At 58.7% G+C, this 109,787-nt stretch overlaps 9 protein-coding genes across 12 annotated transcripts; 6 read left to right on the top strand and 3 right to left on the bottom strand.

The window, feature by feature from the left end:
- Positions 1-6,953: 6,953 nt before the first annotated feature.
- Positions 6,954-15,157, top strand: MATK (megakaryocyte-associated tyrosine kinase). Of its 2 annotated transcripts, XM_035568155.2 has the most exons (13): positions 6,954-7,601; positions 10,289-10,345; positions 10,700-10,813; positions 10,962-11,077; positions 11,355-11,574; positions 12,680-12,773; positions 12,873-12,938; positions 13,098-13,197; positions 13,307-13,391; positions 13,492-13,565; positions 13,653-13,848; positions 14,286-14,372; positions 14,480-15,157. In XM_035568155.2, the coding sequence occupies exons 2-13, from the start codon at positions 10,337-10,339 to the stop codon at positions 14,660-14,662; spliced, it is 1,344 nt and encodes a 447-aa protein (XP_035424048.1). In that variant the 5' UTR covers positions 6,954-7,601; positions 10,289-10,336; the 3' UTR covers positions 14,663-15,157. The 2 variants fall into 2 exon arrangements, with proteins under 2 accessions (XP_035424048.1, XP_035424047.1); XM_035568154.2 differs by having other exon boundaries at positions 7,361-7,601; positions 10,289-10,813.
- A 709-nt stretch (positions 15,158-15,866) lies between these two features.
- LOC118258997 (complexin-3-like) lies at positions 15,867-17,197 on the top strand. The gene is made up of 3 exons (XM_035568152.1): positions 15,867-16,018; positions 16,555-16,642; positions 16,979-17,197. The coding sequence occupies exons 1-3, from the start codon at positions 15,867-15,869 to the stop codon at positions 17,195-17,197; spliced, it is 459 nt and encodes a 152-aa protein (XP_035424045.1).
- A 2,919-nt stretch (positions 17,198-20,116) lies between these two features.
- Positions 20,117-28,710, top strand: RAX2 (retina and anterior neural fold homeobox 2). Its single transcript, XM_035568160.1, has 5 exons — positions 20,117-20,209; positions 21,332-21,586; positions 22,911-22,937; positions 24,834-25,084; positions 26,765-28,710. Exons 4-5 carry the CDS (start codon positions 24,842-24,844, stop codon positions 27,185-27,187), a joined length of 666 nt encoding a protein of 221 aa, XP_035424053.1. The 5' UTR covers positions 20,117-20,209; positions 21,332-21,586; positions 22,911-22,937; positions 24,834-24,841; the 3' UTR covers positions 27,188-28,710.
- A 1,526-nt stretch (positions 28,711-30,236) lies between these two features.
- Positions 30,237-35,623, bottom strand: LOC118258958 (mucosa-associated lymphoid tissue lymphoma translocation protein 1-like). The gene is given in 17 exon segments (XM_035568090.1): positions 30,237-30,509; positions 30,593-30,727; positions 30,820-30,977; positions 31,197-31,343; positions 31,421-31,548; positions 31,973-32,047; positions 32,300-32,477; positions 32,637-32,840; positions 33,057-33,092; positions 33,180-33,227; positions 33,460-33,556; positions 33,886-33,978; positions 33,980-34,068; positions 34,199-34,349; positions 34,450-34,580; positions 35,111-35,277; positions 35,487-35,623. Coding segments are annotated over 17 exon segments (2,247 nt in total).
- A 1,947-nt stretch (positions 35,624-37,570) lies between these two features.
- On the bottom strand, positions 37,571-38,921 carry MRPL54 (mitochondrial ribosomal protein L54). Its single transcript, XM_035568176.2, has 3 exons — positions 38,772-38,921; positions 38,066-38,222; positions 37,571-37,839 (listed from the first exon to the last, which is right to left on the bottom strand). The coding sequence occupies exons 1-3, from the start codon at positions 38,845-38,847 to the stop codon at positions 37,707-37,709; spliced, it is 366 nt and encodes a 121-aa protein (XP_035424069.1). The 5' UTR covers positions 38,848-38,921; the 3' UTR covers positions 37,571-37,706.
- Positions 38,922-39,042: 121 nt separating this feature from the next.
- Positions 39,043-45,695, top strand: APBA3 (amyloid beta precursor protein binding family A member 3). Its single transcript, XM_035568142.1, has 10 exons — positions 39,043-40,041; positions 40,396-40,435; positions 40,872-41,017; positions 41,141-41,227; positions 41,788-41,946; positions 42,282-42,461; positions 42,697-42,909; positions 43,440-43,559; positions 44,381-44,521; positions 44,687-45,695. The coding sequence occupies exons 1-10, from the start codon at positions 39,043-39,045 to the stop codon at positions 44,756-44,758; spliced, it is 2,157 nt and encodes a 718-aa protein (XP_035424035.1). The 3' UTR covers positions 44,759-45,695.
- A 507-nt stretch (positions 45,696-46,202) lies between these two features.
- TJP3 (tight junction protein 3) lies at positions 46,203-53,251 on the bottom strand. The gene is made up of 19 exons (XM_035568141.2): positions 53,189-53,251; positions 52,988-53,112; positions 52,660-52,762; positions 51,957-52,425; positions 51,551-51,654; positions 50,741-50,903; positions 50,561-50,651; positions 50,228-50,292; positions 49,977-50,055; positions 49,690-49,846; positions 49,217-49,325; positions 48,543-48,762; positions 48,073-48,269; positions 47,876-47,971; positions 47,521-47,591; positions 47,079-47,390; positions 46,713-46,937; positions 46,431-46,480; positions 46,203-46,313 (listed from the first exon to the last, which is right to left on the bottom strand). The coding sequence occupies exons 1-19, from the start codon at positions 53,234-53,236 to the stop codon at positions 46,214-46,216; spliced, it is 2,784 nt and encodes a 927-aa protein (XP_035424034.2). The 5' UTR covers positions 53,237-53,251; the 3' UTR covers positions 46,203-46,213.
- Positions 53,252-58,342: 5,091 nt separating this feature from the next.
- PIP5K1C (phosphatidylinositol-4-phosphate 5-kinase type 1 gamma) lies at positions 58,343-101,656 on the top strand. Of its 3 annotated transcripts, none has more exons than XM_035568115.2 (17): positions 58,343-58,483; positions 79,033-79,064; positions 81,371-81,457; positions 81,796-81,926; positions 82,550-82,667; positions 84,576-84,728; positions 86,714-87,013; positions 87,521-87,726; positions 88,612-88,695; positions 89,234-89,282; positions 90,295-90,379; positions 90,685-90,846; positions 91,781-91,916; positions 92,215-92,247; positions 94,527-94,631; positions 94,926-95,058; positions 99,651-101,656. In XM_035568115.2, the coding sequence occupies exons 1-17, from the start codon at positions 58,378-58,380 to the stop codon at positions 99,651-99,653; spliced, it is 1,923 nt and encodes a 640-aa protein (XP_035424008.1). In that variant the 5' UTR covers positions 58,343-58,377; the 3' UTR covers positions 99,654-101,656. The 3 variants fall into 3 exon arrangements, with proteins under 3 accessions (XP_035424008.1, XP_035424006.1, XP_035424007.1); XM_035568113.2 differs by having other exon boundaries at positions 58,345-58,483; positions 91,781-91,922; XM_035568114.2 differs by having other exon boundaries at positions 58,347-58,483; positions 91,784-91,922.
- Positions 101,657-103,842: 2,186 nt separating this feature from the next.
- Positions 103,843-109,382, top strand: CACTIN (cactin, spliceosome C complex subunit). The gene is given in 11 exon segments (XM_035568111.2): positions 103,843-104,032; positions 104,759-105,245; positions 105,791-105,886; positions 106,333-106,478; positions 106,562-106,724; positions 106,870-106,987; positions 107,238-107,430; positions 107,763-107,885; positions 108,035-108,303; positions 108,705-108,835; positions 108,837-109,382. Coding segments are annotated over 11 exon segments (2,238 nt in total). The 5' UTR covers positions 103,843-103,880; the 3' UTR covers positions 109,197-109,382.
- Positions 109,383-109,787: the final 405 nt, after the last annotated feature.

Raw genomic sequence — 109,787 nt, forward strand, 5'->3', positions numbered from 1 at the left:
AAGCATTTACTTTCTTGACCAACCCAGAATAAGCAAACATTAAGATCCTACAGTTATTCATGTTAAATGTAGTGGAAGAGATTTGAGTACTAGACTAATTTAGTTTCTGTAGCGAGCCTTGCCTGAAACTTCTGTGGCTTGTTACAGAAGTTTGAATAAGAAATTTACATTGCTGGTTAGCATGTAGAACTATTTTACCAGTACAGTCACTCTGAACTTGCATCTCTCTGTCCTACCTATTCCTTAGCTCTGTTACTTGTTTGCTGTGGTCTGTTACAGCATTTCCTACTTCATTCCTAACTACTTCTACAAAATGAAGAAACTCAGGAGGATGGAGGCAATTGAACTTACTTTTCTCCTCATGGCATAAAGGAAATTGTTTCTGTAGAAAACTACAGCTTACAATTAAACTCATTGTTTTAACCTACCCCCACCCCCTAAAGCAAACAAACAAAAGGAAATCTCAAGCCCCACGTCAATGTCTGGCTATAACATTTCTGTCAAAAGCTCATTATATTCTCAATAGAAAGACCTCAGCGACTTCAGCTCAGACACCAAATTTTTAACTTCTTGTTTTCAAAGTAGCTGGCTTCTCAAACTTTTCAGGTGAGTGTTCAGGTGAGTGTTGAGTAGCTTTTTACGATATAAGCCTAACTGCCATGGATGATGATGATTATGATCCTTTAAATAACTTAAAGTACTAGCTTCCTCTGTGTGTGTGTGTGTGTGTGTGTGTGTGTAGACCTGCATATTTCCGTGTATTTCCTTCATACAACTGTCTTTATTCCATTTAGGTTGTTACCGTTTTATCTGTTTGTTCTCCTAACATGTCTTAAAAATGCTACCTTGCAGGAAAAAAAGAGGGGGAGGGGTAGGGCAGTGAAAAACACTTGGAATGAGCTTCTTGCTATCTCCCAAAAATACGTTTAATGCATGCAATAAAAGAACAGACGTCAAAAGCAACAGAGGGTGATGGAAGTGCAAAGAAGGACAAAAAAGAGGAAGAAGCTGCCTATTAATGCTACTGCACCTATAAAAGTGTTCATATGGTTCAAATTTTTCTATATAAAGAGGCCCAGTTTTAGTGTCATATTGGACAATTTTGATAACTTTTTGTTGAAATCATGTACTATAGGTAATTTTAAATTGTACTATAGTCACTACAGAAGTTGCACTATGCTATAATAGTGAAGTTGCCTATAGCAACGGTTCCTTGCCTTCTGTTATGTCTCCTCCTCCTCCCACTCCCTCACAGCAGAAACTTCCCATAGCAAAATAGGTGAACAGGCAGATGCTTTTAAAAAAAAAAATAATAAATAAGGGGGAGGGGATATTCATCTCCATCAGTGTGTGGTAGTTTTACCTTGCTAGGCAGCTGAACTCCACCATAACCGCACTCTCACGCCCCGCCCCTCCCCCCCCCCCCCCCCCCCCCCCCAGAAGAGGAGGGGAAGAAGTAAAGGAAAGAACAACTCATGGGTTAAGATAAGGATAATATAATTAAAGGGAAAAATTATTATTAATTAAACAATTTAACTAAAGGGAACAGGGAAAAGGGAAGGGAAAAAAACAACAACAAAAAAGTGAAGGCTCTGTGGAAGTGCAGAGGAAAGAAATTACTCTCTGCTTCCCACAAATGAGTGGTGCTTGACCATGTCCTTGAAACAAGGCCTCAATGCACGTAGCCGTTGTTTGGGAGGACAGATGTTTTCACAACGAGAGCCCACCCCTCCCCTCTTCTTCCTTTTTCCACCTTTTATTGCTGAGTGTGATATCATATGGTGTGGAATATCCCTTTGGTTGGTTTAGGTCAGCTGCCCTGGTGATGTTCCTTTCTCACTTTTTGCCCATCCCTAGCTTGGTGACTCTGGGAGGGTTAGAGAGAGTCCTGATGTTGTGCCAGCACTGCTCAGCAGCAGACACAACACTGGTGTGAGACTAGTGCTGTTCTAGCTACAAGTGCAGAGCACAGCACTGTATGGGCTGCTGCAGGGAACGTTAACATCCCAACCAGACCCAGTATACAGTGTGGCATACAAAAGGAAGTACAAGATTATTGTGGGTTCTTCATACATTTACTTTATTACTGTAGATTTCAAGCCTCAGACTGGAGGCAGTTTCTAGCCTGGTCTGAAGTGTCTGAAACTGTCCCAATTTGCTATGCATGTCCCCCCACCCCTTTTGAAGAGGGGATCTTACACCTTGGGGGCTACTGTCTGGGAGCAGTGGGGTGGGTGTGGGATCGCACAGTGATACGTAACTGCTTGCTTAGGGCCTTTTTGGTGGTTTTGGCAAAGCTAGCCAAGCAAATGTGCAGGTCACAGCCTGTAACATGGCTTTAGTGTTGTCATAACATTAACTGGAAACAGGTTACAATGGTGAAAAACAGAGCTACACACTTTTGTTGTTTGATGTGATGTTGCCAGTTAGCCACTGGATTGTCACAGATTTCAGCTTCACACACATTCATCGCTTAAACTTTGCTTTCAAATTGATTTTCACATTCTTTCAGGTTTTTTAGAGTATTTTGGACCTCTGCTTTTTAGGACTTCTTGGAAAAAAAATCTGGATTGTTTATTGTAAAATAAATCTGTTTCTTAGGTACCTTTGTTATGGGTGTAAAGCAGGCACCATTTAAATATCCTGGGGTAACAGTTATAAGCAATTTAAAAATATATGTTTGAAGAGGGATGCATTTTCAGTACTTCCATAGATGTTTAAACTAGAGGCATTGTTGTATTCCACTAGTACAGTGCAGTGTTCTGAACTGAAAACTGCTCGCAGCTACCTGGCTGTGCTGCAGCTGTTGTCATCCTGCCGTGCGGTTAGTGTTGCTGTGACCTCACACTGAAGCCTTGCTCTTATCTTCCTTTTGCTGTACGGTTACCTTGTCTACTTCTGGTAACCGGAAGGATTTTCAAGTGTTGAAATGTGAGTGATTTCTAGCCTTTTCATCCAGAGCAATCTGACCTTAGTCAGATATGAGTCTGATCAAAAGAGGATGAAACGGTTCATAGAATCATAGAATATCCCAAATTGGAAGGGACCCATAAGGATCATCGAGTCTAACTCCTGGCACCACACAGGTCTACCCCAAAATTCAGACCATGTGACTAAATGCACAGTCGAAACGCTTCTTAAACTCTGGCAGACTTGGTGCAGTGACTCCTTCCCTGGGGAGCCTGTTCCAGTGGGTGACCACCCTCTCAGTGAAGAACCTCTTCCTGATGTGTGGCCTAAACCTCCCCTGCCTCAGCTTGACACCATTCCCGCAGGTCCTATCACTGGTGACTAAAGAGAATAGATCGGCGCCTGCCCCTCCACTCCCCCTCGTGAGGAAGCTGTAGGCCGCGATGAGGTCTCCCCTCAGCCTCCTCTTTTCCAGGCAGTCCAGCCCATCCAAAAAGCTTCCACTCCTAAAACCTTCACTCATTAGAAATTAGAAAGTAAAACCATCAGACACTGCCACAAGTGCTGCCAGAGTTGAAAGCCACACTATGATACCAAATTGCCAAGGTTTAGTCGATGTGACAGTCCTGATCCAGCATGACATGGACTCCTGCAAAGACCAAGAACTCAGCTGTGGAAGATCCCTGTAAGTGTTGTGTGTTGTGTCCCAAAAAAGTCATGATAAGCGTGGACTGAAGCCTGCTGTGTGAAACAGCTGCCACCACAGCGTGGTTTGGGTTAACGAACGGAGGTGGCAGCTGTAGCAACGTAACTTGCACTTGTCCCTTGAGCATGTTGAATCCGCTTTCTCACTGGGACACAGATTTGTGCAAAAGACTTTGCCCTGTAATGGTTTAGTGGCCACATCTCTGCTGTCTGTGCTGTTCCTTAGGGCTGCTGGGCAAGAAGGGGCATCCCTCTTGGAAGCGTCATTCTGGCTCCTGGTGATGCAGTGAGGGGTGTTCAGGTGCATTGCAGCACCTGGATCCCATGTTCTCTGCAGCTGCTTGGAGCAGGGTAAGGAATCATTCAAAGCTCCCGCTGACAGCCAGGGTGAAATAGCCTTCCAAACGATTCTCTGTGCAAGTGACCCAACAGCACCACTGTGCTGAATAGAAATCTTAGCTATGAAAAGAGGCATTCGATCTCAGTGGTGTTGTCTCTAAATACTGGAGGTTGGATCTCAAAGACCCCGATAGCATTCTATGCTGCCCTTATGAGCAAGCAGCTTTCCTCAATGGCTTGGGGTGGTGGTTTAACACCGAGGGGCAGCTCAGCACCATCATGCTGCACTCTCACTCCTTCTCGTCAAAAAGATGGGGAGAAAATGTGATGGAAAAAAATCCCATGGTTTGAGGTAAAGGCTCAACTATTGCTGTCATGGGCAAAACAGACTCAGCATCAGGGAGATCATCTTAACTTACTGCCTGTTGCTAAATGACTAGAGCAGTAAGAATTAAAAGCAAACTAAAGACAACTTCCCCCATTCACACGCTTCTACATCTTCCCCCCAAGTGGCACAGGGGAACGGGGGCTGCAGTCCGTCCGTAACGTTTCGTCTCCGCTGCTCCTTCACAGTCACCCTGCCCCTGCTCCACGTGGGGTCCCTCCCATGGGATGCCATCCTTCCCGAACAGATCCTGTGTGGGCTTCCCACAGGCAGCAGCTCTTCAATAACTGCTCCCACACGGCTCCATACCACGGGGTCCATCCCCCAGGCGCAAACTGCTCCAGCACAGGTTCCCCACGGGCAGCAGCTCGCCCCAAACCCCCTGCTCCTGCGTGGGCTCCTCCCCACGGGCTGCAGCTCTGGCCCGGGGCCTGCTCCTGCGGGGGCTCTCCATGGGCCACAGCCTCCTCCAGGCCACATCCACCTGCTCCAGCGGGGGCTCCTCCACGGGGGGGCTGCAGCGTGGAGATCTGCTCCATGTGGGACCCACGGGCTGCAGGGGGACAGCCTGCTCCGCCAGGGGCCTCTCTGCAGGCCGCAGGGAAACTGCTGCTGCGTGCCTGGAGCACCTCCTGCCTGCCTCCACTGACCTTGGTGGCTGCAGATTCCTCTCTCATTTCTCATACCTCTCTCCCAGCTGCTGTTAAGCAGTTTTTTTTCCCCTTTCGGCAATGTGCTCTCCCAGAGGCACAACCAGCATTGCTCATGGCTTGACTCTGTCCAGCAGCAGGTCCCTTTTGGAGCTGGCAGGAGCTGGCTCTGATCTGACCTGGGGCAGGTGCTGGGCTCTGCTCACAGAGGCTACCCTGCAGCCCCCCTCACCAAGCCCCTGCCATGTAAGCCCGACACACTTGGCTTACTCAAGGTCAGCACGGGAAACCAGGTCAGCCGAGTTGCACTCTGGAGGTGCCCATTTTTCCTTTGGCTATGCAGGGAGCCAAAGGGTACTGGGATGTTTGGCTTTAGACACTGTGAGGAGAGGTAAAATGAATCCCCCTGAATTGTCACAGAGGCCAGGTAGGGAAGAGTCATCTGTTTTTGTCGCGTGTGCTGCCATTTTCCAACTTCATTCTTAAAGGCTTCAAATGCAGGGCAGATTTCTCAGGCTGCGTCACATTTCTGGTGAATGCAACTGTATTTTCAGCGTGGACTGAGGACAGAAGAACAGGCAAAGAAGAGCCCACAGGCTGCGGTCTGCTAATGTCCAAATCTGTGCTGGGAAAGCAGTTGCTTTTTCTGTATAAAATGTGTTGCAGTTCCTAACAAATCTTGCTGCATGTCCTTCCTCTGCTTCCTCGGATAACTTTTGCCCTTTATATTGCTGCTCCTTTAGTCCTGCCAGGAATGACACCGCTCAGCAGCTTGTTGTACAGGACATCGCGTGTGGGGCTCACCCACAGAAAGGATGCCAGGAGGAAGACTGAGAAGTGGTTAAAGCCTCAGCCCAGCATGTGAGAAGAACTTTTCCCGTACTGTTGCAAGGTAACTCAGCAGCTCTGGAAGTTCTAACACAATCTTTCTGCTTTGGCTTGCTGTTGGCTGTGTTAGAGGTACCTGGGAACACCAGTGATTCAGCTGTATGGGACTAAACAGGGCTGTGCAGCACAGATAACTGAACTGCTGCATCAGAGAAGGGAGAAAGGTGGTTTTGAGGATTAGTATTAAAGACTGAGGCACTTGATGGCTGGTAGATACCCGAGAAAGAAAATGGGAGATGAGTCCAACTCCAGCAGAAGCAGTGGGAGTCTTTTTGTGGCCCACACAGCAGGACAGGGAGGGCCCATTTATTACGTCTGAGCACGTTGTTCCCTCTGTGTGATGCTAAGTTCTTGGTCTGTGGTCACATCTGTAACAATGACTGGATGTGAAAAAAAAACAGAAGTACAAAACATCTCTGTTTGTTGCCAAGAGTAGTGCTTAGACCCCAGGAGATCTGATGCTGAGACCCAGGAGTGTGGCACAGGGACGGTGAGGATGCACACATGTTTACTCTCTAGCTTGAACAGACCTGGCATCTAAGGATCCATCCATACAACTCCAGAGAATAATGCAAGGAGTGTTTCTTGGGAAACATACCCTAAGAATCCTATGAACACATCGGTCCCAGTGGTTTGAGGAAGCAGTTTGTTGGTGGAAAAATATAACCAGGAGCTGAAACCGTTGGCCCGTTTGGAAGGACTTCTCAGCTGTACTGGGAGTTGTACCCAAAGAAATGAAATTCCTTGGGGTCATTCTTTAAACAAATAGTTTTCTTACTTCTACACTTCCTTTTTCCTTGAACTGACAGTATTTTTAAAGGCTTAAGCATATTTTTTATTAAAAAAATAAAATAAAAACTTGAATGGAATGTGTTTGCCTGAAACTGCATTTTCTTCTTTCTCACCATTTTGCCCTGAAAATTAGAAATATTGAATGTAAGTATGAAACTGGTCTCTCTGATGAGCTACAGAGGCAATTGCTTCCTCTCCCCTAGTTGTGGATGCTGGAGGATATAGATAAGCCACTGCCCTTTGACAGTGGTGTTCATTTAAAGCTCCTTCTGGGTTGTACAACTGCCCCTCCCAGACTTCCATGTGTCTGTGTGCGTTTTTATCCCCAGTAGAGCAACAAGGCACAGTCATTCTCCTGGATCAGCCTCCCCTAAATCTGTCGGAAATTGGTACTGAGACAGGATTAGGCTCCAGGCTCCCTGGTCCCACCACGTCCACTCCTGAGTCTCCCCAGCGAGCTGCTGGCACCATGAGCACCTGCAGCTTGGGTTGATGCACTGGTGGCGGCTTCCAGCGGTAGCAGCAGGTCTCTCATTTGCATAGTGGAACATTAATTTTATGTGAGAGCTACACAATGCTGCAGGGTATAAGTTCTGATGATCATTTCTAGCAAGGGTGTGGATTTGTGCCGTCAAAGGGTAAAAGTTGTTTCAAGCATTGTCAAATAATGAGTCAGCTCTGATTAATGTTTGACTGTGGAGGCGGCAGGCACTAGGACCTCCAGGACGTTACATCTGCAGCCCTAACCAGAAGAGAAATCAGGAAATAACGCAGTGTCTGTTTCTGGGACTATGCCCTTGAAAATAAAGCTTTGCTGCTCCATGTGAAAGGGAGTTCATTCTTCAGGAATTTGGGAATTTGAGTCCAGACTTAGCTGCGAGCAGCTCCAAGGCATCGCTGCCACCAAGGCCCTGCATGGACGTGGCTGGGAGGTAAGTGCAAGGGTCTGCTGGAGTTGCTGAGAGCAGGTGACGCGTTGTCGTGTCTGCTGTGCCGGCGGGGAGGGATGGATGTCACGTTATGAGGACTGCAGTTGGTGCGGAAAATGGCCAGGTGTTGCCCGTTTTTCAACAAGTGATCTACATCTACCATTTGTCTTGGGGACCCTTAGTGCAGCCGGGTGTTGATAAAATGGAACCTCTCCAGCCCGTGTTTCAGAGCTGTGTTTGCAATATGTCCGGCTCACATTGCAGTACAGAGGTGCAATCTGCCAGTGTGTATGTCACCCATTCCGCCTCTGTGCTGTTGCATTGTGGCAGCTCTTCCTCCAGCTAGAGTAACTCTGAGCACTGGAAACAAGCCTGAAATCTGTTTTGGGGTCAGGATGGCTCCACCGAACCCCACCGGGCTTTTGTGTTTCTCATCATTGCAAATGCTTAGGTTAACTGGTTAAAAAAGTGTAGAACAACAACAAGAAAAAAAAAAAGAGGGGGGCAAATGTATTCTCCTAGGCTTTCTGCCCATGCACCCTGCTTGTGGGAATGCTCATTCCGGTGGTGGGAACTTGACGGGCTGGACATCTCCACGAACAAACAGTTGCTCCAGTTTGAGGCATGTGAGCGGCACCAGAGGACCGTGACTCACCAGCGTGCCCCAGGTGGCTGGGTGGAGGTGCTGGCCAGGATGGGTCGGGCACCCCGAGCCTCCCAGGCTGCCCAGTGCCAGTGAGGGAGAGGAGAAGTGGAGCCCTTGGGCAGCCTGAGCAGAGCACCCCACCCTTCAAGCACCGTCTGCACACGTGGGCAGGGCTGCACCCAATGTGGCTGTCCTGGAGCAGCAGAAAATGAGGGACAACTGTCGGAGCCGCTGTCATCCCTGCTGGCGCGTCCCTGTGCCAGTTGCATTGTGGAGAGGGGTATGGAGCAGAGCCCATCCTTCGGCTCTGTGCCCAGGAGGTCCTCACCCACCCTGGACGCGTTACACTTGAGCTCAGCTGCATCACAGCACCTCGGGCTTTGGCGGAGCCTGCCAGGGAGCAGCCACCTTTGCACCTCTGCCCAAAGGCTTTAGTCCAGCAGGATAATACATGTGGCATGGATGGGCAGGACAAGGGGAGGTCTGTGCTAGCTAAAGATGGCTTCTGGAGCAGATACAACTGCCGCCTGCTAATATTAGGCTTGCCACAACTGCAGCTGTCCCTTTCTTTTGTTGTTCGGGATGGGGACAGGCACAGCAAGTCCTCAGATCCTTGTTGTCACAGCATCAGGCTGGGGATTACCACTGGTGATGCAGAGGAGTGACCATGACTCACCCTCCAAAAGAGGAATAGAGCGGAGGGTGACATCGCTGCTGCAAGGCGCTGAGCGAGCCTCATGCCTCCCCCAGCCCGGCAGAGCCAGGGAGGCATCGTCCTGCCCTGGCTGGAGGTTCCCACGAGGCCACCTCTGGGTTTGCTCAAGAGGTGCAGGTGCTGCTGGTCCCAGACCCACCTTGCCCATGCTCTCATGTCAACTGAGCACCACAAAAATCTCTTCCCCCTCCTCAGACATTTCTCTTCTCTGGAAGCCAACGCTTCTCTGGCTCCTTTGAGGTCTTGGAAGCAGAGAAGCGCTGAGCTGCTGGGACAGCTTCGTGCTTTCTGGTTCTTGGGTAGGAAGGAGCAAGGTGGGCACAAAGCAGCTTTGCCTACGTGGGATGTGGTCTTATCAGATGGCGTCCTTGGTAGAGCCTGAAGCATGTGAGTCATTTGTGTGCTGAGGAATCCCACCTTCTCTTAGAAAAGGAGTGAAATCTTCTGCCTTACAGCGATGGAGAGAAATTTCTAACAGCACGATGGATCTGGAGGAAGGGCACTTTATTATGCTTTATTGTGAAGATCCTGGTGGATTGAGGGATGGTGCTATGATCTGGGGACGTCATGCCACCCAGGATGCAGGCTCGGTGTCACAAACCAGTGTCATGGGCTGTCCTCTGGCACTGTTTTGTCCCCTTCAGCCATCTGTGCTGCCTCTGGGCTCTGCTTTCAGTGCTTGGGGCTTTCCCTGGGGACTGGACATGACCGAGGGTCTCTGCCCAATGTGCCCACAGGCACTAGGGGCTCCCAGGGGGACAACTTGGTGGCAGGGGACCACGGGGACCTTGTGTGATCATCCTGGGGCCAGCAGATGTGACAGTCCCGCCTCATCCCAGCCTTGCCCGTCGGTGTCACCCCTTGGGCAGGCAGTCCCCACGTCAGTGTTGCCACATCCCATGTCTGTGGGGACCCTGCGCCTCTCCCAGCCCCGGATCTCGTGGCCCCGATGACTGAGAGCTGCAGAAACAGGAGGTGAAAATGCCAGTTTCTGGTAAAACCACATCTTCCTGCTGTCACTGTGATGGCCTCGCAGCGCCGGTGGGTGGTGAAGCACCTCTCTGATTCGCGAGGCAGGGAGAAGGGGCAGGGAGCAGGACACCTGCATCCTGTTCCCACCTGGGTTTGGGGCAGGAGAGTCCCCAGAACACACGCTGTGGTTTTGCAGCCCACTCCCGTGGTCCAGGGCTGCCCTGGGCCATAGAGGCCTTCGTGGAGGTGGGGACCTTGGTGGAGATGGGGACAGTGGTGGTGGCCTGGGATGGTGCAGGCCATGGGCTCTGGCTCGGCCCCATCCCTCCACAGCCCTGCTTGGTTTCCTCTCCACAGGTGACATCGGGAGAGGACGGGGAGTCCCTGATGCACTGACGGCCGAGCATGTCCGGGGTGAGCGGGGCTGCCAGCTGCAGGGGCTGGCTCCTGCCCGCGGGGGCCTTTGGGCATGGCCCGATGCCTCCGCTTCTCCCAGGGACATCAGCAGCACCATCCCCTCCTGCACTGGCATAGGGGTGCCAACATCAGGGTGTCCCATCCCACCAGTACCACAGCGGGGTGCAGGGGGGGTCCGTGCGCCGTGTCCCTTGTCCCTGGTACCATGTCCTATTTCAACGGTGCAGTCGTTCTGGCCAGGGACCGGGGGATCCACAGGGCTGGCCCTGATGTCCGTGGGAGGTGGAGGGGGACGGGCCTAGCCTAGCCCTGCCCTCGCTGCCCTCGCTGATGCTGCTTCCTCCCCTGCAGAAACACTGGCCCCCAGGGACGCAGTGCGTCACCAAGCATGACCATAACAAGCCCAAGGCCGGTGAGCTGGCCTTCCACAAGGGAGATGTGGTCACCATCATCGAGGCCATGGAGGTGAACCTGAGGGGCACGTGGGGGCCAGCCGTGGCCATGCAACGGAGGGGAAGGGACCCCAGGGCCATCGGCTGAGCTGCCGGAGCTGGGACTACCTTCCCCGGGGTACCCCTTGCCTCCCCCTACCCTGAGACCCTCTCATCCCCAGGGCAAGGGCTGGTACCGCGCCAGGCACAACGAGAGCGGGCAGGAGGGGCTGCTGGCGGGCAGCGTGCTGCGGGAGCGCGGCGCCATCCGTGCTGACCCCAAGCTCAGCCTCATGCCGTGAGTACAGCGGGGGTCCCGGTGGCGGCAGAGAGGGGTCTGGTGTGCGTGGGGGCAGAGCAGCCCTTAGCCCTGGCCGTGGGGGGATTTGCTGGGGCAACACCTAGCTTCACGGAGTTGTGCCCACCCAGCGCGGATGGGCCTGATGGGGAGGGGGGTTGTGCAGTGGGCTTGGCACAGCCTTGGTGGGGTCTCTGCTCTTCCTGTCTTACTGCTGGTGCCCTGTCCCCACGTCCCCTGTTCCCATGGTCTCTGTCCCCACGTACCCTGTCCCCAGCTGGTTCCACGGGAAGATCTCAGGGGTGGAGGCAGTGCAGGAGCTGCAGCCCGCCGAGGACGGGCTCTTCCTGGTGCGCGAGTCCGTCCGGCACCCCGGCGACTATGTGCTGTGCGTGAGCTTTGGCAAGGAGGTGATCCACTACCGCGTGGTGCACGAGGAGAACATGCTGAGTATCGACAGCCAGCACCGCTTCTACAATCTCATCGACATGATCGAGGTGAGAGCCCCCCCAGTCAGTGAGCTGCACTGGGGGACGCCAGGGCCGGTCCAGCCCAGCATGTGGTGATGGAGAACCTGTGGGGTGACCCCTGACCCACCTCGTGCCAGCACTGCCATCCATGTGACAACATGGTCACCTCGTCCCATGGTACTTGGGAGCTCGCTGCTGCTGCCTGTGTTCTTTGCTGGGTTTTGTTCAGTGCAGTTCTCCACCCCGGGAAGTTCTCCCAGTTCCCCACTCGGTTTGGGGTGCAATGGACGGATCCGGGATGCCCTGGTGTCCACAAACCAGCTGTGCCCACAGCATGCCCTGCCCAGGGTTGTGTGTCCCCTGTCCCTGCTCCTCTGGTGCTTCATACAGCATCGGAGCTTGGGGCATTTTGGAAAACAAAGCTCCTGACAACCTCTGCCCCAGTGCCCTGGATGAGGCCTGAGCCGCGCTGAGGCTCAGAGGCGTTTTGCTGCAGTTTTCTCCCCCCGAGCTCTCCCTTCACCCGCTCACCCTGTGGGACTCCCAGGCTTCCTGCTGTCGCTGAATTTATCACCAGCTCTCATGCTTTCAGCAGGCTCTTCCTCAAGATCTGTCTCTGCCCTATCTCGTAACTCTTCCATGTCTCGCTTCTGGGGTTTTGTACTGCCATATATTTTCCTCATTTAGACACAACTTCTGCTTTCAGACCAGCCCTTTCCCCACTCAGCTGCCCCAGCCCTGCTCTGTAACCACTACGGCTGTGCCGCTGTTTCCGCTTCACCTCTGTAAACCCAACTCAGATGTGTTGCTCCCTCCAGGGCCGGGCTGTAGCACCCACAGGGTTCAGCCCATCATCTGCTGCCCGGCTCGCCGGTAGCGTCCCGAATCCTCGCCCGGTCATAGTGTCTCCCTGGCCATGCCCCATGGAGACCAGGGCTGAGATGCAGGCTGGGAACTGCAGTGCTGGGGGAAAAGCAGGATTTCACGCAGCCAGAGCAGGAGGGGCTCTGGGCACCTCAGGGCCAGATGGAGGTGGTAGCTTTGGTGGTAGGGGCCCATGGAGCATCCCAAAGCCATTTCCTGGCTCTGCACCCACCACCTGCCCCAGCCTCATCTGTCCCTTCCTCTGCAGCACTACACGAAGGAGCAGGGAGCCATCTGCACCAAGCTGGTGAAGCCCAAACCAAAGACTGGGATGAAGTCAGCCGAGGAGGAGTTGGCCAAAGGTAGGGGATGGTGGGAGAGGATCAGGTCTGGTTTTTGGGGAAGGAGGTGGCACGGCCCCACTGGTGGCCTTGTTGACCTGTCCTTGCACCTGTTCTCAGCCGGCTGGTTGCTGAAACTGCAGCACCTCACGCTGGGAGACCGCATCGGGCAAGGCGAGTTCGGAGGTAGGTGAGAAGATGGAGACAGAGATCCCTGAAGGACATTCCCCGATGTCCCTCCTGGGCACTGTCCTGGGGCTTTTGGGGTCTCAGCCTGGGATGTGGGGAGTGGGACATGTGGCCAAGGGCTCAGCCCCATGACACATGCCCCGTGTCCCCTCCCAGATGTCCTGCAGGGTGAGTACATGGGGCAGAAGGTGGCTGTGAAGAACATCAAGTGTGATGTGACCGCCCAGGCCTTCCTCGCTGAAACTGCTGCCATGACGTGAGTGCCTGGGGGGGCACTGGGGGGACACTGAGGGGGTATGGCTAGACCCTGCCCCACGACCCAGGCACAAACAAGCACCCCCTTGACCACGGTTGCCTCCTTTCAGGAAGGTCCGGCACAAAAACCTGGTGCGTTTGCTCGGCGTCATCCTGCACAACGGCCTCTACATCGTCATGGAGTTCATGAGCAAGGTGAGAGCGTGTCCTTGGCCAGCGGGACCCATCGCTGCTCAGTTTTTTGGACAAAATCCTTGGTCTGGGGCTGAACTAGGTGTTTCTCCTCCTCCATCAGGGCAACCTGGTGAACTTCTTGCGCACGCGGGGCCGCGCGCAAGTCCCTACCCAGCAGCTCCTCCAGTTCGTTCTGTAAGTGCCCCCTCCCCTCCACACCGCTGGGACCAGCACTCTGCATCCCCCTGGGAGGCACGCAGTGACGCTGCCTCGCCACCACAGGGATGTGGCCCAAGGCATGGACTATCTGGAGTCCAAGAAGCTGGTGCACAGGGACCTGGCTGCCCGCAACATCCTCATCTCCGAGGAGCACGTGGCCAAAGTGAGTGATTTCGGCTTAGCCCGGGTCAATCCCAAGGGCGCGGACACCACGGTGCTGCCCGTGAAGTGGACGGCTCCCGAGGCCCTGAAGCACAATGTGAGTGATGGAGGGAAGGGAAGGGAAGGGAAGGGAAGGGAAGGGAAGGGAAGGGAAGGGGTCCGGGGGTGGGGTGGGGTGTCCTAAAGCAGCTCATCCCATTGGGTCCCCCTTCCCATACCCACCCACCACCTCCCACCAACTCATCCCTGCCCCACGGCAGCTTCTGGTGCCACCAGCCCATTGTCTCCCAAAATCTGGCCTTTGTCCTGATCTTGGGGTGTGGGGGGGATTTAGGGCATCTCCTATGGGATGCGGCAGGCGGGGACAGCCAGGTTGGAGCTGGAGTCCTGGTGGTGAAGGAGGGCCAGGCCGGGAGGTCGCAGCCCGATGAGGGGGAGGACAGCCCCGGGAGCAGCAGGAGGTGAGGGCACAGCCCTGGGGAACTCAGCACAGCCCGTACCCAGCTGCAGCCTCCCTGCCTTGTGCCGTGGCAGAAATTCTCTTCCAAGTCGGACGTGTGGAGCTACGGGATCCTCCTGTGGGAAGTGTTCTCCTTTGGCCGAGCACCCTACCCCAAGCTGGTGAGTGCCAGGGGACTCTCTGGGTCATGTCCCTAGGGGATGGATGGGAGGGGGACATCCCAGCTCCCCCTGGCCAGTGGGGTCCCAGCTCCCTCCTTCATTCCTAGAGCCTGAAGGAGGTGACAGAGCTGCTGGAGGAGGGGTACCGCATGGACCCCCCTGAGGGCTGCCCACCTGCCATCTACGCGCTGATGAAGAGCTGCTGGGAGATGGAGCCGGGCAAGCGGCCATCCTTCAAGAAACTCACAGAGAAGCTACAGAAGGAGCTGAAGCACCTAAGGGACGTTTAACCTGCGTCCTGATCCCAGAACCCATGGCTGGAAGCCCCCCAGACCCACCAGGATAGGGAGCAACATGGAAATGAGTGGCCAGGCAACCTGTGTGCTGCTTTCTCCCAGAGAAGATGGGGCAATGGTTTGGCAGTGTGCCCTCCTCCTCTGGGGTGGCCGAAGAGGATGCAACAACCTCCCATCATCCCTGTACGGGTCTTTCACCCAGCCACACTTGGGGCCACCTGGAGCGGCGGCAGGGACCCCGACCCACCAGGCTGCAGAGAGCGGCCCCGCAGGGGTGCTGTGCCCATGGCCCCCTGTGGGGTCCCTTTGACCCCCCCCCCCCCCCCAGGTGACAGGGGACAGGACAGGACATCCCAGCCTGCTGGAAAATGAAACCCCAACCCTGGCAGAGCCCTGCGCTGGCACAAAATGGAGGCCCAAACACAGCCAGCTCAACTGCCTTAATTATTATTATTTTTTGATTAAACCAAAGAAATTAGTTCAACAGCATCTTTAAGTCTCCAGTCTCAAATTAGTGCTCTCTCTTACATCAGGCTGAGTGCACCAAAGCATGGGGAGGGGCGGGCAGGAGCTTCAGCCCTCGGAGACCCCCATGCGCAGCCCGGCCCTGCTCCGCTCAAGGCTCTGCATGCAGCCGGGGATTATTCTTTTAATCAGAGTCTGTATGGGAATTGCTGCATATAGATTACGGGAGCTGGACTCGTCCTCCAGTGGTGGGAAGCTCCCAGCCGCGCCGGCTCGCAGGCAATCTCGATGTCTTGGTGGAGCAGGGATTAACGGGGCCACAGGGCTGCGCGTATGTGCGTGCCCGCCTGCTTCCTCCTTTCCCTTCCAGTCCTTCCACCCTTGATTGAGTTTTTCGGCTAATCCTCTTCTGTGTCCTCTGCGCCGACTTCTTGCAGCTCTCACCCTGCTGAGCTGGGTGGCTCTGGGTGCCCACGGTGCCAGGCAGGGTCTGAGCCCTCCATCAGGGCCCGTGCAATGGGGTATCTCAGCGAGGTATGGATCCCCAGCACCCTTGGGTGCAGCGAGAGGCACAAGAAGGTCTTCCCACCCCGGTGGCTGTGCCTTCCCCTCCTAATGCCTTAATCCAGCCCTGATCCGCGGCGCCCCTGGGTCCTGCTGACCTTGCAGACACCGGCCCCGGGCAGGACCCGGCTGGGCACCACGGGGCACAGGGCACTGCAGCCACCCACCCATGGCCGCGTTCTTCACGGCAGCCCTGAAGAACCTGCGGGGGGGTGAGGAGGAGCCCAAGGCACCCCCCAAGGACACCAAGGCGGCCACTCTGCCCAATGGCATGTCCCGCGAAGAGTTTGAGGAGTACCAGCGGCAGCTGCTGGAGGAGAAGTAAGGCTTTGCCGGGGCTGTGGGGTCCCCCACACACTGGGACCAGGGTGTCATCCACCACGGGTTGTCCCCTGCCTGGATGGGATGGGGACAGGGAGGCAGGGGATGGGAGCGGAGGGGGTGCTCAGTGATCCCTGCAGTACGAGAGGTCCCAATGGTGCAGGAAGTCCCCATGGGTGCTGGCACACGGGCTCAGCACACTGCAGGTGGCCAGGGGCAGGTGCCTGGTGCCACCCTCACTCCAGCACCCGTGGAGCCACAGGACAATGGGCACAGTATGGATCCCCTCCCCTGATCTGGGTGATTTGGGGGCCTCAATTGGGACAGCATCAGGGAAGCGAGAGGCCATAGGAGCAGCAAGTCCCTGCCACAAATGTAACTACTGGGCTGGAGGGGCAGGATGAGGCCCCTGATGACTGCCTCGCGTGGACCTTTGCACCTTTGGACGGGTGTAGGCACGCTGCAGGGCTGGGGTGCAGGGTGATAAGTGGGGGTTTGGCTGGGGCAGGGGTGACAGCGTGGCGCCTGCTGTGCAGGATCGAGCGGGACAAGTCCTTCGTGCACAAGAAGGCAGAACGGGCGGCCGTGCGCATGCACCTGCGGGACAAGTACCACCTGGCCCAGGTAGGGACACACGCAGGGTGCCCTGAGCCCCCCCACCCTCCCCGATAGCCCTGGGCTGGGTGGCTGCTGTCCTCCCCCACCACCCTGGTCCCCTGGGATGGGAGATGATTCCTGAAGAGGGCAGCAAACAGCTGCTGTCTCCGTCCATCCGCCTGTCCGCCCGCACACGTGTGAGCCCAGCTTTCCCAGTGTGGGACTGGGCAGCCCCAGCACCCCCGGTGTCCCACAGCATTCCCGCTCCTGGGTATCCCAAAGGGACCCTGCTCCTCCTTGTCCCCCCCAAGGTTGGTGGCACCCGGTCCATCCGCGGCCCCAACCTCTCCCACCCGTGTGCAGGACGAGCGGGACGATGCCCAGCTGCACGTGGCAGGCGGCACGGTGGAGCTGCCGCAGGAGCTGGCCGCCATGGTGCGTGGCGAGGAGGAGGAGGAGGAGGAGGAAGAGGAGGGGGCCTTCACCTTCCTGACCAAGCTGCGGGAGATTGATCTGCCGGCACTGCGGGGCCGGGCGCTGGGCACCGTGGATGAGGTGAAGGAGAAGTGCTCCCTGATGTAGCGCCGGCACTGGCAGAATCGGGCTAAGCCCCAGGGAGCGGGCGGGATGTGGGCATTGCGGGTGCCCGGTGCTGTGTGCCATGTGCCCCAATGTGCTGCCTGTGTTTGGGGTTTTCCTCCCCCAAATTATTCCCTAGGGCTTTCTGGGGCACTGGGCAGGGACACCTAGGTCCCCTCCCGCCACACTGGCCAAGCCCCAGCGTCCCAGGTGCCACCCCCCAGCCAGGGCAGGCAGTGGTCCCCAATGCTCCTGCCACATCTTTCACCAGCCCTGGGGTTGCCCACACTGTTTGGATCAATAAAAGTGGTATTTTGCAGGACTGGTGCTTGTGCCATACAATGCTGTCTGCGTGACCCCCACCTGCACAGTGCCACCGCCCCCAGGGCTGCCCCATGGGTGGGCAGGGCGGGGACAGGGACACCCCTGCAGCCCACCGTGTCCCCATGCTGGACACAGCCCCATGCCCAGAACGTTATTACCCTTGGTCTCCACAACCCCAACCTGCAGGATCCGTCCCCAACTCCTGCAGGAGCCCCCAGGCACAGCTGTCCCCAGCCGCATGCAGGAACCAGCAGGACCCGGTGTCCCCACCCAGGGCATCCCTGCGGACAGGGTCCCTGCTGCCTCCTGCCCACCCCAGGGGCTCCCCACTGCCGGGCTCAGCAGCAGCGCGGGCTTAAACGCCGCCACGCGGGCACCCGCGCCGGAAGGCTGCAGGCTGCTGAGATCACTAATACCTGCCTATTTTAGTGAGGTCTAATCTGCCTGAATCGCCTGTCCCCGAGGGCTAAGCTAGCTGAACCCTTGTAAAATGTACCACCAGCACTGGCCCCGAACGCCACCGCCCCGCTGGAGCCGGCCCGGGAGTCACGCTGTGTGTGCATGAAAGAAAGGACGCGCTGAGCCGCCTCCATCCTCCCCACGCCGGGGCCATCTGCTCCGGAAAGGCCCGCGGGGACGGCGCTGCCGCGGGCTGCCCACAGTGGCGGGGGCGAATCCGGTGCCGGTGGGGTGGGCGCCGCGGCGCGGAGCCCATTGGCTGCAAGTGCCACAGGTCTCGGCCGCCCCAGTGGCATGGGGGGTCCCTGGGTGCGTGGTGCTCGGCCCCTCGGGTCCTGGTGCAAGGGGCTGGTGTCTGCTGGAGCATCCAGGCATGGCCGGTGGCACTGCCGTCCCTGCTGTCCCCACCATCCTGTTGTCACCACTGTCACCGCCACCCCTCCTGTCCCTGTTGTCCCCACCATCCAGCCATTCTGCAGGACTCGCAGCATCTCCCATTCGGGCACAAAAATCAACCTGTGTTGATCAGGATGGGGCCACGTCTCCCCAGCGGCCCCCGGCCAGCTCCTGTTCCTACCCCATGTCCCTGCTCTCTCCGGGTGCCAGCCTGTGGGCATGGCGGCACCAAGGTCCCCAGGTAGCCCGGCCCTGTCCCCAGCCCAGCTCCCAGTGCTCCCAGCGGGGCTGCGCAGGGCTCCCAATGCCGGCTGGGATCCAGGTCAGGACCCTCTGCCAGGTCTCCCTGGCTAATCTTCCTGCCCCACCCCCCACCCCCCCCCCCCCCCCCCGCTGTCCCCACACCGCCACCTGTGCCTCGGCACCCTTTTGGGTCACCCCTGCCACCCACCCACCCACCCCAGGCCTCTTAATGAACTAAAAAAGTGACAAATCCCCGGCAGAGCTGGTCACGTGCGGCCAGCGGCCCCCGGCCCCGACCCCCGCCCCGGCCCCACCACCCCGGTAAGCTGACGCAGCGTCTCTAAGCGTTAGCAGCTTTGCCCGCTAATAGGATTAGGGAGGTTTAAAACTGTCATTTGAGTGAACTAAACCCCCTGATACTCTGCATTGCACCTTCTTAACCAATTTGCCTTCAATTAGGGTAATTGGGAAACTAGCAAAGAAGTATAGCATTAATATTTTAAAGTGATGAAGCGATTACAGGCCTTGGACGAGGAAGCAAATCAATTTGCTATCTGCTCCTAAAAGGCAATTATAATCATTTGTCAAATCAGCCTGCTGGCCTCCCCCGCCCGTGTGAGCCAACACCTTAAGGCGGTTTAGCGGGGCCGGCTCCGCGCACACGGCCCTGGTGGGTAAATCCAAATCCGGGCAGCTGGGGCGGCTGCGCCCGCGCCTCGAACCAGCCCACGGGTGGTCCTGGTGGGGTGTCTTCAGGCACAGGGGGCTTGGGGGGCTTGGTGCACTTTGGGTCACTTTGGGGCTTTCGGAGTGTTGGGTATCTCTGAGAAGCTCCATGAGGGTCCGCATGTGCAGGTCACCCTGGTGGGGTCCTCCTGGGACAGCTCTGCATGTCGTGTCCCCATGCCTGTGCCAGGAAGCCACCATGGGCCACCAAAGCAGGGGACTGGGGTCCTTTCGCTGCCACTATGGTGGCCCACGCAAGGGCACATTGGCACAAGGGCCAGCTAAAGGGGCCCCTTTGCACCCATGTCCCCATGGCCTGGGGACGTCCCCACCACCCTCCAGCAGCACTCAGGGGTGCTCCTGGAGCTGGAACCCCCCATGCAGGAGCAGGCAGCAGAGGGGTCCCTGCGGCACTGCCCGGTGCGGCAGTGTGACCCCATCCCCAAGGGGCCCCATGTCCCCGGAGTGCAGTGCCACGCTGTCCCCATGATGCTGTCAGCCGGTTCCTGTGGTGGTGCCACACTGTCCCTGTGGTGGTGGCACGCTGTCCCAACAAGTGTCACGCTGTTCCCAGACGCTGTCAGACAGGGCAGGAGGGTGAAGGGAAGTGACACAGAGATGGCTTTAGGGTCCAAGCCCAGACACAATGGCAGTGGCAGTGTCCCACCGGCGGCAGCTCCATGGGCTGGCACAGGGGGGGGGCACGCGGGACCAACACCAGGGCTGACTGAAAACCTTGTGGTTACATTTGGCATCCGAAAGGGGAACTGTGCCGAGGAGAGGAAGAGAGTGGGAGGAAGCCGAGACGGCGGCCGAGAGCTGCAGTGCTCGCAGATGGAAGGAAGAGGCTGTTGGGAGAAAGTAAAAGTGAGCAGAGAAGGAGAAGGGCAAAACCCTGCAGAGGCCGGGTGGGCAGCACGGGGAAGGGGCTGAGCTCAGGCAGCACTGAGCCCCAGGCACCCAGAGGACCTGGGTGGCAGGGAGGGGACCCTGTCACAGTGCTCACAGCCCCCACCCGGCTGGGGTCCCCAAGGGACGCAGGAGGAGGGGGACACTGAGGGATGGTGTTTCTGCCCCCCCCCCCTCCCCCCCCACCCAGCCCATGGCCAAACCCCATGGATAGCCCCAGAGTGGGTCCCCCATGCTCTGTCCCCGTGCCTGGTCCCCAGAGCCAGTCCCTGTGCACTGCCCCAAGTCCATGGCTTGTCCCTGTGCTTGGTCCCAATGGCTGATGTGACATCCGTGGATGGTCCCATAGCTGGTGTGACATTCATGGACAGTCCCACTGCCGGTGCCCATAGCTGGCCCCATGGCTGGTCCCCATGGCTGTTGTGACATTCATGGTGGTCCCCATAGCTGGTCCCCACGCCTGCCATCCATGGCCGGTCCCCACACCTGGCCTCCCCCTGGCCCCCATACCCACTCCCCGTGGCTGCCCATGGTGCTCGCCCCCTGGGGCTGGTCCCCACGCACCTCTCCCCGCTCCCGGTGCCACTGCTGGATGTCACACCTGTCCCCATGCCCGGTCCCCATCGCCCGTCCCCACCCAGGACCCAAGCATGCAGCATCCCAGGGAACCCATGGGGGCCACACACACTGCCACCAGGGCCACCCCTGTGTCTCTGTCCCCTCTGGGGGGGGACACGGCCACTGGAGCGTCCCCACCACAGCAGGGCCGGGCACGGGCTGTGGCCCCCAGGCCCATCCCTGGGCCGTGGCGCTGGCAGAGCCAAAGGAAATTGTTTCTCTCCCTCCTCCCCCCCCATCCTCTGCCTTTCTTCTCCTCGCCCCGTGTTTCTAATTCTTTTTCCTCTCCCATAATGAGGGGATTACAAGGAAAACTCCAGCAGGACGCCTTTGTGGGGAGACAATCCGAGTGGGGAAGGCAGCGCGGGGCTTTGTGCGCCCGCGGCCCCCCCGGCCCGCCGGGCGCTGGGGGGACATTTAGAGCAATTACTTGTCCAGAAAGTAACTGTCAATCATTCTTAGAGGGGAAGGCCTCCAATTAATAACCTCGTCTTAATCCTTTGGACTCATTTCCAATCTGCGGGGCCTTGGTGACATCTGCAACACTAAATAAAGATTCTCCCGAGCCTTAGCACGGCGGTTCTGTGACAAATAAGAAGACTAGAGGCAACTTTGGCTGCCAAGCTGCAAGATTGGTGAGGTTGAGCCGCTTGTTTGGTTCCCAGGAGGGGCCGACAAAGTTAAATACTCCTGGAAAAGCCAAGTTGGGCCCAGCAGGTAACACCGTTTTATTCGAATTCGGGAGAAAGCGCCGGGGGAAGATGCTCCAAAGAGAAACGGGCCGGCCCTGGGGTGCGCCCGTGGCCAGGGCTGGATCCTGGGCCCTGCCCCGGGGGTGTGGGAGTGGGTGTTGGGTGCCCCAAAGCTGCCTGCTTTGCACCCCTGGTTGCCCTTCGGTGTCATGGCACCGAGTGCCACTGCTCCTGGTGGGCTCTGCGCTGCCGGCTCGCGCTGTGCCGGCTGCCGTCAGGGTCTGGCCCCGGCCCCAGTGCCCACCGGCACCCAAAGGGGCACGGAAGGGGAACGGGTGCTGGAGCAAAGCGGGGCAGCCTCAGGCAGGCTGCAGCACCCACAGGCCACGGCACCGCCTGAACGGAGGGTTTTGGTGCTTTATTCATCTCGCCGAGTCTTTCTGGCACTGGGAGAGCTGGGGTTTGCCCAGTTTGGGCTCATTACTGCCTAGTTCGGGGCTTGTCGCTGTTGCTGTTTGCTTTTCTGGTGTCTGTGATGAGGAGCAGACAGCTCCACTCCAGCTTGAGGCTGTGGCGGGTGCGGGCATAAAGCAGAGAAATGCTGCCTTGGCACTGCCCAGTGCACTTTTACAGCCGAAACCCCCAAATTGCTGCTGGGACCACCACGTCCGCGGGAAGCCCTCTGGTCCCCGACGAGCCCAGGCAAGCCGCCCTGCCGCCCAGCTGGGTGTGCATCTGGGGGACGGGGGGCTGCGGGGTCCCCTTGAGCTGCCAGGTTTTGGGGCCAGCAGCGACACCCGGGACTTCTGGCTTGGCCATGGGGGTGCATGGAAGGGGCCGGGGGGGGGGGGGGGGCCGCCCGCTCTTTCGGCAGGGACTTCGGGCACCCATCAGAGTGACACAGCCAGGGAGCGGTGCTGGGGAGCCGGGGGGACTTGCTGTGATGCCGCCAAGGATGAGGTGGGGCGGGGGCAGCCACAGGGCACCCACAGGCTGCAGCGCTGCCACCCCGCTTGGCGGGTTGTGATTTTCTGTAATTCCCATGTTTGTTACTCCTGCTTTTGTTTGGCTCTGTTATTTTTTCTGTTCTTCTTTTATCGCCCTTGATTCCCGCTCCCACTCCGAGGATTTGTTTTCCTCTTCTTCCTTTTTTTTGTTTGCTTGTTTGTTTGTTTGTTTTCTTGGCCTCCCTTGCTTTTGGGTGGGGTTGAGGGGTGCTTGGGGCTGCCCCCAGCCTTGGCCCTTTGCTGTCCCCAGCCCCCATTGCCCTACTCACCCCAATCCCTGCACTTCTCCGTGGGGTCCTGGGGGGAGCTGCAGGTGCTCACCCCTCTCCCCTCTCCTTGCAGGTGTGGAGCTGCGCAAATGAGAAGCGGGTGAGCACGAGCGGGATGGCGGCAGGGGTCCTTTCCCCTTCCTGTGTCCCCAGTCCCAGGACACTCCATGACCCTCGCACGGTGACATTGGGGCCCTGCTTTTCCCAGCGCCCAGCAGGGCACCCCAGCGCTGCAGCACTCAGCAGCCTGGGTCCCATGAAGGGACTGCTGCCTGGGGCAGCATGGCCGGACCCAGGCCCAGCCAGAGACCTCGGGGTGATGGGGCACCCTGCATGGGGCCGTGGGGTGTCACCCAGAGCTATGCACGTGTGGCATGTGCTGCATGCGGACCCTGTGCATTTACTGCATGCACTGCACATGCAACACACTGGCAACGCTGTGCACTGCACATACCGCACACACAGCCCCTGTGCGTGCACTGCATGCATTATATGTGCTGTGGACACAGGCACTGCACACACTGCACAGTGCGCACATTGCACACACACGCTGCATGCTCTGAGCATGCTGCAAATGCCTTGGGCAGTGCACACAGCCCCTGCGAGCGCGCTGCATGTGTTACACACACTGCACACAGGGGCACTGCCTAAATTGTGCAGTGCACACACACTGCACATGCACAGTGTGTGCTCTGAGCATGGTGTGCATTGGGCAGCGCACACAGACCCTGGGCGTGCGTGGCACACGTTGGGTATGCTACACATGCTGTACACACGGACACTGCACTTGCTGCACACCGGTGTGCGCAGTGTGCACTGCACGGCACATGCTGCATGCTCTGCGTGTGCGCTTGTTGCATGCACTGTGTGCACTGAGCACAAAGGCACTGCAAGCACTGTGCACAGACACTGCATGCACACACTGTGCACTGACTCATGCTGTGCCCACATGTGCATGCACTGCGCTCCTCACACACCCTGTGAGCTGTGCACTGCACATGCAGACTTTGCATGCGGCACCCGTGGCACATGGACACTGCACACTGGGCACACGCTGTGCACTCTGCATGCAGTGCGTGTGCAGCAAAATCCCCCCCCACCCCCGCACATGCACACACACCCTGCTCGCACACAGGCACCCATTCAGCATCCCCACACTGCACAAGTCGCACCCTGCGCTCCGCGCACTGCACATTCACAGCTTGCTGTGCACACCCCCAGCATCTACACCTGCCTGCAGTGTGCGTGCATGCTGCCGATTCACTGCACGCTGCACCCTGCACACACACACACAAACAATGCACAGCACATGCAGACCCCCCCCCTGCGTGTGCATAGTGCCAGCAGCCCCCAGCTCCCTCCACCAGCTGCCCACCCAGGATCCCCAGTTATTCCCTTAGAGAATTAATTGATTTTCCCTCTCCCTCCCTGTGCCCGCTTGGGTGTTTGCTGAATTTTTGGGGCGATGCAGGGCCGAACACCTTACCCTCGCAGAAACACCTCGTGATTATGGCTTTTTGCCCTATTCCTCTGTCTGACCACATCCCCGCGGTGGAAAGGGGCCCTTAATCCCTGGCGAATACCACAGGAAGATTTCAGAAGCTGGATAAAAAGCTTAAAGATGCAACATTGTAAGGGTTGAAAACAATGATAAACATGCAGAAAAAAGGATATTAGCTGGGGGACGGTGCTGGGCCGCTTTTGCCCTGCCTGGGGACTAGAATGGGTTCCTGCAATGATGTGGGGCTGGTCTCGAGGGACAGAGCAGAGGAGCGGGGCTGGCAGGGGGACCTGGCCAGCTCTGGTCACCTCCAGGCCAGGCAGGGAGGGGTTTGCATTGGTTTTCAGGGCCGGTGGCTCCATAAAATTCCCACACAGGTATCACGGGGCTGGCCCATCCTCCTGTCCATCTGCTTGTCCCTCTGTCCCAGCCGGGGTGCATGGAAGGGGGGGTTCCGATGTCCCCACCCTCCCCAACACCTCCGTCCCCTCGCAGGCGCCGAGATGTTCCTGAATAAGTGCGAAGGGGACCTGGGCGAGCTGCGGAAGCCAGGGGACAGCGAGGGGACCCCTCCGGCTGCCGCCGAGGAGGAGCAGCCCAAGAAGAAGCACCGGCGGAACCGCACCACCTTCACCACCTACCAGCTGCACGAGCTGGAGCGCGCCTTCGAGAAGTCCCACTACCCCGACGTCTACAGCCGCGAGGAGCTGGCCATGAAGGTCAACCTGCCAGAGGTCCGCGTGCAGGTAGGGGAAGCACCTGCTGGCCCTGATGTGTCCCCTGGGTGCTGGAGGGCTTTGCTCGGTGCCCAGCTCTGTGCCTCAGTTTCCCCCTTGCTCAAGGCAGGGGCAGTGGCACAGCCATGGAGTGGGTGCACAGGGCCGTGCCACCTGTCCTGCGTTGCTCCAAGTGTCAGGTCTCTGGGCTGGGGTTTGGCTGCGTCCTGCTCCCCAGGGGCTCCCCAGTTCAACCAGAGTGTCCCAAGGCTCAGTTTGGGGCAGGGAGATGGGCTTTGGCGCTTTTCCCCCCACTGTACAGAGAGGTCAGGGATGCTCATGTGGGTCCAGCTGGTCCCATGGGAAAGGAGAAAACCTTCAGCAGCTTGTGACCACTTGCAGCTCCTCAGAGCCAGGAAAGCTCGAAATTCTCATCGATTTGGGGGTTTTAGGCTTTTCAGAGCATGGGGCACGGGAAGTTTTGGCTTCCCAGGCTGCAGCAGAAAACCCTGCCCTGGGTGGGGGGGTGCTCAGCCTGGAGCAGCCCCTGCTGCGAGCGCGGGCAGTGAGGGTGCACTCCCTCCTGCCTCTGGGTCTGAAAGCCCAAGAAAGGGCAGAGGAAACCAAAACGATCAGAAGTGACAGAAAAACTGTGAGATGGCCAGAAAAGCAACCCACTGACACGTGAACTGAGTTTTCCAGGCGTCAACTCCATTCCTTTTTGCACATCAAGCAAGTCTAAGACAATGTGGCCTTTTCCTTGGAGCTCCACACCATCGGGACGCCTCTGCTGAGCTGCCTGAGCAGCGACCAGTTTGCACCAGTATAGCCCAGTAGGAGCCATCCCCTTCTCAGCCCAGGGGCTGACACCTGCTGCCTCTTTGCACTACAAGGCAGGCTGGGCTGTGCCCCATGCTGCTGGGGAGTCTGGGGACGTGGGGACCAGTGCTTTAAGCAGCAGCTCTTCCCAGGTCCGGATGGGTTTTAGTGCAATTCAGCTTCTAAAAGCTTTTACCAAGTGGCTTTTGAACACCACGCAGCGTTGTACCAACAGTGTGCGGTGTCGCAGGGCCAATGGCAGCGTCCCCGTGGCGCAGCAAGAGCAGGGGCTGCACGGTGCCACCGCTCCCGTCCCACGCCAGAGATGGGTTCGGTTCCTGGGGTTTGCAGGAGAGGTTTAGCAGAGGTGCGTGGTGTGACAGGGACTGCTGGAGCCACAAGGGACACAGCACGTGGGCACCCTGCTGGGGACACCCCACATGGGACACAGCACGTGGTGGCATCCCACCTGGAGCACCCTGTGTGGGGCACCCTGCATGGGGCACCCCGCACGGGGCACAGCACGGGGGGGCACCTCGCACGGGACGGAGCACATGGGGCACCCTACACGGGACATAGCACGTGGGGAACCTTGCATGGGGTGTGCCGCATGAGGCACCTGACATGGGACATGGGACACAGGGCACCTTAAATGAGGCATGCCACATGGGTACCCTATATGAGACATGCTACATGGGCACCTTGCATGGGACATGCCACATGGGGCACCCTACACGGTCCACAACATGTTGGGCACCCTGTAAGGGACATAGCACTTGGGGCACCCTATAAGGGACACAGCACGTGGGGCACTCCCCATGGGGCACGCTGCGAGGGACAGGCCGGGCATGGGGCGTGCACTCCGGGGTCACTCTCACTGTCCCCTGGCAGGTCTGGTTCCAGAACCGGCGAGCCAAGTGGAGGCGTCAGGAGAAGATGGAGGCCAGCTCCATGAAGCTCCACGACAGCCCCATGCTCTCCTTCAACCGGCCGCCCATGACAGCCAACGTGGGGCCCATGAGCAACTCTCTCCCGCTCGACCCGTGGCTGACGTCGCCCATCTCCAGCGCCACCCCGGTGCACAGCATCCCCGGCTTCATGGGGGCCCCCCAGGCCCTGCAGCCCCCCTACGGTGGGCACTCCTTCCTCAACACCCCCCCAGGGATGGCGCAAGGCATGCAGCCCATGGCCCCCGCGCCCTACCAGTGCGGCCCCCCCTTTGTGGACAAGTACCCACTGGAGGACGTCGACCAGAGGAGCTCCAGCATCGCCTCGCTCCGCATGAAAAGCCAAGGAGCACATTCAGACCATTGACAAAACCTGGCAGCCCATTTGATGAAAGCTTCCCCGCCTCCCTGCCCCCCCCACTGCCCCCCCCCGCCCCCGCAGGCTCCCGTCCCCAGGCTGTGTGACACCAGGGGTGACAGTGGGATGCTCAGCAGGACCAAAGCCAGCGCGGGGCAGGGACGGGGCAGAGATGCTGGGCTGTGACTGCGCTGCCCCCGGACCAGCACCGTGGGCACAGGGCAGCGAGGCGGGGTGCTGGCGGGACCCCACCCCGGGGAGCACCCCAGCAGCCACCCATGTCCCGCGCAGCCTCCCTCGTGCAGCCGCGCACAGAAGACCCCAGCCCGGGGCTCCGCAGCCCTGACCTTTATCGTTAATGTTGGGTTTGTTTGTTTGTTGTTTTTCTTTTTTTATGCTGCAGATTTGAACACAAATGAACAGAAACGCTCTAGTTTCGTAGGGAATATCGGGGGGGGTGGGGGGGGTTAGCTGCATCGGGGCACGACGCTGGTTGTGCGCAGAGAGACGGGTGTATTGCGAGTAAAGAGATGAGCTGAACGGGTGCGTCGCACTCGAGTCAGGCACTGCCGCTAGCCAGGATGCGGGAAGGAGCTTTCCAGGGAAATCGGCTTTTCCCTCGCCCACACTTGGCATCTGCAGGGAAAATCCGCCGTCCCGGTGCACCCAGCCATCGCACGCAGGGCTCGGTCCCCACCGGGTGACCGGATCCGGCCCCGCCGCCTGGCTCCGCGTCCCGGCTGCTTGTCAGGGGGAATCTGCTCCGCCGTCACTCCATGCTGTGCTGCCCTAATTGCTCTCCAGCAGTGCCGGCGTTGGAGGCACAAAGCTGCCGTAATTGCTGGGCAGGGGGTGGCCACACGGCCCCCAGTGGGGCCCGCCGGGAGTGGGGCAGTGGGGCAGCAGCGTCCCCGTGGGGTACCTGGGGGGGCCGTGGTGCCAGGTGGGAGCAGGGAGAGGAGGGTGGCGATGTGCTGTGTCCCCAGCCTGGCCCCGCAGTGGCACTGGGGAGGGCGCATAGCCGGTGTCACCGTCACCGGGCAGCGAGGGCCAGCACGGCCCCAGTGGGGATAAGCGAGCTCAGGATGGCTTTAGGAGGCTCGTGGTCGGGACAGGCAGGGGCTGGTCCGGGCAAACGGGTGTGCTGTCACCCATGGAGGCAGAGAGGATGCTCCTGGGAAAGCAAGACCAAGAGGAGACATTTCCCCAGAAATATTTCCTGCTACAGAACCAACAACTACCACGACACCGTGTCCCCACCTTGCCTCCAAGGCCCAGAAGGGAGCAGACCCTGCTCAGCACCAGCACCCCCAGCCCCCAGCCCAGCCCCAGCGGGTCCCAGCCCCTCGGGAGCCCCAGGGACAGCGCTGATGTCCCCACAGTCCTGGTGGCACTGGGGTCAGGTGGGAGCAGCAGCAGTGACACTGGGCCAGCCAAGGCGCTGACCCCGAGGGGACCCGGCTCCTTGTCCCCGTCCCCCGGCTGCTGCTGCTCGTCTGCTTCGTTAGTGATAATTAAACCTTTAACAACCCATTAAACGCATAATCAATGCTCCCCCGGCTCCCCAGCCCAGCTAATGGGACCAGGCTTAGATTAACCGGCCGCAGGCAGAGACATACTCGGGCCGGGAGATAATGAAGCAACGGCCGCGGAAGTAATGGGGTTTGATCTGGGGGATGGGTCGCGCTGAATGGGGGCTGTGGTTTTCGCATGACATAATTGCAGAGGCTGGCGCCGGCCCTGCCGGGGCGGCCGGGCTCCCCTCGGCCCTACGAGCACCAACAAAAGCTGGCTGGCACGGGGAGGGGGCTTGGGAGGGGGCTCCCCCCCCCCCCCGAATCCGAGCCTAATTGGGTCAGGGGGGCCCCTGCCGCCACTCAAAAGTGCGGGTGCATCGGGGCGAGGCCGGCCTTGGTGTGCCTGGGTGAGGATGCGTCTCCTCCGTGCTGTCGAGGTGCTGGGCGTTATACAAATTATGTAAATGAGCTAATTTGCACATGGCCGGTGGTGATGCTGTGCGGGGCCAGGCATGGTGCCCGGCAGTGCTGGGTGTCACTGCGACAGGGCTCAGGCACCCCTTACCCCGGTGCGAGTCTCATCGCTCTCATTAGTGTAGAAACAGGCAATGTTTCTGGCCAAAAAAGCCTCCTGAACACGAAGAACCATGAGAAGTGCTGAGCCATCTTGCTTTCACTCTTTTATTGGTGTTTTCTCCCATTTTAGACCCAATGGAGACATTTGCAGATGCTGGCACATAGGGCCGAGCAAAGCACGCGTACACCCTGTGCCCCCATCTTGTGCATTACGAAAAAAAAAAAAAAAAAAAAGCAAATGGCAATTTTTCCCCCAGATTTCATCCATACCCTGAAATCTTTCATGGCCTGGCCAGCGCTGGCACTCAGTGTCCCACTGGGAGCACTGGGGGGCCAGGTGGGTCTCCCATGGCCCCAGGGCTGCCTCCCAGCCAAGCAGGAGCCCTTTGCTCCCTCCTAATCCTCCCCTCAGGATTTGCCCCCTGATCTCCTTATTTCTCTCTATTTCTCCTAGGCCTGAATGAGCCCAACCCTGCCACGACGCCTCGCTGAGCCCCCTGCCTCTGTCCCCTCCTCGCCCAATGGGCAATGCCACTGCCACGCAAAGTGGGCACGGCCTGGCCACGGGGAGCCCCGGGGCTGGTGCTGCCCTGGGGTGGGGGGTGGCACTGCCATGCCAGGGACAGCGTCCTGTCTCTGGTGGTGGCAGTGCCATGGCAGGGGACATGGGGCTGTGTCCTCGATGTGGGGCTGGCAGTGCCATGTGGCTGGGGCTGGCATTCCCTGTACATCTGTGGGGTGGCAATGTGCCATCCGTGGGGCTGTCCCTGTCCAGGGCAGGGGGCAGTGCCCTGTACATGAGGCAGCACCGTGCTGCCCCCCCCAGGTGCCAAGCAGCGAGCCCCACATCCCTGGTGCAGAGCAGGACAGGGCTCAGCCCCTCAGCACCCAGCTCCGTCCTCATCCCCTCTGTCCCCTCCAGGCCAGACGGGGCACGAGGTGTAGAGCGGGGGCCGCGTGTCCATCTACAGGCTGTGTGAGCCTGGCCCCTTGGGGCTCAGGTTCTCCTCGGGGGTGTTTCCCCAGAAGTCCCCCGCCGTCCCCCAGCTCCCCGGGGGTGAGCTGGAGAGGGGGCTGACGGAGGTCTCCAAGGGGGGCTGCGAGGCGGCGGCGGGGCCGAGGTGCAGGTTGAGCTTGGCGATGAGCGGCTTGCCCACGCTCACTGCCCGCCTCTCCTCCACGAAGTCATCCATGCCGCGGTAGCGGTACTGCAGGCACACGGTGAAGGCCAGCTCCTGCTGCGGGGCATGGCAGGGTGGGCACCCGCCCGCGGCATGGGAACGGTGGCTTCATTCCCCCCCCCACGCAGCGTGACCCTTACCCGCAGTTTCTGCAGGCCGCAGAGGCGGCTGTAGAGGCAGCAGGAGGGGCAGCCGGGGCTCCAGGAGAGTGACAAGGGGCTGCCCACCTCCTCGGGGCTCTCCTTGTTGGTGCACTTGAGGTCCACGTCCAGCTCCTGCCATGGGCGATGTGCGACTGTGGAAAACCCACAGCCCACTGGGACCCCCCCATCACCACCCTGCCGAGGGTGTCAGCACCCTGCCCCACCTCGGGGATGTCAGTGAGCTTGGCCACGCACTCAGTGACGTCCCTGGGGGCGGCCAGGATGCGGGTGTAGATGATCATGATGTTCGAGAACTCGGCAGCGAAGCCCAGCTGGACGGTGATGCCGCAGCTGAAGTGCAGGTGGCGGCTCTCCGGGAGCACTGCCGGGACAGCGAGCACGGGGCTGGCACCTCCTCGGTCACCACCACAGCGGTGACCCTCAGGGCAGCCCCGGTGCCAAGCCCAGGGCTGGTGGTGCTGTGCCAGAGAAAGCCGGTGGGCACTGGAGATGCTGCCTGCCACCTCGCCCCACATCTCGGGGCTGTCCCCTCCACGTCCCCACAGGTGCCAGCGCTGGGTGCGGTGGCCATGGTGCTCACCGTGGGCCTTGGCCCACTGCAGGTTCCTGGCAGAGGTCTCGTCCCGGCCCGGGGCACGGATGGGGTCCGTCAGCGCTCGCCTCTCCGAGAGGTTGCTGCGCAGCTCCAGCGCCTGGCGGCCCCGCGTGATCTCCAGGGTGCCCATGTCTGCGGGGGGACGAGAGGGACAGGGGGGTTGGTGGGGGACACTCCCATCCCCAGGGTCCCCGCTGCTCGCCACTCACCCTCGGCCACCTTGTCCAGCAGCACTGTGATCTTCTCGTCATCCAGCAGCCAGCGCTTGAGGAAGCTGACGAAGACGCCGTTGGAGAACTCGCCCTGGCTCAGCTCGTAGGCTTCGGCGTCTGCGCACCTGCGGGGATGGGGCAGGGGTGGGCTCCATCCGTGGGACCCCTCCATCCATGGGGGGCTGCTCTGAGAACCAGCCCCCACTGAGCCCTGGGGAAGCTCAGCCACAGTGCTGTGGCCAGATCCTGGATGCTTAAAGCATCGTCAGCCCAAATCCCTGTGCTGCAGAGGAGCCTCGGTGCTTTAACCCCCTCAGGCACTGCCCAGAGCTGAGCAGGGCTGCGAGCATCCCCCATCCCTGTAAGGGACTGGGGGCTGCGACTCCCAGCACCTCCAGCATCGACCAGGGGGAGCCGGTGGCCTGGAGCAAGATGTGGTACAAACGGGGCTGAGCCCCATCCCTGCTCCAGGCCAAGGCAGGATGTGTCCCACTGGCCCTGGAGTGAGGAAGACAGGGGCACCACCAGGGCGGTGGAAAGGGGACCCACGTGGCGTAGCCGAAGACGATGTTGGCCGTCACCTGCAGCGCCCCGACCTGCGGGATGATGTCGTCGTTGAGGTTCCTGTAAGAGAGCAGTTGGGCAGAGCTGGGCGCTGTGAGAACCCTTGGGGGGGTGCAGCCCCCCAAATCCACCTGAGGCACCCCAGACCCTGACCACAATGGGGTTAAACTGGAGCAGTGACACTCAGGGCATCCACACAATGCCACAGCTGGGACACGGGGGACACCTCGCTCTGCTACCCCAGGAATCAGCACCCATGGGTGGCAGGCACCCCGTGCCAGGACCCCGCTCTGTGCCAGGGGGCTCGGTCACCTCTTGCGGCACATGTCGAGCAGGAAGATGTTGAGGCCGGTGTGCCGCTGCTGCATGCTCTGTAGCACCCGCTGCACGCACAGGCAGTGGGCGGAGGTGTAGGAACTGGGGGCGTCGATGGGCACCATGAAGCTGTTGCCAAAATTTTCGTAGCCATGCCCGGCGTAGTAAAGCAAACCTGGCGGGAGGGAACAGCAGCGGGTCACGTCCCTCCTTGCACGTCCCCAAGCCTCAGGGCCCCCCCCAGTCCTCACCCCAGTCTGTCCCCGCTTCTCACCCCGCCACCCCCAAACCCCACCAGTGCAAGCCCCCCCAGCTCCCCCTGAAGCTGCCCCACCATAGACGCCCTTGTCGAGGAGCAGGAGGAACTCATTGACAGCCATCTGCATCTCATCCTTGCCCAGGTCCAGCAGCGAGACCACCTTGAAGTCAAGCTGGCACAGGAGGGAGCTCAGCGCGTGCACGTCCACCATGGGCGCCTTCAGGTGCTTGTGGTGCAGGTAGCGCATGTTGCCGATCAGCAGGGCCACTTTGTCGGTGGCTGCCAGGACAGGAGAGGGGCACGCTTGGGACGCTCCTGCTGTCCCTGCCACCCCTCCTGACATTCCTGGTGTCACCATGCACACCAGTCCCTGCCTCTCTCCCCAGGGTGTTGTACCCATGCTCGAGCTTGGCCAAGCAAAGCAGACCTTGGGGGTGACAATGGGGACAGTCACAGCCCCACAGGGTCCCCAACCCCTCGTGGATGGGCTCTTACCGTACAGCTGGTCAGGACTGCCAGGCTCTGGGGGGCCTGGAAAGAGAGAGGCGTGGTGGCATGGCCCTGAGTGTGGTGCCCTGAGCAGAGCAGCGGGGACAGAGCCGCGCCACCTGCACCTACCTCCGTCCCCATCCTGCCAGGAGCCTCCAGAGGCGAAGAGCCGTGGGCCTGGGGCAGCACAAAGGGCAGGGGGGGTTCAGAAGAGAGGGAGCAGGGGCACACGGGGGCTATGGGGCTGGAGGGAACCCCATTTTGTAGCGCCCAGACAGCGCGGTGCTGAAGCCCCCCAAAATGTGAGGAAGCAGAGAGGCCATGGGAGGGCATTGTGGGGGTGAGAAGAGCCAGGAGAAAGACATGGGGTGGGGGACAGGGGACATGGAGGTTGCCCCCCTCCCCTCACCGATCTCCACGTCCACCTCCTGGCTCCACACCTCGTGGAAGAGGTTGAACACACGGCAGGAGTAGCTGCCCCGCTCGGCCGTCGTCACCAGCTGCACCTGCCGGCAGGATGGAGAGAGGAGCTAGGGCCACCCCGCCACGCTGTGCCATGCTGCACCACACCATGCTGTGCTGCACCACGCTGTGCCGTGCCATTCTGCACCGCACCACATTGTGCCATGCTGTGCCGGGCTGCAGTGCACCATGCCGTGCCGCACCACACCATGCTGTGCTGCGCCATGCTGCACTGCACCGTGCCACGCAGTGCTGCACTGTGCCGTGCTGCGCCATTCTGCACTGCACCACACCACCATGCCGTGCCATGCCGTGCCGCACTGCTCCATGCCATGCCGTGCCGTGCTGCACCAGACAAGGGGCCCCACAGTACCTGGAGCTGGGGCGCCCGCGCACCCTCCACGGGACGCCGGTTCCTGAACCACTGGTACTGCGGCGGCGGGTTGCCGATGGCTCTGCACTCCAGCACCAGCGTGTCCCCCTCAGCCAGGCAGCACGGCTGTGGCTGCTGCAGGATCTGCAGCCCCGCCATGGTGGAGCAGTAACCGCTGGCTGGGGAGGGGACAGGCAGCAGGTCTGCCAGGGGCCGCGGCTCCAAGTGACGCCTTGTAGGAGCCCCCTGGTCCTGCAGGTGAGCGATGCCTTGTGGGTGCCAGCCCAGGGACGCAGACCTTGGGGCCCACCTGAGCTGGGGCTGCTGCTCCTCTCCACCTGGACGTGGGCCCACCTGGAGAAGGCGAAGGCAGCCCCGCAGTTCACGCGGCAGATGAACCACCGGGGTGGGCCTGGTGGGGCGGCCGTGTCGATCACCAGCTCCGGGGCCGTGGCTCCGAGCACCTATGGGATGAGGTAGGGGGCTTGGACAGGGGCTCAGGGTGGGGGTTCGGCCAGGGAGGGGACCTGGGGCACTGGCTTGACGTGGCTGCGTTGGACTCACCTCCTGCTTCCCGCAGAACCACTGGTAGGTGAGCCCCGGCGGGCCGGTGGCCCAGCAGGTGAGGGACACCCGCGCGCCCTCCGCCACCACCTGCGACTCCGGCTGCACTGTGATGCGGATCATGTCATGGACTGCGGGAGAGGGAGAAGAACCCGGGCTGGCCGAGAGCCCCATCCTGCACCGCGCTGTCACACCCGGCCCTGTCCTGTCCTGTCCTGTTGTGCCCCGTCAGCCTGCCCTGTCCCACCCCGGCCATCTCATCCTACCTCATCCCATTCAACGCCACCCTGACCCACGCCACCCCAGCCTGTCCTGTCACTTGGCGTTCTGCACCATTCCTGTCCCATCATACCCTGTGGCACCTTATGCCATCCCCTCTGCTCCACCCCAGCCCACCCCGTGCTATCCCAACCCATCACACCTCATCCCATCACGGCCTGTCCTCTCCCAGCCCCTCCTGCCCCACCTCATCACACATGGTCCCATCCATCCTTCCCTACCCCATCCCATCCCATGCCACCACATCCCACCCTGCTGCATCCATCCCATCCCATCCCATCCGCAGGAAGAGCTGCCCCTCGTCTCCCTACGTTCCTCCTGCTGAGCCCCCTTCCCCTGGTGACCCTCTCCAGGCCCCCCAGGCCCTGCCGGCCATCCCTACCGGCGCTGCTGAGGACCTGGCAGGCCTGCGTGTGCCCCATCCTGTCCAGGCAGCCCAGCAGGTACTTGAGGGTGCAGTCGCGCTCGGCCAGGAGCTGCAGGAGGCACTGCGTGGGGCTGCCGCGGGGCTCCAGCACCTTCAGCGAGCACACCTCCAGCTCCTCCTCGCTGCAGAGCGCCCGCAGGGCTCAGCACCGCAGCCTCCCCCGGGACGGCTGGGGCTCAACACGGGAAAACGGGGACACAGCGGGGTGGCCGGGGGCTGCGGGCGCCCCTCGCTCGGCCGTGCCCCATCTCCTGCCCCGTCTCTGGGTTTTGTCACCCAGCAGGGGACGGAGGCCCAGCTGTGCCTGACGCAGGGTCCATCCTGCTCCTACCTGCACTTGAAGCGTTTCTCTGCCCCAGCCACCTCGGCCAGCTTGCGCCAGCCCCGGCTGGCGTTGTCCAGGAGCTCGCAGAGCCGGGCCACCACCTCCTCGCCCAGCGAGCTGATGGGCAGGCTCCAGTCCCCCATCCTGTCCCCGCCACCACCTGCCTGGGGGTGTGGAGGGGATGGGACATCAATGGGTGACGAAGTGACAGTGCCTGTGCCCCACCAGGCACCCTCAGGAGCTGCTGGCAGGTGGGCCAGTGCAGCAACACTGGCACGGGGACGGAGAGCACCGGCGCCAGCCCATTGGTGTTGTGTCACCTCCCTGCCCCATCCCGGACTCTGCAGGATCCGGCCACCAGCCACAAATGCTACAAGATCCCCCTCTGTGCCCAGGGGACAAGAGCTGTGACAGTGACATGGGGACCCTGCTCAGCCCCTGGTGTTGGGCAGGGGGCCAGGGCCACAGTAGAGCAGCCCCCAGAACTTTGGCAGGATGAGGTCCAAGGAACTGGAAAAAGGGGATGTCCCCTGCCACCTTCCCGTCCCTTTAGGGGACACGGAGGATGGGCTCATCGTGGAAGGCTGAGCACGGGTGGGACAAGGCACGGCACAGCCTGGGCACCCTGCTCCTTCCAGCACAGACAGCGGGTGGCGTCTGCACCTCAGGGGTCGGGAGCAGCCCCCTCGCTGTCACCAGGCCCCGTGGTGGTGGCTCTGGAGGTGGCCTGAACCCTGCTGGGCCACCAAGAGGAGCCCTGGGGGATGACAAAGGGAGCGGAGCACAGAATCCGAGCCCTGGGGGCAGGAATTGGGCACCACGCACGGGGACAAAGGGCTTTGGCAGCGAAGGGAGCGCAGCATCAACCGCCCTGCCCCTTGTGCCTGAGCTGCCCGGCTCTGCACGGGGCCGCTGCCCGGGAACAGGCTCCCTCCCCACCGAACCACCCCACAGGACCAACACATCCATGACCGGGTGACGCTCAACCAAACAGCGGGGCTCTGACACGGAGGGCAGGGACTTGCTCATCCGCTCTGCTCACCCTCTGCTGGGTTTGGGGGGCTGGATGCACTCAGGGTGGTGACGGGGGGACAGGGGGACAAGCGCTGGGGTGGGCACGGAGAGGACAGAGCCTGGAAGGCGCAGGGCACTCACCTCTGGCACGGCCTGGCCCCAGCCTCAGGGCAGCTCCTGCCGGAGGAGCCTGCCTGGAGCCCTCAGCTCTGAGCTCGGCGCGCACCGAGCCCCACGCAGAGGAAATGAAGGTTAAAAACAAAAGCTCCCCCCCCGCACCACGGCATGGCACTTCTGCTTTCCTCCACCGCTTCCTGTGCTGCAGAGCGTGGGCGTCACAGCTGCCGGGGAGCTGGGCATGGCCGCATACCAGGGTGGCAGCGGCCCCACTGCCCGTCCTGCCCCTGCGGCACTGCACAGGCAGGACTGGGGCCAGGGGGAGATACTGGACTCTGCCAGGCTGAGGACGCATGGGGAGGGGGCAGCAAAGCCCCCGGTGCTTGGGGAAGATGTGGCTGCAGACCCTGCTGGAAGGCCAGACTGGAAGCCACGACTTCCCCAAGGGGAAGGGGCTTGGCTGAGCAGGACGGACGTGCCCCCCTCCGCTGCGCCCCCCAGCCCATCCCACTCCCTTGGGATGCTGAGCCAGAGGAGGATGCGAGAACATGGGGTGGGGATGGCGCTGCGAGCCCTCCCACTGCAGAAGGGGCTGAGGTGTCCCCTCAAACTTGCTCGCTGCACCCACCAGCACCCCCAGACCGACTTCCCTCCTCTGGTCCCCCGGGGTGCTGGCTGCCACCCCGACACCTCCCTCCTGGGGGACACGGTGACACCAGTGGAGTCGCTCCCACCCCAAGCCACTGCCCTCCCAGCATGGCCTCTAAGCCCCCATCATTGCAGCGCAGACTGACAGAGGGAGCGGGAACGACTTGGCAGCTTAGGCTCCCTCTGCGAACAATAAATGCAGCTTCTGCTTTAGCAAAGACACCAAGAATTTGGGGCCTCAATCCTCCGCCAACCCTGGACAGGAGGGGAGGCCCACACTGAGCTTGCGGAGGACGTGGGTTTGCCACAGCTTCAGTAAGAGGCATCAGCCTCGCCAGAGATTTATTACCAGTTCACAGCAAGAATAAGAGACCAACAATGGGAGCTGGTCCCAGTGCCATCCATGTGGCACTCAGGGCAGCTGCGGTGCCACGAGGTCCACAGCACCTACAGCTTCTTGCCCTTCTTCAGCCGGTTGCGCTGCCACGTGTTGTACTTCCGCAGGCGCCTCCAGTACTCAATGGAGTCGGGGTCCATCTCCTCCAGCTTCTTGGGGGGCCCCACGTGGATCTGGAAAAGCCTGGGGGCGAACGCAGAGGAGTTTGCAACCAGGAGGACAAAGGAGGATGGAGGGGCAGTAGTGTGCGATCAAGGCACGAATCCCTCACCCACCGCATCCAGCGCTACCAGGGCAGGTCCCCGAGCCCCCAGCCCCAAGGAAGAGAGAAGTTCCCATCCCTCCAACGCTCGTTGGTGCCCTCGGGATGGGCCTTCGGGGCCAGGCACCTCAGGGGGCCCACACCTACCAGTCGGGGTACTCGGAGTCGGGCTTCAGGGCCACATCAGGGCTGTCCTTGTGGTAGTTGACGCCCACAGCATAGGTGGCCAGCTTGACGGGGTCCGTGCACACCTCCGGCCCCTTCAGCTCCTCCTTTAGCACGCTCTTACCCTTGGCCTTCCCGCCTGCGGGGACGGGGGCACAGTCAGGCAGGGGGACGTGGGGATGGGGCTGAGGAGCGGGGCTGGGGCAGGAGCAAGAGGAGACGGCCATGGGGTGAGGGGATGAAGGACTGGGGGCCGGGACCAAGATGAGGCCGGGACATAGGGCCAGGACATCGGGATGGGGCTCAGACATGGGGCCGGGACACAGGGCTAGGACGGGACAAGGATGGGACAAGGGGCCAGGACACCAGAACAGGATGGGACATGTACGGGACACTGGGACGGGACAGGACTGGGACACAGGGCCAGGACACCAGGACAGGGCTGGGACGCCGGGATGGGGCAGAGCTGGGACACGGGGCTGGGTCACTGGGACAGGGCACGGACACCGGGACCAGGCTGGGACGTGGGGCCAGGACACCGGGACGGGACGGGATGGGAGGAGGATGGGGCATGGGGCAGGACACCGGGACAGGGCACGGAAACCGGGACCGGGCCGGGACACGGGTCCGGGACACCTCGGCCCGGCCCGGCCCACCCCACCCCACCCCACCCCATCCCGGCCCTCACCCGGCTTCTTGGCGTACCCGCGGGCCGGGCCGGGCCGCACGGCGCTGGCCGCCCTCAGCAGCAACCGCGCGGCCATGGCGGGGCGGGGCGGGCCCGGAAATGGCGGCGGCACCGGCCCGGTCCGTCCCCGGCCCCGTCCCGCTCCGCCCCGTCCCGTCCCGCTCCGTTCCGCTCCGGGACCGGGGCAGCGCCACCCCAGGGCCCCTCCGGCCCCTCTGTGCCCCCCTCCCCCGGCCCCCGCCAGGCCGAGCCCCCCCCCCCCCGCGCCGCCATGGAGAGCAGCATGGATTTCCAGGCTGCGCCCTCGGCCCCCGATCCCGGCCCCGCCGAGGCCCCCGAGCCGCCGGCCATGGACACGGAGGAAGGGCCCGCGGGGCAGCCCGGAGCCCCGGGGCCCGGCGTGGCCGAGGGGCGGCCCCGGGGGTCCCCCTGCAGCGGCACCGCCGGGGGTCGGCGGAGGGGTGCGGCAGCCCCGGGCCCCGGGCGAGGCGGGGACGGGCGGAGCGGGCGCTGCCGGGCCTCGGGACGAGCCGTGGAAGAGGAGGCGGAGGACGACCCGCGGGGCCCCTCGGGCTGGGAGGCGAGCGTGGGGAGCGCCCCCCGGGGAGCGGGGCCGCCCCGCGCCCCCAGCAGTGGTGACATGGAGTTGGACGAAGCGCCCGAGGACGCGGAGGACGAGCCTGCGGAGATCCGGGGCCTGCTGGCGCAGCTCGAGACCCTCAGCCCCAGCCTCTGCGACCCCCCGGACCCGCCGTTGGCCTCGAGCGCTGGCATGGCCCCACCAGCGGGCGAGTGGGCCCCGCAGGGCTCCGGTGGGTGCCGGGGCAGGTGCCGGCCCTGCCCGCTGCACGTGGCCACGGGCAGGGGCCTGGCGACGCGGCCCTGCTGCTCCCAGCACTCGGCCTGCTCCCGGCCCTGCCACGGCCTGCTTTTTGCCGAGGCTGACCGGGAGGACTTGCTGAGCCTCCTGTGCTACGAGGGGGGCTTGCCCGAGGCCGGCGCCGAGACGCCCCTGGCCCGCTCTGACGTCCTGGCCGGGACCAACCTGGAGATGCTGCAGGCTCCAGAGGAACCGGCGGCTGTGGCTGAGCCTGGAGGGCCGGGCGCCTCGGAGGAAGGGCCTTCTGGCGGCTGGTTTTACGGAGAGGGGATCAGCGAGGTTGACCCCACCTGCGAGGGCAACCGGGACAGTTCGCCAGAGCCAGTCTGGGTGGCCCTGTCTTCTGCTGCGGCCCCGGAGAAAGAGCAGCTGCCCCAAGGCAATGTGACTGTGAGTGCATGGCCCACAGGCCTCGGTGGCGTGGCAGCAAGCCAGGATGTTCCCCTAGGCTCTGCCTCCTCGTGGGGTTTTGGGAGGGGGCAGAGGGGAGCAAGGGAGGGCTTTTCCCTGGGGCTTACAGGACCTTGTGTTGCTGGGGTGCCCAGACAAGACCCTCAGTATCGGCTCTGGCTCCTGCTGTCCTGAATGTGCAGGACGTTCACACCTGCCTGAGGCATGCATGCCCTGGGGAGGAAGCCAGTGGGTCTGAACAGGCCCCTCAGCCCCAGCACCTTGTGCCCATGCTCTCCTGGTGCTCCCCAGGCTCCCAGTCAGGGTCTCACCCACCCTCTTGTTGCTTTGCAGAACAAGGAATCCCCTTCCTCCTGTCCAGCCTTCAAAGAGGGTGAGTAGCAGCTCTGCTTGAACCAGGAGTCCTGAGCCATCGCCTTCTGCACTGACATGAACACGGGGGTGGCCGGGGGTCCCAGCTGGGGAAGGAGTGCTCGGCTCTGTGCCCAGGAGAAGGGGCCCCTTGGGCAGAGGCGTTGTTGCCACGTTTTGGAGAATATGGCTGCAGACTTCGGGTGGCTGGTTTGCTCACAGCTCACCTTTTGCTGTGTGAATGGGGTGCTTCAGGGATCCGGGGTGGTGCCCAGTGAAGGAGGAGGCAGCCCCGGGGTCAGCATTGGTCCCCGTGTGATGCCAGGAGCCCATCCCCCAGGCGCTGAGCCGCTTCACCACATGTAGGAGCACAGCAAACATACAGTGGCAGCTGGCAGCCCCCAGCCTTCAGAGTCAGGAGGGAACCAGCCCCTGCTTTATCCCTCCCAATATCTCAGTTCCAGGCCCCTGCGACCCAGAGGATCTGCTGGATGGTGTGATTTTTGGGGCAAAGTACCTGGGCTCCACGCAGCTGGTCTCCGAGAGGAACCCCCCCACCAGCGTCCGCATGGCGCAGGCGCAGGAGGCTGTGGACAGGATCAAGGTGTGTGGGGGCACAGCCTGGCCTCTCGTGGGTGCAGGGCAATGCTCAGGCCAGGGCTGTGCGCAGGGGGACCCCAGCTGTAGGGCAGGGACCCGGAAGGGACCTCACTGGGGCACTTTGCAGGCACCAGAGGGGGAGTCCCAACCCATGACGGAGGTGGATCTGTTTGTCTCCACGCAGAGGATCAAGGTGCTCACGGCTGACACACAGGTGAGAAGAAACGGGAATGCCCTTGTGGCCCTGGGGCTGCTGAGACCTTCCCGTCCGCCTTGGGATCTCTTCTGCCTGCCCACGCTGGTGGGGTCATGCGCAGGGATGGCCCACGGGCAAGGCTGTGCAGCTGGGAGGAGACGTGTCACTCCACAGCCAACCCACACACGCGTGCTGTGCGTCCCTCGGCTGGCTGCCTGGCTGCACGAGGCCTCTCATGCAAACTAAGCCTCGGGGGAGCAAACTGAGCTCCAGGGGAGCTGGTCTTAAAGTTTTTGCAGCTCTTTGCTGTAGGATTATTTTCTGCTTTATAGTAAGAGGCCACAGAGCTGTGTTGTCCCCTGACTACACCTGGAGACACAAACGAGTCCTCGATTGAAGGAACTGTTTGTAGCTTTTAGCAAATACATGATTTCTCCCAGGCGCTTGAGCCACGTTTCAGCAGTGTGGGGTTTGAACCAGACCTCACCCAAATCCTTCTGACATGGAGCGGTGCCTGGCTGGCCCGTGGGCTGCCCGGAGGGGAGGGCTGAAGGTCTCTGCTGTGTCGCCCTTGCCAGGAGGCCATGATGGATCACTCCCTGCAGACCATCTCCTACATTGCTGACATCGGCTCCCTTGTGGTGCTCATGGCACGCCGCAAGCTGCCTCGGCGAGCGGAGGCGGCGGAGGAGAAGCGGCTCTACAAGATGATCTGCCATGTCTTCCACTCGGCTGATGTGAGTGGAAGCCAGACCCTCGGGAGGGCAGGGTGGTGTTGGGGTCCTGGTCCCCATCCTGCTGTAGTGACCGGGTGCTTGGTGTCTCTGCACTGGGGGCTTCTGATGCAGTCAGGGAGAGGAGGAGGGAGCTTGGGCACCCCTCCCATGTAGAGGGTCCCAGTGAGAAAAGAATGGGATTGGCACCACGAAGGTGCAGGGCAGGAGCCAGGATGTTCTGCAGCTCCCAAGCCTCGGCTGCGCTGGGCAGAACGGTGCTGGCAGCTGCTGGGTCCAGTTTGGCACGAGGCCGTGGCCCTGAGCTGTGGCCACGAATGATCCCTCTCTATCCCCAGGCCCAGATCATCGCTCAGGCCATCGGGCAGGCATTTGGTGTGGCTTACCAGCGCTTCCTGGAGGCCAACAGCATCGACCCGAGTGAGCTGAGCCCTCGCCAGTACAGCCGTGCCCTTGAGGACCAGGAGCAGTACAATGCAGAGCTGACCCATTTCTCCCGGCAGGAGAACTGCAAGGACGTAAGAGCTGCTTTGGAGGGGTGAAGACAGCGTGGGGTATCAGCACGGTGCCTGCTGGCACCTCTCTGTGGCACCTCACCGTGGCTCCCTGAGCAGCCGAGGTGCTCCCTACAGAACTGGGCCCCCTCGCAGCTCGCTTTGAGCCCAGGACCCCCGTGCTGGGGCCGTGACACATGCCCCATGACCCAGCATCCCTCTTCTCGTGACCACGACCTCCCCGTGTCCACCCCCACAGGTCTGCATCCGGAAGCAGAAGGGGGAGATCCTGGGCATCGCCATCGTGGAGTCGGGCTGGGGTTCCATCCTGCCCACGGTGGTTGTCGCCAACCTCATGCACGGGGGCCCTGCGGAGCGTTCGGGCGAGCTGAGCATCGGGGACCGCCTCATGTCCGTCAACGGGACGAGCCTGGTGGGGCTGCCCCTCACCACCTGCCAGAGCATCATCCGGGTGAGCCGGGGCTGGGGCCAGGGGTGCTCCCGCTGCCAGGGCAGAGCCGGGGACCGGCCTGAATGCGTCCGCGGTGTCTGATACTAGGGTCCCCCCAAATGCTCCCAGGAAGGGGATGGATGGGTGGTAGGAGCATGCTCGGCGGGCAGAGGTGTGACAAGGCGGTGACAAAGCTGGGGGCTGAACCCGCAGCAGGGCGTGGGCAGGGCTGTGCCCCGGGGAGGTGGGTGGGTGAGGAAGGTGGGCTTTGTGGGGATGTGGCCAAATATCCTGGGGGGATCCTGTTGCACCTTCAGCCTCCTGAGCTGAAAGCAGCGTGGTCTCAGGGACAGAGTGGGGTGTCTTGGTCTGGATTTGTAAGTTCCTCTCCCTGAATTTGAGCATGGCAGTATTCTTGTGAGTGCCTCAGTTTCCCCGTTGAAAACAGGGTGCTAATCCTCAGCACCCCATGAGCAACGTGGCTGTGTCACCCCTCTCAGCCCCTCCAAGTGGCTTTCTGAAGTCTGACACGTCCCCATTCCATCTTCCAGGAGCTAAAGCACCAGACGGAGGTGACACTGAACATAGTTCACTGTCCCCCCGTCACCACGGCTGTCATCCGGCGCCCCGACTCCAAGTACCAGCTGGGCTTCTGTGTTGAGAATGGTGTGGTGAGTGCTGGCAGGGACAGCAGCCGAGCCGGGCCAGGGTCAGCCGAGGGCTTCTGCTGCCCATCTGGCAGAGGGACGCGTGGCTCTGGCTGTGTCTGCATGGACGAGCACGCAGCACCAATGCTCCTTGCCTCTGCTGGGGCTGAGGTTTCAAGGGTCTCTGCAGTGCCGTGGTGAAAGGCTCCTCGTAGCTCTCCTGCAGCGCTGCTGTTTGGGTTTGTCTCCTTGGCGCTCCTTAGCTGTTTGCTTTGGGGGTGGTGGTTTCTTCCTGACTACCTTGACGTGTCCTTTGTGACATTTGTCACCATCCCCAGTGCCCTGGCCACTCCCTGCTCTGAGCTCCACAGTGGCTGGGTTTGAAACGCCCCGGAAAGGCAGAGAGGAGCGTTTCCAGGATCAGCAGGAGAGGATGGGGTGGGTGGGCAGCAGAGGTGTGGTTGCATTTCCCACCAGCTCATGCTCCTGCTCATATTGAGACATGGTCACCCCGCCAGCACACAGGAGCTGCTGCCTGAGGGAGAAGCTCTGGCTCTGCAGCCAGGGACAGGAGCATGAGGGTTCAAGGCGTGGATGTGGGGAGGGGAGCTCTGTGCAGGCCAGGGGGCCAAAAGCCTGTGGAGTGTTCTTGCCATGCAGCTCAGCCCGAATCCCACCACAGCAGTGCCAGGGGCCATCCCTGTGCTCGTTTGCAGGCCCTTGGGCTGGAGGAGACAGTGCCAAGCGCAGAGCTGTTGCTGGAGGAGGGGATTTGGGGCGGTCATGGTGCACGGCCCCGGGGTACAAGCACAGCTCTGATCTCACCAGCACTCCCTGCTCCCCAGATCTGCAGCCTGATGCGCGGGGGCATCGCAGAGAAAGGCGGCATCCGTGTGGGGCACCGCATCATCGAGATCAACGGGCAGAGCGTGGTGGCCACGCCGCACGAGAAGATCATCCAGATCCTCACGCAGGCCGTCAGCGAGGTAAGGCAGACCCCGGCTGGGTGACCACCGAGGTCCTTGTGCTGGGGGGGGCTGTGACTGCCCCTCTGCTCCCTGCAGACGCTGTGGGCTGGGCTCAGGGCTTTGCCCCAGCAGCCTCCCGCCTGGGGCTGGCATCTCCCAGCTGATCTGCGTGTCTCTGCCTAGGTCCACATCAAGACCATGCCGGCCTCCACGTACCGCTTACTGACGGGGCAGGAGCAGCCCGTGTTCCTCTGAGCGCTGGCTGTGCCCGGCTGTCGCTGCACATGCCTGGGGCCAGGCAGGAGTGAGTCCGGGGCCTCCAGGGTGGGACAGGCTCTGCCTCCTGCCCCAGGACCCTCATCGGAACCCTCTGGCCCCCAGCAGGGCCTAATCCTGCACCTCTTTGGTTTTACTCAGGACACAGTGGGAGACGGGGGGCCGATGCCCAGCTTGAGCAGTGTTAGGGCCTGTGGTGCACAGTTCAGGCCCGTGACTCCCTCTCTGCCTCTGTTCACCCCTCCCTGCCTCACAGTGCCTGCACGGCGCCATCCCCCTGCTCCTCGGGGTCCCTCGCCTTGGCTTGGTGCTGGCAGGGGAGAAGGGACCCGCTGTGAAAGGCCGCCCCCTCCAGTCACCGCAGATCGTGCTCTTACACTTGCCACTGGTGCCTTTCGCTAGCTGGGGATGGAACTTGAGCACAGCTCGGGGGCCTGTCATAGCACAGCCCCGAGCGGCGCTGCCCCTGCACACCCGGATGTGGGCGCACGCCAGCACCCAAGGGAGAGCCGGCAGCTCCCAGGCTCAGCCTTAAGGGCAGCAGCACCCTCAGCACCCACTGCCCCTCCCGGGCTTTGCCAGGGGCCTGGTGGGGCGCAAACAACCTCCCTGTTAGACCCGTTGCACCAAGCTGGGAAACTACCTCTGCCTCCCCAGTGCTGCCTTTAACTGCTCTGCATGCACAGCTGGGTGCCAGCCCTCGGGGCTGCTCCCCAGTGCAGCAAAAGGGAACATGGCACGGCTACATCCCAGGGAGCGTGGGGACATGAGCCCCAAGGACCAGCCTGCAGCTGAGTGCTCCGTGGGGAACGTGTCATTCACAAAGGGGTATCTGGGATCCTTCGGCTGAGGCAGCCTGAGGTGACTTTGCCTGTGTGCTTGGTTGGTGTAAAAATAAAAGTTTGGGGGAATGTTGGAGGCTGTGTTTCAGGAGCCGTGGCTGGGCTGCAGTGGAGGAAGCTCAGGCTGGGGGATGCAGCCTCGAGCCCGCTGCGGTGCCAGACGTCGGTCCAAGCCCACCGCCCCCAGGCTGGTCCTGCACCAGTGCCCACTGGGGACAGGGATCAGGGCAGGCAGGGGGCCCTGCCCACAGAGGTGTGCGGATCCCAGCAAGGCTGCCCTGCTGTACACCTCCCCTGCCTGCTGCCACGCAGTACACACGGAAACAGCCCGTCCTAAATAAACGTCCCCTTTATTTCAGCTGCAGAGGCTGCGGATGAAAGGGGGAAGGAGGCACTTGGTGGTGGTGGCTGGCGACGGGCGCAGGCACACCTGGCCCAGCTGTGGGATGCTGCGTGGCACTGCTGGGGCTGTCACCCGGCCCCGGTGGCATGGGGCTGTGGCAGGGCTGGCCCAAGGGGCCCGGCTGCCCAGCAGGGCGGAGGCTGGCCTGGAAGCGTGGAGGGGTCCCGGGCAGGCGCTGAGCCTGCCCCACTACACGTCCGTAGCGGGGCCCCACTCGTAGCCTTCGTCCTGGTCAGAGTCATCTCTGGCTCGTGTGAATCTCTTCCTCACAGCGTCATGCTCATATTCCCTGGGGGACAAGGGGCTGCGGTGATGCCTCTGCGACGTGGTCAGCAGAGACAGTCACCGCCGTGCAGGACCAGGCTGCGCAGAGCTGGCACCAATCCCCCCCCGGGGCGTGGGGTACCTGATGCTGCTGTGCTGCGTCCACTGTCCCTGCGGGTGCTGCTCTGTCACCTGTGTAAAAAGAGTCGGGCATCAGAGGTGGCCAGGCATGATTTGTGCCCAGCCTGGGGGCTGGGCTGCGTTTCCCCATAGGAAAACGTTCCAAGGCACCAAGGACCCTGCAGAGCTGGAGGTGATAGCCCTTCTCCCACCAGTACCACAGGAAGATAGGAATTCACCCCCACAGGTGGGTTCTGGGCCCCCCCTGCCCCACCAGCCCCTGCTACAGGTGTGGGGCGCCCACCTGCTCGCTCAGGCCATGGCTCGGGTACGTCTGTGCCGGCTCAGAGGAGCGGGCCAGCGCGGGCTGATCGTAGGCGTCCTCTGCCTCGCCGTCGGTGTAGGCACCCGCCTCGCCATCCGTGTCATCGTAGTCGCTGTTGGCGTGACTGTCACAGGTCAGGTAGCCCGAGGCCGCCCTGCTTGATGGGTTCAGCAGGTCCAGGCTGTCCTCCAGAGCCACGTCCACCTGTGGGGAGGGGATGAAGGAGACCTGGGACCCTGGGCATGGAGAGGACGGACACAGCCCCACACGGTCCTGGCACCATTACCCATCTGCCTGCCCCCCTGCAAGGCTGAGTCTTGCCCCAAGGGACCCCCTGCCCCATACCTGCTCTGCTGCCGTCCAAACAGGCTGGCTCTGCTGCGTCCTGATGATGTCCTTGATCTGCTCGTACCAGGCATTGCCGCTGCCGCTGAGGCTGATGGTGGCAGTGAAGAGGTGGCTGCAGTACTTCTTCATCTTGGTGGCCTGGGCATAGAGGCGTCGGGAGCTCTTCCTGGATTCGGGCGCCAGCCACTGGCGCATGGCCTTGATGCCCTGCCGACTCTCAGGCTCACAAAACACCACCACGGGGTAGTACTGCACGTAGTTGAGGCGCTCCACAGCCAAGGGTGTGATGTCCAGCAGAGCATGCTTGTCCTGGGGCAGGGCACCAGCACTCAGCCCACTGGGGACGGTGCTGGAGGCAGGGGGCTCCCTGAGGGCTCCCCCTGCCAGGCCCTGGCCCACCCAGCCCCCAGGGCATGGGGAAGATCCCCCAGGCTCTCACCTTTTCTGCGATTTGCCGCACCGAGTCCAACTTGATGACCTTGGATGATGTCCCGTCTCGGGGCACGCTTGCTGCAGGACAAGGAGAAGGGCGTGAGAGCAGCTGGGGCAGATGTGACGTCCCCTGTAGTCCCAGACAGGGTCTGGCCGTGGGGCTCTGACCCTCCAAGGGGGATGTCTGGAGCTAGCTTGCCCCACGATGCGTGGGGAGAGGGTGCTTGAGTCCAGGAGGGAGTTGGGGTGTCACAAAGGGGCAGTGAGGCAGGATCTGAACCGTCAGTAAAGAGCTCCCACAGCCGCCAGCACCGAGGGTCCAGCTGCTGAGCACAGTTCACCCCGGTGTGGAGGGCACTCACGGGCAATCTCAAACAGCGCAGGCAGCTCCGTGCTCAGCTTCTGCATGGCAATGTCCGCGATGGGGCCCAGGATCACCACCGGCCGCTTGAAGCTGGCTGTGGGAAGAACACAGACCAGCTCAGGGAGGCTGGGAGCAAGGGCAGCCCCAGGTCTGATGACCCCTGGCGGGGTCTGGCTGACGCAGTGCTGTGCCCACCTTCCTTCAGAACCACCTTCTCGTACGGGGGGTAGTGGCCCTGCTTCGTGAGGGCAGACAGATCCTCCCGGCTCTTCCGCAGCATTTTCTTGGCTCCCCGCAGGCCTCGTAGCTTCCAGAACTCGGCCCGTGCCCCCGAGGGGTTGGTGCCAGACGAGGCTTTCAGCACTGACTCCAGGCTGGCGATCTGCTCGGCCCTGGGAGGGGAAAGGGCTCAGAATTTTGAGACTGGATTTACTCGGTAGCCTGGCTGGATGGGGCTGTGGAGGCCCCTTCCCTCCAGGACCTCAGACAAGCAGAGCATCAACCACCCCAACCTGCCCTGGGCGCCAAGAAGGTTTTTCACCAGCTAGTGCTTCCCACCACCACTCCATCTGCCCTTGCCCTGCCTCTTACTGGGGCCACCATCCACATCCCCCTCGTCCCCTGCCCCCTGCTCACCCTAGGCCCATTTCTGGCTCTGTCCCTACCTGCTCTGGTTGGGGATGATGCCCTTGTCCTGCTCCTGCAGGTCCCTGCCCATGCGCACGGCCAGCCAGCTCCCCAGCTTGCCCCGGTACATGGTGTCCAGCACGTGGAAGATGTCCCCACGGGCAAAGCTGAGCCCTGACGGCGTGTCCTTCTCATAGTCAAAATGCGTCCGGATGTAGAACGAGTCACCCACGTTGGACGAAATCATCTTTCTGTAAACTGGAGCCCGGGTGAAAGGGACCATCAGGGAAGAGGTGGTTGAGGAGGAATTAGAGGTACAGGAAGGTGCTGGAGGGATTTAGGTACAAGGTGGGCTGGCCGGGATCCTCCACAGCAGCCCTTGATGCCAAAGAGGGCAGTGAGGACGCCCTATCTACATGTGTTGCTCTTGGGCATGCTGGGGACAGCAGGACCCGACCCCCCAGCACACACTGGCCTCTGTGGGCTGAGCCACAGTGCCAGAAAGCCCCGTGCTCCTGGATGCCAAGGCACAAACTGCACACCAGAATGGCCCAGTCCCCTCCCATCACCTCTTGGAGGAGAAGGGTGTGGGGAAAAAGGACCATCCTGTGGGGCAGAAAGAGCTGCGGGGCGTCGAGCAGCTCTGATGCTTGCTCAGAGAAGACAGAGGATGGAGAGAGACAAGCCCGGGATGACACCAGCTGTCACTCACTGTCCTGCTTGCTCTGGATCCGCAGCGTGATTTCCTCACCCGGCGGCAGGTTCAAGAGATACTGCACGGCCTCCTCGCGGGTCAGGTTCTGGAAACTGGTGTCGTTCACCTGCCGTGGAAAAACGCTCAGACGCGACCCACCGGTAGGACAGAGGGATCGGGTTCCAGCAGGGTCTTGGGGACACCAGTGCCCAGGGCAGGGTGGGAGAGGGAACTGGTCCCTGCCACAACCCCTGGGTGACCCTGGGGACAGCCCCTCTGGGTGGCACCTGCACCCTGATGGGTGCTAGCACAGTGCTGGGGACAGGACTGTCCCCTCAGGCAGTGCCTGTAGACCCGGCCTCACGGCTGTGGGCACCAGTGCTGCCCCAAAACAAAGCCCAGCAGGAGAAATCCAAACCACATGGGGGGTACTGGACCCGAGAGGGACACGGCCAGTCCCAGCATTCAGTGGTGCTCCTGGTCCCGGGTACCTGCAGGATCTGGTCCCCTTCCTGGATGCCCTGGCTGTCGGCCGGGCTCCCCTCCTGCACGCCCGACACGAAGATGCCCACGTCGTTGCCGCCAGCCAGCCGCAGCCCCACGCTCTTGGCCTTCACAAACTGCACGACCCTGGAGTCGGGGCTATACCTGCCACGGGGGAGGCTGCAGTGAGCCCGGCAGTGACACGCCGGTGGTCACTGATTCCGAGACCCCAACCCTGCCCCGGCACAGCTCCCACCTGCCCAGCCCTTCCCCACCAGCCCTTGCAGAGACGCACCCGTCCTTGCAGGCGGCTTGGGCAGCAGGGCTGGTGCGGGGGCTGTGGCGGCCGTCCCCCTCCACAGTTTCCAGCACATCTGCAGGGAAGGAGGACACGTCCAGGGGGTGGCGGTGGCTGTGCCGCTGCCACCGAGGCACGGGGAGATCTGGCACGGCTCTGCCAGGTGGGCTTGGAGAGTGGGGAGATGCGGGAGCCCAGAGCCCGCTCAGTGCCCTCGGCTCCCCCCAGCCTGACCCAAGCTCACCCACCATGGCCCAGAGCATCGTGTGTGTTCGTGTCAGTTGCGGCGTTCTTGCTCGCTCGTCTCCTCTCTCTGGAACAGAGTCAGGGCAGCATTTAGGGTGGCCATGGAGGTGGGGGCTGGATCAGCACAGGCAGGCAGAGCCTGCAGTGCCAAGCAGGCAGCAGGGACAGTGGGGCAAGCTGGGGACCAAAATGCAGCGCCACCTTCATGGTGAGCTGGCCCCAGGACAGAGGAGAAAAAGCCACTCCAGATGGGCAGAGAGCATGGGGGGTCTGGTGGTCAGTGGGGGAAAGAGGGGCTCATGGGGACGCAGGGACAGAGACATGGCAGGGCTTACGGTGGTGAATTCATCCTGGCAGCAGCTGGAAGTCGTGGGGAGGTCTGGGGGGATGGTGGATGGGACAGGTCAGACTCAATGTCAGAGATATCTGCAGCAACCGAAGGGGAGACACATTGGTGACCATCCAGTCCTCACACTGAGCATTGGGACCCTGGTGCTGTCGCTCTGTCCCCTTACCGTCCATCCGGGAGCTGTCACTCTGGATGTCTTCCATGTCAGGGATGTTGACCAGGAACTGCCGGTGGTCCCGGAGGATGAGCAGGGTCAGGGTCCCCTCCGTCCGCTCAATGAGCTGCTGCGTGTCGGCCAGGGACATATCCTCACTAGCCACCCCATTGATCTGGAGGGGTAGAGCAAGAAGGCCTCGGTGCACTCGCTCCTGGGAAAGCTGTTCCCAGGAAAACCCCACTTGTTATGGGGACACTCCCACCACCGCATTCCCAGGTCCCTTCCCATCCCTGCTGGCCCCAGCCCCAGCTTTTGTTTGCTCCAGAGTCACTTTGGCTCTGGTTCCCAGTGGCCACTGGTTTGCCTGGCCTGTGTGTGCAAACAAAGCACCTCCATCCCTCTGTTCTATCCTTCCCAAATTCCTTAAGCACCATTTCACCTGGCACGCCCTGAACACCTGAGCTGCTTGCTGGCTGCTCTCCCAGCAGGGACACCCACATGCAGCACGGGACCAGTGCCACGGGGACAGGAGGAGGCTAGCGATCCCACTGTGGCAGCAGGATGAGCCGCCTTCCCCAGCTGAACCCCACGGCTTTAACCAAAAAACGTCAGCATCCTGGGGGCCTGGTCGTAGAGAACAACTGGGGCAGGATGCGGGCACCAGGTGGAGCTGCTTCCAGCCCAGGAGCTGTCCGCAGCTGGCCAAGAGAAGCATGCCCTCACCTTGTCCCCTGCGGAGACACTACTCAGAGCCAGGACACCCAAACCAGGGGAAACAAATCCCTCAGCAAGTGCTGTGCTCCCCTTGGGACCCCGTACCTTCAGGATCAGGTCTCCCTCCTGCAAGGAGCTGCCCTTCGCCGCCAGCCCGCTCTCCACGATGTGCTTGATGAAGAGCTGACTTCCCAGCTTCAGGCCGTACTCTGCACCACAGAGAGCCCATGACAGCACTGGAGCCGGGCAGAAGCAGGACCCGCCGGGGTCTTCTCTTGCCACCGTCCCCACAAGCCCACCCCAGCTCCCACTGGGCATCTGCAAGCCCCAGAGCTGAGCTCTGCCACCCCTTGGGCGGAGGCCAGGCGGGCTCGGTGCCCCCAGCACGACGCACATCGCCCCTCGCTGTGTGCCAGACCATGGCACCAGCCCTGCAGCCATCTCCTCCCCAGGGGCACGTGGCCACTGCTCAGGTGATGACCCAGGGACGGAGGAGTCAGGAAGGCCCTACCTTCATTCTCCTTCTTCTTCACCAGGACCGATGTGATGGGCTTCATCAGCACATCCTGGTGCGGCAGCCGCTTGAACCCCGACACCAGGGCCAGCCCGTTGGTGTCCCCTTCGTGGCCGAAGCCATTGGCGGAGCGGCGCCGGCTGTAGCCCCTACGATCCGAGCCGCTGTCGGGGCTCTGCCTCCAGTGGCTGCTGTCCTGGCTTCGTCGCCGGCTGCGGGACACCGACTTGTGCTGGCGGCGGTCGTCCCGGTGGTGACCGGAGCTCCTCTCACTGGACGAGTCCCCGTCATAGCCCTGGCTGTGGTCCAGGTCATCGCGGGAGCGGTGCCGGCGGGTGCTGCGCAGGGCCAGATCCGCACCACGCGACCCGTAGTCCTCATCCGAGTCGTAGCGCCGGTGCACAGCAGGGGACCCAGGGCCACTCTTGCTCACGGGAAGGTGAATTTTCTTCTGTCTTTTCAGCGTCTGCAGGCAGAAACAGAGAAGGAAGGGATGGCGAATGAGGCTCTCTCTGCCCCATGTTCCTACAGCAATGTCCCAGCCCAGAAGAGGAACCCTGGGCACCCTGGGGGAGCAGAGCACAGTGCTGCAGCCGCTGCAAGAGGAGCAGGGCTTTGCCCAGCACCACCACCCACCCCACACACAGCTACAACAAGGTGGGGACAGGCATGGAGCGGTCCCACTGCAGAGCACACTCACAATGTTGGCGATCTTGCCGCAGGTTTTAAGCGTCTGGATGGCGAAGGAGGACGAGGCGTTTTCCATGGAAAGGCCGTTGACCATCACAATCTGATCCTTCCTCCTGCAAAGGGAACGCAGCCATGGCTCTGCCCCAGGTGCAGCCCCCAGCCCGGGGGGGTTTGGCGGGACAGCAAGGGCAGCTTTGCCCCAGGGGGACCCCAACTGCGCAGCACACCAGGGCAAGGTGGCAATGCGCTGGCCCTGTCTGAGCAGGAGCAATTCACTGCCCTCCCCGTCCCCGCTGGCAGCAAGGACGCCCTGTGTCCCCACGTCCCTGCAAACTCACTGGAGCTGGCCGAACGCTGGTCCCCCAGCAACCACATCTGAAACAACCACCGCGGTGTCCCCGGTCACCTTGTTGGGACGGTCCCGGCCTCCCGAAACGGCAAAACCGAAGCCCCGTTGAGGGTCCTAGCGGGGATGAGCAGAGAGGGGATCAGACCCTGACCCCGTGCCACCGTCCCGCGGCCACCCTGGCCACGCTCACCTTGCTCAGCGTCACGGTGTGCTGCTCCCAGATCACCATCTCCTCCATGGCGGCCACCTGCCAACACAAGCGAGGGAGGGTGAGCGCTGAGGCTGACCGGTGCCTCGGCTCCAGCCCGGGGGCCGGGGGCGCGGATCGGCTCCGGTTCCTCTTCGCAGCCGCCGGCCCCTTCCCGAGTCCCGCTTTGGGCTGCAAACAGAGGTGAGGCGAGCGCTTTCAGCATCAGCTGAGCCGCAGGCAATGGGGACCACGAGGGCGCAGGGGCACAGAGCCCCCCGCGGTGCCCAGGCACCCACCCAGGGCACTGGGACTGGTGGCTGTGACACTCCCTGTGCAGGAGCGTGCCCAAAACCCAGAGCTGGCTCTGTGCGGAGTGAACCCCCCCCCAGTGAGTGCTGGGGACATCCGTCTCTGTCCCCTCGGACATGTGGCCACGCAAGGAGAGGTTTTAGGCAGAGCAAACGGGCTGAGGACCCTTCCCCATAGCTGGAGCCACCACTCCTGGTGGTCCTGCTCCCCTCCCTGCCCTGGGAGCTGGCAGACCCTGGTTGCTGCTTCGGACGGTGCTCCTGTGCCCTCCCACCTGCCCCTCAGCATGACCACAGGGCTGAAGGCTCTGCTGACCACTTCAGGAGCACCAGTGTCCTGCCTTCACCCTTTGTTTTTTTCCAGGTTTTCCCCAAATCCAAGAGTTTCTGACAGACAAGCCTCATTGGGACGTCCATCCCAGCTGAAACGCTGCCCTGCACAGGGCATGGGATCAGGATCCCCTCCAGCAGCTCCCAGTGCCCCAAAGAGACGCAGGATCCGCGCACCATGCAGGGAAAATCCCCAGAAACAAAGCCGCTGAACCGGGCACGGGGCGGTGGCTCCCACAGCTGCGTTTTACAGCCTCTATCTCAAGGTTCATCTGGATATGGAAAAACAAACCGAGAGCGCCAGGCAATGCCGTGATGGATCAGCTGCAGCCGCCCCGCAGCCGGCCCGAGCCTCCTGCTCGGGGTACAGGACGCGGCACCAGGCTCCCGCTGCCTCCACCGTGCCCAGGGCACCCCGCAGCCCCCCGGTGCCAGGCAGGGCAGGAGGCACGGCGCCCGGCAATAGGAGCGCGTGGTTTTATCCGTGACGAGGAAGTCATGGAGAGGCCCCACCGCCGTCCTGCGGCGCGACGAGGCCGGGCCAGCAAGCAGCCCGGCGCGGTGCCACGGCCGCCCCACAGCTCCCCACGGCCAGCAGCCGGGTGGGACGGGGCCGACCCGGGTGGGATGGAGCCGACCCCGCCGCCCAGCCCCCAGCCCGCCGCGGTGACCTCCCCGGGGCTCTCCCGGTCCCGCCCGGGCGGGCAGCGCACCTGGAACCGCACGGCCATGCTGAACCTCCCGGGAGGCGCCAAGGGGCCCTCGGGGGCCGCCGCTGCACCTGCGGCACGGCCCGGCCCGGCCCGGCCCGGCCCGGTACGGTACGGCCCGGCACGGTACGGCCCGGCCCGCCTCCCGCCGCACCCCACCCGGCCCCGGGGCGTGCCCAGGTAGGGCCGGGCGGGCGGGCACGGAGCGCGCTCGGGAACCAGTGCCTCGGTTCCCTGCCGGCACGGCACGGCACGGTATGGCATGGCATGGCACAGCACGGCACGGCACAACATGGCATGGCACAGCATGGCACGGTACAGTATGGCAGGGCACAGCACGGCATGGCACAGCACGGCACGGCACAGCACGGCATGGCACAGCACGGCATGGCACAACATGGCATGGCACAACATGGCATGGCACAGCACGGCACAGCACAGCATGGCATGGCACAGCACGGCACGGCACAGCCCCAACATGGCACGGACAGGACACAGCTCGGCACAGCCCGTGGTGGCAGCTCGGCGAGGGGAGATCTCCCCGAGTGCTGCCCGGCTGGCAGCTCCGGGGTGGGCGATATCCATCCCCGGGCTGGCAGCTCGGCTCCGTCACGGTGGGAGTGCAGGATCCGGGTGGCCAACGGCTCTGCCCTAGCAGATCTCCTGGGCTCCAATAGGCCAAGGGCTCCGCCACGGCAGCAGCCCCCATTTCTGGCCCCGCTGCCCGTGTGCCCCGTCCTGTGCCACCCGCACACCCCCGTGGTGCTGCCGGGGGCCGCGGGGTTGTCCCGGCCCCCATCACAGCTCGGCTGCCCTGAGCCCCACCGCGGACCCCCTGCATTGACACCCCAGGGCTGGAACCCCATGGCCCCGCTGGGAATCACCACAGGGCAGTTCTGGCAGGACGGGGGCACCTGAGGCGAGCGCTGACACCCGTGGGCAGCGCCTGTCCCCAGAGCCACAGTGACGGGGCTGGCAGTGGGCTCGGGGGCAAGCACACGGCCCCAGCTGCACCAAAGGAGCCCCAAAACGTGGCGGGGCGGCCGGCAGCGCGGCAGGCAGGGGTAATCATTCACCCGGGCCCGGGAACAACCTGGCCGGCCAGGCTGAGAGCGCAGGGCAGAGTCCGGGAGGGTGTCCTGCGCCGCGCGGCCTCACCAGCCACCGACACCGGCCCCGGTGCCCAGCCGCTGGTGCTTGACACCCAGGGACGTGTGTGCCTGCGGGGCCGGCTGGGACCAGGCAGGATCCCGGCTCGGTGGTGTCGCGGTCCCGTCCCCCCCTGCACTGTCCCCATGCTCATAGGACCATGCCCTGGCGGTGGGGAGGTTTCCTGCTGGATCAGAGGCAGGTCCTCTCCCAGCTGTGTCACCAGCATCAGCTGGTTGGTGCTTACGGGGTCCCCCGACACCCACAGGTGACAAGGCAGGGCCCACAGGTCCCAACAGACCCCAGCCATGGGACAGCCAGTGTCCCCCCCTCCAGGTGACGGCTTCATGCTCTGTGCTGTCCCCTCGCCAGCCCCACGCAGCTGTCCCACCACCGGGACTCAGTGAATCAGTCACACGCCTGCGTCCTGCAGCTCTCCGTGGCCTTCATGGGGCCAGGGTGGGGGCCGGGGGGACAGCACGGGGACAGCAGCTCCCTCTCACCAGGCAGTGCCTGCGGGGACGGCCAGCCCCGGTCCTGCCCTCGGCCTCCCCGAGGGCCCTGCCCCGAGCCAAAGGCTGAGGCTGGCAGCCGGAGGAGCCGGCTCTGCCGGTTTCCAACAGAAACCAGCCCGCACCCGAAATGGCCCTGCCGGGAGAGGCAGTTTCTGGGCCGAGCTGACCGTGGACCAGCCCGATGCACCGGGAGCCCCGTGGGAGCCCCGCACACCCCCCTCGCACCGGGCCGGCCTCCCCTGGGGCTGGCTCCCCATGTCCCAGCCAGTCCTGCCAAACTGCTCGTCCCTCGTCCGGCCTCGGCTGTGCAGGAAGGGTCCACGCCCTGCCGGCAGCCCCCCAGAGCCTCCCCGAACCCAGCCCCACCTGCGTCCCGGTGGGCTGATCCTGCCGCCCCCCCCCGGACAGGTGCTGGGGAGCACTGCCCCGGCTGGGTGCAAATGGGTGGGATGGAGGCACGTGAAAGGGAGGCATGTCCTCCAGCCCCAGGGCGCAGAGCCTGATGGCAGGGTCCCAGCTCCGTGTCCCCAAGCCCACGGCGTGACAGCCGCAGCACCCCAACAAGGGCTCTGCACCACGCCCTGCTCAGGTCCCCCCGCCAGCACCTAGGGACCCCCGGGGCCTCTCCTCCTGCTCCGTCCGTGTGGTCAGGGCAGGACCCCAGGAGGGTCCCCAGCCCCTGTCCCTTCCGGGGCTGACGGGCAGGGGTGACCCTCGGTTCCGTCCCTGTCCCCCAGCACTCACCGAGCGGTGGCTCAGCCCCAGCGGAGGCTGGATCCGACCAGGAAGGAGCTGAGCTCTGGGGCTGGTGGCAGCGGTGTCACTCCCGGGTGCCTTGCGTAACCCTTTGTGGGCCAGACGCTGCCTGCAGGAGGGAGAGGGCAGGGGGAAGGGGTCCCTGGGCAGCTCCACCGGGCACAGCAGGAGCTGTAGGGGGGCTGTCCCTGCTGTCCCCCCCCCCGGGCTGATGGCTCAGCCACGTCCACTCGTGCCCCACCCGGCCCCAGGCAAGGACAGGACGCACAGGACGCGTGGGGTCACTGGGGGTGGCAGTGCCCGAGCACGGGGCCCTTCCTCCCGGCCTGGCCCCCCTCCAAGGGGGTGGGGGGGGGGCTCCACGCCACCCACACTGCCCTGAGCCCCCAGCCCCTCCCCGGGCTGTCCCTGGGGGACCGAACAGCTTCACCCAGCGCCATGAGAGGGGCCAGGGACGGCACCTCCGCGGGGACACCCAGCCCTGGGGGGGCCGTGGGTGAGAACGCGGCCCCTCGCTGCCCACCTGAGCCGCCGCCCCCCTTCCCTCCCCGGCCCCTTCCCTCCGCCCCCACCTCGCTGCCGGCCGGGGCTCCCGGCTCCTGCCTCCCGGGGGGCTCCCAGCCACAGAGACCAGCTCCACGCCGCGGCTGCCGGTCCAGGCGTCGGCCCGGGCTCTGTACTGGGGGTGCTGGGGCAGCTCCGAGCCCCGCTCCCGGGCGTCCCGGGGGGACCAGTTCCTGCGGAACCCCCCCGCCGCCAGCCGCCACCCCGGGGCCATGGTGCGGGGCGCGGGGCTTCAGCGGCGGGCTCGCAGCTCCCCGGGGGAGGACGGGGCAGCTCCCGGTGCTGCTCCCGGTGCTGCTCCCCGGAGCGGCTCGGAGCCTCCCCGCGCCGCCGCTCCCCTCCCTCGCAGCGCAGCAGCCCCGGGGCACGGCGAGGCCGCCCATGGTGAGGGCAGCGCGCCCCGAGAGCCGGGCGGGCTCCCCCGGGGACACCCGAGGCCGGTGCCAGGCTCACGCCGCTCCCCGGCCTCCCCTGGTGCCCGGTGCCCGGTGCTCGGTGCTCCCCCCCCCCCCCCCCCCATCCCCACGGAGCCGCCCGGGCCCGATCCTGCCCCCGCCGCCGCCGTTGCCATGGCGACGGCCGGGCCCGGCCGCGCGGTGCCTCCCGGCCCCCAGGGGGCAGCACGGCGCCGGCCGCTCCGTCCCCGCCGCTCTGTGGTGCGCCGGGCCCTGGCCCCCTCCCCGCCCCCTCCGCCCTCCCGTCCATGGTCCCCGCCGCTCCCAGGCTGCTCAGCGGCGGCGGCGGCCGGAGCCGGGAGCAGAGCGGCGGCGGCGGCGGCGGGGGGCGCGGGCCCGGCCTGCCCCTGCCCTGCCCCGGGCCTGCCCTGCCCTGCCCTGCCCGCGCCCTCGGCGGCCGCCATGGAGCTGGAGGTGCCCGAGGAGGCGGAGGGCTCGGCCGCGGCGGGGGCCGGCGCCGGCGCCATCACCCCGGAGGGCAGCGCGGGGGGCCCGGACGCGGCAGGAGGTAACGGGCGCTGCCCCGCCGGGGGTCGCCGGCCCCGCGCGGAGCCCTCAGGGCCCCCCCGTCCCGTGTCCGCCCCCTCCCCCCCCCAGCCCGCAGTGGTTCAGCCCAGCCCCCCCCCCCCCACCTCCCCGGGTGCGGGTGGTGCCTCCCTGCCCAGTCTCCCCGGGGGGGGTTCCGCTGCCCCCCCCCCCCCCTCCTCCCCATCCCCCCCCGCCGGGCCGCGTGGTGCGCTCCGGCCGCCGCTCCCCGCAGCGGGGGGCCCGGAATGGTTCCGTCCGCGGTGGGGGGGGGGAGCTCTCGGTGGTCGGGGCTGGCGGAGCGCCCCCAGCACCGGCGAACCGCGGCAGGAGCCGGGGCTGCCCCGGGGGGCGCCGCCTGGCTCCGGGCGGTCTCGCCTCCGATGGCCCCGTTTGGGAGGGAGCCAAACCGGGCCCCTCGGCCCCGGCCCCGCCGCTGACGGCGGCTCCGGGGCGGGGGGGAAGGGGGGGGCTGGGGGCGGCCCCCGAGCGGTTTTTGGAAGGGGGCGACCCCGCGGGGTCGGGGCTGGGGGCTGGGGCTGCGGTGCCGTGCCCCCCGTGAGGTGTTCTGCTCGGCCTCGGCGGCCGTCGGCGGGAAGCCGACGCTCCCGTGTGGCAGCCGTCGTGTGGCAGCCAGCCCTCGTGTCGCACGCACGAGGCGGGTCGGAGCGGCGGCGAAGCGCTCGTGGCCCAGCCAGTGCCGCTCGCCTCGACGCCCGTGCTGCTGCCGGTGGCGTGGCCGAAAGCCCGCTCCCCGGAGCCGTCTGCGCGCCCTGCGCTCACCGACTGAACGCCGCGGCTCGTCCCGACCCCCGGCTGGGTCAGCAGGGACCTTCCCCAGCACACAGGAAGAGGTGCAGTAAGGAGCTGGAGGTCGGCGAGGCTCCGCAGCTGCTTGACTCGAGGCCTGGGGAGGCTTCGGCAGGGGGCTCGTGGAAGCCTCGGGATGTGTCCTGAGGAAGAAAACCTTTAGTGCCGGCAGCCGGGCTCGTTCATGGACACGCAGGGCTAATCGGTCCCTTTCCGAGAACCTAGCCTTGGGGTTTTAAAAAGTGTTGTAACTGTTGTGGTTGAAAAAAAGTTTCAAAACCTGCCGCCTGTAAATGGCCGCCGCGGCTCCTTCCTGAATCCGCTCCCTCTCGCTCTGAGAAGGAGCCGCAGGGAGTCTGAAGGAAGGTGTCGGAGCTGGGGTGGTCGGGGGCGCTGTGAAACCCGTGGGGCTGGGATATCCCAGGCGTGGCTGGGTGAGGAGAGATCGCTGTCCTGCTCCCTGGGAGAGGCTACCTGTGCCGGCGGGGCCGGAGACTGGGGGTTCGCCTTGCTGGAGAGCTGTCAGCAAAAACTGACAGCAGAGCTGCCCTCCGCCCTCTCCTTGCAGAGGTGGGGTCTGGAAACTCTCGTCCCAGGAGGGAAAAAGAGTTGACTTACGATTTCTTTCCATTCCTCCTGTCTCTTGTTGCGTGGGTTGCGGCCTGCCCTTCGCTTACGGCTTAGAGTCTGGGCAGAAGCCTACAGCGTGTTCCTCGGGGCCGAGTTCCCCTGCTTTAGGGACTGAAGCGATGTAACGGCGGTGTCTGTGCCCTGGCTGCCTCCCCGTGCCCGCAGCAGAGGCCCTGGCCAGGTACATTGGGCGCGGACGGAGCCTCTGAGGCCAGCTGGGAGAGCGCAGGCTGCGACACGAGGAGCAGCGCTGCGGCTCTTCCCTCTTTGCCACGATAACCGCGAAGTGACTTCTGAAGGGCTGCTGAAAGCGATTTTTTTTTTCCAGTGAGCAGATTAGAGATAAAAGAAGAATTCCACCCCGTGGGGCACGAGCAGCTCAATCCATACCAACGTGATGGAGAGGGAAATTGGAGAGAGCTTATCAGCTTGAGGAAAAATCAAATGTAAACATCATCCCCAGCATGATTATGGTTCACAGCTTAGTTGGATGTCACGTGCCTCTTTCCTGTGAAATGGTGCTAGCGAAGATGATGACGGGGGAGTCAGCTAGGCAAAAACACGCAGAAAAACACCCTGTGCCTTGAACTTCTGGAGACCCTGCAGTTACTTCACAGTCAATAAGTCACAGCTCAGCTGCAGGCAAGGAGAGGAAGGCAGCAAAAATTGAATTCGGGCAGCTCCAGCAAATTAATTGTCCTTTAAGATGTGACCGGGCTGGGAACGTTCAGGGAAGCTGGGACCGTGGGGGCTGGGAGCCGGGGAGGGGTGCGAGGGGCAGTCTTGGCCGGGTGTGCGGCCGGGCAGGAGAACCAGTGCCTGGGAGGGGAGCGATCAATCTAAGATTGATCTAATTGCAATTAGCAGGCGCTTGGCCCTGACCGGCGGTGGCAGACTGGGTCTGCCCACGTGCCCCGGTTGGCTCGCTGAGCATCTCCAGAAGGGCTCCCCCGGGAGCATCCAGGGTGGATTTAGCGCGAGCAGGGCGTAATTTGGGACCGATTATCGAAGCGAATCGCTGACACGACCAGTATGGGCTCTCGCCAGATGCACAACCTTAAATATGGTTTTCCCATATAAGGTGGCTGCAGCCTGGAAAGCAGAAGCAGGAATTCCAGCGCTCTCTTTTTTCACCAACACGTCTTTCAGACGCAGCCGGTTGAGTCCCGAAATAGGTCTGCCGAGGCTGGGCGCTACCCCGACGAAGGCGCGGGGAGCTGCTCTCGTCACATGCTGCTTCCAGCTTTGTCGCATTCGATTATTCCCTCTTTGGGCTGCCGAGCATGTTCCTGCAGCCCCGTATTAATCTGTGGAGGCCCGGTGGGTGCCTCGTGCCCAACCTCACCGCTGTACCTGCGTGCCCTCCGGGAGCACGGGACCGGTGCCATCTGCACGTAGAGGAGCTTCGAGAGTTACGTGGGGTCAGTTAACCCACACGTTGCAGCGTCGGGAAGCGCTGCACCTTTTGCACCGTGCGGGGGAACGTCAGCAGTGGAGCTGGAGGGGAAATGCGTGCCAGCTGCTAGCACGGCGAGGGCTGGGAGTGTTTGGGTGGCGGTGACCTTCAGCAGCCTGGTTCGCACGCTCCGCTGTCGGGGAGGGCAGAGGGAGCTCACAAATAGCAGCAGAACAGGAGAAAAAGTCCTGAGTGGGTTTTTGTTTCCCAATCCCAGGTCTCTTGTTTATTTATTTTTAAATCCCGGTAGTCCCCTTTAAATTCAGTTTTCGTTTGATAATCCGGCTGACAGTGCCGCTTCCCTTCTGACGCCTCCCAAGCTGTTGTCTCCTAGGCCTGCGAGCTGGGTCGCTTCGTGGACATGCCGAAGAACAGGATCGATCTCGGTCGCGTCGGGCTGGACGTGGGTGACCACGGACGTGGGGCCAGGCAGAAGCTGATTTTTGCAGCCCTGTGCAGGCGCACAGCCCTGGCTGTTCGGCACGGGCTGCCAGTGCGGAGCTGCTGCCAGGGTGGTAGCCCAGCACGGTGCTTGCTGCGTCCTCACCCGTCCGTGGCTGGTGCAGACACTGAGAGGAGCAAAATATTGTCGTTTCCTGTAAGCCGTTGGCAAAGCAGTGTTGCTGGCACAAACACCTTCTCCCTGTTTGCTGCCTGCTGATGGTGCACCGCGCTCCCTTCAACAAACAGGCGCAGCCACTTGCCTTTTCCCCCGAGGGAAGGATGCTGTAAGGAAAGCGCGTGCCGTGCCCAGTGCCTGCCTGCGTGCGGCCGCTTCCACGCGCTCGCGGCGATCAGACAACGGGAGCCCGGCGGAAAGGTAAATCAAAGCACTGCGAGGGATGCCGACCAAAAGGCCGTTTGATGCTGAAATTGAAGCGCAAAAGCGCAGGGAAGAAGAGGGTCGAGTTTAAAAAAAAAAAAAAAAAGCGATGGTCTGCGTGAAGTGCATTTTGTCCTAATCTGTATCAGCGCTGAGTTTCTCAGCAGAGCGCCCAGCATTGTTCGCCTGCCCGCCTGGGTCGCTGCGTGCTGAAAGGAAAAGCGTTTCCTGGCTTTTCAGGCTTCCCACCTCCTCTCTGAGTGCCTTGGAGGCTGTGGAAGGGGCGGCTGGCCTCTCCGAGCAGCCCTGAAAGAGCCACTGACGATAAGGTGATGTTGTGGTTTTTCCTCCTTTAGGTAGGTCTCCGAAATACTTTGTTCCTAGGCAGCCTGGCACTCGTTGTGTCTTTCAGTGTTTGCCAGTAGCCGAGTTAACCTCAGAACTTTTCTGGGAAACGTTTTCTGTAATTAAAAAGCTAAAAGCAATCAGAGCAGCATTTCTGTCACTTTGTCTCTTCTCACCCACGTGTTTGAGCAGAAAACGCTGTCAACCCCTAATTAAGTGTCGTTGCCTTCCATCGTGTGTTTTTTGCGGCTTCCCCGGCGTACGTGTGGGTTTTTGCACTGGCTTGTGGTGAATAACCCAGGCTGAGTCAGAGCACGTGCTGCAGCGGCGAGGAAATCAGGAGGCCCCAGTGCCCTCGGTTGCCCTGGGGTTCACGGCTCATCCGACGGTGCCGGTCACCGCTGATCGCAACTCGCTCACCTCGCACCTCTGGGGAGCGGCTGCGGCAGCTCGCCGGCAGAGCATGTGCCTTGGCTTCTCTTCCCCCTTTCCTTGAACAAAGCAAAGCCACCGCTCTTCCCTGATGCTGTTTAAAGGATGCAAATGCCTCAAACTAGAGTCAGCGTGGAGTGTGAGTGGGTCTCTTGAACGTTTCCTGTTGCGCAGGAAGAGGCTGTGATTCTGAAGACGAGCAGTGTTATTTTACAGCGTGGAGATTGCCGGAGATGCAACTTTACAGGCTGTGCAAATGACTGGAACTAGAACTGTCCCCCTGGATAATTGCACGGCTCCGCAGCAGTTGGATCCGGAGCCGCAGAAAGCGAACCTCACAATGCCCAATCACCGCCTGTATGGCTTGGCTCCGGAGCGAGGAGTGAGGAACGGGGGGGGCGCACAGCCCTCCTCTCATCTGTAATTAGCAGAATCTGCATGTTCTCTCTGCGGAAATTGCTACTTGCTATGAAACTTGGAGAGGGTGGGAAAGGCTCCCAGGGAGAGAACAGAAGCGGGAAGCCAGCTGCCTGCCTGCCCGGGGTCTGCGCCGCTGCTGACCTGCCTGCGGGAAGGAAGGGGACGTGCACTGCCCACCTGTAGCTGCTCCTGCTGCACAGGGCGCTCACTGATCCGGGACAGGGAGCGGTGTCGCAGCCTGGGGACCGTCACAATTCCGGCCTGGGCAGATTCGCTGCTGCTGCTGGAGGAGCCTGGGGATTTGCCGGGCATGGGAACGCTGCAAGCGTGGGGAACTTGCTGGTCAAACTCCCCAGTGCTCGAAAGCAGCTTCTCACTTTACTGCACGACATCAAATCTCTCCCCGCCGTTCAGGGGCTCGATGTTTAATTCGGCTTCTGCCTGTGCTCTGGCTGCTCAGGGTTTGTGGCTGGCAGCGGCTGCTGCTGAGCGATGCTCGCGCGTGCGGCTCGCTGGCTCCTGCAGACCTGGCTCTGAGGGTCCCCGTACCAAAGCAGTGATTTTCCTGCCATTTAAATTTGCAGTGCTTTCTCTGACGGAGCTCTGTCAAACTTCTAGCTATTTAACCCGTTCTCTGTGTCCCTGTACTATGGTAGACACCTACAAATTTCTTCTTTGAGTCTTCTGTTCTGAGAGTGCTTTGAGTTAGGTGGGTCCCTGCTCCTTTACAGAACTTAGTAGTTAAGAGTAATTCCCCAGCTGTTTTGTTGTTTTGTTTTTTTTTTTGTTTTTTTCCCTAGGAGGCAAAGAGATCTGCTCTTGAGACCAGGTGGCTGAGTTCACACAGCCATTTGGCAGGGCTGGTGTTGGAAGCCTCTCCCGTGCACCCCAAACTCAGCACACATCGGATGGGTGCTGCCCTTCAGAACGGGCGTTTGGAACGCGCTGGACCCTGCTGGTGACCGTGTTCGGATCCTGCAAGAGTAGAATTAACCGGGGTTGTGTCCTCCCTTTCATTTGCTGCCCGGCAAGCTGTTATTTACGTTGCCAATTACACCTTTCTCTTCTTCCCATTGGCATTGGCTATGCTCAGCTGCTGCTTTGTTTTGCTGCCCCGAGTCAGTTAAGGTCTGGATCTCCAGTGGCTGGGATGGCCGCGGAGACTGGTGACGCGCAGCCGGGTGGAATTGAGGGCTGCCATGAAAAACGCGTGTAATCTCCATTAAAATAGCGTCGTCTGCGAAGTCACTCCCTTGTGAGTTCAAACCCGCTGTGCAGGCTTGCTTCCAGCCTCCTTGCCCAGGGCTGGGTGCCCACCACGTGTGCGTGCCATTGAGCACGGGGTCTCGCTCAGCCCCTCGTGGGGCAGGAAGGATGGGGAGGGGTGAGATGGGCAGCACCGCTCTTCTACCGCATGTTTAAAGCGGAGGTAACGTGGGTTGTCTTAGTCTGCTCTCCCTTTCCTGCAGAGTCCCAGCCACGTGTGCTTGGCACTGCGGGACAGCCCCTGGCGCAGCCCCGCTTTGCTGTTTTTACCTTCCGAGCATTTTGTGACCTTTGCAGGCTTTTCTGCCAGTTTCTTGCCTACCAAAAAAAACAACCTCTCCACCACTAGAGCAAAACAGCATCGTTTGTGTTTAAACTAAATGGCTTCAAGGTGTTCCCAATTATGGTTTTTAGGGTGGAATTTCTGACTTGTGGGTGGAACAGATTTGGTTTAAAGGGCGAGTTAATAGCATCCTCCTGAGCTCCTGCAGCCTTACTTGTGTTTTTCTCCAGTTGGAATTGGGCAGCGGTGCAGTTACGGTAATGCCTCAGTCACTATGCAAGTAGCTGCGTAAACATCTTCCCAAAACTGCTCCTTTCAGCCTGCTGGTGGTGAAAGCTTGGTTTGGAAGGGCTGCACGGATTTTCATTCCTCATTCAGGGCCATGTGAGCTCAGGTAATTAAGGTCACTTTACATCAATTTGAGAAACTTGAGCGTTGGGTTGGCGCGTCGGTGCAGCTCACAAAGCATTTGGAACATTTGAGAAATGTTTTTATGTAACTGGCAGGTTGGGAGAGATTTTGGGAAATCTTTCCAAAGCCGAGGACGCGGCTCTGAAGGCTGCGAGGCTCGAGGCGGGCTGGGGGCTTGCAGCGGCCGATCTCACCGACACACACACCGGCGGTGAACTGCCGACGCAGCACGTGCTGCTGCTCTCTTGCTGGGTCAGCACAAACGGTGGGATCCCGGCGGGTCTGGGATCAGGCACTGCTGCTCCTCTGCTCTTGGATCCCCCTTGGTTTCGTTGCGTTTCTGTACGGCTTCGTCAGAGGCCGGGCAGCTTCTGGCCACGCAGAAGCCGAACTTTCCCTAGGTTTCGCCTCCGATGTCCACTGGATCAGGATTTTACTCGAGGTCCTGAAGATCTGAGGGATTTAAGAAAAGCCTTCAGGCTTGGCGTAAGGCCCAGAAACCCAAGTTCCTAGTTTGCAAAGTAAAGTGAAGGTGATTAGCTGGAGTCTCTCGTTGCCACCATCTGGGTGGCCTGGTTTCTTTTTGCAAAATGCCTCCTTGGGGTGAGGGGGAAGGCGAAGCTCCTGCTGCTCTCGTGACGCTGCCGATGCTCCTGCGCTGCTGAACTGAGGGCAGAGGGGAGGCTCCGGCACGAGGCACAAGTGGTTTTGTTTTGCTGACCCCTCTGAAAGGAGAGGGAAAACTTGTCTGTGCCTTAACCCTCGCTTGATCCCTGCTGGTGTGTTCGGCAGCACAAGCAAAACGTCCCCAAAGCCTCTAGCGCAGGCAGGGTACAGCTGCTGCAGCACTTCTCTCTCTGTAGTCTCTCTGCACGTCTGACGGACCAAATTCTGTGGACTTTTCAAGGCAGAATCGCCCATTGCAGCGTTTTCCAAAGGGAGGCAGCTGGCTGAAATCATCATCTTCCCCAGCGCGTCCGGGAGGGCTTCGTGCCGGCAGCTGCTCAGGTTAGGGGCTGACGTGAAACTCGGGTCTGTCCAGTTTCCCGGGTTTTGCCCCATTTTTTGTCTGCATCCTGTGCATCCCCACGCCAAGAGGAAGAGGGATGCGATCAGGAATCTGTGAGAGGGCAGCTGCAATACCTGAAAGCGCCCAAAATGTCACTGGTAAATCGGCATCTCTAAAATGACAGCTTTCCCTCCCGTGCAGCCTCGGTGCTGCTCTCGCCATCTGTCTGGGCGCGCGTTGATGGGGGCAGTGTACAAAACGCACGGTTTGCTGGCAGAGAAGCAAGCTATAGAGATGTAAAACAGGCCCTAACTTCAAAGCTGGAACGAAGACAGCAGAACGTGAGAGCGTCTCGAAGCTGTGCCTGTCAGCGCCGAATGACGTGCGCTGCGTGACAGCGCGAGCGCTGCCCAGGTGGGACCCAGGCATAAGGCAAAGGGGGTCCCGTGGGGCCCGACGGGTGCTGGTTGTCTGTGGGCTCAGAGAGCACCTGGCAGGGGATAATTCTCGTGTTTGTAAGGACTGTTTGTTCGGTGATCGGGGCTGAAATCTGGCAGAGCAGCCATTTATTCATTTATTCTTCGTTTATTACTTTTTTTTTCCCCTGTAATGCTAACTTGTGTTACAAGATAATTTTTTCTAGGGGATGCAGATTGTGCTGCGTTTGATTTTTCTAGTAACAGTTTATAAAACCTCTGCTTGGGAGAAGCTGAAATGTTAATTCTTTAAAGGTGCTTTTCTGATACGTGTGCTATTTTTAATCTCAGAATACTTCCTCTCAGACCGGCATCTCTTGAGGTTTAAATTCATTTGGATGGAAGAAAAATGATGACATGGTCTTTCTCCACCTCGGTCTCCGAGGGCTGGATGTTTGTTTTCATTTCGGTGCTAAGCAGGAGTCACCGGTGGATTAACTATCTGGGACGCTTCGCCGAGAGCGAGGCTTCCAGACTGGTAATGCCAGGAAATGCTTATTAAAGCAAATGAGAAGCTGAAGGAGCGAACACCCTGAAATTGCTACGTGATTTTTGTGGCTCCTTCGCTGACCAGCCCCGGCATTTCTCGTGTCTAACTGCGGTCTTTGCTGCAGGGAGTCTCGGAGCCCTGATGGACGTGGGGCTGTGTCTGTACAGTGAAACCAAGACCGCGCACGGGCAGGCAGTCGTGTGTGTTAGACAGCAATGCCCGGATCCGTTTCACTCGAATGCAATGAACTCGGTTGCCCGTTGTGTGCCAGCTCCAGAGGTGGGCAATACAGGCTGGTATTAAATCGAGGAGCCTCCCGAGATGAACCGCTGATGGAGTGCGCTGCTTGGCAGGACTCTGTCCGCTGCTGAGAGCCTGGTTTGGGAGGAACTTCTGACGCCTGCAAACTGCTCTTGTGTTGGTGGGAAGGCGCTGCAGGAGTGCGAGCTGTAGAGATTGAGGGCTCCTAACCGTTCTCAGGGAGGACAAACGGCTTCTCCAACTCCCAGGACTGAAAACCCAAAGGACAATTTTATTCTGAGTGTTTCTTCTTTTTTTCTAAACTGGAAGCTGGGAGTAGGAGAAGGCTGGGAATGACCAGCATGCAGAGCAAAACGTCACCTGGAGAGATGAGGTGGGTTTTTTGCAGCGTCTGATAAAAACAGAACTTAAATGCAAATTTTCTCTGGTGGGGTGAAAAACTACTGAATTTGTAAGAACGCGGGGCTCTCCAAGGGCTGTGGGAGGAAAGGATGAGATGTGCCTGAATGGCAGCTGCTCGTCTAAAGGAAAAACGAAGAGATTACAGGGAGAAGTGGCAAGTGCTGCCTCTTAACTTCATGTTTTCTATTAGAGCTTCTGCTTTGGGTTGCTCTGACTTGCCAAGACGACGGTCTCCGTATGGCCTTTGCCTTATGGTTGGCCTTTAAGTTCTGGCAAAACTGATGCACCCGTTCCAGCAAAGAGCAACTGGAGAAGCGTTGTCCCTGCCCGGAGCGTCAGAGCCCTTCAGCTCGGTCATGGCCATCGTCGAACGGCCTCGCGATGCCCGCAGGCTGGCTCTGCTTTGTCAGAGCTGCCTTTGGCTCTTCCCACGGACATCCGGCAGCTCCGAGCCTTTCAACTGCCATTTTGCTGTGCTTTGTGCAAATAACTCATGGAAGTCTCACCGACGACACTGAAGGAGCCCTGCTGCTTGGTGGTCCTGAGCCTTCTGGCCTGCGAGAAGATTGCTGGATTGGGAGGTGGGGAAGGAAAAGATTGACTGGTGGGACTTCTTGTCTAGTGTTTTACCTTCCCCATTGAGAGCCGTTCGGGAGCTGTCGGCCAGCATCACTGCCCATTTCTTTTTCTTCCTCCCACCCCACAACACACACCACTGCCATAAAACTCGGCTCCTGCAGAAGGTCTCTGCCAGCTGAGCTGGGAGCGGGAACCCAAACCTCCCCAATGTGTTGTGGGGTCAATGTGTGATGTTTGCTCGGCCGACTTCTCGGTTTCTCCCCAAACCCGGGAGCAGACCGTGCTGTCCCAGCTTCCTTCAAGTCGGTGGCAGCGTGTGTGTGGCTGATGCTGTCTCGTGGTGGTAAGGTTCAGGTGCACGGCTTCGTTTCAGGCTTTACTGAAGTCTTGGCAAGCAGTTTTAAAGCTCCGGAAAAGACTTTTCTTATAAAACGAAGCACCGTGTAGTTCAGAAGTGGTGGACTTTGGTTCACTCAATGCTGCTGTCTTCAATTACTGTTTTCCATACTTATTCCCCATAGAGGAGCCCCAGTTCTCCCCTGTACCAGGCAGAAGCTGAGTGAAGCCCCGAGATGGTCTCAGCATCAACTTTTTCATGGTTCAGGACCGTTTTAGGACCTGCGAGACACGAAGTTGGTCCCAGTTGCACCTCAGATTTGTGCTTGCTGAACGTGGTCATCTCAGCGCGTGTGCACGAGCCACACAGCCGGCCCGGGCTCTCCCGAGATGCGCTCGTCTCCGCAGCCTGATGCTCTCCGCTTCTACCTTTCTGTGTTCAGTGAGCTCCCACTGCAGTGGGGCTGCTCCAAAACCCCCGTTTTGAGAGCTGGGGGGCTCTGGAAAGCCAGCAAAAGGGCCAAGCCCACCTTCACCCTGTAACGCTCTGCTATCGCACCCATCTTAGAAGCCATGCGGTCGCTTCAGAAGGACCTTGCCCACTCCTGTGTCCTGTGGAAGCGCAGGACACGCACGGGAAGTGTGACACCCGCCCGTGACACGGCTCTCAGCAGTGGCCATGCCCACCGTGCCGGTGCCAAACGGTGCCGCTGCGTGCCGAGGGGCTCGTGGCAGAGCCGGGCAGAGCGTGCGGCAGCCTCTGGGAAAACCGTGCTGGAAACGTGAGGTGCCCTCAGCCCTTCGGGAGTCTGGGGTAGCCACGGCCTCAGCTCGGCCCGTGGTGCTCTTTCGGGTTTTGCTCTTTTGCACCTTCAGTTCGGACACGTGCCTGTGCTTAGGGTGGAAGAGATCTTGTCCTCAAATGAGGAAATAAGTGGCTGGAGCTGCTCATCATTATACAGCAGCAGCAAGTGCCTGGCTTGGCCTCCAAGTGCAGATGCTCCTGGCTGGGCTGGAGAAGCTGCTTCCCTGCCCTAGGTTGTGAGCCAGCTGCAGACCCGTGCCAGGAGGAGCCTCTTGTCCACGTTGTGCTTCCCGGTGTCAGAGGAGGCTGTCCCCGATCTGCAGCATAACGCGACGGCCACGTCCCTGTAGCCCAGCGCAGGCAGCAGGTTTTCTTGCCTTCTAGGCCCGTCTCACCTATTTGTATTTATGCCAAGCTCTGGAAGTTTTTTCAAAAGCTTTGTTGATTTTTATTTTTTTTTCAGGTTACTTATTTTCAGCTAATAGCTGAGTCACTAGCTGCCACGCTATGGCCAGGCTCCCAGGGAGAGGAGAGGCTGGTTGCTGAAACTTTTGAGTTACGGATTTTGGCAGCACACTTAATCTTTTGAGCTTGTTCCGCCGTGGCTTGTTTTGTTCCATCTGTTCAGGTGCCTTTGTTAGAGCAGAGCGGGAGCATCAGACTAAAACGCTCCGGTCACAAAGAGCGCAAGTGGCCTTAACAAGGTGGGAAGAGAACGTGGTGGTGGTGAGCGGCGGTTAAATTCATTTTTAACCTGCGGTCCCCCACACCTTGCGGCAGCAGTTTTCTCCCTGGAGGTCTTTCCTTGGCATCACGGCGTGGGGACGTGGTCTGACGGAGCTGCTGCTGTCAGCGAGGTTTGCTCGCAGCCGCCGGAGGTGAGGACCAGAGAGTTGGTGCCTCCTCGGTCTGGGGCTGTTGGCGGTCCGGGATCCACCTGGAGGAAAGGATTTGCGGTGTCTGGGATGGGTTAAGCAGAGCTTGTCCTACAGGGCAGGCAAGCCTCGGGGCTGCTGGTGGGCTTGGGTGGGTTGTGTGAAGCCACGTAGAGAGGGTGGGGAGCAGCGGAACGCCAGCCAGACCTGGCCTTCAGCCACACGCGAGTCGGCGTCGTTAGTGTTGTGCGAGGCCAAGAAATCCGATCGCTCGGTGCCTGACGGGCTCAGATGAGACTTGCACGCAGCCCGAGGCCTTGGAATTTCTCCTTGTTACAGCAGTAAAAGCTTAGGTTTGTACAGACGCAGAGACCCGGAGTGAAGACGTGCCACCAGTCCCCTGTTCCTATCGCGTCTGTTTAACTGCGGGTTTTTCACAGAATCATCTAGGTTGGAAGAGACCTCCAAGATCCTTGTCAACTCGAAAGTTGTATCTGTTATCCCTGCCGGTGGGGCATGCTGTCGTGGGGCTGCATCCCCCACCGAGCTCGAAAAGCAGTCAGGTCCGCAGCTGCGACCTGACACTTCTGCCTTTGAAACCTGGGTCTGAAACAGGCAGAAATTGCAGGTGTCTCCCATTTCCTCTCCCACCCAGACCTTGTCCTCGGCACTGCGACACCGAATCCCTCGGGCTGCGTGTCCCTCGCAGCGCCCGTGGCCGCCGGCAGCGCGCGGGGAAGGAGGGCTCGCTCCACCTGGTGCCAGCAGCCTTGCAGAAGGACTTTATTCCAGTGACGCACGCCGTGTGCGACCCCGTTCTGAAATCCCCTTTTAGTCTTCGGAGTTTGAGCACCTCAGGAAAATCTCTGTCAAGTGACATTAGCAGGAGTGGAATTAAACCTTAGAGGATTTAGCCGAGCAGCTTTGGCTACAGAGTAAATCAGGAAATAGATTTTTTTTTCGCTCCTTAAAACTCCAGGTGCGTCTTCAGGACGGCTGGTGAAGGGTGGCCCTCGGGCAGCTGTGTTCCCTTTGGCCAGGGGTGCCTGTGCTTTTGGGGTTTGCTCCTGGTTGAGGTGCTGAGCTCCCACAGCCTTAGAGCTGTGCTTTCCGTGTAACTTCTGCGTGGCCTGGTTTTGGGGTGGGTGGTTATTGGGAACCTTCAGGCAGGTTTCTTTACTCGCTGTGGCTGTATTAATGGACTTCAGCACCTCTTCCAAAAGGTCTGAAAATGGGACATGTCGGGAGGGAGATACCTTTCTTAATTTAGCCTGGAAATAATTCTCGGTAGTAAATGAGCAACGGGACGAAGCTCTGTCAAGTAACGCGGACAGGGAGATGCTGTTAAGTGGTGCAAGCAATGAACAACCTGGGAGGGATTCCCAGCTCGGAGCACTGACACTTCCCTGCAGAACCTTTGTGAGAAAGGGCTGAGGGCCAAGATGGGGGACAGACTACTGTTGTCTCCTGTAACTCAAATTCCTGAGCTCTCCGTGTCTGCTGGGCTGCTTCTACCAGCAGCTCGAGCGGCTCCTTTGGCGTGCCAGTGCCTCCGAGACCCCTGGAGCTCCGTCAGAGGGACACTCGGAGAAGCAGCAGCGTAAAGGTGAGGGGGCCTTGCCCTCTCGGGGGCAACGTCCTGTACTGATCGCCGGCTGAAGGAGTTCGGGATGGGCTCCGGTGAGGTTCGCCTCCTCGGGCACCAGCCCTGCGGGTGCCTGGTGGAAACGGCGAGGGGCAGGAGGAGCTCGCGAGGTCGGGCGGCGGAGAGGAGCCCCAGCAGCGCTGGTCCTGGCCTCGGGGGGTGCCGAGATCCAGTGTCAAGCCTCGTGCAGCAGAAACAACACAACATGCCACGCCGCGAGCCCTCTGTGTTGGGTGCAATAACTGCTCTTGGGATCAGCATGTAGCCTCGGGTGAGTCGGCTCGTGCTTCTTCCCCTTGCTAGCTGCATCTGGAGGGCAGCGCAACGGGGGCTGCGGCTCGGTGTCCTGTCTCGGCACAGCTGGGGCACTGCCTGCGTCTGAGCTGTTCAACCCCACGTCTGGGCGGGAGCCTGCAGGCAGGGTGATGGTGCTCAGGGGACAGGAGTGAGCGCTGGACTGAGCCCTTGCAGTGTGCTGCCTTGTGCTCCTGTGGCCTGGGTGGGGAAATGGCTCTCCTGGGCCTTGTGGCTGTAGAAAACCCCGTCTAAAGCAGCAAAGGGTGGTTGGTGATGGCCGCGCGGGGACAAGCACTACATTCAGGTCCCTGTTTTTGTGCTGCAGCACAGCTTGGGAGGACATCAGGAGAGAGATTGTGCCTCCTCTTGCCTTTTCACTCCGAGTTACGGCTCCGCTGCCAGCTGGGACCTGCAGGGCTCGTCCTGCCCCAAGCCGAGGCCGGGGCCCCTGGATGCCATAGCTCTCCTGAGCGACCCTAAGGAACGTGGCCTTTAATGGCCTCGCTCTAAATTGGCGTCGTGGTTTCGAGGCGGTGCTGCTGGGTGTCGGGGGTGTAGAGAGCTGGCTCCGTCCTGGGTGCGCTTCCCGGCGCGCTGCTTGCTGTCTGTAATTAATCCTAATCAAGCTTTGCTCCGGATTCAGGCAGGCAGACTCGGACTTGAAGGCCGCAATAAGGAGCGGAGCCAGGGGCTAGGAAGAGGCTGGCGTCCCCGCCGCAGCTGCCGGGTGCCGACCTTGGGCACGTCTCGCCTGCTGCCCCGCGGGGAGGGCGCCCGGACGTGCCGGGCAGCGTGTTTTGCTCGCTCCTCCTGCGACCGGCGGCGTGGAAGGCGGCAGGAACGCCGCGTTCAGATAAGGCTGCACCTTTCCCACCCAGCAGATGCGAGCCCGAGCGTCCCACTGGATTGCATAATTACAGCATGGAGCCGAACGGCTGCAGCCTTTCCCGCTACTGGGTGTCAGCTGTTGTGTGCGCGCTCCTCTTGATTAGGTTTTTGTTTTGCTTTGTTGTCAGATGTGTCACACGGTTCGGGGTAGGCGCTCGGAAATGGTACTCTTTTCTGCGTGCAGCTGATCTGAGACAAGGAAACAAATCAGTTCCTTTTAAATTTCATTTCCCCTGTCTTGTCCTGCTCGTTCCCCGCTGTAATTGGGCTTCCCTGCTGCAAGTGCTTTTTGGTTAGTTGTCAAGGGAACGTTTTAGCCGGGCATGTCCTGGCTCAGCACTCCGCATCCCGAGGAGCCGATCCCATCCGGCACCCGGGCGGGAGCGCAGTACCTCCCGCTTGCGCCCTGCCTCCTGCTCTGGGGTAAATGGGTTATTTCCGAGGCAGGAGGAGTTTCTGCATAAAAACTTTTATAAAAGAGAAAAGCAGGGGCTGGATGTCTCTGCTGACGCTCTGCAGGCTGGGGGCTTCTTGCAGCCCCCCTGGCTCGGGCGCTCAAGGAGCTCGGCAATGGAAATGCCCGGGGAGGGAGGCAGGGAGTGCGCTGCGTGTGCCACCTCAGTGCCCCGAGGCCCCGTCCTGCCTCCCCGGTACATTAAGCTCTCTCCCTTAATTTGTACAGGCCATGCTGTTCCTTTCCCTGACGAGTTTGTGCTCAAGTAAACGAGACAAAGGGCATGGGAAAAGCGTGGGGCACAGCGTTGGTGTGGCAGAGCACGGTGTGTGACCACCGGCATCCTTCCCCCCGAGCGGGGCTGGTTCCAGGGGGCTCCAAACGGGAAAGGGAGGTGTGGGGCTGGCGTGGGAGGTGTGGGGAGGAGAGCAGGACCCCGGCCCTGGGTGTTGAGGAGGGATTAGATGGGATTGCTGATCTCCGGCTTTCGATGCTGGCACAGTGTGGATGCTGCTGAATGCCAGCGTTTCAGCTCCCTGCGAAGAACTGTTGGGCTTTGGATGGGGTCTAAACCATCCCGAGGGATGTGGATGTGTCGGGGCAGGGTCTTCCCTTCTCGGAGGGACGGAGAGCCTCACCCGAGCACCGGGCTGGGGTCTCCCCAGGGTGTCGGGATGGCGTGTCCGGCTGGTGCGAGACCAGTGCTAGTTCTTGTAGGTCCTCCCAAAAATCCTTCATGCAGTCTGCAAGTGCACCAGGGAAAAAGGGATTCATTTTTGGTGTCAAAGCTTGTGTTGCTTTTCTAAAGCTCCTATAGACTCCATATAACAAGCGGAATTTATCTCAGCTTGCTTCATTTTCCTTTTTGTTACTCCAAGCTCTCCAGCAGCACCCTGGGCACTGCTGGCTCTGAAGAGCAGCCGGCTACAGCTCCTTCTGAGAAGAGACGCTGCCTCGGAGGGGAAGAAGCCCCCACAACTCCTCTTAGCATCGTGGCTCGCTCGATGCTTCTCACCCTAATCGACCGGTGCTGTCACGTGGGGAGGCAATGTGTTCGAGGACCAAAAGCAGGTCATCCCGGGTGCCTGGGGAGGGCAGGCTGTAAGCAGCTACCTTCTCGGGGTGGCTGCGGAGCCCTGCTGCTGCTCCTGGCGTTTCTCCTCCACCCTGCTCATTGCCCTGGTCCTGAGCGCTGCTTGCCAGGACCCAGAGCCGCGCAGTTTGGGTGCGAGAAGTTGAGGGGCTGCTCCCCGCTGGCTGGGTTGCCCTTCCACGCAGCCCTGGCTGGCTGCGTGCCGGTTCAGGCGCCGCTCTCAGCTGCGTCGAGTTTTCTGGCATCTTCTCCGCGTCGCTTTTTTGTTTCCTGAACTTCGTTTTCTCAGCGGTCCCTTATGGAGAGTAACAGCTGTCTCTCTTGATGGATGTGTTTTGCTTCCAGCCTCTCTCTCCATATTTCTCCCGCAACACATCTGCTCCATGTGCACAGCCTTCGCCTTGCACAGCTCATGCCCTAGCCTGCTCCCTGCAGGACGCGTGGGCCAGCCCGATCCAACGATAAATCCTCGCACCCTGCCGGCAGCCTTCCCCTCCTCTTGTCCAAGCGGGTTGCTCAGGTGGGTCGTGCCCTCTTGCTCTTCGTCAGATGAGTGTGAAATCAGACCCAGACCTCCGTCAACGTTTGGGGGGCTCTCCAGAATCTCCCGGCTTCCAGCTGAAGAGCTGACGTGGTGTTTATATTCCTAATGTGGTTTTAGTTGTAGTCGCTGTGTGTATCTCCCAGTAAACAATTGAAGCTTTTATTAAAGATGCAGCAGCATCTCCGCCTGGGCAGAGGAGTCCAGATAATGCCACCAGCTATTCGAATCTGCTTCCACTGCTTTTCCAGTGCATCCTAAAGCATTAAATATTTAAAGTTATAAATGATTGTGTGATTATGCGTGTGTCTTACAAAGAATTCTTCTCTGTCAGGTCTTACATAAGAGCTTTGCTTGGATGTTTGTAAACTTTCTTAAGAAATTCTTTATCAGTGGATGGAATCATCAGCTTTAGCTGGTTTTGAGAGATCCTAGTGACTGTTTACTTGGCTTTATTTTTTAATTTATTCTCTGCACGTGAGTCAAACTTGAAACCCACGTTTTTACCTTAAACTCAGTATAGGTCATGGGCAGCAAGGACGAGATTTTCTGGTTTTTGGGAAGCTTTGCTTTTAAGCCTGAAGGATCGGTGATTTTTCAACTTTTTGACTTAGGGCATCACTTGTGTGTCCCAGCTGGCAGCATCTAGAGAGGCTGGGGGAGCTGCAGGAGCCGCTGTGCTCCCGGCCCCTCGCTGCTGAGGGCGACGAAGCTGGTGGAGATACACGAGGCCCCTGCCCGCCCGTCGTGCGCCGCTTACTGGGAGCGAGTGGTCAAGCGGACGTAAACGGTGGCGAGGGGCCTAAAAATGCCTGAACGACAATTTTGTTGACACAACACGTTGCATAAGAGGAGGAACGGGTTGTCTAATCATGTGGAGGCTCAGGCTCCTCTGGAGGGGTCGAGCTAAATCCAGAGAAATCAGAGCATGGGGGCACGGAGGGGTGTGGGGAGTCCCCTCCCTGCCTGCGCTGTGTGAGCGCCCTGCTGGGATGGACGAGCCAGCTGCGGCCGTGGACAGAGGCGTAAGGAAAAAAAACAGACGTTAAATCAGATGGGATCGGCCGAGTGTTACAGCTGAAGCTCTGAGGCTCCGGAGCAGCATGTGGATCTGCATCGGGTCGAACAGAAGCGGTGTGTGGATGAGAAGAGGAGCTGAAGGCAGCAGGGCAGTTTGTGAAGCACCACACAGCCCAGCGCCCAGAGCTGCGGTTCCATCCCAGGCTTCTCCTTCCGGAGCCGCTCCTCACACTCCTGAATGCCCCCTTGTTAAGCTGCACCAAATCGGATAAGAGTCATTTCAATTAGCTTGCTAAGTATTGAAACTTCCCCCAGCAGAGCTCCGATGCCCCTCAGACCCGAGCGCCAGCTCTCGTGGCTGTGTTTAACCCCGAAGCTGGAGCTAAATCAGTTTTTGCAAGGCCATCTGTCAGCTTGTTTGAGATGAGCACAGCCGAGCACCGTGTGCTGAGTACCCAGTGGAAGATTTTTTCATTTTCTGCCTAGACGGGTTGATTTCATAAAGCCGATTTTTTCTCTTTGGAGAGGTTTTGCTGGTGATGCCCTTGGCCACCTGAAGCATCGTTTCTCCTGACAATCCCCGGCTCTCGCCCCAGCACCCTCCCTGTGAGCATGCCGCCGGTGTTGATTCCACACTTGGTACGTGTACAGCAGCAGACACTTAAAAGCTGAGAATGAAAGCAGCTTGTGGTAATTATCACAAAATTAAAGATAATCTCCTGCTCTGGAATTGTGACAAAGTGCAGAAAAGAGATTACTGCGGCTCGTCAGCAGCGCGGGGCGGTCGGAGAGCGGCTGCAGCCGGGTGAGCGGAGCAGCCTGTGCCGTTCCCGGCCGTCGCAGTGCTCAGCGGGGAGCTCTCAGTGCCCTAGCTCCCTTGCCCTTTGTTGGACTTCGTGTTGAATGACCTTAAAATCGTTTGTCCTAGGCCAAAGAACTAACTTCCAGGACCCAAGCGTGTGTTGATCGGGTGCAGTGTCTGAGCTGGCGATGCCCGGCAGCAGCGATTCTCTGAGCTGAGCCGCGGTGTGGTCCCAGGGGTGATGGGAGGTTTCATCACCGGAGAGACAAAGGCAGGCAAAGCCTGGGGTCAGGGGGCTCGCATTGCTGACTGCTCAAAACACCCTGTAGACGTGCCCTGTTTGCATCAGGGCATCCCCAGTTTGCCCAGGCCCATGAGATAACCTCAGCGCTTCTGCCTGAGAGCGATTCCATCTCCCTTGTGACTGCCAAGGGTTTTCGTTGGTTTTATTCTGCTTCCCACTCAAAACGTTTCCTGGAATATAACCGAATCGCTGTTCTCATCTGCAGAGCAGCGTGCTCTGCTACGCCTGACTTCTTGCTCAGGTATCTTTGGAAGCAAGCCCTGAAGCATCTCCGCTTGTGTTTTAGGAGGGTGAGCGGTTGCCCCGATTAAACCATCCTAAATCCTCTTTGGCCAGCTGGGGAGATGCTGAAGCAACAGAACCTTGGGCTGGTTCCTCCGGGGCTTTCCCTGCGCTCCAGCTTGAAGGACCAGACACCTCCCACTGCCCCCAGCTCATGCAGATATTCCTCTCGAGCTGGAGGGCTCGCGTGCCGACAGGCGCTTGTGTAATCCACCCCTCGCCCTCGAGTGGGGAACAGCCGAGGGCTCAGGAAGAGCCCCGCTTCTTCACGGCCACAGCTCTCGAGTTTTGCTCCCTGGCCTCTTGCGAAACGAAGCCCTTGCTGAAGGACTGCAGGTTGCACAACCCTCCTGGGCGGGCAGCTCCTCGCCTTCCTCGGCAGCTCCAGGCCCTCGCTCCTGTTCCTGAGGGGCCTGGGCTGGAGTTGCGGGACCCGTGCGTGGCTTCACCGCTTCCTCCCCGGTCACCAAACGCCTCACAGCGCTCGCACACCGCGGCTGGTGCAGGGGAGCAGAAGCTGGCCTCGTGTCGGAGGAGGGCTGTGGCTTGGTGCTTCCAGCTCTGGTCGCGTATCTGAAAGCTTCAGGCAAAACGCTGATTGTTTGCCGTTTGCTGTAATGGAGAAATGGTGGCTTCTCCCAAAGGCAGGGGTAGAAATAAATGATGGACTTGATTTTGTGATATATTTGGGCCTCACGTTCTATAAATAGGTTCAATTATCGATATGCTTTGTCAAGTGCCTTCTGAGTGGCTGGAAAGCAGCTCCATAAGCGTCTGGGCCGCTGTGCGTAACCGCCTGCGGTCCTGCGGTGTGGCGTGGGCCTGTTGCTTGCAGTGCAGCAGGGATTAGGAAGAACTCTGTGCTGAAACCTCGAGGAAAAAATATTGCTAGGAAAAATGGTGCGCCTTTGTGCTTCTATAAATTGGGTGAACCCAATAACTTCAGGCTCCTGCGCTACTGAAATTGAAAACTGAGCAAAAGCAGCTGCTTTAAAGGCTTTCCAGCTTACTTGAAGGAACAAAGCATTAGGTTATTGTCTGAGTAGTTTTAATCTCATGTGACTACTTTTACTAATGCTCTCCCTTGTTCTCCTCAGGTCTGGCACCAAAGAAAGCAGCCATCACTGAGGTGAGATGCTCTTGAAAATCTTGTGCTGAGAAATGAGAACACAGAGCTCTTGAGAATGCCTCCGCGTGACTTTTTTGAACAAGGCCAGGTTTTAAAATACATTTAAATTTACTGAAAATTTGATATTGATAAGGTTATTTGGGAGACAGAAAATTAATGGCAGCTCTCTGGTGTCTGTGTGTTGGTGTGACCACAGCCACAGAGAAATGGGAAGGGATTTTGCCCTCCCTGTAGCCGGTTTGGGCTGTGGCTCCATGATGTCTGCATGTGAGTGGCTGGATCTGGCTGGGGACACTTCTTCTGTACCAGCACCTGGAGCTCCTCCTGTCTCCAGGTGGAGACTCCGCGTCTTGGGCACCTCCAGGGCTCTGTGTTGGGTCTCATCCCCTTCTGGGAGGGGGCAAGGTGGCTGTAAAATAGGGAGCTCCAAGACAGGAGTATCTTGAGGGACTGATCTGCACGTAATCCAGGTCTCAGGTTGCTGAATCACCGGTACCTTCTGGAGCAAAACTCTTCACAGTTGGCAGCAGGGAATCTGGTGGGAGGATCTGTGCCTGAAAGCTGTTCCCTGAAGCCCACACTTGTGGTTTAGGGCACCGTGTTCAAATGGTTTTTGTTTTATCTGATTTTCTGACATACCCCTTCATATTTCTCACCTGAGATGCTGAACGCTAGTAGATGTGAATAGAAAACTCTTCCCATAAGCTGCCAGAAATGTGGCACTTAATTCTTTTTGACTCCCCAGAAATATGCGTAGTAGAAAACTCAAACCCTGTAAAAGTTAATTGCTTTTTTCAACACGCAAATAGCCCCCTTTTCTCTTGCCCTGGAAACGCAGGACAAGTAGAGCGAGGGACTGTGGAAGAGACTTTAGTTGCTGATTTTCATACAGAGGTGGTCTTCTAACCAATGCCCGCCTCTGTTAATTCTTTGAGGATGGTGATGAGCCACGAGGAGAGGTAGGACAGTGCAGCTTGGGCTTGCGTGTAATAGGATGCAGCTCCTTGGTTCGAAGCTGCAAGGAAATCTTTGCTGCTGATCACACCTCTTTGGAGGAGTGTTTGGATGTGAGCTTGGCTGTGCTAAATGTTTAAAACAGAGTAGGAAGTGAGGTTCTGAAGGAGAAATCAGACTGCCCCTTAGTTCCAGAAGTACAGGCAGCCTGACCAGAAATAGCTGCAAGCTCCTGATTAGAAGATAAAACACAAAGAGCTTCTGTAGTCTGAACAAAATTATACGCTGTCTGCCATAGACATCAGTTCTGAGAGATGACTGTGTGCGGCGCTTAGAGAGAGAGTGATATAATGTTGTCACTTGGGAAATGACCTTGGGTCTCGCTGCACACTGCTTAAAGTGCATCCAAGGCCTGGCTGTTCTGTAATGTAACAAAACCCCAAAAGTCTCTGGTGCTCGCCGACCATCGCAGCTATCTGATGGGCTCTGCAGTGCTGGGGCAGCGGGCAGCAGGCGGGACACTGCCCCGTGGCACAGCATACAAGTCCCAGCCCTGGGGCTGCATGAGGAGCTGTGTCCAGCTTCACCAAACGTGGTCACATCTGGTGGTTAAAAGGGTACAGCTGTCATCTGCTCCCTTCTGGATCAGCAAAAAAGGCCTGGATGGACTCAGAAGTAGAGAAGGAGATGGGGTAGGAGTAGATTTGTTCTCCCTCTGAAGTGCTGGCACCCCTACAGTGTTTCTAGAGACTCTGCAAAACTTCAGGAAGAGCTGTTTTTGCAGTTCACCCTGTGTGGGCTTGTCCTTTGAACTGTTAACAAATGAGATCTTGCTTAAATGGATTATCTCCGTGTGAACACAGGAGTGGGGTTGCGTTATCCATGTTATCCTTCTTTTATTTCTCAAGTCAAGTGTGAGGCGTTGGTACGAAACCTGAGGGCATGGGATTTTTAAAAATAAGCTTCTCGCAGTTTGATTTAATACATCCCTATTTTTAATCGATGAGAAACCAAAGTCAAGCAACTGGGGAATCCTGGCAGCTGGGAGGCAACGCTGACCTTTCCTGGCTCAGGATCTTTGCCGAGGCTCTGCCCCATTAGTACTGAGGGTGTCGGATGGAGTGGCTGGGTACTCTCACCCCTCCTGTCTTGAAGGATGAATAAATAATTCAGACAGCCTTGTTAAAAGCTTGCCAGTGCCAATTACACCTGTTTGCAGGCTTTTCCACAGTGGTAGCGATCACTCCATCCTTTATGATGGTGGTGATGTGGTCCAGCCTGTGCTGTTCTGCCTGTTCGTGTCAGCCAGGTCAGCTGCTCTGCTGGGAAGTCACTGTGCCCTTTCGTTGCAGGGACCATCGCTTCCAGGACAGCCTGGCCAAGGAAAGAAGATAGGTCATCGAGGCGTTGATGCGTCTGGTGAAACCACTTACAAAAAGGTTTGGTTTTGGGGTGTGGGAGGGCGGTAGCTATGTCAGTGGTAGGCTGAGAAGTTGGGGCCAGGAGTAGAAATGGCACAGCTGAGCTTTCCTGGTTTAGTTTGTTAATAGCTACCAATCTGATTTCGGTTTTATGCAGCACCCTTGTACCGTGTAGTCTTGTGAACTACAGACCTTCTGAATCCATCTATTCAGAAGTCAATTGAACTTGTTTAGCAGTGTATGCTGCTCAGGATGACCCAATGGAAGTTATAGACATGGCAGTATTGTAATACAGGGAATATTTTTGTTCTAATCTGCTGGGAAATGCTCACTGACAGCTCTTTCCTTTCTGCCAGACCACTTCATCCACTCTGAAGGGGGCCATCCAGCTAGGGATTGGATATACTGTCGGCAATCTGAGCTCCAAGCCGGAGAGAGATGTCCTGATGCAGGACTTCTACGTGGTGGAGAGCATTTTTTTCCCAAGGTAAAGGAGACAGGGAAACAAAATGAACAGATGAGTTATTTCTTTTCCTCTCACTGATTTTTCAAGAGAGCTTCCATCTGTCTTTAGATCACAGAGATGGATGCTCTGAATGTTTTAAATATGCATCTATTTCATACAAACATAGCAGTGGGAAGTGTTAGATTCCGCACAACACTGACTTGCAAGGAAGCACAATGTAAGGTACAGTGCTGTATGGCTGGGTTTGTTAGTCTTGCTGTGTGCTATTCTTTCTACCTGCCTGTAGAATTTTTACCTCAAACACGGTATAATTTCAAGGGGGAAGCTCATTCTGGGAGCTCTTTAACTCTCTTTAACAAATCTCATGAAAGCTATGTTCTCTGTCTAAATGCATTCAGCTTGACAAGCGGCTGTTCCTTGCATTCTTTGGAAATAGGTTTTGGCAGATAATTTAAAACCCAACTTTCCTGTTGTTCTGCCACAGAAGAAAGGTGTTTTGTTTTGGGTGGCGTTTTTTTTTTTCTCATTCCTAAGAGGTCTTTTTGCAAGGCTCAATTTAATACACAGCAGCCTTGATGTGGCTGTACCTATCTGTCGAATGGTAATACAAAGGCTCGCTCATCTGTAATGTCTGTTTTGTGCAGTGAAGGAAGTAATCTTACCCCGGCTCACCATTACGCTGACTTCAGGTTCAAAACCTATGCACCAGTGGCTTTTCGGTACTTCCGAGAACTCTTTGGGATTCGTCCAGATGATTATTTGGTATGGATATATTTTGCTGTCTTCCCTATTTTATTTGAGATGATCTGGAGCAGTATAGTAAATCTGCCCCTAAATCAAGGCTATCAGCTCATCTTGTCTAAAAGGGACAGAGAAGAGCCAAGGAATCTCTCTGATCCCAGCAAGGAGTGGGAACAAGCTGTGGCTTTAGGGGGTTCCATTTTTGGAGGAGATCCAGTGACCGTCCCAGTAAGAGCAGCACAACTCAGCCAAAACCTTCGTTTGCTCAGAGGTAGCTGTTAGCTCACACTGGAGGGAAAGGAAATGATCTGCTTGAAGTGTGTGCTGCTAAGCTGTGTTATGGGGTTCCCTCTCTGTTGCTGGTGGTGACAATAACTTGCTGTGTTTACAAGCAAGAGGGGTTTGTGTTCAGCTGGGTGCAACCCTGTAATGTCCCCTGGGGCTCTGAGGACAAAGACGGGAATTTGTCCTTGTGTACTCACTTGGGAACTATGTGAATGTAGTTATGTTAATCATCTTATGGAGACGGAATAAAACACAGCTTGTTCTTGTGCTCAGAAAGCTCCTTGGAGCTGTTTTTTAAACCATCTAGTAATACAAGCTGGTGGGGCTTGGAGTGCACTGGGGTTGAATTTGGTCCCCTTGCATGTTTGTGACACCCTGCTCTTTAAACAGGACACTTGTTGAACTGGGAAGCAGAGCACATTCAAATAAGCGCACGCCCTCCCCCTTCTGATAGCCATTTTTTTCTGACTTCAGCAGTAGGCAGGGGTAAACCATAGCTGAAAACATACAAGAAACAAGTCTGTGCCATTGCACGGCTCGACAGTAACAGCGCTCCCCATCTGTGCCATCTGAGATAATGCTGGCTGATTTGATGAGTGGCTCAAAAGCTGGGTGAGGCAAAGAGCCTGCCTCAGTTGCAAAGGTCACAGCTCTGATTTGTTGCTTCTGTTTCCCCTGATTCTCTCTTGCCTGCCACAGCAGCAAATGCCTTTAATTATGCATGAGATAATTAACTTGATAAAGTCTTGGATCATTAATCTGCGCAGTGCTGAAAGCTGTTTTCAGTGTGTAATGATGAGCATTTAATTCATTGCTCTGATTATGGCCCTTACATACCCCTACCTTCCTCTCCCCATCTTACCTCTTGCTGTGGCAGCTCTGACATGAGCTGCCCTGAACCTGCTCAGCCTACGCAGATACCCTGGGGTTGGTCCCTCGCTGCAAAGTGCACGTCCACACTTTCTATTTTTTTTGCAACTGCTAGGCATGTCCTCAGTTGAGGACCTGCTGTTTGCATCCTGATATCTAGCAATGTCCTCCCGATGCAGTACCCCCTGCTGTTCTTAGCACTGATCCCTCTCTTCTTGTTTGGACACCTGGTCTCATCCTTTTCATGTGTTTCCAACAGATTGGGGGTGAGATGTGGCTGTAAAACACATCTGTAGCAGGGGAGCATGAGGGCAGAGGAGGCTGCTGAGAGCAGCCAGTGCATCGCGTTCCCTCCAGCACGGAGATATGCGGTGCCCTGAGCAGACTGTCATGTCTCTTAAAATCCTATCTTTCTGTCTGCGCTTGCAGTAATGTGTTGAAAGAAGCCTAAATGTGGTACACACGTACATGCACAATGGGAAAAGATAAGATGTCATTATGAAGCCTGGATGTTACTGAAAGCAGAAGATTAGCTTGATTCTGAACAGTTGGGATGCTCTGAACTGTAATCTCACTCTCTAATTGTAAATTGTCCATCAGCTTCGCTGCTTAGACCTAGCCTATAATGAAAATAATTCCCTTTAAAGCTTTGCTACCCCTTAATCTCACAGCGAGGCAGTGTGCTAGGGAAAGCCCTCAAGGGCCTAGAGCTCAGTGTGCAATGAGCTGGGGCTAAAAACGTCATCTTTTTTTTTTTTCCCTTTTCCTCCCTAGTATTCATTATGTAACGAGCCTCTGATAGAGCTGTCAAACCCTGGTGCCAGTGGCTCTCTCTTCTATGTCACCAGCGATGATGAATTCATCATAAAAACTGTGATGCACAAGGAAGCTGAATTCCTCCAGAAGCTCCTTCCTGGCTACTACATGGTGGGTATCACCCAGCTCCTTGGACCTGCATTTGTAGTGGCAGCTTTTTTCTCCCGGGTGCTGCACAGGGCACGTCACCTACCCCAGTTTCTTGAGGCCTGCCCACCCTGTGCCACCGACAGCATCAAAAGTCACAAAAGCCGGTCCCAGAAGCACAAATCCTGCCAATTATTTGCAAGCTCTGTAGGTAAATTGGGGGGGGGGGGGGGAGGTGATTGTGGGCTTGTCGACAGGTTTTGGCCTGAAAATGGTTTCCCAGACGTGTAAGGGTGCCCTTTTCCCAGCACTAGCTCTTTCTTCTTTGCTTGGCACCGTGCCTCTGCCTCTGCCTGGCTTTGAGGATGGTCGTTGACTGCAGTAATGCAACCATCTTGGTTTTATGGGGGTAACCACTGCTGCCCCAGGTATGTCCCACACGTGCTGTTGAACAGTTACTCCGAAGGCAGCTGTCAGTCGTCGTGGCTCCCGCTGGCTGCGGTACCAAGCTCAGGAATCCTGCAGCACCCAGAGAGGCTTATAAACCAGGAGCTGCCTCCCTGCATAACTGTGCTGAAGGATCCAGCTTGATACCTAAGAGCACTGAAATTCCCTGAGGAGCACCCAGGGATTTGTTTGCCATGGAGGTGCCGAGGAGGAGGTCGTGTTTATGGCAGGTGATGTTAATGCTGCCCCATCTGTGTGCATGTTGCAGTGGGTTTGATTTGTGCGTTCATACACTCTTCTTTCTGAAAAGACTTGTCTCGCTCTGCGCTTTGGGGCAAACTTGCTAGAACGATGCAGGGTCTGGGTTGTTGTGTGTATCTGGCAGCCAGTTGCTTGATTTTGGAAGTGGCAGTGAAGTTCCTGGAGAGGATGAGCGTTTTTGGAAAGCATTGCTGTTGTCTAATGTACAAAATAAATGGCAATGGAGCTGCATTGTGGTCCTGAGTTCTGCAGTTGTCCTGGCTAGCAACCAGGTTAAAGAATTACACTGAGGTACCTGTCTGTGCGGAGGGACATGCTGCTTGTAGCATTCACACGTCTGTGGTTACTGTGGTGCTAACACACGATCTCTCCGCTGTTCTTGGGAAACCCGTCCAGTGTGAAAGGACTGGATGGAAAAGGAAGCAGAGGGGTCTTACCTGAGTTACTTTAAAGCTGGGCAAGTGCTGTTTGCATTCGGTCTCGGCTCCTTCTGTTGCTTTTAGCTTGCTCTGTGCTGAACAACACACTCACAAGGAGGGCTTGCTTGTGAGTCCAGCTAGGTGAGATGAGATGTGGGGCGTGAAATTGTAATGCAGTTGTGCTTCTTCCATCTGTCAGAGAATCTGTCAGGCCCGTCCTTCCCTTCACAGCATGCAGAGATGTTCTGTTTCCTTCCCAAATTTCTTCCCAAAGCTGAACAAGCAGTTCGTGTCTGTCATGTCGTTCCTAATAATGCAGCTGCCTAAAAAAAAGGACATGATAGCAGAGCAGGATATCCGTGCTCTCTGGCCAACTGTGTTTTTATAAAGCAACTTTCCAGAAGGAGGAGGAAATTGATGTTGTTTTGTTTAAAATTTAAAAAAAGTACTGTGTCCCTGGTTTATTCTGGGCCAGAGAACGGCTCTTGGTTTCTGACACTTCTGAAGAGATGAAGATAGCTGTTATTTTTAAACCTGAAGTTCCCACTTATTTATGTTTTTCTCTTCCAGTTTGGTTTCCCTTTTTTAGCTGCTGTTGGTGGGGAAAGCAGGGAATTTCCGGACTTGGTTATTTGCCCAGAGAGAGATGAACATCTCATTCCCTGTATTCAAGGCAGAGTGGTATTTTCAGGTCCTAAAGCCACTGAAACACAAGTGTTTGTCAGATGTGTGCAGTAAGCTCTGATGTAAAGTTCAGAAAATCTCTAGGTGAAGAACCCCTAGTCTGTCTGCTCCAAGATCCACTAATGTGCTCTGTGTTGAAAACAGCAGGAATCTTCTTCAAAATGACCTCCGCTGATGCTTTTTCCAACCCCATTTCAGAACCTGAACCAGAATCCACGGACGCTGCTGCCAAAGTTTTATGGACTGTACTGCGTGCAATCAGGGGGCAAAAATATCCGCGTGGTTGTGATGAACAACATTCTGCCTCGTGTGGTGAAAATGCACCTGAAATTTGACCTGAAAGGCTCAACCTATAAGCGCCGGGCATCCAAGAAGGAAAAAGAAAAGTCCAGCCCCACATACAAAGACCTAGACTTCATACAAGACATGCCTGAGGGCCTGATGTTGGATGCAGACACCTTCAGTGCGTTGGTGAAGACATTGCAGCGAGACTGTCTGGTAAGGAGGGGGCAGTTTGGGGAGCAGATTAACAAAGCCTGTGGCTCTCAGGCATGAGGAAAAGCATATGACTGAGAACCTTACTAATCTGCTAACCCCAAAGCAGGATAAGTCCTCTGCTGCTCTTTACCCTGAAAGCAAAGCAGTGGAGTTGGATCTTGTGACAGTCTCCAAGGACTAAGACTGTGTCCCTCTGCCTGATGCCTAAAACTGCAGCATTCTTGCCACTTGTAGCTGGGCTGTTGGGAATAAATACATTTTTCTTATGCAATGTGCAACAGATACCTGGTACAACAATGTTACTTGTGTGCCCTCAGCCCTTTGGGTTGTGGAAATTCTATGCAGACAAGTTCAGAGATGACTATTGGGTCAGAAACATTCAAGCTCTGGCAACGGGGTTCTTATCATAAACGTGGACGGGCTGTTCCATGCTTTGGGGTCTGTGCTTTGTTTGAACTGCTGGCCTGATGTTTTGTCTTTATTCTTATACTCAATACTAATTTGTAGGTGTTGGAAAGTTTTAAAATCATGGACTACAGCCTCCTGCTCGGGGTTCATAACATAGACCAGCAAGAACGGGAGCGGCAGTCCGAGGGAGCCCACAGCACGTCGGATGAGAAGCGCCCCGTGGGGCAGAAGGCACTTTACTCCACGGCCATGGAGTCCATCCAGGGGGGGGCTGCCCGGGGGGAGTCCATAGACACAGACGACACGTAGGTGAAAACCTGGTCCTCTTGTGCTGCTGCAGGGGCGGAGGTGGAGGCAGGAGCAGGAAACCCCTAACTGAGGCCCTTGTGGGCTATATGGGCATCTCTCCTGGGTTTATGGCCCTGCTGCCTTAAGCCATCCCAGCGTGGTTAGCAAGCAGCCTCTGCTCAGCACACGGGCAAGTGCTGGAGTAACTGGTGGAGCTGCGTGCCGGGGGTTTGCCCAGTCCATGGCTCTCGGGCAGCTGGTGGCTCTTGTGGCTGTCTCTCTGGCTCTGTGGACAGGCTTGCTAACAAATGCTGGAGTTTGCTGTGTTTGCTGCCAGTGGCCGTGGCGTGTGAAACCAGCTGCTCCGGTTCTGATGGAGTCACAGTGGAGCCAGGAAATACTTCGGCATTTCAAAGAGCATCCTTAATTGCAGTGGCCTGCCTGCTACCTGCATGCTTTCGTTGTGTGCTCGCGCTGGTGGTGCTACACCTTTGACTGATATTAGTGGGGATGGCGCTGGGAATACGTTCATCCTTAAAGATCTGCTGCCCTAACAGGCAGGCAGTTCATGCTGTCTTGGGTCCCCAGAATAAAATATTCTCTAGCTAAGAAAAAAACATGGTGCTTTCTGGCCCAGGTAGAGCTGTTGTCATGCGACACAGATCCTGTGCTGATATTTGGTGATCTGAGCAGCCAGTAGCTCTGGGGACATCTTGTGTGAAATGCTCTGGGTCAGTAGGTGACTTGCTGACAAAGGGACCGTGCAGGTTTTGTGTTGTCTGACCACCACATCGCAGAGTCCTGTTTCCAGTGCTGCCGCCTGCCCTTCCACAGGTCTCGCTCGGGGTGTTACAGCTCTTGGTTTTAAGGCTGTGCTCATTGGGGTTTTGTCTTACCTGCAGGATGGGAGGAATCCCAGCAGTGAATGGCAAAGGAGAGCGTCTCCTGCTCCACGTAGGAATAATAGATATTCTTCAGTCATACAGGCAGGTATCTCTGCAGTCATCTATCCCCTAAGTGTGTTAACATCTATTTTAATGCTGAATGAAAGCAGGAAGATTTTCCTCTCCTGAAGAGTTTGATAATGAGTAGGCAAGCTACCTAAAGCTGTCTGTCGATGCACGTTGGGGGCTGTGGATTTTGTTCTTGTCCTTAAAAGAGCTGGTGACACAGAGCCATTTTTTAAAGGTATAATGAGAGTAAGGTAAGGTAAATGCTCATAAAGAAGTTCCCTGTCTCAGTGCCTGGAACGGACAGCATATATCCAGGGGTGGAGGGTGATTTTCTGCCCCTCTTACAGCCCCACGCCTCCTTCCCTGGAGGGTTTCCAGGCAGTCCTGACCCAACTGCCGAGATGCCAGTGTGCTCAGCTGACCTCTTGGCTGGAGGAAAGCTACTCTCCAGACGAAGATGTCATTAGCAGCTCAGCGATCTCTGTTGTGCAGGGTACAAAAGGTGTCTTAGACATGGAGTACATGCTTGCGGCTGATTCTTTCTTTCTCTCTGCTTCTCCCCTTAAATTAGGTTCATCAAGAAGCTGGAACATACCTGGAAGGCCCTTGTCCATGATGGGGTGAGTGTCTGTACAGAGGCAGGAGTTGTCCAGGTCTCAGCAGGGTTACTGCTTCGGCTTCATTTATGCTACTTGGTGCCAATTACCTCGCTATTTATAGCGCCTGAACTGGTACAGTTGAAGCTGATGAAAGGAATAGTTCTTGCCTCTTAAGCCTCCACAGTGGTGTAGTACCACTTATTCCCAATCAGGTTTTCTTGCTCACTCCACCTCCTCTTGCTTAGCTGTCATGCTACCAGCTTTCCTCCTCTGCTCCCATCTGTCATTTTCCTCCTCCCCACAATACCAGGAGCTGTATGCACAAGGCATGTGCTGTCGTGTATGGGTTGAGGAGCCCTGCGTTTGCTCTTCGGTGACTGACTGCGGTTTCACTTCAGTAAGCTGTCTGCTAATAAATCCCTTTCAGTGTTTCCTTGCTGTCGTGTCCCTAGCAGCAGCCAGATGCGTGTTTACAAAAGAGCAATCTCAGCTGTGAAAAACTCTTTTTCAGCATTGCATATCCTACCTTCCCTTAAAATACAAGGCAAAGGAATTGTGTAGATGCTAAGTCATAGGAGCACAGTTGAACATGGGAAGCAGAGACAGCTCAGTTTTACTATTTAAAACAAAAAGTGCAAAATATTGGAAATGTATGGGGACCCCTGGCTGAATTTTGGTGTCCATGTCATTTGCAATTATACCCAGGTGTGCTTTGAATGTCAACCAGCAAAGCCAGAAGAAATTCCATATATGTAATCAGGTCAATATTTGAAAAATCCAGAAAGTCTATAAAGAAATAAAATCACCAAAATCCATTATAAAATTACAGTGAGAATGTAATCAAATGCAATCAAATCAAAGGCAACGCTTCAGGCTTATTTATAGCATTAATCAGATCATTTCAGTTAAGCCTTTCCATTTTAAGGATCTATGAGTGCTAAATGTTGGAATAAAAAAGCTTGCATTGGCTGTTATAGAAATTCTGCCTTGAGGGGTAATTTTAAAATGAAACAATTGCTTCTTGCCTTTGTAGGACACAGTGTCAGTACACAGACCCAGCTTTTATGCAGAGAGATTCTTCAAATTCATGACCAACACGGTGTTTCGAAAAAATTCCTGTAAGTACATGGCCCAGGAACTGCTGTCCTTGTGATACGGGAGAGTCAGAGCCTTATCTCCATCCTGCTGCTCGTGTCCACATGGAGAGTTTCTGGGCAGGAATCTGAGCAGGCTTTTCTGCTGTAATAGGAAGCAAAGCTGGGGAGCTGCAGAGCCCTCGGGTGTCATGGCTTTCTGTGGCCTGCCAAACTCCTGCCCAGGAGCTCTCCATGCAGTGTGTCGGAGGGCAAAGGCCTATGAATGGCAGGGTGCCTTTGGTGTTGGTGGTGGTAGTTTCATCTTCTCTTTCACTCTTCTCATCCAGCTCTGAAGTCATCGCCCTCAAAGAAAGGGCGTAGTGCCTTGCTAGCTGTCAAGATGCCTGGTCCAACAGCTGCGTTCTCAGCTAGCCAGCTCCCCTCTGAAAAGGACGAAACCCAGTACGATCTCCGTGCAGCCAGGAGTTACCCCACCCTTGATGATGAAGGTAGTAGTCTGTGGCTGATGGCTGTGTGATTACCCTCTTCTTCCTAGCAGTTCCTTAGGATGCTCCTCACTTCTCGTTGTGTTCCCCACTGTGCACCAAACGCATCTTCCTTGATGGATAGTTCTTCATTCCCTGTCTTGCTGTGCTTTGCAGGTACTAAACTTAACCAGGACAGGGGAGAAGGTAAGAGGATACTGTTTTGTCACAGTGCTAGCAGTTAGTTGATTGGGAAGCAACATCTCTGTGTTGAAGAAGACCAAATCCTTTCTTTGCAGCACTGTATGGTTCTGCAGTAAAAATGGTCACTTGCATCACTGCTGCAAGGCAGCCACTTCCACCTGGCACCAGTGGTCGCAGCCCAAAAGCAATCAGTTGAGTTTTCCACCTGTAGGAAAAGGGGACTGTGCACTGCAGGACTTCAGTGTCAGTGTTTGAATGGGGCAAGATCTTGCATTTGGGGGAGAAAAGGAAAAAGGTAAATGGGTCTGGTTCTTTGCCCTTTTCATCACTTCCATCTGGGCTGGATTTACAGACAAGTGGTGAAAGGCAGGCTTCTTGAGTACATAAGTGTTAGTCCATGCAAAGCAGTGAGCACTCGATTCATCTCTTAATTCACTTGGATATTTATCTCTGGCAATCCAAGCCTTTAATCCAGCTTTGGTTACCAGTGAGATATCTTCATTGGCATTACATTTTCTGTAGTGTGTATCTGTCATGCTGGAATGGTGCTTACTGGCTCTCTCTAGAGGATGCTTTGGGATAAGCCGTTGCTCTCATGAACCAGCTAAACTTGCCTGCTTGAGCCTTCAAGCGGCCAGTCCCAGTGAGGGTGTGCAGGTAGAACAGCCTCACACTGGGATGGTGTAGATAAGGGGTTGATGTTTGACCTCCTCTTTTTCTTCCTACATCTCTCCTGTCCTCCGCTGTGGGCCAGCAGGCAGGCCAGACCTGCTCCCCTGCACACCTCCTTCCTTTGAAGAAGCTACCACGGCCTCCATAGCCACAACACTCTCTTCAACATCTCTCTCTGTTCCTGAGCGATCCCCCTCGGAGACATCTGAGCAGCCCAGGTACAGGTGAGGACAGTGCCCATCCCCTGCTCCCACTGGTGTCAAGTGGCTGCCGTTCCTCTTTGTGCTGCAGTTCTCGGTTGGCTGCCCTATGCTCTGGAATGCTAATGACCAGTTTTAATTAAATCTCTCCTGGGAGCAAGCAGACACAGCTTTGATGGGATTAATTATTGCTGGGAGAAGTGTCAGCTGTTAAGTAGAACATCTCCCTTATGGGGCAGGGAGTTAGATTTGGGGGCAGTGTAGGATTTCTGTCTTCAATCCCTCCTCTAACTACTATCCTGGTTTCTTTCTGCAGGAGGCGCACACACTCCTCAGGGCAGGATGGCAGGTGAGAAAAGTGTCTTGTTTCTTGTTGCACTGCTGCACAGGGACCTCACGTTTGTCCCACCTCACTTTTGTCCTTGTGCAAAGGCCTCTTGGAGGGCTGAATGTGAATATTGGCAGCCCCACGACTTTGGAGTGGTCTTCTGCAGGATGATGAATTGCTTCCTGCAATCAGATGATCCCCATTTCTTGCACAGAATTTTCACTATAGCAGATCTCCCAGTGCTCTGCAAGGAATCTTTAATATTGTTATTTGGTGGGAAAGGGGACAACTTAATTTGGTTGAGTTGTCCAAACTTACCCCCTCAACCAGCACTTGAATCAATGAAAATGGTCCCTTATGCCCCCCCTCTCAGTAACCAAGCCTTAAAAGCAGCAAAAATCCTCCTTTGAGCATCTGCCTTGGTGAAGTGGACATGAATATAAGAGAGGGCTCTGACTTTGCAAGGTACTGAGCACATTCAGACCACCAGAGATGTAGCTTGGAGGCTGCATGTACTTCCAGTGTTCTCAGAAACTTGGGTGCTTTGAGGCTTTTTCTGGCCTGTGGTGATAGGTGGCTCAGAGCCAAGGGCAAGGTGGGACAAAACTCCCTGCTGCATAAGAGCGTCTGGATTTAAAATCTCACATCGTGTAATTGTCTTGCATACTTTTGCACCAGTAAAAATAACCCTGTTGCCTGTGTCAGTGGGACCTGAATGAGGACCCTAGACTTGCTGCTCACTCTGCCCTAGGTTTCTGGGACATCTTGTAAGTGTTGTAGATACAGATCTTGAAATGCGCATCAGAAACTCAGCCTTGGGATACGCCGTAGCCAGAGGAGCTGCTGGACAGACCGATGTCCTCTCTCTGTGCAGCCAATGTTTGGTGCCTCAGAGGAAGGCAAGGACTTGAGAAGATGGTTGTTTACAGCATCCCACAAACATCTCCCCTCGTTCCTGGTTTTTAGCGATTTGCTGAGTTTCACACCATGCAGCCTGTGGAAGAAATCCTTTTCCAGGGTATTTCTTAATGCATTTTGGGAAATTCCTGTCACTAGAGGGCAAGGGGCGAGTTGTTATTGATTTGCAGCACCCATCCAAGTGGCAGGGGTCTGTAAGGCATTTCACCTCCTGCAGAATCCATTGTCTGAAATTGCTGAATATTGGAGACTTAAACTCAGGCACCTGTGACAAGATCCACTTTGCAAAATGCAGTGACTTCACCTGAATTACTCCAGGCTCCCTCGATACATCATGGAGGGACTCATTGCAGGATGTTACTGCTCGTCTGAAAATGGGTCAGGTGAATCATGTCCTAGAAGTGACTGTCCCCAGACTGGACAGGGAGCTTAATGACTTGGTCAGAGGTAGATCTCTTTGTCACAGACTCGCCACAACTACAGCCATCTCATATAGTGGGACCCTCTTTGTTTTTTTTTGTTGGTTTTTTTTTGTGTTTTTTTTTTTTTTTGCCTAATTTCTCCATTTCTTGTGATGGTATCTACATCCTTTCTAGGGGAACAGGGACCTTTGTGTGTATGCGCAAAAACAAAGTTATTAAAGCATGAATCTCTGGGAATTTACATTCCTGAGTTGAAATGAAAAAGCCCTTCTCCAATTTGTTTGAGCCTGGAATGTGGCAAGCCTCTGATTACCCTAAGATGCTGGGGAATTCCCTCTGGGTTTGTGAAATCCACCCCTACAGCAGCACCCAGCCAGACGGAGTGCTGCTGGCTGCAGCTCTCGGCCGAGCACCGGCCAGGGATGGAGCAGAGCTGGCCAGGGCTCCTCGTAGACCTGAAGCTCCTCCCTGCCCCAGACCGTGCCCTTGGCTTGGCAAACACCAGCTTCTCCTTCCCAGGAGGGCTATAGAGCCAGCCCTGCTAACACAAGCAATTACTTTAATAGCATGAGGTATTAAATTGAAGACTGTCACAAACTGCTCCTGAGCGTGCAGATAAATAGGATGTTAACCTCGGAGCAAGCCAGAGCAGCTTCAGTGCGCCGGGAGCCTCAGAAGAGGTTGGAGGCTTTGCCCCTTGTGCAGTTGATGGATAACTCTGGGCACAGGTTTTCCCCAGAGGCCAATTTTCCTTTTTCCTCTGTATTCAGGTTGACATTGCCATCTTTTCTGCAACACTGGTTAGCTAATCCCTTTCCTCTTGTTCTCTTTTCCCACCTCTTTGGCTTTGAGCACTGCAATCTGACAGGACTGACTCTTTTGCCTGGGAGTTTTGGTTACCACAAGCCTCAGTGCTGGGAGGTCTGGCTGAGCCTTGCTCCTTGTGTCGTTGGTTCCCAGGTCACACGAGGAGGTGCGGGTTGAAGAGGAGCTTCAGCAGATCAGCGTAGAGCTGGAGCCCAAGTGTGATGTTGAGATCGTAGCTCCTGAAGAAGACGACAAAGAGTGAGTGTTCTGGAGCTTTCAGCAGCTGGGCAGAGCCCTGCCCGCTGCCTTTTGGTCTGTGGCTGCTTCTGCTGGAGGCTGGTTTTGTTGGGGCATCGACTTCCCTGGAGAGAGAGGCTCTCACACAGCTCGGTGAGACACTGCCAAGTGATGCTCCTTCTGACCTGACCTGATCTTTCTGGATGTTAAAGCAGATTATCCTCTTCAGCTTTTCTGCAATAAATCACCGAGTCTTCCTTGTTCCTTCTTTTCTGAGCACGCTGACTCGATGCTGTCATTTCTTCCCCCCTCCAGAGAGGCGGCTTCTTCAGCCTGTGCCATTGGAACATCCACGGCTACAATAGAGGTGGAGACAGCCAGCCAGGCCTCCGAACCAGCCAGCCAGGCCTCGGATGAAGATGATGTGCCAGTCACAGACATATACTTTGTAAGATACCTTTTCTGCCTGGCCTGTTAGGGGTGTGAGGGAAACGTTTGGACGAGGCTCTCTATTTTGGCAGTCAGGTGCACGGGGTAGTGTCTGCCCTTGTGTTGAGTGCCTTCAGATCTTAACACTGGACAGGTTTTGAATGCAGGGAACCAGACTAGCCCTTGGAGAACGGAGAGCAGCATCTAGTGGGGCTCAAACAGGTGATGCTGCTGCAGAGGTAGCCGTAGGTGTGCTGCTCTACTTCCAAGCAGGAGCGCTGAAGGGCTTATCTAGGCCAGCGTGTTCACTCTTGGGACAAGCCAAGGTGAACGCAGGTGCAGCAGGGGCTCCCTCAGCTGGAGCTGGAACACAAACGTGCCGTAGCTGCCCAGAGCCAGAGCAGAGGCGGTTGCACTGGGGCTGACCTCGGGCTCTGGTAAACTCTGGCTTTTCCTTTCCCTGCAGGCAGATGCAGTAGGTGATGCAGTGGAAATCTAGTACTGAGACAGGGAGTAAGTGAGGTGGTTGCTGGTTGGCAGCAGAGTGCCGTGGAGCTGGGGGCTGAATTCCTCAGCCAGCTTCTGCAATGTCTGAGCAGCTTCTGTAGACTGGAGAGGAGATTTTAGCAACATGTCCCTGCTTCGTGGATTCCCAGAGCAGAGCTGAGGGCCTGCCCCATGGCAGCTCTCCCCCGTGTCCTGGCACTGGAATCTTCTCATTAAAAAAGGTGCCCTGCTCTGCCTCGTTGCTGTCGGTTACACAGCAGTGGAGATGAGCTGTGCCCTGTGAACTCCTTCAGACTAACCTAAACATGGCAACGTTTGGCTTTCCCTGGGCTTGCGTGACTGCTGCAGAGCTGCTCACTCATTGCCGAGTCATTTGGAGGCTCGTGGGAGCTGCAGAAGGAATCAGCTCCATTTTAAAAGCTTGTCTGTTTGGGTTTTTATGCATGCTGTTCAAAATGCAAACAGCTCCCTCTAACACTGGCTGCTCTTTCTTTGCCTGTGGATGGCAGCTGTGTGCAAGCTGCTTGCAGATACTGCCGGTTCCGCTGGCAAGTGTCTCCTAGCAGGGGGCAGCTCCCCTCCCTCCGTGTTCGTGGGCACATGGACTCCCCCCAAACTTCCGAGGGGTTCCTCCCTGTCGAGAAGAAACCATTTGTGTGCAGTGTGTGCTCCCAGAGAGCGTGACTGACCGCCCATCAGCATTTCATACTTCATCTGAGTCCTTGAGTTTTGCCTTAAATGTGTGTCGTGTGCTGTGGAGCGTTTGTCACTGCTGGGATGAAGGGAAAAGGTGACCTGGGCTCCCACAGGCACTTTCCTTGGAAAACCACTCAAACCGGAGCTCAAGGGAGGCAGCGCCCAAGCGCAGCAGGGCTGGGACCACAGCTGCTCCCACAGCGGTGCGCCAGGAGCAGTGGTCGGAGGGTTGCTACGGACAGAGAACGATTTGTCAAGTCCCAGGGGGCTGTGGTCTGTTCTTTGGAAATCTGCTTCTGAAAGGAGAGCGCTTTATCCTCCTGCTCACTCTCAGGGGAATAAAGGCACAGAGACTGTCCCAGGCACGGGCACCGCTCTTCCCACGCACGGCTTCCCTGCCCGCTGATCCGTTCAGACCTGGAGTTGCACAACCCCTTGTTCTTTTGTTGTTGTTGTTTTTTTGTTTGTTGTTTTTTTTTTGTTTGGTTGTTGTTGTTTGGTTTGGTTTTTTTTTGCTTTCTCTTTCATCCTGTCCTTCACATCATCTTTTTTTTCCTCTGTTTCCTCTCTCACCTCACTTGCCCTGGGGCCATCCAGTTCACAGATGGGAGGTACTGGATTTACTCTCCCCGTCAGCGCAGACTTCGAACCACCTCGCTTTCCTCTGGGACTGTAAGTGAATGTGCTAGCACATAGGGGAGCAGAGCTGCAGCTTTGAAACTCTGGGTCCAGCAGCTCCTTTTTGCTTGGATGCTGTAGCTCTGTCCTCTGTGGCTGCTAGGAACCAGCTCAGTAGAAACTGGGGAGGCAGATCATAACTGCAGAAATGGATTTCTGTAGGATCTTACAGAAATGAAGGCTCTGCCCTGCTTTTCTGCAGGCTAAGGGCACAGCTCCTGGCATGGGATGGGCCACAGCATCACCCGGCCCTTGGACAAACCTGCAGGCACCAGATCTGTCTAGAAAGGTGAAGGCACCTGAGCATTTGTAGGTGACGTTAGGCACAGCTCCCTTGGCTCAGGAAGCCAGGCTGGGTTCCAAAGAGCCTGTTGAGATGCTCTGGAGCTGCTGTTAAGCCAGTTTTGACCTCTTAGGCCTGTGGCCAGTCTTATTTCTGGTGGCTGGGAGGCTGAGCACTCATAAAGCCAAAGGAGTTCTGAGTTACTGATGGATCAGGGATGGTTTCTGCTCTCAGCCCTTGCTGGCATCACTCATGGGCTCCCTCCTCACTGCAGGTTTTCTGTGAGCTGTGGGAGTTTCCCTTCCAAAAGGCGCAGTGAGGCAGTTCAGTGTTTAGGGGCTGCTCTGGGTTTTAGCATTCCCCTTCTCAGGGTCCGTGAGAGCTGCTGTCTTCCTCAGAGGGTAATGACAGCACTGTCAGGGCCTCAGCACAAGCGTTTGCATAGCGTGGTTGGCGCAGCACCTGCCGCCTTGGAGCCAGGCAGGGGAGAAGGCATCAGGCAGGGTGCACGGGGAAGCAGGGGCATGCTCCTGAGCTTGGATGGCACTGGGAAGTGCTGCACTGTGTGGGCAAACAGGCAGCCAGCTTCTCCCGGCGGCTTTTCATGCCCCCACGCTGGGTTCGGCTGGCCCAGCACCAGCAGGGTTAATCGCAAGCACCGGATGCTCCTACTTTTTATTTTTATTTTTTTTATCTCCCCGCTGGGTTTGCAGCTCCCTGCATGCATCTGGACTCCCAGAAGGCTCGAAAAGGGGCTGGCTGGAGCATGTGGTTCGGTCAGGATGGGTGAAAAACAGGATGTGGGGCAGACTTGGTGCAGCGTTGAGCGTTGCTGCGCCTTCAGCAGAGCCCTGCAAAAAGCTCCAGGCAAGGTTTTCTCTTCCTTCCTTCCTCCCAGCGGTCTCTGCTAATGCAGCTGCAATTACTGATGGGGTCCAGCATGCGGAGCCCAGTGCTTCAAAGCTCCTCTAGCTTCTTGTAGTTTCTTGCACATCATAGACTGTTGCACTTGGTTCCCAGGCCGGGAACCCTCCCCCCAGGCTTCTTTCAAGCATCCAGTTCCATTTCTCTTCCTCTGCAAGCCCAGGCTGGGTCATGGGGCCAGCTTCCTCCCCCTGATATGGGGGCACCTCTGGAGCCAGCAGAGCCACTTTGCAGCGAAGGTGGGTCCCCCAGGAATCACCAGCCCTTGAACCTGCCTGGATTTCTGTGCTGAGTCAGAAGCAGAAGCGTGTTTTGTCACATCGATGCCCAGAGCTGCGATAACTGGCTCCCACAACACACGTCCCCTTCCCCCACATTATTCCCAAGATCCAGTTGTGTTTTGCCTCCTTCGTTGTACCTGTTCTCATCACCCCCTCTGCTGTCTCCAAGGCTCTCAGTGGTAACTAACTGGTTCCTTTCTGTGCCCGCCATCCACCATGATCCAACCCACCCGTCTGCTGCCTTGCTTGGCCTGCAGGGAAGGGGGAAGAAGGCACAGCAAACCAGGTCCAGTTCCACTGTAAAAGCCCTCCTGGACACTCGAGATGCCAATTTGTAGCATGCCTGGGGCTCAGAAAATGGGGTTTGGGAGCTGAGAGTGGGTAGCAAGAACCAAGAGCTCTGTCCCTGCCCCTAGGTAAGTCACTTCCCGTGTCTCCTGGTTTCTCTGGGGTCAGGGTGATGCTGTGGCAGGGAGCTGAGGTTTCCCTGGCACTTCCAGAGCACTCAGATCTGTCCCTGCAAGAGGAGAGGTTGTCCCATGTCCCAGAAGGTGGGGAGCAGGTAGGTACTGAGGATGAGGAAGGCTCCTCTGCTGAGACCCAGCACTGAGCTCAGTTCTCTCCCTCCAGGCGGACAGCTGTTCTTACTGTATTGTTTCCTACTCTTTTATTTTCTCCTTTTATTTTTTCCTCTTCTCTCCTTTGCTCCCTGCTCTGCTGCTGCTCTCCTTGCATTCTCCCCGCCGTCTCTGGCCACTCTGGCAGCCGACAGACGAGAGGAGTTGGGTTTACTCCCCGCTCCACTATAGCGCTCAGCTCCACTCTGTCTCCGATGAGGAGAGCGATACAGTAAGTGTACAAGAAACACGTGCTGGGTGCCCGGTGGGTCAAGGTCGGACCTTGCGCTCCCTGTGCAAGCTGGCCTTGCAGAGGGAGCTGCTGTGGCCTCTGTGCAGCATGGGGCTCTTGCATGGCCGCGGCGGAGCCCTGCTGCAGCTCGGCTCAGCTCTGTGGCAGCAGGTGAGGTCTGCTGCGCTGGCAGAGACCCGTTCGGCTCGACAAGGGTTGAGTGCAGTGAAAGCTTGGGGGTCTGAAGTTCTCCAGATGCGTTGTTGTTACTGGGATGCAAAACAAGCAAGTTTCCCTCTTCGTGCTCGTTGTGGTTCTGGGGATTTGGCTGGGCTCAGACCAGATGCAGAGCAGATGCACGGGTGTTGACTCTCTTTTCTCTGCCTCTTGCAGTAATCTCTATGCAGACACAGAAGCCCCAGAGAGCAGCGATTCCCTCTGCAGGTCAATGTGTTCCCTTTTCGTTGATGCAGCCGTTCCAGTGGGATGGGGAAGAGCTTGCCGACACCAGTATTGCTGCACTGCAGGATCCCGGGCACTGCATTTCAGAACGGAGCAAAACTATAACCGTCTATTTCTACTTATCCCAGATGTGGGCAGCAAAGAAACCACCCACTCACCCACAGCTCCCAACGGAGACATCCAGCTGGGTGTAGAGAATCCTGGGTAGTAACACAGTGTTTTCCAGATGTGCACTACCGTAGCTACCTATCCATGTGTAATACTGTGAACCTTTTTAATTTTTTAATCATGTATTTATTTCTTTTATCTTTGCACAGAGACAGCACAAATGTGCTTTTTTAAACATTTAGTTTACTGCACTTTTTTTTTTTTTTTTTGGTTGTCATATATTTGTGCATCAGAAAGGAGTGTGAGACCTCACTGGAGAATTGGTAGGAGCACGTTGCTGGGGAGGGCAGGGAGCGGAGTGGCTTCCCTTGAGGCAGCAGCGTGGTCTGACCAACCGATGGAGTCGGGAGGTGTAAGGCTGTCCAGGCTCTGCCACGGTTTTGCCGAGTGACCTAAGGCAAGTCACTTAACCACTCTGTGCCTCGGTTCCCCTGTGCTGATGGGTGTGCAGTTCCCACTTCCGTTAAAGCACTTAAAGCCTGGGATGAAAGGTGCTATGTAAATGCCATGTATTAAAGGCCATTGAGTAGAATTGCTCCCATGTTACAGTAGTCCAAAGTAGCCATGCCAATTCACTTGGATTCAAAAATCGCTAGTGACTTCTCTAGATCCGTAACGCTGTGTGGGGGAAGCAAGCGATTCCTGGCAACGCTGATGTGGTCACCTCGGCTCTCTGGACGTCGCAATGGCTTCAGCCTTCACCGTGTGCCACGCTACTGTCACCCCGTCCCTCTGTGCTTGGAAGCCCACGCTTCGTCCTACCGGCCGCTGCACCGCCGTCCGCGCCAGCCGCTGCCCGCCGGCAGGCATGGACAGATGAGGACTGGGCGCCTCCAGGGACCGGTCCCCGCTCTGCCAGCCCCAGCGTGGCTCGCCCGGACACCGCATCCCACTGGAGCCACTTAGCACCTCGCATGCTCACGGGTGTATCCGACCGCCAGTGACTCGGGGGTCGCGGACATTGGGTTCACACGTATCCTCCGTACCTCAGGGCAGTCAGGGAGCTGCGTGCACGTCCACGCCTACTGGAGGCAGAAACCAGGCACCTGGCTCCAGCACCCGGTTGCGCCGGGCGGTATTGTGTGCATAGACTCTGTTGGACAAAAAGCTGGGTGACTCGGATGTTGCCTGTGGCAACGTCTGCTATTGGAAATCGCTGCTTCGGATGTCTGAGACACGGATAGTTTGCTCTTGGAGGGCTGCACGCTGTAGCCAAGACAAGATTTGGTGTCGCTTGGCAGTGCTCGGTTTAGGCTCATCCTTCTGTCAGCAGGACACCGTAGCATCTTGAACTCCAGCAATCCCATCCTCTCCCAGAGAGAAGAAATGAAACCCTTTAGACAAGGAGGCGACAGGTCTTGTTTGTGTGCTTTACATGCCAAGAGAGGGGCTCAAAATCTCTTTATTCTCATCACGATCTTCAGCTGTCCTTGGGATTCCTTGTAGAGGAGTGTAGAAGAGGAACCCTCCTTCTGGGGCTCTGTCCCTTTCCATCTGTCTTCGCAGCAGCACTCAGGACTGGTTGATTCAGGTCCCAGAAGGTAACCAGGCTGGTGGGAAGCTCTTCCCCTCTGCGACGTGATGAAGTTGGCGAGGATCTTCGTGAATTGACATTGTTTCTTGCCTAGAAGTATGGGACCCAAACTTCACCCCATGCCTGCAGATGCTGAAGGCTGTACAGTGTGCTGCTCTCGGAGTGCAGGCTGGGGGTCTTGCAAGCTGCTGCCATTAGATGTATTCATGTATTTACCAAATAATCTATCAAAAGTCTTTCAAGACATTCTCCCCTTTCAGTCGCTACTTGACAGCTTGTTCATCTAGCTCGTAGCATCGCTCCATGACAGCCCCTTCAGTAGGCTGGGAAACAGCTCCTAACCCACCCCATCTCCCTGTGCCAGCCGGGGGGGGGTGCTGCAGGCTGCATGTTGAGTGCTGTGGGGGGCTCAGTAGTTGGGCAGAGGGGAGCCGGGAGTAGTGCAATACCTACAGACTAACGTGCCTCTGGGCTGAAAGCATGAGGCTTCAAAATGCTAGAAATTCAGCCTTTGTTCGTTTCCTCCAGAAGCCCGATGCTGCACTTGGAGAGGCCGGAGGAAGCCATGTCCCTTCTGCATCTTCAGATGTCACTCTCGGGCGTTGCGCTGGGGAACGTGGCTCTGGGAGGGAGCCAGGAGGCTGGGCTCAGCTGAGCCCCAGCTGCACGGGCACTTCCTCGCTCGTGGGGCCGCTGGGGTTAGCTGCAGCAGGCCTTTTCCATCAACTGAAATCAAGCATCTCGTTTAAGATGGTTCAGACATCACTGTCTAAGAGCTGAAATCAAGACTTCTTTCCTTCCCTGCGTTTCAGGGGTCTCTAAAGCTGCGTAGCCTCTGTGCAGGAAGCATCTGAGCCCAACCTTCATGGAGTATCTCGGTGAATGAACTTTGCAGGCTCAAGCTAGCTTGGTCCCAGAAGATACGGGGAAGCCCAAATCTCCTTTTGCAGCACGTTCATTCCAACTGTTGTCATTCTTCAGGTGTCCAGGCTTTTTGAGACAATCCTTCTGTGTGCAATCCTATAATGCTGAACCCTTTGGAGCGAGCAGGTCTGTAAAAGATGAGAGCAAAGGGATGGGAGCAACTTTGTCAATGTGAGTGGGGAAAAAGGAGCCTTCTTTTAGGGAGATGCTGATCCCAAATGGAAACTATTCCTTGCCAGGCCCATGCACACTTCCTGCTGTCATCTCCTGCCCAGGTGTCTGTGCTGGAGAGCAGCTGAGACTTCACAAGGCTACAGGACCCTGGGGTTCAAGGCTTGCTCATTACCCACCTCTCTGTGCTATTCCTGCCCACTGCGTTGCAGTGGGGGAGCATTGGGGCACTGTGGGGCACTTCCCATGCCTTGTCAATGGTGCCTTTGCAGGGCATAGCAGAGTCGAGGAAGGGAAGGACTGGGTCTTGCCTTTGGGAAAGAGCATCAGCCCTTCTTTGGGGAGGAGAGCCCTTGCCACTCCTTGGCCTGAGCTTCTCTCTAGCTGTGTGCCCAGCTCACTTGCGGAGCAGGTCGTGGGTGTTTTTGCTACGGCTTTCTCTAGTGCCCCAGAAGATTGCTGCCTAGTGCTGTCACCAGCGTACCCCTACATCTCGAAAAGGAGGCAACGCATCTCCTGCTGGTCCACGGGTGCAGGGCTCGAGGACTCCAGGGCTGTCTCTGCTGTCAGTCACCGCTGCTTCCTTGGTGCCTGGCTCAGCCGCGTGTGCTGAGGTCGCACGTTGGCTCTGGGCACGGGGCTGGCACCACTGCGGCAGGGCCTGGGTCACCCTCGGTGCCAGCTGGGCTCCCAAAACGTGCCGTGGTCCTGCCCAGCACCTTCCGCTCCCCACTCAGTGTCACCTCCAGCTCTCACCCAGCTGGACAAAAGCCGCGGCCCCCACGCCCTGGCTCGTGTCTGCTTTTCTCTCTGTTGATGTCTACATTAGACCCGGGTCTCCTCTATCAGATGCTCGTGCTCCCGCTCATTTCCCACGTCCGCTCCGTGCGTGCACCGTGTAATGAATGTATGTAATTAGGGGAGGCCGAGGTGGGATGCCGACCGGGGGTCTTGTCACGGCTCTCTTCTTTATTTTTTGGGGGGGGGGGGGGGGGGGGGGGTTACGTCATGAGCGCTTTTTTTTCTTCCTTCTGTTGGTTTTTCGTTTCCTCTTTGGGGGAACCCTTTTCCAGAGAACTGTAAGTTGATGCTTTGTGTCCTCGGCTCTGTGATAAAAGCATTGTGTGTGTGCTGTGCGCAGCGCGCGGCTCTGCCTCGTCTCAGCGCCTTCACTGCCGCGCCCCGCCCCGCGCCGGCATTTTGGTGTAAAAAGCGAGAAAAAAAGGGGGAAATAAATAAATAAATAAATAAATAAATAAATCACCGATCGCGGGCCCGCCCCCACTGTGGGCCGGGCCCGGCGCCGGGGCCTCGCCGCGGAACTGCCCGCGGCCGCCTGCGCCCTGCCGGGAGCGGCGGCGCCGATGGGCTCCGGGTCGCGCAGCCCCGGCCGGCGGCGCCGGGACCGGGACCGGGACCGGGACCGGGAGCGGGAGCGCTCCGGGAGCGGGGAGAGGCGGCGGCGCCGCAGCCGGAGCCGGAGCGGGGGGCACCGCCGCCGGGAGCAGAGCTCGGGGTGAGCGGGGAACCGGGCCCGGGGCGGCCGGGCCTTGTTGGAGGGACCGGGCCCTGCTGGGGGAGGACCGGGCCTCGCTGGGGCGGCTGGGCCTTGCGGGCGGGACCGGGCCGTGTCGGTGACCGGGCCTTGCTGGGGGGACCGGGACCGGGCCCAGGCCCGGGCCTTGCGGGAGGAACCGGGCCTCGCTGGGGGGGCCGGGCCTCGTGCCGGGGACTGGGCCCGGTGGCGGCGGCGGCGGGGAGCGGGGCCTCGCTGCGGCCGGGCCCGGGGGGAGGGCAGCTCGCTGCGGCCGGGGTCGGGGCCGTGACCCCGGCCCATCGGCCTCCCACCGGCCCCAGCGTGCTCGGGGGCTCGGCCGGGCCGAGCCGGGCCTGGGAGGCCCCAAGGGAGGCAGGGCCTGCCGGGCCCAGCGCCTTCCGAGCGGCCGGGACGCTGCTGCCTTCCCCCGCCGGGCGCCCACCCGGCCCCGGGAGCCCCTCGGGGAGGACACGGCTCCTTCTGGGGCTGGGGGCAGCCGCAGGAGCTCGGAGGGAGTGTGGTACGGGGAGCGAGTACCGAGCTAAAAGCGTGTTTGAACTTCCTCGGCCCTGCTGCTGGTTCTTGCTGTGGCTCGGGACAGGCCGTGCCGTGCCTGTGGTGGGGCAATGCTCTCCTCTCGGAGCGCTGCCTCCACGCAGAGCCTGTAATCATCAACTGAAATGTGACTTCCCCCCTCTCCCACAGTTCAGACTCTGACGATGAGAGACACAAATGGAAGAACAAAAGCAAAAGCAGGGACCAGCACCATAAAAGCCAGAAGAAACACTGCTCGCGGTCCCGGGGTCGCTCCTCCAGCTTGAGCTCTGAGCGAGAGCGAGACAAGAGGCGAGCCCGGAGCAGAGAGAGGCGGAGGAGAAGAGATGGCTCCAAGTCGTCTGTGTCCTCAGTCAGCTCTCCCTCCCCACCGCGTTCCCGGGGCCAGGAGGAGTCAGGGCAGCAGCTGAGCCTTCAGGAGCGCTTGAGGATGAAGGAGGAGAAGAAGAAGCAGGCTGCACTCATGAAGGCCTTGGAGACCCCTGAGGAGAAACGGGCTCGACGGCTGGCTAAGAAGGAGGCCAAGGAGAGGAAAAAGCGGGAGAAGATGGGGTGGGGAGAGGAGTATATGGGTTACACCAACACCGACAATCCCTTTGGGGACAACAACCTGCTGGGCACTTTCATCTGGAGCAAGGTGAGCGCCCAGTCCACACCTCTGTGTCACAAGAGGCTGCTCTGCACGTTGGCTCAGAGGAGATTGTGTTCCTGTGGCTGCCGTGGGATGGTCCAGAGCAGCGGGGTGTCAGGAGGGACTTTGCTTGAGGTGGGAACCTCTGAAACACTACAAGGAGCCACCTGAGAGCAGTGCTGTCAGCTAGGGCAGGACGTGGGTGTTCCTGAAAAGCTCTGCAGGGCTTTACGTCTTATTGTGAAGACCAATGTTTGTAGTCAGGGCTGTGGGATGAAGAGATGGGTCAGGGTACAGGAGAGGCTCCTTGGGAGCTGAGAGCTGGGGAGTGTTCCCTGCTCGTGTTGCTGCTCACCAGGTGGGGTGGACTTTCTGGGTGAGCCTGGGTTTTGCTGAGAAGCTGCAGGAGTAGGATTTGAGGGAGTCAAGCGTCCTTGACAGGATGATAGCCCATTAGAGCAGCAGAAATGGGTGGATATGGTGTTGGTTGCTACTTGAGAGGCTGTAGAGGTTGCTTGGTTTCATGGCTCCTCTTGGCCACTCTGTTTCAGGCGCTGGAGAAAAAGGGGATCAGCCACCTGGACGAGAAGGACCTGAAGGAGAGGAACAAACGAATCCAGGAGGACAACCGTCTGGAGCTGCAGAAGGTGGGCCCAGAAGCCCCCTCCCTCCCACTGTCTGCCACAGGTCCCCATGGACAGCCCAGTTCTCCCAGCCGCTCCCGGTCCATCCTGAAAGTTCCCTTGATCTGTCTGGGGGAGCCCATGGGCTATAAGACATGGGTGCCACACTGCGCTGACTTCTGTTCGGGGCTGAGATTTTCTCCTTGGGGCTGAATCCAGCTCAGGAGGTGCTGATGAAGACAAATGCCAGGTCACTGCAGCGCAGCACTTGGTCGTGCCCATGTCCCCTGTCCTCCGAAGATTTTGGCAGGGAGCAGTGGGCAGCTGGCTCTGGTGCTGGCTCTCCTTGCGCAGAGCTCCTGGCTCTCCGGGATGATTGCGGGGGCTGAGGCAGCTCAGTGAGTGCGGTTACGGCAGCGTCCTGCGGGAGGCTGGCAGCCTCACTCACGTCTCGCTCTGTCCCTGAGCAGGTGAAGCAGCTGCGCCTGGAGCGAGAGAGGGAGAAGGCGATGCGTGAGCAGGAGCTGGAGATGCTGCAGCGGGAGAAGGAGGCGGAACACTTCAAAACCTGGGAGGAGCAGGAGGACAACTTCCACCTGCAGCAGGCCAAGCTGCGGTGGGCGGGCAGCTTCGTGGGGTCAGGCTGGTGGGGAGCGGAGGTCGGCAGGCACCGCTCACTGTTCCTCTCCTCTCACCCAGGTCTAAGATTCGGATTCGGGATGGAAGGGCGAAACCCATCGACCTCCTGGCCAAGTACATCAGTGCGGAGGATGACGATCTGGCTGTGGAAATGCACGAGCCCTACACCTTCCTGAATGGCCTGACCGTCTCCGACATGGAGGATCTGGTGGAGGACATTCAGGTACCTCTCTGTGGCCTCTGCACCCAGGCTGTCCGCAGGGCAGCAGCTCCAGGCCTCCCTCGCTGAGCTCTGCTGCCCTGCCTGTGGCTGAGTTCAGGCCGTGACACGGAGCAGCTGCCTGATGTCCCCTGTCCCCTGCCTGCAGGTTTACATGGAGCTGGAGCAAGGCAAGAACGTGGATTTCTGGAGGGACATGACCATCATCACGGAGGATGAAATAGCCAAGCTCCGCAAACTGGAGGCCTCTGGGAAAGGAGGCCCAGGTAAGCAGGAGGCCAGAGCCTGGCATGGATGTTGAGGGGAGTGTGAACAGTGGGTAACGAATGGCGCGGGGTCTGCCGCAGGCTCTCAGGCTTGCAGAGGCTCTCGAATTGCTCCTGGAGGATGTGATGGATGGAGGCTGTGGATGTGGCAGCTGTCCCCTGCCGGGCTCCAGCTGTTCGGTGAAGCCCAGGAGTGCCTGAGTGCGTGAGCGCTCAGAGACTGACCGGTCGCCCTTGCCTGCCTGTCCAGGGGAGCGGCGGGATGGCGTCAATGCCTCCGTCAGCTCGGACGTGCAGTCCGTGTTCAAGGGGAAGACCTACAACCAGCTGCAGGTGCTGTACCAGGGCATCGAGAGCAAGATCCGGGCAGGAGGGCCCAACCTCGACATCGGATACTGGGAGAGCCTGCTGCAGCAGCTGAAGGCCTACATGGCTCGGGCCAGGTGAGAGCAGGGACTGTCCCCTGCCAACGGTGTGGAAGGGGACAGCGCAGAGCTGCCGTGAGCAGAGCTGGGGAGGCCCAAACCCACGGTCATGGTGTAGGGATATTATGCCTTTTCCAAGCTGTTGCTTCTTCCAAGTGGGAAGAAGGGCTGGACAATCAGTCCCTTCTCAAAAGGCGATGTTTAAGTTTGAGATCCTCAGCGGGGAAGCTGACTGGAGAGTTATTCAGCCCAGAACTGTAAAAAAAAAAAACAAATTTCGGCCCGGAGTGGTGTGTGTCCCAGCCATGGGCATGCAGGGTGTGACCTAATGGCTCGTCTCCCCCTCGCAGGCTGCGGGAGCGGCACCAGGACGTGCTGCGGCAGAAGCTGTACAAGCTGAAGCAGGAGCAGGGCGTGGAGAGCGAGCCGCTCTTCCCCATCATCAAGCGGGAGCCGGTCTCCCCCAGCGACAGGTATGCAGCCCCCTCCTCGGGGAGCACAGCCCTCAGCCTCCCCCTCGGGCACCCAGGACAGAATGTGCAGCCTCATGCTCCCATCTGTCCACAGACAAACCTCGGGGAGCCAAGGGTGCCGTCTCCATCCCACATTGTCTTCCCTGCAGGCTGGACCCAGAGGAGAGCATTGTGGTACAGCCGGGGCCGTCCTCAGAGCCAGAGGCTGAGCAGGATGCAGAGGCCAAAGGAGAAGCAGAGGGAGAAGCCGTGTTGATGGAGGAGGACCTGATCCAGCAGAGCCTGGACGACTACGATGCGGGGAAGTACAGCCCCCGGCTGCTGGGCCCCAACGAGCTGCCCTTCGACGCTCACGTGCTGGAGGCTGAGGAGGACATGCACCGGCTGCTGCTGCTGCGCCAGCAGCTCCAGGTCACAGGTAGGAGCCCCAATGGCCTTGTGGCCTGGCCTGGCACGGGGGGCACACACGTGCCCTGTGGTGCAGGGCTGGAGGGGGACGCTCCTCTTGGAAAAGGGTAAATGCTGGGTCTGGAGCATGCACCCAGAGCTGGCCCGGCAGAGGGATCCACCGGGTACTGAAGGGGGACGCAGCCCAGACTGCTGGCGTTCCCTGTGGGTGCCCGAGTCAGCTCCTTCCCTCTCCCCAACACACCGCTCAAGCTGCAGACAAGTGGGAAGGGTATTTTGGATGAGTTTCCCAGTGCCTGCCAGGTCTCCGTGTCCGGCACATCCCCAGCCCGGCCCCTCCTGCCCCTTCCCTGCACGCAGCCCAGGCCCACTTGGCGCTGCGGGGCCAGCCCTCACCTCTCCTCCCTGCAGGCGATGCCACCGAGAGCACCGACGACATCTTCTTCCGGAAGGCCAAGGAGGGCATGGGCGCGGATGAGGCGCAGTTCAGCGTGGAAATGCCCCTCACGGGCAAGGCCTACCTCTGGGCCGACAAGTACCGGCCCCCGCAAGCCTCGCTTCTTCAACCGGGTGCACACGGGCTTCGAGTGGAACAAGTACAACCAGACCCACTATGACTTTGACAACCCCCCGCCCAAGATCGTGCAGGGCTACAAGTTCAACATCTTCTACCCCGACCTCATCGACAAGCGCTCGACGCCCGAATACTTCCTGGAGGCCTGCCAGGACAACAAGGACTTTGCCATCCTGCGCTTCCACGCCGGGCCGCCCTACGAGGACATCGCCTTCAAGATCGTCAACCGGGAGTGGGAGTATTCCCACCGCCACGGCTTCCGCTGCCAGTTTGCCAACGGCATCTTCCAGCTCTGGTTCCACTTCAAGCGTTACCGTTACCGCAGATGAGGGGCTGCTCTCCCCGCCAGACTCCTGGCACAGAGGGTGGGCAGGGGGCTTGTCCCCTTGTCCCACATGCGCTGTCCCATGGACCTGCCCGATGCTTGGCCCAGCGCAGCCTCTTGACCATTTTCCTCATTGCTTTTATCCTGAGGGACCCTGAGACTTTGGCACAAATAAATAGGGGTTGTTTAAGCCGTGGCCTCCCTTGCATGAGCGCCCCATGCCCCTGTGTCCCAGGTGGCTGTGCTGTACGCTGCCAGCAGCCAGTATCCTACTGGGCCAGCACTGGGAGCTCCCCTGGGGCTGTGCAGTGGTGGGGGCGAGGGGTGTCTGTGCCCCTAGCCCCACATGCTGTCCACCCTGTGTTCCCATCGCCCCTTCCAGCCCCACGCCCTCCCCTTGCTCGTGCCAGACCTGTCCAGCCATGACGTTCCCCAGCTGGAGCTGCAGTGCCCTTTGCTCTGCGAGTGCAGCCCTTTGCCCGTGGCCCCACTGCTGCCGCTTTCCCTCGGCCCCGTGCCGCCCCCACAGGCCCCATTTCTGGCATTCCCCTGCCTGGCATCCTGCTGCCCCAGCCTAGGAGCACCGCCACCTCCC

The sequence above is a fragment of the Cygnus atratus genome, chromosome 26 (genome assembly GCF_013377495.2).
Source record: "Cygnus atratus isolate AKBS03 ecotype Queensland, Australia chromosome 26, CAtr_DNAZoo_HiC_assembly, whole genome shotgun sequence".
In the NCBI taxonomy this organism is placed as follows: domain Eukaryota; kingdom Metazoa; phylum Chordata; class Aves; order Anseriformes; family Anatidae; genus Cygnus; species Cygnus atratus.

Coding starts and splice junctions, on each gene's coding strand:
- MATK (XM_035568154.2), top strand. CDS start 10,679: ATGCTGCTTCCTCCCCTGCAGAAACACTGGCCCCCAGGGACGCAGTGC. Junction 11,575..12,679: donor ATCTCATCGACATGATCGAG/GTGAGAGCCCCC, acceptor CTTCCTCTGCAG/CACTACACGAAGGAGCAGGG. Junction 12,939..13,097: donor CGGGCAAGGCGAGTTCGGAG/GTAGGTGAGAAG, acceptor GTCCCCTCCCAG/ATGTCCTGCAGGGTGAGTAC.
- LOC118258997 (XM_035568152.1), top strand. CDS start 15,867: ATGGCCGCGTTCTTCACGGCAGCCCTGAAGAACCTGCGGGGGGGTGAG. Junction 16,019..16,554: donor CGGCAGCTGCTGGAGGAGAA/GTAAGGCTTTGC, acceptor CCTGCTGTGCAG/GATCGAGCGGGACAAGTCCT. Junction 16,643..16,978: donor ACAAGTACCACCTGGCCCAG/GTAGGGACACAC, acceptor ACCCGTGTGCAG/GACGAGCGGGACGATGCCCA.
- RAX2 (XM_035568160.1), top strand. CDS start 24,842: ATGTTCCTGAATAAGTGCGAAGGGGACCTGGGCGAGCTGCGGAAGCCA. Junction 25,085..26,764: donor TGCCAGAGGTCCGCGTGCAG/GTAGGGGAAGCA, acceptor GTCCCCTGGCAG/GTCTGGTTCCAGAACCGGCG.
- MRPL54 (XM_035568176.2), bottom strand. CDS start 38,847: ATGGCCGCGCGGTTGCTGCTGAGGGCGGCCAGCGCCGTGCGGCCCGGC. Junction 38,223..38,771: donor CGGGTACGCCAAGAAGCCGG/GTGAGGGCCGGG, acceptor CCGTCCCCGCAG/GCGGGAAGGCCAAGGGTAAG. Junction 37,840..38,065: donor GACTCCGAGTACCCCGACTG/GTAGGTGTGGGC, acceptor GTTCGCCCCCAG/GCTTTTCCAGATCCACGTGG.
- APBA3 (XM_035568142.1), top strand. CDS start 39,043: ATGGAGAGCAGCATGGATTTCCAGGCTGCGCCCTCGGCCCCCGATCCC. Junction 40,436..40,871: donor CTGTCCAGCCTTCAAAGAGG/GTGAGTAGCAGC, acceptor CCAATATCTCAG/TTCCAGGCCCCTGCGACCCA. Junction 43,560..44,380: donor TCTGTGTTGAGAATGGTGTG/GTGAGTGCTGGC, acceptor CCTGCTCCCCAG/ATCTGCAGCCTGATGCGCGG.
- TJP3 (XM_035568141.2), bottom strand. CDS start 53,236: ATGGAGGAGATGGTGATCTGGGAGCAGCACACCGTGACGCTGAGCAAG. Junction 51,655..51,956: donor GAAGAAGAAGGAGAATGAAG/GTAGGGCCTTCC, acceptor TCTGTGGTGCAG/AGTACGGCCTGAAGCTGGGA. Junction 49,326..49,689: donor AAGGGGACCAGATCCTGCAG/GTACCCGGGACC, acceptor TTTCCACGGCAG/GTGAACGACACCAGTTTCCA.
- PIP5K1C (XM_035568113.2), top strand. CDS start 58,378: ATGGAGCTGGAGGTGCCCGAGGAGGCGGAGGGCTCGGCCGCGGCGGGG. Junction 79,065..81,370: donor AGAAAGCAGCCATCACTGAG/GTGAGATGCTCT, acceptor CTTTCGTTGCAG/GGACCATCGCTTCCAGGACA. Junction 94,632..94,925: donor CCTGAAGAAGACGACAAAGA/GTGAGTGTTCTG, acceptor TCCCCCCTCCAG/AGAGGCGGCTTCTTCAGCCT.